The following is a 142,462-nucleotide window of genomic DNA, read 5'->3' as shown; positions in this document are numbered from 1 at the left end:
AACCCTATGCCTACAACCTTTTCTGTTCTTGGTGCATGTGGCCTGGCCATATAGACAACCCTACAGTATAGAAAAAGAATATTCAGAGTAAAAATAATTAGGGTGCCAGAAAAGAAAGAGGAAAGCTGGACATTTCATAGGGCACATATGGATCCTATGCATCAAATGCAGGCCAGAGGATGTAGATACTATTGTACTAACCTATCAGGAGAGCGAACGTCATATATTCTGACAGAACCATCAGCAAAACCAGCAGCAAAATGCCCAGAGCAGACCTGAGATGCAGACTGAAAAAGAAGAAACAAGGTCATGCTCAACTGCTTGATAAAAAACAATGCAAATCAGATTAAAATAAAACTTGCTGCAATAAGCAAGAATCACATACATAAAAGTAATCAAACAGCTAATTTCACGCCTATAGATAAAAAATGTGTCCTTGAGAACATTAGAGGAGAAGAAGATATTGTGACAAAACCATCACATTGGACTACTGCAGCACAGTATTTATTTTTTTGGTTAGTAAAAGAACATAGTTTAAGACATGACATGAGCAGGGGCGGACCTGGGCCTAGGGCCGTGGCCCTTGTCGTGGCCCAGGACCCCCAAGTATACCCTGTTTATTTTTGGCCCATATACTTCACAAGTCAGCCCAACAGACAGCACCATCCAGCCACCCAGGCCGACTAGGACACAGCGATCGCTCCTCTGGCTTGCGCTATCACCCACCAGTGCCCCGCACGGCCACACCATCACTCGCCTTCCACCAGTCCTCAGCTGGTGAGCCAAATTAGCAAATCGATTTCTCAGTTGGCCAGCTGGAGTTGGGCGACCATCAAGGTGCTGCTGCGCTAGCGTGCGAGCCAGGGAGACCGGCTGACCACTGCACAGTGTGACATGGCGTGACTGCAGCCTCCAGGGGGGGGGGGGGGGGGCGGGGGGCAGCGTCGCACCGGCGGCCCGGCTCAGCACCTGCACAGGCAGCACGGCCGCATAGGCCCCCAAGAGCACACAAGCAGAGCAGCAGGAGCAGCCACTATTTCTCTACTAAATTTTAATCCAAGTTTCCAACTCTATGTAGAGTTGTATAAATGTCGTCGTACATATTCAATTGGATTGAAAACTGAAATTAGAATCTAAAATTACAGATTGGTTCATCACCTCATTGAGTTGCCTTGATTTTAATTGTTGCAACTGACACAATAGAAAGGGTTTTCTAAGCTATGAAGATTGTCAAGATTGATTCTCGGAATAAGATGAAGATGAGTGGTTGAATCATAGCACGGTATGTTGTATATATTGAGCGGGGTATATTTACAGCCATTAAAAACAATGACATCTTATATCATTTTCAAAAATTGAAGACCCGTAGAAGAAGTTACCTAAACTATCTAGTAGTAGTACTTGTGGTATGTTACATTCAAGTTACAAATGCATTATCAATAAGTAGGGTTACATTTTTGCTTGTCCCTTTTCTTATTAACTCTTACATCTTGTAAAAATTTAGGTCAGTGATGAGGACATGGAAGATGCCAATGCACTAAATTTTCACTATGTATTTATTTTTGTATGTTCCATGTTATTTTCAAAGTTGAAGCAACTTCTCAATTTGAAAATTTTCCTTCACAGTAGCTATTTTACATGACATATATAGATGTGCCCTTTCACTCTTAAAATTGGGCCCTAGTCATGACCCAATTCTAGGTCCGCCACTGGACATGAGCGAATCCCTTGGCAAATTCAACTCTTGCTCACATTGTTCAACCTACTTGAGACAAGTTCACAACTTTTCCTACAGAAAGCAGCACCAAAAGACACTTTCACTCATAGAAACTTTGAAGCGCACACAATTACTAGAATTCTAGGAGGACGCATGTGCACCATCAACCTTCATGAAGGAATATTGTGACTCCATTTTACCTCTATTAACAACTCAGCATGCAGATGTACCTAATTCAACCATGTGTATTATTATTTGTCACAATTTGACTATCAAATACAACCCCCCTGGAATCCATGGTATCCAATGACTAGCAGTGAAATACAGTTACAGATTGATGTTCTAAGTTATTGATTAATATACGACGGGAACATCAAGTATACAGCATGAACCACATAACACAAAACACAGAATAACAAATCTATGGTTAACTGGTTATTTCCTCAGTGATAAAGTGCAACATATAGCCTAGTCAAATAACAAATAAGAAGTTGCTTGAACAAATGTTCCAATTTCTCTGATCAGCGCATGGCAATAAAAACTCACCAGTGAAGAAATGGCACTATCACCAGATGACTGAATAGTGCTGAGAAGTTGTTCCTTGTCAAGATCCCATACCAAGATGGAAGACATGTCACCAGATGCATACTATTGGACAACAAAGGAGAGCAAATCCTGTATTAGAACATGCAATGTGTAAAAAATACATACTAGAACTACAGGGGGGGAAATAGAACATTACAAGATAACCAGATTGCTGCTGCCAGTCAATCACAATACTGTGACCAGCAGCTCGATGTCCCTGAACTGATGAGAAAGCCGTTACAAGTTTCTGTCCTCCCTTTTGAGCAAAATTTTTCCATACACGTACATTTCCATCACCTGCAACATGAAAATTAGACAATGCAATGGTAGAAGATAAGTGTAGAAAGAAAAACATAGAGAAGAGAGGTGTACTTGAGGCAGCTAAAAGCAAGCTCTCATCAAGCTCATTGATCAACAAAAGTTTGGATAGCCCTCTGTCTGACCAATTATGGTTTTGATAAGAGTTCACTGGCAGCGCATCGTCGTAGTTCCACACTCTGGCATGAGACAGAACTTCAGCAGAATTGCAGCAGTGTATTTCAGGCACTAGGATTTTTAATTGCAATAATTATTTCACCTTATTTGCTCATTTTCATCAGCTGCAACAACGATTGGAGAAAATGGCAACAATAAAGCTGTTTTTGTTCCCAACTCAAATCTCGTATCCCAACTAGCAATTTGGCTTGTCATCTTGCAAGCTGCTATTCCAAGGGTGAACAACCAAAAAAAATAACAGATAAATAATCAAGGAAACCAACAAGAAGAATGAATGTAATGCAGACTAATGTATGTCCACATACAGGAGCGCTGGCACTTAGCAATATAATCTAGTGCAACTCGTTCTCTCTCTTCCCTTCTGGCATTTGATTCTTCATTATCATCAGAGCCAGTTAAAAGAGGCCTAGAGAAGTGACCACAACTCCAGTTGTAAATTGTTGATTGGGGAAGTATACTTAGTTCAGCATTACTGGGAGCTGCAGCGGAGCTTAAAAGGGGATCAGCTAAGCCATCAGGTGAATTTATAGGATGTTGTCCAAACTCCATAGAACACACTCGGCGTAATCCTGGAAGATAATCATGCTGAGGGGGGCTAACAGGAGGGGTCCTAAATTTTATCAAGTTGCTTCCTGCAAAATATAAGAAACTCGATTCAAGAATTCTTGACTTTCTCTGAACACCCAATCAAGTAAGGTGTTTCAACGTCCAAGCACATAGTAAGGAAAGTGATAATAACTTACCAGAATTCGTATCAAGCCAGGACGAAGAGCGTGCCATTCCAAAGTTTGAAGCAGATGTCTCTCCCCGATGTGCACCTCCACTGTTAAATCTAGTATTTTTCATGACTACTTGTTCAACACCTATAAGGGACAGTGCTCTCCGACCAATAGTTGCAATTCTTGGGTAAGGATCTTTAGCAAAAGAACACATAGTTGATATAAATTGAGAATAAATGACATTATCAACAGGCCTCGACCTAGTGTAGCCGAGACCACCATTACTAGCATTCTCTCTCAGTAATATGCCAGAATCAGAGTGTTGGGAAGAATCATCTGACTGGGGAGAGCCATGCATGATGCTACTTGTTGCAATTGGGCTACTTGTAGAAATTCTTCCATCACGACCAGCGGCACTGCTATCACTGCCAACCCTCAGCACAGGACCAATGCTGCCTTGTAGAATATTGTTGGGACTGTAAACATTGCTTGGATTACTTATATTTGCCAATGATGGTAGTGACTTCAGCAATGAATTGGATTGAGGTTTCCAATACTCAGCCACAACAGATTTGAGATGTTTGTTGTGACCCAACGCAAAGCGAGTAAGAGCTGGAAAAACAAGAGATCAACTCAAAATGATTGCCATATAAGATTAAAAGAAATCCCCTATGTTCAACATACTAAAAGAAGTGCTCTAGGAAAAACAGTATAATTTTCCAATGCACATACCTATAGCAACCTCAGATCGAACAAGGGGACTAGCATCTGAAGATATCTGCAGAAGGCTTCTAACTACATTTATTTCAGCTTTCACCTTTTCATCATCATCAGAATCATCATCAGCACCATTTGATGTAGTATCCAGGAGAGTCCCAAGTGCAAAAACAGCAGCAGCTCTGACCTGGCAAGACCAAATGTTTAATATGTATCTTGTCAAGTAGGCAAAAGAAAGAGTAGACATGATATGAAGGCATCATACCTCAGGTTGAGGCTCCGAGAGTAAACATATTACAAATTCAGGTGTATTTGTTTGCAAACTAAGTAGCTGAACATCAGGGAAATCTTCCCAGAGTTTTCCAAGGCATAAGCAAAGCCACTGTAAAAGTAAAGGTTCTGTATGTGAATCATGAGGATTCTCAGGTTGCAGGTGTCGCAGGCAAACATCTATTAGGCCTGCATTCATACAAGCCTCTTGACCCGTCCTATGCCCATCCACAATGACTGCTAAAACAAAAGCAGCCATTGCACGCTGTTCTGGGTAAGCATCCAAACTGTCAAGAAACCTAACAAAATATGCATGTCCTCCATCTTTAACCAAGTCAACCTGGCACGACTGTCATTTGGGAAAAAGCTACATGTTAAACAACTGAATATAAGACAACAAAAGAACTGTCAAAAGATTACAATGAAGAGCGCATACCTTATCAAGAGAGAGAATTTTTGTCCATATAAACACAAGAATTTGACGCAACTCCATTGCACTTGTTTGAAGCAGTTTGAGTACATAAGGAAATATTCCGACAGACAGGGCCTACGACAATGAAGTGCCAGAGGTTAAAAACTAAAGAGAAAAAACAACAAGCATTTCATGCATAAGAGGTCAGTACAACCAAATCAACAGCCCATGGCCCCATGTCAAGAAATCTTCCGAGCAGAACAAGCGCTCTAAATCTGTGTGATTGACTAAGCAGGACCTGCAAAAAAGATAAGATGTAAGAAAGAAAATAAAACAAGAAAAGAAATATGATCCCTCCAGTCATAAAACAGTGTCATTTCGGTGTTGCCATGATCCACAAAACATAAATTTGCCAAGTAATGTTGTACTACAGTATATAAGAATAGTAAAATTATATGATTATGAGTATATGTTTTGGGACAAATCTACCCATAACATTTTCAAATGTCCAATCTCAATGTACAGAGTAATTAACAATCCAATTTTTTTTGATAGGTTAGCTGAACACAACCCAAAACGGTAGTCTTTTGTAATTGGAGGGAGTAGCAGATATGAATGTAAAACATTTTACCAAATTAAAAATATAGCAGAAAAGTGAAGGGCAATAAGGTTACAAAGTTAAACTGGGCTTTACAAATAATTGGCTTGAATGTAAGTGTAAAACCAAAATGTCTTACCTGAAGAACTATATATAAGTGTAAAACCAAAATGTCTTACCTGAAGAACTATGGGTAACTGTTCAGGAGGTTTCTTGTCCTCGGAGCCATGATCAAGCCACACTTCGAAAGCCGTCAGCTGTTCCGTAAAAAACGGACTTGGCTGGTTTGGAGGAGAGAATGAAATTAGCAATACTGAAATGCTTGTATTCAAATGTCAAAACAATACCAGCAAAAACTACTGATATTTCTTGAAATGCTAAATGATGAGTACAACCTGAAACTCCGCATTTGGATCAGCAATTAACTCAGGAAGCTTGGAAAGGCAAATCTCAGCAGCCATGTCCCATGCATCCCTGGGATTTAGCATGTTACAAAACACACAAAAGGTAGTTAATACAAAAACAGAAGGGCTTGTCGGGCTAGTTACCACATATGGTGTTGATGTGTTGGGGGTAACAACGGATAAGAAACTGGAGTACAACTTGCTGATCGCATGATTCTCTCAGCAAGCAAGAAGTTACGAAAGAGACTAGCAACAAGAAGATCTTGCCTGAAAAGCCTTTGGAACAGATCTGCACAGTGAAACTTGTATCATAAACCCAAAATAAGCTGACATTTATTTTGAACTTGAATAATCTTCTCTAGTTTTCTTGTTCCCCAAAATTATATATCGCACACACCATACCATGAGGAAGAACATTCCATGCAATTGTATCTGTTATAGCAGTAAAAATCCAATTGAGCTCCCCAAGAAGAGTTTTACGGTCATTTTGCCTTCCAGGAATTTGGTCAATAAGAGAAAGATCCAGAGAATCACGGAGTAATGATCGCTTACAAAACCTGCAAGGTTTATAGGTATGTCCCCATGTAAGCACAACATGCTAAGAAAAGGAGAATAAGAAATAAGGAATTGTCCACACAAATATCCATGCACAAACAGAGAAGAGAGAGGAAGAGAGAGAGAGAAAGAGAACCAGTGCAAAGCCATTTTGATGGGTGTTGTGAGGCAAGCCGTAAACAAATCAGCAGGAAATTCTGCACTCTGAGGAAGACTTTGATGTGCCTCACAGGCAGCAAGAAGAATGCAGTCCTTCTGTGCAGATGCAGAGGAGCTAGAACTCCAGTCTAGGCGCTGAAGTAAACAAAAGTCACTTTGAATATTAGACAATCCAGGAACGAAAACAAAACAAGCCCATAAATCATGATAACCTTCATCTTCAAGCACAGAGAAACATATGTTAATTAGAAGCATGTAGCATACCTCTAGAAAAGCTTTCACAATAATTCCAGCCACTGAGCAATCAAAAACATAAATGGAAGGTGTCTTTAGCCATGACTCAAGATCAGTAATTGGAAGTGGAATATACTGTGTGTAACTCTGCAACAAAATGCAAAAACAACAATTTTATTTTATCAGAGACGCCTATGATAAGGCACGCACGGCAAGTAATACAGTGTCTTCATAATATTACCTTGTTAAACACCCAAATCTCACCATTAGATGTAGGCTTTGGTACGCCATGGCCATTATAATGGAAAAGGACTCTCTCTGATCTGGCATATTTGCGGCAAGTATTGCAAAGATTCTTAACTTCCTCCACTGTTGGGTCCAGCTTAAGCTTGTATCGAGCCTGCAAGTGGTGTTAGGATATGAAGATGCAAATAATCCTCACCAAAATAAGATTGAAGTTAAACAAGAAAGCAAGTTCCTCACCTTAGGTTGCCAGCGCTCATACTGTGAATGCAACGTTTTTCCAATAGTATCAAGGGCTTTAGGAGGTGCCATAGAAAAAGGATCTGAAAAGAAAGGAATTAAGATCTATGAACATACCTCAAGGAAACTGCACCGAGTGCAATAACAGTATTGAAGTGCAAACCTATCAACAAATGTAAGTTACAATTGTTGTCTAAAATCTGGTAACAACTTCTTGACAAAATAATCATCACAAAGGCTAATAAATAAGTATATATCTTCATGACTATGGCCAATAGATGCAGTATCTTACACTAGAAAATTTTAATTCCTTTACAATTAAATGCCAATTGTCAGCTTGAAATTTAAAAGGGGATAGTTTTCATCTAAAAACTATTGAACAGTAGGTGCCAGATAGTTTCCTTCTTGCTATTTACTTCAAATTAACAATATACCGAAAGAAACAATTATTTGAAAGGATTGAATGTACGCAAAGATTGTGCTTTGGTGGAAGAACATTGAAATCAGCTATCTACATGCCTGAACCATGAAGCATGAACAAGACTTTAGATCCTTTAATAATATTAATAATGTTGATTCCTTGTATATATTTATATAAGCTTTTTCCCTTTTGTTTCCCTGTTGCTCATGTTGGGTTTCATCTACACTATCCCAACAAGCTTGGGGCTAAATGGCTTTGTTATTGTTGTGTACTTCTAATTAACAATATGCTCTCGTCTGGAATTCAGAAATGCAATTGGTTAAAAAAAAGGACACAGTTTCATTCAAATGGTCAAAAGCAGTTCATTTACTGGATCTTTTTCCCAACTAATTTGAAATTTGGAAATATATAATCAACTAAAAATTTACCTATCCAGCACTCCATTCTTGCACAAGGGGAAATTTTAATTACATCAGGTGGATCCACACTTATGTTTAAACATACTACAAGTGCAACACATCCCGTCTTCATCTGCGCTACAAAATCCATTGTTAGTAAAGATCATGTAAAAGATGCAGAAAACTTATAAGAACTAACAAAGCGTCCCATGGCCAGACAAAAGAAATGATAGAATAGTTACAAATTCCATTATGACTAAATCAGTAATGATGCAGAACAATACACCAAGCAAAACAGACAGGGAATTAGAATAGTAAATAGAAGAAATAAGCTCAGCAGTGCTGTTGACTTTCAACATGATCCTTGGACAAGTAAATATAAGCTGCAAACCTAAGGGACTTTGTCTCAAAGGTGAAAGGACAGCTTATTTTACATGGTACATAGTTACTGCAAAATTCCAAAAAGAATCTAAGGAAAATGGAACATCTGTACGTACATATGTAGAAATTGCCTTTGCCCAAGGACTTCAAGGCTAATAATGTTAAATTGATTTCCACTCCATGTACAGAAACCTCATCTTTATAGTCAAAACCTCCTATCTATCAATCACATATGTCTGTTGCCATGAACTGAAACACCCTATTTCCCATCTGGTGCTTCAAGCCATTGCAACATGCACAATGTGGTGACCCTGAAACAACAATGCGCTTTCATGCCAACTTTGTTACAGTGGAAGCTCTTAAGCCTCCAGTGACATCAACAGATTGCGGTCAGCTAACTTTAACTGGGCCAATGGCTAATAAACGACATGATCCAGACTCTGTCCATGTTTGAACTTTGGCAAAATTGAGGCATTTCCTTTAGCAGTACGATGCTATCGGAGAGCAGTGTGTTAGCAAAAGGGCAAAAAATGGTTCAGAGTGTTATTGATGCAATTTTGCCTATAACTTATAGCTTCACCAACAGCAACCCAGTGAGACTAAGTATTCCCTTTAATTATATGATGCCAACAAGTCACTGATAGGAAGTGTCAATTGGAACTTGGAGGGGGTTATTAGCATTCATTATATGTAGGTATGTGAAAGTGCCTATTCGATATAAAAAAAAAAAACTTTTCGCCCAGCTTGGATTTTTGTTGTATATGTAGGTATGCATACGACACCATGATCATGACAATATTTAAAGGACCTGTTAGGTTACCCAGAATAATACCGTTTATTTTTTATCCAAGACATACAGGTCGAAAGACTGATCACCATGCTACATAAAGGTGGTAAATGAAATTAAGAATTTGCATGAGTGATGCTACAGCCTATAGCAACATAGCAACACCGTTGGGCACAATAGTTCCGTTTTGTATCAATTATTATTAACAAGGAAATGATCAGTGTCACACAGTAAAAGAGTAATACGACATGTAATTTATAATTTAGCCCTGCCCCTCAGCCCCGACAACCTTTCGAAACACTTAAGAAGAAGAAGATTATAGGCTGTGGCAAATGATGATAACTCATTCCACCATTTCATGATTGTCCTACTCACAAGAGTAAGTGAGCATAGCGGTTACTTATTCCGCGACTTCCAGGGTCTCGCTAGAGTTACATCTGGCAGCACCGCAGTCCATTCGTACTCCGTAACGGAAATTGATTAAATAAATGCTAAATTGCTAAGTTGGCAGGTGCCGTAATCACTTCACACGCCCCGCAGCTGCGCCCAATCTACCATTTTTAAGCTGAATCAGCTAATTGCTATCCTAAGATCCCCGGAGCCCAGGCGTTACCGAATCCAGCGAATTGCCAAGTATAATATCAGAAGAAGCAGAAGAAACGGCATCTGCAAACTGCATCACGTCCATTACCCGGTCCTTGGGGCGCCACTTGGAAACGAGGCCGCTGGTGGAGGGCCCTGCGGCGGCGGCCGCAGCCTCGTCGATCCCGTCGGGCTCGTGGCGCTGCTCGCACAGCACGACCACCTGGGGCAGGTACGCCGGGGGCGCCGGCTTCTCCACATCGGCATCAGCCTCCAGCCCGTTCCTGGGCTCCGGCCCGTTGGCGGCCAGGAGGCCATCCCCAGCATGGTTGTGGTTCTGGTGGTGGTGATGGTGATTGGGCAGCGGCGGCGCCGGGGCCGCGGCCGTCGACCGCGACGGCGACGGCGACGGCGAGGACGAGGAGGAGTGGACGAGCCTGGACGCCATGAGATCTCCCAATGCCATCGACGCTTGCTGTGCCTCTCTTCTCTTCTCTTCACCCCGCAGGCAAAGCCATCATGAGGTCGGGGAGCTCGCTCGCTCACCTACGTCGATCGAATCGGGCCAGCGTGGCGAGTCGGGGGTGGGAAGCCAGGTCAGTGGGGGTGGGGGACTGGGCGGAGGTTGGTGGGGGAGGGGTTTAGGGTTAGGGTTTGGGTGCGGCTGGGAGGAGAGAGAGAGAGAGAGGAGGGGACGGGAAGCGGCGTCTCGATGCGGGAGTGAGGGAGGGAGCAAGCAGGCGACGCGACACCAGCGAGGGGAGTCGAGGAGAGAGAGACTGACGGGGAAAAGAAAATAAAAATTATATATTACTATAAAAAGTGGAAATGGAAATTGCCTGCGCTCTTTCCTCCTAGTTTTCTTTAGCCGTTACACCATATCACATCAAATGTTTAGACATATATATAGAGTATTAAATATATATTAAAAAATAACTAATTATATAGTTTACGACTAATTTATGAGACGAATTTTTAAATCTAATTAGTCCATAATTTGATAATAAAGTGCTACAGTACACACATGTGCTAATGACGGATTAATTAGGCTTAATAAATTCATCTCGCGGTTTACTAGTGGATTCTGTGATTTGTTTTTTTATTAGTATCTGAATACCCCATACAATACCTTCATGTAACATCCGATATGACATCCCAAAACTTTACACGCTGGATCTAAACAATGCGTTACTAGTTTTGGAGGAAGTGAACGAGCTTATCTAAACTGTTTGCGTATGTGAATTATGATCTCCACTCTCCTCATTTATATCTTTTGATGCCATTTTGTTTGCGTCTTCCTTTCACAACTTGTTTGGCAAGTGACGGGGAAGGGGCATAGAAATTAGTGGTAGGAGTTTATGGAGGGAATTAAGGTGGAAATTTGACTTTTAGTCCCAATCTCTTATTTGGTTCGTGTAGAGAAATAAGAAGGGAAGTAAAAGAGAGAATTTATATCCCTTGTCCGATGTTGATGTTTTTTTAGTGGAGAATTATAGGACAAGTCATGATGAACGGTGAGGATCTATTTATCTTTCTTTAAAAGCACAACTCCCACCCAATTACCATCCCTCTCAGGAAATTGATTAGTGAGAGTTGACTCTCTAAACTCACATTCATCTTTCCACCAAAATTCCAACTCCCACGAAACATACAAAAAGATTACTAAACTCTTACCTCCAAACTCTCATTCTCTTTTTTCAATTATCCTCAATCAAAGGACCTGTCAAGTTACATCTACTTTTATGATTGTTTTTCCTCTATGATATCTTAAGATGAAAGAGGGGGGAAAAGAAATTATAGCCCTGTATGGTTCCACTGCTATAGCTACTCTGGTAATGTAAACTACAATGTAGATTCAAGACATCATTATGCAAGAACAGAGAACAAAAGTTCAGGTTCAGGTTCAAACTCTCAATTGATCGATGCCTCGCGTTCAAGATGGATACAACATTTTATACACTCGTAATACAAGGTCGAAGCCCATTCAAACCATGGCATGCAGGCCGGCTAAGCCTAAGCGCTAACAACACAACGATCCCATTCATCGGCCCATCAGCCACTTGTATTGCCAGGTTCACCATCCATTGTTGAACGCACTACAGTTCTTGTCCTCCGTAGCTTCGCCTTCTTCGACAAGCACCTAACACCGCCTACGCCCGCACCATCATAGATGCACCGCCGTTGCCGGGATGAGACGATTAGTGTACCGAGAGCCAGTGCAGAGCATGGGTATGTGGAGAGCTGCCATGGATGCTCTCGTTTAACTCTTGGCTTCATGGGAGGACCATAGCTTGCATGATTGCATCATGCATGCATGTGTATGGAGTATATAAGCACAATAATCTAAAGTTCCAAACATACCTTGACAAACACTATTTCCTGTACTAAGTTGTCAAAATTTCCAAACCAAATTAGTCAACGGGTTTGGGTTCTAAACCGTAAACCTAGCTTCTGGTGATGATGAATTGAGATCCATATCACACACTAGCAAGGTCTGGCACACCCTAGGTTGCGATCAACCTATCACACGCAGCAAACAACTCAAGTGAAAGGTCGTAATGGCTAGAGGGGGTGAATAGTCTATAAAAAATTCTACAACAACACTAAGCAAGGTGGTTAGATAAATATGAGGCGAAGCAATTCTTGAGCTAGCCTACTAAAAATGCAAGCCATCTACCACAATTCTAGTAACTATAGTCTCTAAGCACACAAGACTAGGTCACTACCACTAAGTTAATGAGCTCTTAAAGACTAACTAAAGAGCCTCACTAATCACTAGACAAGACACAGGCTATCTCTCAAAACTAATTACACTAAAGAGCTTAGCTACACTAGAAATGTAAGTACAAGAGTGAGGTAGTGATGTTATACCGCCGTGGCAAGCGAAGATCAATCAATCACAATGAATACCAAGAAATCCTCAGGACAAGACGACACAATGATTTTTCACCGAGGTTCACTTGCTTGCCGGCGAGCTAGTCCCTATTATGGTGATTCACTCACTTGGAGGTTGACGCGCTAATAGGTATCACACGCCAAGTTTCATGCCCGATGTCAGCGTACGTCACCTATGACCAAACGCACCTCCGTCACGTCAGGTCACAAACATTGTTTAGTGTCCGGTCGCAGAACCGACTATGTCCCTCACTGCGCAACACTGACCGAACGTAGGCTCAGAGTCCGATCACTGCGGGAGCAGCGTCCGATCACTGAAAAACAGTGCCTCCACTTCACCAACTTCCCCACCCTTGCTCAAATATGCTAGCCACCAAGTGTATCATCTTGTGCACGTGTGTTAGCATATTTTTACAAACATTTTCAAGGGTGTTAGCTCTCCACTAGATCTAAATGCATATGCAATGAGTTAGAACATCTAGTGGATGTTTGATAACCTCATTTTGATACGAGTTTCACCCATCTTAATAGTATGGCTATCTATCCTAAATGTGACCACACTCGTTAAGTGTCTCGATCACCAAACCAAAAAGCTACTATCAAGTTTCACATTTGCCTTGAGCTTTTTGTTTTTCTCTTTCTTCTTTTCCAAGCTGAGCACTTGATCACCATGGCCTCTCCACCATCACCATGATCTTCATTGTTTGCTCCACCACTTGGAATGTGCTTCCCTATTCTCATGATCACTAGAGCAAGTAGGTTAGCACTTAGGGTTTTATCAATTCACCAATACCAAACTAGAGCTTTCATCAAGGATTGACGAAATCAATCTAGAGCCTGTCCTTCGCCACAAAAGGCTGGAAACACCTCCGGGGAGAAACCATTAGGGAGATGCACGCCTAGGGTTTCCCTAGGTTTGCAAGGCCACCTAGGACGCCTATGAATGTCGCGAAGAGATGCAGCGATCACCAAGAGGGTTGGAACGGGGCAAAACATGGATAAATAGATGAAAAAAGATGATTGAGTGTTGCATTCTTCAATCAGCCATTATCCTCTAATATATACAAAGGGAGTGGTCTTATTCTAGTAGGAAACAAGTCCAAAACATATTCATGTCTTCTATATGAAAATAGATCCAAAAACCAATTTGGAAACACTACTACGTTCAGGCCTATCACAAGCGGTTCGTAAAGCCCATCACAAATGCTTTTTGGTCTCGGCAGTGAGTTGTCGTTGGTGATGACATTCTTATCATAGTCGGTTTTGCAACCGGCGGTGATAATAGCTTGTCACAGTCGGTTCGTATTACCAGCTGAAATGAACTAGGATTCTAAAACTTGAAATCTCGACTCTCTTGGCCCTCTGTGAGAGTCCCAGTATACCTCTACGATCACGGACTGCCACTTTTCAGTTGATTACATAGTCATACAACAACAGAGTACATAAATAGAATAAAACTAGACTAATTACAAGCCCTCTGGGCTAAGGTCAAACAAAACACCAAGGCTCTACTCCTAACAGCGAAGCTTGGTGAATCTCTAATCCACGGGCATCCTTTAGAGTAGACCGTAAACCAACTACTAATCTCAACACCACTACAAGTAAAGAAATCTGCACACCGCTAGATGTGTGCAGGCCATGGTTAGCACCAATGAGCTTTAGTGGAAAATAAAAAATAAAGGGATCTGACGATCCTAATAGTCTGGCTATAGTTTGCATCCCTAGCGCATATAGAAGCGTCAATATATAGTATAAATTGTCTCTAATCCCAAACCATTCACTCTTTCTCACCATCCACTCATCACATCTCACATCTCACCTCTCATCATCCCTCACATCACCCTCATACTCTCAGTCTAAGCGATGAGGCAGCTTCCACGTGCCCCTCATCTCAACGGCCTCAAGCCGGACCTTAACTTCAGAGGGCGAGAAGCAAGCACAAGAGAAGACTAAAGGGCCGAAAACAGCTCACAGGAAGTCGATCCTGACCAAATAATCGCTCCTATATGTATAGTTTTAACTTTTGCAGAGTGTGTACACCAGTACCCACAAGATCACCAAACGCCTATAGACTCCCAGTGAACATCCCTCAAGAACTAGCACTTTCCTCCCCAGCCTACCCCCAAGTGGAGTAGCATACAGCGCAACGCATATGCTTGGGATCGTGATTAGGGTAGCCGAAAAAATCATCGGCATCCTTCTCACTGTACTCCTACGGCAAAACCCCGTGCACCTTTTCTCCCACAGAACTAGCTTAGTCCATACTAGCTCAACAGAGAGGGGCCCACATTATTTGAGGCTCGCGATGTGCATGTTTACAAATACCCGATCACCAGGCATCAGCCCTAGCTTAATTGGCCGGAGCAAGCACCTTCCACCAATCACGTGGCCCACCTCTCACGGGTAGCCACCACCATAACGCCTGTCACAAATCCATCATGCCCATGATATCACAAGAACCAAAACCATGACTCTCCATGCACCATGTGCACCCCTGCAAGATAATCCTCTCGCTCTAGCCGATATCACCAAAGAAACAGGTCAAGGCAAGGAATATCTCCATAACTCCTCAATCACCACCACCCGCATGGGATTCAATGCTTCCGTCGTGCCAACTAACCATCTATCTCATGGGGGAGCCACACGGCAACCCCGATCTACCAACCACATCACCAACCATCCATCACACATCACATAACAAGGCATATATGTAAATATGATGGAAGTAAATGCAAGCAAGCAGGTAGGCAATATATAAATGCGAGCACAAAGCTGGGTAGTCAGGGTGAAGAGGTTTTCAAACAAGGCAATCAAGGCTCAGGCAATAGCGTGCATCACTTATTCTAGCAAATGAATAAATGTAAAGCGCTAGCAATTCTACTTGCAATGCCTAATAGGATTCTCTAAGATAATAAGGTGATGCCATGACACACCTGCAATGTCGAGAAAGTAGTGGTATGCATCTCTGGAAGTTGGGGTCATCCATCATCAGGGTCCATCACCTCCAGGTGCGTTGTAGGATCCATCTTGAGCTCGAGTCATCGCTACAGAAAGAAAAAAGCCAAGAACGGCCACCAATAAGAAGCAATAAAACCGCAGCAAAACCTAACTCAACTAGACTCAAAAGCTGCACTAGGAGGTAGGGCAGGATTTTAGAAAAATTATGAAACTAGTTTCATAATTTTCGGAGCTAAGATGAATTTGATACGAATTTTTGAAGGTGGATAGGTTTTCTGAAAAACAGAAAAAGGACAAAGGCACGAGTTGGATGGGCTGATTTCGCTTGCTGCTGGCCCATCAGCAAGGGAAGAAGAGGGCTTGCGTGTGGGTTTACTTGCGCTGAAGGTGGCCCAGCAGTAGAGGGACCGAGCTGGGTCTTGGGTCGACGACGACGCTGGCATGGGTACCTTGGATGAGCGGCGGCGAGAGATGAATGGGCAGCTAAACAGCTGCCTCGACCGCGGCACGCGTCTCACGGGCAAGTGGCTTCAGCTTCTAGGCTTCGACAGTGCGGCAACTCAGCAAGGCAGGGTCTAGGGCTGGGGCTGCTCGCGACACGCGCGTCCGCGGCCAGGCGGAGGTGCGCGGCGACTGCGAGGCGGTGGCCAGGAGCTATGAATGACGAGGCAGGTGGCAAGGCAAAAGGTGTGGCCTTGACCATGATCCCTGGGCGACGGCGACAAGGCAACATGCTCGTGCCGGTGGCTGGGCGGGTGGACTGCAAAGCAGTGGCCTAGCCGCTACCATGCTGCGCATGTGCACTGTGGGTTTGGCGTTCCGTGTTCTTCCGCCGGCTAGGCGAGGTCTGGGGGTTCCTGGCACTGAGCAGGACGACGGGGCTCAAGGGCGTGGCGGGCAGAGCAGAGCCGAGTACCGCGGCGCGTGCGGTGATGCCGGGTCGCGGGCGTGTGCAAGGCTATGCCTTGGCCACGAGGGCGGCGAGGCAAGCATGGTGTGGCGGCGCTGAGGTCGTGCGGCGGTCGTGGGTGGCCACCGACATGGATGTGCTATGCGTGTATGGCCACGGTACATGTTAGTAACTCTTGTTCATAGGATTCTCTTAGTTCAGTTAGTTGCTCTGTTTTTTCAGTTGGTTCAGTTAGCAGCGCATGAGCTCCAGGTTGTGGCAGCTGTGCGCATAGGAGGCCGTGGGCCGAGAATAGCTCATCCACGATGCCTGGGATACAGACGTGAGCGCACTTGCGGGTGTGGGGATGGACACGCGACAAAGCCGCAAGGAGCAGCGGCACGATCCTGATCTCTGCTGTATTTCCTTCCAATAAAAGGTGAAGAAGAAAACTAGAAAAGCTGCTCGGTTGTTTGCAGCACCAAAAACTACTCGAGTCCAAGTGATTGCGTTTGTGTGTGTTGTGTTGAGTTCATCGCTGAACTCTTGTCCTTGCCGCCGGCGTACATCGCCGTGGTCAGGACTGACAATTGGCATCAGAGCTGTAAGAGAGGGCCTAGCGCGCCGCCATGACGTCGCCAAAGCATCGAGGTCATTCGTTGCCGCTAGCGGGCATGAAGGAGAAGGGCAGTGGCTCCGGCAGCAAGACTCCACCACGCACGCTGTCTCCAAGCCACTCGCTGTCACACCGTTCGCGGACCCACGACGCTCGCCGTCCAAGAACGCAGCGCCCACAGGAGGTCGTGGTCGAGCGTGTGTTCCGGGAGACAGGAGGCAACTGGCCACAGCTGACCAAGACGAACTATGATTCATGGTCGCTGCTGATGAAGTTGAAGATGCAAGCTCGCCACCTCTAGGAAGCAGTCGAGGACAACGACGTCGACTTCCACGATGACCGTTCCGCGCTGGATGCAATCTGCTCCGGCGTGCCCCCAGAGATGGTGCCCACCCTGGCGACCAAGCTGTTAGCCAAGGAGGCATGGGAGGCGATCCGTTCGATGCGCATCGGTGACGAGCGCGTGAGGAAGTCGATGGCGCAGAGTCTCTGTGCTGAGTATGAGCAGATCATGTTCCGCGACGGAGAGTCCGTCGAGGACTTTGCCCTGCGCCCCTCCAACATCGTGCAGCAGCTGGCGATCCTCGGCGACCTAGAGCCGGAGCCGAAGGTGGTGGCCAAGTACCTCCGTGTCGCTCGACCAAGGTACAAGCAGCTCGTAGTTTCCATCGAGACCCTCCTCGACATCGACACACTCTCCGTCGAAGAGGTGACTGGGAGGCTCAAGGCGGCGACCGATGACGAGCCGTCGCTGGCCCAGGACGTCGCCGGCAAACTACTGCTCATGAAGGAGCAGTGGCTGGAGCGCTACAAGAAGCGGGACAAGGACTCCGGATGTGGCAGATCAAGCTCCGGTGGCCACGGCAAACGTCGGGGAAGAGGCCGTAGACGCGGCATCGGCAGCGACTCGCGGGCCAGACCATCGCTGATGACGCATGCAAAGCCTATGGCAAGAAAGGCCACTGGGCCAAGGATTGTAGAAGCAAGAAGAAGGTGGAGCAGGCCCACGTAGCTCAGGATGATGAGCCCACTTTGCTTCTCGCAATCAGTACCATCCAGGAGAGAGGGTTCGTCCTCATTCCGCAGCGCCACCGCTGATTACATCTCCGCCGATTTCCCCATCGATCCGCGACAACGACAGCCAGCTCCACTTCACCGAGGGCAAGGTGTTCGCCGCCTTCGACAAATCTAGCGACCGGGACTCGAAGTGATGGGTCCTGGACACGGGCGCATCGAACCACATGTCCAGGGTGTAGGCAGCATTCTCCAGCCTCGACGCCGGCGTCACCGGCTCCGTTCGGTTCGGGGACGGCTCCATCGCCCGCATCTAGGGGATCGGCACCGTCCTGCTGTCCTGCAAGAATGACGAGCATCGTGCCATCGCCAACGTCTACTACCTGCCCCACCTCACCGCCAACATCATCTCCGTTGGCCAGCTCGACGAGACTAGGTACCAAGTGGTGATTGAAGATGGTGTGATGCGGGTTCGTGACGAGGAGCGGCGACTCCTTGCCAAGATCCACCGCAACCCAGGCCAGCTCTACGTGCTCGACATCGACATCGCATGGCCGGTCTGCCTGGCGGCGCATGGCGATGAGGAAGCCTGGGTGTGGCACGCCCGTTTCGGCCACCTCCACTTCACCGCGCTGCGCAAGATGGGGAGGGATGGCCTTGTCCGTGGCATGCCCCTGCTGACCCAAGTGGAGCAGGTGTGTGATGCCTACCTCACCGGCAAGCACCGACAGGCGTCGTTCCCTCAACGCGCTCTGGGGTGCTCGTCAGAGGTGCTGTAGTTGCTCCACGGTGACCTCTGCGGGCCCATTACGCCGCTGACACCGAGTGGAAACCGGTACTTTCTTCTTCTCGTCGACGACTACTCATGGTACATGTGGCTGGCTCTGCTTCCCAGCAAGGACGTGGCGCCCGCGGTGATCAAGCGCATCCAGGCAGCCGCAGAACGCAAGTCGGGGAAGCTGGTTCGTGCACTCCGCACGGACAGAGGAGGAGAATTCCTGGCAAAAGACTTCGAGCAGTACTGCGCCAAGCTGGGACTTCGTCGCGAGTTGACGGCGTCATACTCCCCTCAACAAAACGGCGTCATTGAGCGTCGCAACTAGTCCATGGTCGGGACCGCCCAGAGCATGCTAAAGGCAAAGGGTCTTCCGGGCGAATTCTGGGGCGAGGCGGTCACCACAGCCGTCTATTTGCTTAACCGATCCTTGTCTAAGAGCGTGGGTGGCAAGACCCCCTACGAGCTCTGGACTGGCAGCGTCCCTGGCGTTCAACACCTGCGCACATTCGGCTGCATCGCACACATGAAGGTAACAACGCCAAACTTGAAGAAGCTCGATGATAGGAGCAGATGCACCATCTTCATCGGCTATGAACCTGGCTCCAAGGCGTATCGGGTGTATGACCCGGTGACCCGGCGCGTGCACGTCAGCCACGACCTGGTGTTCGAGGAGGCGGCGCAGTGGCTCTGGACTTAGGGCCAGCGTAGTGAGGTGGATGACTTTGTTGTTGAACACCTGCCACTGCCCGGATCGACCACCATGACTACGACATCGAGCATGACTTCATCGGCGAGAGCTGCTGCTACACCTTCGGCCTTGCCGGTGTCATCAGTCCATGCTTCATCGGCTCAAGGCACAGGGAGCATGACGCCTGGAGCATCGTCAGCCAACGCCTCACCAGTGCAAGGCACTAGGAGCACAATGTCGGGAACAACCACACTGCAGGACGCGGACTCATTGGAGTTCATGTCGCCACCAGGTGCCGGCGCATCACAAATGCTAGATGCGGACCACGACGATGACGCCCCACTTCGGTACTGTGACATCAACAGTGTGCTCGAGCCAGCCACACCGCCGGGTTTCGCCGCATGACAGATGGAGGAGCAGCTGCTGTTGGCAAGCGAGGCCGAGCCGGCATCGTTCAAGGAGGCGCTAGAACATGAGAACTGGTGCCACGCCATGCTCGACGAGTTCACCTCTATTGAGGCAAACGACACTTGGAGGCTCATTGACCCACCACCAGGGGTGCATCCAATTGGCCTCAAGTGGGTCTACAAGACGAAGCGTGATGAAGCTAGGCTTGTCGCCAAGTTCAAAGCCAGGCTCGTCGCAAAGGGGTACGTGCAACATCAAGGGATCGATTTCGACGAGGTCTTCGCACCGGTGGCACGGCTGGAATCTGTGCGGTTGCTGCTGGCCTACACCGCGAGTGAGGGCTGGTCAGTGCACCACATGGATGTCAAGTCGGTGTTTCTGAATGGCGAGCTGCTAGAGGATGTCTACGTCGAGCAGCCCCCCGGGTTTGTGCTCAAGGGGCATGAACACAAGGTGCTCCACCTGACCAAGGCGCTCTATGGTCTTCGCCAAGCCCCACATGCCTGGTACTCCAAGTTGGACGCCTCGCTGCTCAAGCTTGGGTTCTCTAGGAGCACCTCCGAGCATGCTGTGTACCTACGCAGCCAGGGAGCACGACGTCTCGTGGTTGGAGTCTACGTCGACGATCTTGTGATTGCTGGTGGCAACCACTCCGACATTGACAAGTTCAAGCTGGAGATGAAGAGCACATTCTAGATGAGTGATCTGGGGCTGCTGAAGTACTACCTCGGCTTGGAGGTGGTACAATCTGGGATGGGGATCACTATAAGCCAGAGAGCATATGCAGCAAAGATCTTAGAAGGTGCTGGTCTGTCAGGCTGCAATCCAAGCAACACACCAATGGAGCCCAGGTTGAAGCTAAGTAAGTCAAGCTCTGCCCCTGCTGTTGATGCTACTCAGTACAGGTCCATTGTTGGTTCTCTACGCTATTTGGTGAACTCAAGGCCAGATTTGGCATATTCAGTGGGTTACATAAGCAAATTCATGGAGAATCCTACCACTAAACATATGGTGGTAGTGAAGAGAGTACTGAGGTACATTGTAGGGACTCTTCATTTTGGTTGCCACTATCAGAGGAAGAAGGAGGCGCAGCTGGAAGGTTATAGTGACAGTGACCTTGCTGGAGACATTGATACAAGAAAAAGTACTTCTGGCATCCTATTCTTCCTCGGTAGAAATGTAATCACCTGGTAGTCTCAAAAGCAGAAGGTGGTGGCACTATCTTCATGTGAGGCTGAGTACATTGCAGCAACTACTGTAGCCTGCCAGGGAATTTGGTTGGCTCGGCTTCTGGTAGAGCTCCAAGACAAGAAGCCCGGCATCATCAACCTGAAGATTGATAGTCAGTCGGCCATCCAACTGAGTAAGAACCCAGTTTTTCATGATCGCAGCAAACACATTGATGTTAGATACCATTTCATCTGTGAATGCGTCGAGGAGAACAGGGTTATAGTTGAGTCCATTGGGACTAAAGATCAGCTGGCTGACATTTTGACAAAGGCCTTGGGACGTGAGCAGTTCTGTGAACTTCGTTCTAGGCTCGGCGTCATTGATGTACAGACCATGAACAAGACTTAGGAGGAGATTTGTTAGTAACTCTTGTTCATAGGATTCTCTTAGTTCAGTTAGTTGCTCTGTTTTTTAGTTGGTTTAGTTAGCAGCGCATGAGCTCCAGGTTGTGGCAGCCGTGCGCATAGGAGGCCGTGGGCCGAGAATAGCTCATCCACGATGCCTGGGATACGAACGTGAGCGCACTTGCGGGCATGGGGATGGACACGCGACAAAGCCGCAAGGAGCAGCGGCATGATCCTGATCTCTGCTGTATTTCCTTCTAATAAAAGGTGAAGAAGAAAACTAGAAAAGCTGCTCGGTTGTTCGTAGCACCAAAAACTACTCGAGTCCAAGTGATTGCGTTTGCGTGTGTTGTGTTGAGTTCATCGCTGAACTCTTGTCCTTGCCACCGGCGTACATCGCCGTGGTCAGGACTGACAGTACAGTGGTGTGTGGCGCCTTCAGGGTGGGTCTTCGTGTGTGTGTGTGGCTGTGCCTGTGTAGTGCGCGCGATAGTCCGCGGCCGGGGCGATCTCGCCCTCACCCTCACGCCATGGCTCGATCGGCACGTGAGGCGCAGGGGCGTCGCGGATAGGTGGTCACCGGCTGTCGCGACACGAGCAGAGCAGTGCGATGGCCAGACAAAGGAGAACGACACGAAGGACGGGCAGGCAGGCGGTGAAACAGGGGCTGCTCACCGGGGGCTTGTCGGCAGAAGGTCGCGTGGTGCAGGTCGGGCCCAGTGCAGGCAGCGTCGAGGTCGTGTCGATGCCGTACGCGCGTGCTCACGGTTCAGCGCAGGGCTCCGGCCGATGACGAGTGGTTCCGAGGGGTCGTTCTGGCGTGTAGGAAGTCGTGGTGCGGGTGGCTCCGAGACGGCTTCGTGTCGTGGCCGCGGCGACTCCCGGTGCGGCTCAAGGAGATGGCGCGGGCAGGGAGGAAGCTCGCTGCATTTCGGTGGTTCGGGGTGCTAGTCCACGTGACATAGGGAGAGGTTGATGCGGCGAAGGCTCGGTGCAGGTAGAGCTCCGCGGTGGCTTTGTGGTGCTGCTCCTGTGTCGCGGCGGTGGCGTGGTTGGCGGCGTCACGGCCTTAGGGTGGCAAGGACATGGCGTTCTAGTACTGGGAATGGAGGCAGAGAGGAGATGGGAAGAAGCAGCGGTGGCCAGAGGGAGAGGGTGAGGAGGCGACTGCTGGGGATTTTTATAGCTGGGGCAACTAGGGTTTTGCGAGGGGGCGGGTGAGCGATGGGACGGGCGGTGGCGATCTCCGGTGTCCATGCAGCGGGGACACACAGCTTGTATCCAGGGCGCGGGGTAGGTAGCAGTGCCTGGGAAGCTTCTGGAGCGCTCTAGAAGGAAGCGGGGCTGGGCGCGGATGGTGTGGGCGTCCTCCACTCCAGTGGACGGGAAACGGGATGGCGGGCTCCAAAATGGAGGACAAAAAGCATGCATAGTACTTCGTGGTCCGCGGGCCGCGACGAGCAAGATGATGCTTCTTGACGGAGGGGCGACGGGAGGGGATCGGCTCCTGCTATGCATCTTTGGTTGGCACGTGGGTCCTACGAACGGCGTCAGGTGCAGGCGCCCATCGCGAACGCTCTGCTGCTTGCTGCAGCTAGCAAGTGGGACCCGCGCATAGGGGCATGCACGTGACGCGATGGGGAAACTGAGGAAGCGGCGGCGGCTTCCCTACGCGCGTGAGGGCGGAGGGGGAGTGCTGGGCTGCGGTTGGTGCCCAGTTGGGCCAACGGTGGTGTGGGCTTGTGGGAGGAATGGCTCGAACTGGGCCAGAGGATGAGGAAGGGAGCAAGCATGGGCCAGAGACTGAGCTGGGATCGCCGAGAGGGATGAGGCCGAATAGGGCCAAAAGGGCATGTCGGCTAGGAAACCAAAGAGAGGCTTTTCTATTTTGCTCTAGGGTAGAGAGAGGGTTTGCCCCCTATGTGGGTTTTGGTGTATTGATGACATCCAAATTAGGTACTAATATGATCTTAATGAGATATGTTGCAGCTATTAGTCCCATGAAAGATTCAAAGAGTTGATAAAGATGAAATGGTATCCCTCAATTCTTGAAGTTGTAAAGGCGGTCGAACTCAAAACTATCTCCAAAGGTTTTAATTTTGTTTTTAAGTTTAAGATCCGCCGCACTATAAAGAGGGATGCAAGTTTAGTTGGTCTGAGGAAGATATAGTGCTCAAGCATTTAAATAAAATCAAAAGAGAGTCACTCTAACACTTCACGCGCACTTAGAATATTTTTCTGTGACTTTCGGTGTCGGAAGTCCCGACCTAAGCCAGGAGTCCCGGCACCTGTGCTTCTGACTGCTCGCTGTTTATGCTCGTTGGAAGTCCCGGCGAACGTCGGGAGTTCCGACCATCGGAAGTCCCGACGTTCGCCGGGAGTTCCGACACTGACCTGACCCTTGCCGGGAGTCCCAGCATCAGCGGTGCTGGCTGTTTGTTTAACTGAGCTCGTCGGAAGTCCCGACGAACGCCAGGAGTTCCGACCGTTGGAAGTCCTGACGTTTGCCGGGAGTTCCGACACTGACTTTCACCCGTGGACTTCTGACCCGTTGTGAACAGTGTTTTCTGTTGTTGTTGGAAGTCCCGGGATCTACGTCGGGACTTCCGACGTAGATTTGAACGGTTGGATTTTCACTTGGAGTATAAATACTTCTCTCTTCACTTCTAACCGTTACGGACTCATTTCATAGTTGACTCACTTCATGCTGAACAGCTCCCAAGCAACAAAAGCACCCCTCTCCTTCCTTCCCTGCTCTAATCTTTGATTTCCTTAGGTTTTGAGTGAAAGGAGAGTGGATTAAGTGAGAGCATCACTTTGGAAAGCTTGAGCACTTGATTTCTTTGTCAAGCCGGTTGATTTTGCGTCTATTACTCTTGGGGCTTTGCCTCTAGCCGGCTAGGCGTTGCCCTAGAGCTTCCATCTTGTGGAAGAGCCTTGGGAAGTTTGTATCACCCTTTGATTTCTTAGTGGAAAGCTCAAGTGACCTTTGTGGTCGCTTTAAGAGAGGCAAGGAGGTGGAAAAGACTCCGACCTTAGTGGTCACCTCAACAACGAGGACGTAGGAGCTCCTTTGTGGGGTTGCCGAACCTCGGGATAAATCCTTGTGTCCTACGTGCTTGTTGTTGTTGTTGTGATTGCTTGAGATTACTTGTATGTGTTTGTCTCTTTGTCTCCAAAATCCCCATTTTAGGGTTTGGTCTCGATCTACCGTTTGGAGGTTTTACGGCGTCAAGGGAGTGACCCAACATCTTCACCAAACCACAAGGAAGTGAGGTTGTAAGATTATTTATCCGCAAAGTTAAATTTGGCACTGCTTTTCTAGTTCATGTAGGCGTCGAAACTGCTGACGTTTGTGTCGGAACTTCTGACAACGTCGGGAGTTCCGACCCAAACGTCGGGACTTTCGACAGTGGCTGACAGATTTGAACTTAGCATTTGCAGTAAATTTTTAGATACGCCTATTCACCCCCCCTCTATGCATTGTTAGATCCTTTCAATTCGTATCAGAGAGAGGTCTTCTCTTTGCGTTTCACCACGTGAGAAGAAACAATGTCGGAGACCGACAAGATGCAAGCCGCTGCCGTCGAAATGGCCAAGAAAATAGCTGAAGAGTTGATGAGTACTCAAGTCAAGCTCTTTCAAGATGAAATGAAAAAGATGCAAGATGAGATGAGCAAGTTGAAGGAAGAATTGAGCAAGAAGGTTGACGATGCAATAAGTGACAAGAATGATATTAGTGACAAGAATGAAGCAAACAAAGATGCCGCTAGTGATATTGGAGCCGGTGAGCATGCTCATGGAAAAGGAATATATTCACACATGAGTTTTGACTATGGACAAATCATGAAAGGTTCAACACTACATACTCCGTCCGTCAATATTGGCAAGCCACCTCACTTTGATGGAACAAAATACACTGATTGGTCTTACAAGATGAAGATGCATCTAATAGCCGCAAGACTTTGGGAAGTTGTGGATGTTGGTGTGATAATTCCTACCGATGAAGATAGAGAGATAACTCCAGAAGAAGTGCACAACCTCCATCAAAATGCACAAGCCGTAGCATTGCTTGTGTCAAGCCTAGCTCTGGATGAGTTTAGAAAAGTGAATGGAATGGAAAGTGCAAAGCAAATTTGGGATACTTTGAAAGTATCATTTGAAGGAGATAAAAGTGTGAGAAAAGGCAACATAGAGTTACTTCATGGTGAATTAGAAAGATTTGTATTCTTGCAAAATGAAACAACACAATCCATGTTTGATAGGCTCATGGCATTGGTCAACCGCATAAGAGCTCTTGGTAGCAACGAATGGGATGACAACAAAGTTGCTAGAAAGATGTTGAGAACCTATAGAGCCAATAACAACATGCTAGCGTCCGTGATCATGGAAAGGCCCGGCTATGATGAGATGACACCTCAAGAAGTTCTTTCAAAGCTCAAGCATCATGAGTGTCTAGATGAAGATGCAATCAATGCTCACAATCAAAATCCTAATGCAATGGGATTCAACAAGAGTGCCGCCCTTAAAGCAACTCAACAACATGAAGGTCAAGTTTCAAGTCAAGAAAAGAAGAAGAAAGTGAAGGATGATTCCTCAAGTGGAGAAGAAGATTCCGATGCAGAGGTTGCATTTGTGATTAGAAATCTTAGAAAGTTTATGAAGAAGAAAAGCAACTGCAAGACCTATGGTGATGGTAAGAGAAGGTTCAAAAAGAGATTTTGCTATGGATGTGGTCAAGTTGGTCACTTCATAGCCGATTGTCCTAATGAGAAAAGGAAGCACAAGCATGACAAGGATGAAGATAAGAAGAACAAAGGCAAGAAGAGAGGTGAAGCTCATCTTGGAGAAGAATGGGAGTCAAGTGATAGTAACTCAAGTGATGATGAGAAGAAGAAGAAGGGAGCCGCAAACATCGCCATCCACCACTCTTCTTCACCGACCATGATCTTCCCCGGCTCAACTTCATCACCAAAGCTCTTCTCCAACCTATCTTCATCACTGAGGCTCTTCTCCAACCTCATCGACAATGACTACTACACCCCAACTTGTCTCATGGCAAAAGGGGAGAAGGTACATACTACACCCGTTTCCTCTAGTGATGAGTATGATAGTTGTGATGATAACATAGAAGAAATTGAAGCAACCATGATAAAGAAATTTGATAAAAAGGCCTTCACTAAAATAAAAATGCTAATGAAGAAACTAGAGAAGAGGGATAGATGCTTAGAGTTGCAAGGAGATATTATTACTCAAGAGAGAGAGAAAAACCTTGCACTTGAAGCATCTATCGCCGAGGAAAAGTTGAAGGTTGAGAAGTTAACCATTGAATTGTCTTTAGCCAATGACTCAATTGGGAAATTGACTAAGGAACATTCCTCGGTTAATGATCAAATAGCTAGCCTTAAGAATGAAAAGAGTATAGCTCAAGAAAGCCTCACAAGCTTGAAAGAAAAATATCAAAATCTTGAGCTAAACTATAGTACTCTTTGGGCTAGCACTTCAACTTCTCCTAAGGCAACCGAAGTCTCTAATGTCTCCACTAGTGATGGTTGTAAAAGATGCTATAAAATTGATGTAAATGCATATGCAACTAACCTTGTTGAGTTAGAGAAGAAAAACAAGGAGATTCATAGGTTGGAGATGATATTGAAGAATGGGTGTAAGTGTCAAGAGCAATCTAACAAGACTATATACAAGTCATCAAGGCACCCATTAATCAAGGAAGGCATTGGCTACAATAGGTATGATGGAAAGGCAGATGGAAGGAATATAATAAATGGTGTGCCTTGTGTGAAGTTCAACAAGGGCGTTGCTCTTGATGAGCTTATATGCAAGGCCAACAACAAGGTATACATTCCAAAGATCCAACCTACAAATACCAAGACAATCAAGACAAAGCAATCCGATGTCCTCAAGCCACAAGCACCACTTCCACGGTGCTATGCTAGTGACTATATGTGTTGTTGGGGCAAGGATGGCAAGATTGTGGTTAAGTATGTTGGTGCCCAAAAGAGAAAGGAAATTATGAGGAGTATTTGGGTGCCCAAGTTTTATGTGACTAACCCCTTAGGACCCAAATCTTTTTGGGTACCTAAAACAAAAGCATAATTTGTTTTTGTAGGAATATTCCTCCGGTGGAACAAGTTGGGTGTTGGATAGTGGATGCACCAATCATATGACTGGAGAGAAGGACATGTTCACATCATTTCAACCAAGTCATGATCAAAGTGGAAATATTGTGTTTGGTGACAATGGAAAAGGTGAAGTACTCGGTTTGGGTAAAATTGCAATATCAAATGATAATTCCATTTCCAATGTCTTACTTGTGAATTCGTTGAGATACAATTTGTTGTCCGTTTCACAACTTTGTGAGATGGGTTACAATTGTCTCTTTACGGATAAGGGTGTGGAAGTCTATAGAAGGGAGGATTCCTCTATTGCATTTACGGGTCATTTGAAGGGGAAACTCTATCTAGTTGATTTCACATCAAATAGAGTAAATCCCGAGACTTGTTTAATGGCAAAATCTAGCATGGGTTGGTTATGGCATCGCCGACTTGCCCATGTTGGGATGAGGAACTTGGCCAAACTTCAAAAAGGCGAACACATCCTTGGACTAACAAATGTTTCTTTTGAGAAAGATAGGATTTGTAGCGCATGCCAAGCGGGAAAACAAGTTGGAGCTAAACATCCCGTCAAGAATGTTGTGACAACCGAAAGGCCATTGGAGTTGCTTCACATGGACATATTTGGACCCGTCGCTTATATAAGCATTGGTGGTAACAAATATGGCTTTGTAATTGTTGATGATTATTCTCGTTTCACTTGGGTATTCTTTTTGCGTGAAAAGAGTGAAGTCCAAGGAATCTTCAAGAAGTTTGCTCAAAGAGCCCAAAATGAGTTTGATGTCAAAATCAAGAGAGTTAGAAGTGACAACGGGACGGAGTTCAAGAACACCAACATTGAAGAGTTTCTTGATGAAGAAGGAGTCAAGCATGAGTTTTCGGTTCCATACACTCCACAACAAAATGGTGTTGTGGAGAGGAAGAACCGAACACTCATAGAAGCCGCAAGAGCAATGTTGGATGAGTACAAGACCCCAACTAATTATTGAGCGGAAGCGGTCAACACGGCATGTCATGCCATCAACCACTTATATCTTCACAAGATAAGAGAGAAGACCGCCTACGAACTTCTAACCGGTAAAAAGCCTAAGGTGCACTACTTTAGAGTTTTTGGATCCAAGTGTTTCATACTTAACAAGAAATCCAAAAGTTCTAAGTTTGCACCAAAGGTTGATGAAGGTTTCATGCTTGGTTATGGTACTAACGAACATGGATATCGTGTTTTCAATAAAACCACCGGTTTGATTGAAATTGCGGTAGACGTGACTTTTGATGAAACCGACGGCTCTCAAAAAGAGCAAGTCAATGTTGAGAATGTAGGTAATGAGGAAGCCCCACATGAAGCAATCAAGAAGCTTGCTATTGGTGAAGTGAAGCCCGTTGAAGACGAAGATGAAGACCATGTTGTGCGTAATGATCTTGATCCAACCATTCATCATGTTTCATCAAATGAACATGGTGAAGCCTCCGAAACAAGAAATAATCAAGATGGGAGATCAAATGAAGCACAAGGTCAATCTCATGAAGATGGTGTCAACAATGAGAGAGCTCAACCACAACTCAACAATGAAGAAAGAAGTGAAGTCAACCCTCCGCAAGCTCATGATTGTGATCTTCCAATCAATCATGACTGTGATGATGATGATGATGGCCCTATCCAAAGATCAACTCAAGTGCCACATCCTAGAGTGCATCAATCCATTCAACGAGATCATCCCGTTGATAACATATTGGGGAGCATTCGACAAGGGGTAACTACACGTTCCCGTTTAGCAAGTTTTTGTGAATATTACTCGTTTGTTTCTCCTTTGGAACCTCGTAGGGTGGAAGAGGCACTTGATGATCTAGATTGGATGATAGCCATGTAAGAGGAGTTGAATAACTTCACTCGGAATGAAGTCTGGTCCTTGGTGGAAAGACCCAAGCAAAATATGATTGGAACCAAGTGGGTTTTCCGCAATAAGCAAGATGAGCATGGCGTGGTAACAAGGAACAAGGCAAGGTTGGTGGCTCAAGGATTCACTCAAATTGAAGGCTTGGATTTTGGGGAGACCTATGCACCGGTGGCTAGGCTAGAATCAATTCGCATTCTACTTGCCTATGATGCCCATCATGATTTCAAGTTATATCAAATGGACGTGAAGAGTGCATTTCTCAATGGCCCCCTATCCGAGTTGGTGTATGTAGAGCAACCACCGGGCTTTGAAGACCCCAAGTATCCAAACCACGTCTACAAGCTCGACAAGGCGCTCTATGGGCTCAAACAAGCCCCTAGAGCTTGGTATGATTGTTTAAAGGATTTCCTACTCAAACAAGGTTTTGAGATAGGAAAGGCCGATGCTACTTTGTTTACTCGCAAAGTCAATAATGATATCTTTGTTTGCCAAATATATGTCGATGACATAATATTTGGTAGTACTAATGTGGCTTTTTGTGAGGAATTTAGTAGGATTATGACAAATAGGTTCGAGATGTCCATGATGGGAGAGTTGAAATTCTTTCTTGGATTTCAAATCAAGCAACTCAAGGATGGCACGTTCATAAGTCAAACCAAGTACACCAATGACATGTTGAACAAGTTTAACTTGGACAAGGCCAAGCCCATCAAGACACCCATGCCAACCAATGGACATCTTGATCTTGATCAAGGAAGAAAGGACGTCGATCAAAAGGTATATCGCTCCATGATTGGATCACTCCTTTACCTTTGTGCATCTAGACCCGATATTATGCTTAGTGTGTGCATGTGTGCAAGATTTCAAGCTAATCCGAAAGAATGTCATTTGATGGCCGTTAAGAGAATTTTTCGGTATTTAGTGCACACTCCTAATCTTGGTTTGTGGTATCCTAAAGGCTCCACTTTTGAGTTACTTGGCTATTCCGATTCGGATTATGCCGGTTGCAAAGTAACCCGAAAGAGTACTACCGGAACTTGCTAATTTATTGGTCGTTCCTTGGTGTCTTGGAGCTCTAAAAAGCAAAATTCTGTTGCTTTGTCCACTGCTGAAGCCGAGTATGTGGCGGCCGGCGCTTGTTGTGCCCAACTACTTTGGATGAAGCAAACACTAAAGGACTTTGGTTGTGAGTTAACCAAGATTCCACTTTTGTGCGACAACGAGAGTGCCATTAAGTTGGCAAACAACCCTGTAAACCACTCTCGAACAAAGCACATAGACATCCGGCATCATTTTTAAGAGACCACGAAGCCAAAGGAGATATCGACATTCATCATGTGAGCACCGAAAAACAATTAGCCGATATCTTCACAAAGCCCCTAGATGAGTCAAGATTTTGTGCTTTGAGGAGTGAACTAAATATCATTGATTCTCGTAACGTGGCTTGATCCCTTGCACACACGCTTTTTGTTTGATTTAAGTAGGAGAAAAGAATTGTGAAAACATTGTGTGCCACTTTCAAAATCTATTTTGTAATTTTCATGAGTGACTATTGTTTTGTATTGGATGAATGAAATCTAGTCACCTGTGAAAACATTAGTGTCCATCATATTTTTGCCCCACATGGTAGAGCTCGTGTAGGTTAAGGTGTTTTTCTATTTCCCTGCGTCAGAAGTCCCGACATTCGTCGGAAGTCCCGACGGCCGGGAGTCCCGGCTCACGCCGGAAGTCCCGACTGCCGGAAGTCCCATCGTACGCCGGGAGTTCCGACGCAGATCTGACCGCGCCGTCTCCTTTTTAACCGGCCCGGTCCTTTCTTTTACTGTGGTTATTTCTTCCTCCTCTCCTCCTATCGCGCCGCCGCCGCCCTCTCTGCTCCTGCTCCTGTTGGGGCTGAGCCGTTGGTTGATGAAGAAGAGGAAGCGCTGGATCGTGCCGGACACACCATTGCTGTTCCACCACTTCGCACCCCGACTCGTGGTCCGCCGGGGACATTTCAGCTTGTTCCATTCACCGATGTGTCGCCGGTCATGAGGGAGCCCTCCATGGCTCTGAATCCGGCTGGTGGATGGACGCCTCCCCTTCTAGTGGATTATCGTCACCGAGTCAAGGACATCCGGTACAACAGAGCAAGGAACCTGTATGCAGAGGATGAGAAAGATCTCTGCCTTGAGTATCGTTTCTGGCACCCCTTCCATTATGATTTCTATGATTCCATTCTTTATCGGAAGTTTTTGAAGAAGAAGGAGCCACCGGTCCTTCAGATGAAGTGCATTGATGCATATTATCTTGGCAAGTATAAGGAACCCGAGCTGGAGCAGATGGTTCGAGATATACAATCAATGGGGCTGTCTTACCTGCTAGCGTTTTGGAAGAATTAGAACAATGAGCTGATTTGTCAGTTTTATGCTTCTTATCATCATGAGACCAGACCGGTGCTGTGGACATTATTCACTGGACCACGGAAGGCAAGCACTATAAGGTGGACTTTGTCAATTTCTCTCGCCTTCTAGGTTTGGGTCACAGCGACCGAACTGCAAATCAGTTAACTGAGTATGAGGATCTTGCTTTGGAGGAATATCAACATATGTATCTTGAGGGCCACAGGGCTGATGGACAGACTACTTTTCTAAAGCCATATTACTATGTTCTGAACAACATCCTGAGACAGATATTGTATCCGAAGGTAGGTGACTCCACCTTTCTTCGTGATGATTCACAGAAGGTGCTTCAGCGATTTGGAGATGAGTTTGAGAAGTTCTCCATCAGCCGCTATATATGGTATAAGATTCATGATGCTTCTGGGATCCGGTGAAGCACCTGCCCTATGCACCGTACATCATGCATATCATAGAGCATGTATCTGGCATCCGTTTTCCCTATGACTCTGAGCATAAGGTCCTCAAGATATCCAACAAGACCTCTATCATTGCTGCTAGAGAACTAAAAGAAAAAGTTGAGGTAGCCTGTGCTACAGGGAAAGGTCCTTCAGGTTCTCGCTCTCGCTGTGGTGCTGCCACCACTGCTATTGCTGCTGCTCGCTCATCTTGTGACGAGCCCCTTTCTTCATCCTCCTCTGGAAAGAAGCCTAGCAAGTTCAAGTTTCTAATGACTTACATGTTTGGACAATGTTGTGCCAGTGCCCAACGTGAGCACGACATGCAAGAGAGGCTATATCGGTTGGAACAGCAAGCAGGCATTGTATCTTCTCCTCCGCCGCCATTTGTGCCTCCTCGTGATCCGTTGGCTTTATATGATGAGGCTTGTGCGGCGTACGAAGATGATGCTTCTTCTCGCCCACATGGCAAGGGGAAAGCAACTGAAGACGATGAGGAATATCAAGAGGAAGAAGATGATGAAGACGATGATGATGGTGAGGAAGGTGACCAAGGCGATGATGATGACTCCGATGATGAGTAGTTGGTTTCTCATGCGGCCTACCCCTTTTGGCAATTTGTTGACAAAGGGGGAGTGTTAGGCTTTGATTTATTGTAATAAGTTAGTTGGTCTTTATGTTTTGGAACTTTAAAACCTTTAGCGTGTATGAACTATGTCGTGTGGTGGCAACCGTGTGATGGACAACTATCTATTTATATGTGTGTGATGGATGATTGTAGGATAAGTTATGTTTTAATCTATCTTATTTGCTTGTGCTTATCTCTACTTGTCATGATGAATGTTTTTTTGTATGGCCATATGTTACTTCAAGTTTCTTCTTTGAAATCTTGGCCATCATACTTCTTTTTACTTGTTGTGTGAAATAACATGTCATATTGCATCTCTTTTCACCGATACTTATTTGTTCACACATACTTGTTGCACCCCATGGATTGCAAAATTTAGGGGGAACTTTTGTCTTGGTGTATGCAATCATGTATACATGATTCCAATTGAAATTCAAATTCATGCATACATCAAGGGGGAGCTCTCCATAAATTTTGGGGTTCAAAAGTTTTAAAATCTTTCATTCTTATAAAAGCCTAAGTTGGTTGTCATCAATTACCAAAAAGGGGGAGATTGAAAGTGCATTTGCCCCCTATGTGGGTTTTGGTGTATTGATGACATCCAAATTAGGGACTAATGTGATCTTAATGAGATATGTTGCAGCTATTAGTCCCATGAAAGATTCAAAGAGTTGATAAAGATGAAATGGTATCCCTCAATTCTTGAAGTTATAAAGGCGGTCGAACTCAAAACTATCTCCAAAGGTTTTAATTTTGTTTTTGAGTTTAGGATCCGCCGCACTATAAAGAGGGATGCAAGTTTAGTTGGTCTGAGGAAGATAGAGTGCTCAAGCATTTAAATAAAATCAAAAGAGAGTCACTCTAACACTTCACGCGCACTTAGAATATTTTTCTGTGACTTTCGGTGTCGGAAGTCCCGACGTAAGTCGGAACTCCCGACAGTCGGAAGTCCCGACCTAAGCCAGGAGTCTCGGCACCTATGCTTCTAACTGCTCACTGTCTGTGCTCATTAGAAGTCCTGACGAACGTCGGGAGTTCCGACCGTCGGAAGTCCCGACGTTCGCCGGGAGTTCCGACACTGACCTGACCCTTGTCGGGAGTCCCGGCATCAGCGGTGCTGGCTATTTGTTTAACTGAGCTCGTCGGAAGTCCCGACGAACGCCGGGAGTTCCGACCATCGGAAGTCCCGACGTTTGCCAGGAGTTCCGACACTGACTTTCACCCGTGGACTTCTGACCTGTTGTGAACAGTGTTTTCTGTTGTTGTCGGAAGTCCCGGGATCTGCGTCGGGACTTCTAACGTAGATCTGAACGGTTGGATTTTTACTTGGAGTATAAATACTTCTCTCTTCACTTCAAACCATTACGGACTCATTTCACAGTTGACTCACTTCATGCTGAACAGCTCCCAAGCAACAAAAGCACCCCTCTCCTTCCTCCCCTGCTCTAATCTTCGATTCCCTTAGGTTTTGAGTGAAAGGAGAGTGGATTAAGTGAGAGCATCACTTTGGAAAGCTTGAGCACTTGATTTCTTTGTCAAGCCGGTTGATTTTGCGTCTATTACTCTTGGGGCTTTGCCTCTAGCTGGCTAGGCGTTGCCCTAGAGCTTCCATCTTGTGGAAGAGCCTTGGAAAGTTTGTATCACCCTTTGATTTCTTAGTGGAAAGCTCAAGTGACCTTTGTGGTCGCTTTGAGAGAGGCAAGGAGGTGGAAAAGACTCCGACCTTAGTGGTCACCTCAACAACGAGGATGTAGGAGCTCCTTTGTGGGGTTGCCGAACCTCGGGATAAATCCTTGTGTCCCGCGTGCTTGTTGTTGTTGTTGTGATTGCTTGAGATTACTTGTATGTGTTTGTCTCTTTGTCTCCAAAATCCCCATTTTAGGGTTTGGTCTCGATCTACCGTTTGGAGGCTTTACGACGTCAAGGGAGTGAACCAACATCTTCACCAAACCACAAGGAAGTGAGGTTGTAAGATTATTTATCCGCAAAGTTAAATTTGGCACTGTTTTTCTAGTTCACGTAGGCGTTAGAACTGCTGACGTTTGCGTCGGAACTTCTGACAACGTCGAGAGTTCCGACCCAAACGTCGGGACTTTCGATAATGGCTGACAGATTTAAACTTAGCATTTGCAGTAAATTTTTAGATACGCCTATTCACCCCCCCTCTAGGCATTGTTAGATCCTTTCACTGCTCACGATCCCATCCTTCATCGTAAGGCTGCCTTGGGACGGTCGTCGAAACCGTTGATGGGCCAGTCCTCGAACTCCTGGGCCCAGGCGGGCTGGAGGAACGCTTTTTTGACTCGTATCCTTTTGCTGGTAAAGAGTCCAGGTTTGCCCGGGAAGGCAAAACGTCTGGTGCGACTTTGGTGGGAAAGGATAGGGATTGGGGGCGCATATCCCACGTGGTGACATAGTGGTGAATCATGGCAGGTGCAGAGATCCAGGTGGACGGTTGCCTTCCTTGCATCCATCACCCCTATAAAACCAAAGGGTTCGCCCCCATGGTTTTGTACATTGCCTCCTTGCCTTTGCATCTACAACCTCCGCCGCCAATCGCTTAAGCCTCCCGCATCCGCATCTCAGCCGCCGTCAAGTTCGCATCCATCCACCCCAATCGTTTAATGGAGCCATGGTGTAGATCCGATGTCACCCTCCAGCGCCTAGAGGGCCTTGTTCGCTATGGCCTTCTTTGTGCGCGGACCGCCATCAAGGAGTGGCAGCTGCCCGGCAATGAGGGTGTGCCGTTGCCGCCCGAAGGCTACGTTGTGTCCTTCGCTCACTTCCACGAGCGGGGAATCACCATCCCCGCCCACAAGTTCCTTCAGGGGTTGCTGCATTACTACAAGGTGGAGCTGCAACACCTTACTCCCAATGGGATCTAACATATTGCGGCGTTCGTCACACTATGTGAGGGGTTCTTGGGGATTAGTCCCCACTTCGACCTGTGGTGGTATTTCTTCGCCATCATCGTCTTGAAGAAGCGGGAGAAGAGGCAAGAGCTGAGCGTGCTGATGGGATGCGCCGGCATTCAGCGCCGCAACAACCGAGTAAATGAATACCCGCTGATGCGTCTATCGACCTCCAACAAGGGGTGGCATTCGCATTGGTTCTATGTCAAGGACGACGCAGCCGCCTCTTGCTAGCATTCACTAGGCGCCTCTTCGAAGAGGTCCTAGAATCGTGGAGGAAGTGGGGGGTCCCAGATAAAGACAAGAAGAAAATTCAGGACCATCTTGCCGCCATCCGAATTCTGAAGGAGATGGGCATGAAGGGGTCGGGGATCATCGGCGCCTACCATACGCAGAGAGTGGCACCACTAATGAGGCGCACGCTTCCCCTACACATGATGGCGCCCGGAGCATCACTCGATGGGACGGCGCTCGCCGAGGGAGCGCTCTCCCCCTCCGAAGTGGCGCAACGCATCAAGGAGGCAATGGAGCCTTCGCGGGACGACGCCGGCGCCGTTCTTGATTTTGTATATCTGGTGTCGAGGCATTCCCCAATGTGGCCGGAATCGGGGTACATTGACTTCGTAAGTTTTGTTTCCCCGTGCCTTCTTTTTAATTGAACTCCCGACCCCTTGATGCTGATATTGAGATAGGGGGACCAGCCAAAGAGACTCGTCTTTATGGATTGCCATGCCCCACTGCCGAAGGACCCGTTCATGGCAGCGGTGAATCACATCGTGACTGAGTGGCAGAAGAAGGCCAAGGAGGACGAGAGGAGGAAGAAGCAATAGAAGTTGCGGGCATGGGAGCGAGGAGAGGAGACAGACAGTGATGACGACGACAATGAGGAGGAGGCGGAGGATGATGAGGTAGTTGCCGACATTTAGTGGGATGACCCAGCGAGTGAGGATACGTTGATAGGTATCCACTCATCCGCGTAGGGGAAAGCACGTCCGTGGGGCCGGTGGAGACAGGCCGAACCATCGGCCTACCCCAAGAGATAGCAGGAGTGAGTGGGTCTACCGCTATGCGCGAGGTGCCGGCATAGGGGGGTGGCCCTGCTACCGCACCTCAAGAGTTATTAGAGGCAGGGGGATCTGTCGCTGCCCCTAAGGTGTCGGTTGAGGGGGGGTGGCTCTGCTACTGTGCCCTCGGACACAAGGGAGGTGAGTCCCTCTGCCCAGGAGCAAGGGTGGGCTCAAAATGGTCCCACCCTAATGAGGCGGAGCAAAGGCCCGAGGGTTCGTCCCCCAAACATCTCCACCGCCCAACAACGCTAACGTAAGTCACCAGCTTCTCTACTTTTCTCTATTTTTGCCTGTTGTCATCATGACTCACGCCTTTGTTTTCTTCTACAGCGTCGGGAGACGGGTCAGATGGGGCACTTCTTTAGTGCTGGCGCCCAAGAAGAGCATCGCCATTCAGGCAAGGCAGGTGCTGTCGCCTCACGTCGCTCCCGTTTCGGGCTGGAGCGGAGCCGGCGTCACAGCCTCATCGGCCGGTCAGGCACCGCCCGTGGCGGTGCCTGTGCCCTCAGCGGGTCAAGCGGTCGGTGAGGCTGAGGGAGCGCCCTTGAAGGTCACCGAGCAAACAGCGACGGAAGCGATTTTGCTGTCGATGTCGAGGTAGGCGGAGCTGGCGGCCGCACTCACTGTGTCGACCACGGTGGGCGTGGCATAGCCGGACGAGGCCTCACTGATGGAGGTAGAGGTGATGGTGGCTATGATGGATGGGTCGCAGCCAGAAGCTGCGGTGGCGGCGCCCGAGGCAGCGGCGCGTCTGGTGCTACCGGTGGCCCCAGAGACGACGCCCGTCGTGGGCAGGACAGAGGGGGTCGTGGCCGAGGGACCCTCGGACACCACAACGGTTGCTGAGGAAACTAGCAGGGAGCTATCCTTGGTCCTAACACTGGGGGGCAGCCACCCACCCATGTGGGATGAGCCCCTGCTCCAGTATGCGAGTCCGTGGGACCCATCGTCGGAACTCTTCACCCTCGATGATGCCGCCGAGGGCATGGAGTGGGAGAGAGTCTCAACGAGGGGATCACGGCCTCATTGGAAGGTCTAAACCAGGCTAGGGGCGCCCTACGAGACATCATCATTCCCATCGGCCAGGTATTCACTTAGTCTTGCCTCTCGCTCTCTTCTTTCTTCATCTATTTTTTGTTTTCTGACCACCGTCTTTTTTCAGTCTCTTATTGCTCGCAGCCAGGAGAAATCCTGGTTCCTTCGTGAGCATAAGGAGGACTAGGACCGCCTCATCGATGAGGCACGGCTGCATAGGGACGTGACCGCCTAGCTCCAACAGAGGGTGGCCGAGTTGACTCCCCTTGCTGCGGAGGTGGATAAACTTCGACGGTGGGAGGTTGAGGCCTGCCGGGATGTGGAGGACGCCGAGAAGTCCTTTGATGAACTATCAGGGATGGCACGGCGTGATGAGGAGGAGGCCATCAGAGTGCGGAAGGAGCAGGACGAGCTGCTCCAGCGAGATGCCAAGACCAGCCAGTGGATCATTGACCTCTTGGCCAAGGCCGAGAAGGAGATGGATCTCAGGCTAAGAGCCGAGGAGAGGTCCATGGCCCTAGAGTAGAGGGTGAAACTAGATGCCGAGGTGGTCACCCGGCTGCGCAAGGAGCAAGATGAGCTATGCCATACTACGGAGAGGCTCTACTCGAAGCGTGGCGCGGCCCGTGAGGAGCGCGACCAGGCCGTCTGAGAGCGCGACGAGGCACAGCAGAGGATCAGCTCCCTCTAGGTCGAGCTTGGAACCATGAAAGCCTAGAAGTTGGAGGTTGAGGGCGCCACTGCCGGACTGGCCACGGATCTCGCCGAGGCAAGGAGTCTTCTTTAGGCGGAGAGTGACGAGTTTGATGTCCTGAAGGTTGCCCTTGGCGTAGTCTGTGATGACCTGCAGGTGGTGCAGGCAGAGGGGACTAGCTTGCTCATAGCCCGTGCTGTAGATATCACAGCATGGGTGTGCCAGCTAGATAAGGAAGCACTTCGCTCAGGGATCACCCAAGCCTTCGCCATCGCCCGCTCGCATTACGATGAAAGCATCGACTTAGAGGCGATGAGCCTCGGTTATGCGCCGGGCTACGAAGCCTCTGAGCTGGATGAAATAGAAGCGGCGGTGGCTCCTCTTGCAGAAACCCTGGTGAGCAAAGTTAAAGATATAGTTCTCCCCTAGAGGGGGTAGTTAGTCGAATGGGTTTGAGGGATATTATCTGTAATCTGTGGACAAGTGTCAACACTTTTGTATCTTAAAAATAGATTCGTAGTTTCATTTTGTTTGATTGAACTTGCTTTCCTCCCTTTTGCATTCGAAAAAGGGGCTCATGCAATTCGACCCTTCCGTTTGTTAAGACCATAGGGCCTGAGGCGTGTAAGAGGGAAACTTCGATTATGCTGGTGAGCAAAGTTACCGTAGCCGCCGGGGCATGGGTTTTTTGTAGTCTGACCAGGCATGCTCAGCTATTCGTTCCCACAAACCTTGCCACTAACTTTAATGTGAGGAAGAGGTCCGACGCAGCGACTGTTTTGAAAAAAGGAGGTATTTATACCTTTATCAGCTCCCGAGTGAGATCCGACCCCTTGCGGTTGCTGGGGTCGAATGTCACTGAAGACCGAAGAGGGGACAACGGAACTACTTTCATACTCGCATGTACCCCTTCCTTAGGATTTTAGCTATTGTTCTGTGACTGTGCGCTTAGTCTCTTTGTAAGTCCAACTCTCCTCGAGCCCCCACGCGTGGCGGGGATTCGGTCAAGGGTCGGTTCATTTTTGTGACCGTTGCCTCGTCCGCGGTTTTCGCAACTGGAGGGGTTGAGGCGACGTCACTTGCCTCGATGGCTCAAGTGACGCGCTTGATGAGCTCGCTAATGGGGATGTTCAAACGGAATCCAGTCTCGTCGCTCGTGATAGGGTCTGCAAAAGCTCTCGGGTGTCATTCTGTTGCTCCTTAACCCGCCTTCCAATAGATCCCCCCTCAATGGGGATTCTATGGGCTTGGCTAGAGGCTAGATCGAACGAGAAGGTTGAGATGACTCTATCCGCCTCTATGCGGGTTGGGCGAAGGCCACTAAGGCTCATCTATGTTTTCTCCCTTGGCTCTTGTTCGATGTGAGGCAGCCTCAGGCCCTTAGCGGGCTGGCCTTCAAACCTCGGTCTCTCGATCTAGGATCGGGCGGCTCAAGCCCCCGAGCCCCTTAGGGTCTGATAGGGGTCGGCCGTGTTTCACGTGTCACCCCGTCCTCGGTTTCCACAACCGGAGGGGCTAAGCTAACGACACTTGCCTCGTTGGCTCGAGTGTTGCGCTCAATGAGCTCACTAACGAGCATGTTCGAGTGGAATCTGGGTCCGTCATCTGCTGACGGGGTTGGCAGAGCCCTCATGTGGCATTCCACTACTTCTTAACCCACCTCCCAGCAGATGCCTGAGCCATTCGATAGGCTTGGGTGGCCCGTTGGCCTCTCCTTAACGGAGATTCTGTGGGTTTGGCTCGAGGTTAGAATCGAACGAGAAAGGTCGAGATGTCCCTATCCGCTTCAGAGCGGGGTCGGGCAAGGCCGCTGGGGCTCATCTGGATTTTTCTCCCCTGGCTCTGTTTGATGCGAGGCAGCCTTGAGCCCTTCGTGGGCTAGCCTTCGAACCTCGGTCAGTTGCCGCTCATATCAAATGAGACGACTACCGCTTCGTGACACGACATGAAGCATTGAGATGCAGCAATTGCATATGGAACGCTTGGATGTATGGGATGATTGTATGATGGAAATGAAAGCGGGGGTCGGTGATGTTACCTTGGTGGCATGAGTGATGAGGAGCTCTTACTGGACATGTCCGTGCGGGGTTTGGGTCTAATGTTTGTGATAGGGCCGGCGTAACCTGCATGATCACCGCAATTTTTTGTTTCTGTCTCTCGGTAGTGATCCAAGCCATTTGATCGACTTGGGCGACCTGACAGCTTCTCCTTGAAGAAGATTCCACAGGTAGACCCCTCTGAACCCTTCTCGAGAAGGCGGATGCTAAAGCTTGGGGTGCAGGGACAAAGAATTCGATCACGCCGGTGAACAAAAATGCTGTAGCCGCTAGGGCATAGGGTCTAGCGGTTAGACCAGTTTTACTCAAAGTTTACACCTGCACACCATGCCTCTGGTCTTTAAACGTAAGGAGGGGTCGGGCAAAGAGAATGTCTAAATGAGTAGACACTCTCGGTAGCCCCCAAATGATGTCCACGCCCCTGCCGTTGCTAGGGTCGGAGGCTCAATAGTGAAATTGATATGTAAAGTAAGTAAATAAGGGTGCTTATCTTTTGGCGGCCGTTTCCTATCGCTCGGCGTTCGCTTGGGCCGTCCGATCGACTTTTAGGCCCGTTGGTCTCCCCTTGATGGAGGTTCCGTCGTTGGGCCCTTCCAGGTCCTGTCTGGGGAGGCGGAGAGCCGCCTACATGTGGCTGCGCCTTGTTTCTCACACCTAGCGTGACGTAGTGGTGGGCCATGCCTAGACCACGTCCTATTTGACTAGGCGTTGTCTCGTCGAGTGGAGCACATCCTGTTGGTCAAGACGCGTCCCATCGAATTCCCATCCGCATTAAATAGGGGAACGGAGAGGGTTATTCACCCAATCCTTCGCCTTTCTCCAACTGCTACATCTCCTCCTTAAATATCGGAAGGGAGAGGGTTCTCATCCCGTTCCTCCGCCTATTCTTGAGCCGCTGCCTCTCCTTCTTGTTCCTTCTCGCCGAGTGCATTCGTGCATCGCGGTGGTTCCTAAGTGAGAGAGGGTAAAGCGAGGAATAGGAGAACTCACAGATCCGCTCATGAATCCAGAGCGTGATGTTGAGCTGGAGGTCATCCAATGTAGATGAGATGGTGCTGGCTGCCTTCACCGAGAAGGGGCCACTTCCGCCAAAGGAGGAGGAACACTGGATGGTGCTGCACGTCACTGGCTTTGTCACCGTCTGCGAGGCCTTCAATGGGAGGGAGCCGTACGGAGACTTCTTCCGATGAATCTTCTCCGGGTGAGCCTTGTCGGTGGGGAAGCCACCCAGGACTACGCCAATGGGGGGTTTCACCCTTGTAGCCGCTCAGGTTGGCCAGTTCATCAAGTTTGATGAGATGTCGAAGACATCTACCAGCCATGGCGGCCATACTTCGGTGGGTAGCATCCCCATCCGGAAGCTACCTCGTCTCGAGGCGCCATTGTCAGGGTTGCGGCTGATCATGATGGCATAGTCCCTGGATGCCTCGGCAAAGACACCACAGTCGCTGATGTGGTGCTCGACGTTGTAGACGACGGCACCCTCAGGGATCCCACGGAGCGGTAGGACGTTGCCGATGGAGAGCGTGGCGCGGCGGCCGCAATAGTATTTAGAGTAGAAGTGGTCAGCAAATGTAACCATTTAAGTTGTGGGGGAGCCGCTGTGTGAACAGTTTTTTGTATTCATGAATACATCAGTCCCTTTCGTGATGAAATCACTTTGTAAGGGGAAGCTTGTCCCATCCGTTTCCTGGCAATGGTCGTGCCGTTCGGTCGATTCGGGCTACCTGCTGAAACAAGAATTTCATGCAGATATAAAGGATGTGGACATCCCGCGCAAGAATTTAGTTAAGCAGGGAAGCCAGGCGATGAAACTTGTAACAAATTGACAAGCTTTCAAATTTCATTACAGTAAACATCTTCTTATTCCTTCTCCCCTTTTTTTGCAAAAGAGGTTTAGTGTCTTCCGACCCTTCCCATAGTTAAGTTCATAAAAGCTTGGAGCACGGGTGAGCTAGCTCTGATTACGCTGGTGAGCAAAGGCGTCGTAGCCACTAGGGCGTAGGTGCCTCGCAGTCCGCCCAGTTTTACTCAGAGCTTGTTCCCAAAATGCTAGCTCTTAGGTTTTACCGTGAGAAAAGAGGGTAGGCACAGAGAATGTTCATAGGATAAATGTACTCATACCAGCCCCCGAGTGAGACCCAACCCCTAGCACTTTCAGGGGTCAGATGTCACAAAAGATCAGGGTTTGCAATGACAAAACTGATAAGAGAAAGTATGCGTTTATTTAGGGGTAAAAACGACGTAGCTGCTCAATGTTCTAGGCATTGGTGAAGACCTCGCCATCGATGGTTTTTAGCTTGTAGGCGCCTGGCCAGAGTACTTCTACGATGACGTACGGCCCCTCCTAGGGCAGGGAAAGCTTGTGGCGGTTCTTGGTGCTCTGTATGAGTCGAAGGACCAGGTCCCCGATGTTGAAGGCTCGGCCCCACACCCGTCGGCCGTGGTACCATCGCAACGCCTAATGGTACTTGGCCGAGCGGAGGAGGGTGACATCATGTGCTTCGTCCAGCTGCTCCATGGCGTCCTCATGGGATGCCTCGGCTCCTTGTTCATCGTATGCCCTGATCTTTGGTGCTCCATAGTCGAGGTCGGTTGGGAGGAGGACGTGTAGCTAGTGGCTCGACTAGGAGTTGTCCTTAGGCTCTAGAGTACCGCAGGGAGCTCGGCGACCCACCATGCACCGAACTTGTTCAACCGGTTGAAGATCCTAGGCTTGAGGCCCTATAGGACCATGCCATTTGAGCGCTCGACCTGCCCGTTCGTTCGGGGGTGCGCGATGGTGGCCCAATCGACCCGGATGTGGTATTCATCGTAGAATCGAAGGAACTTCTTACCGGTGAACTACGTGCCATTATCTGTGATGATGGAGTTTGGTACTCCAAAGCGATGGATGATGTCGAGGAAGAACAGCACGGCTTGCTCAGACTTGATCGCAAAGATCGGCCGAGCTTCTATCCATTTGGTAAACTTGTCTATGGTGACGAGCAAGTGGGTGTATTCTTTGGGCGCCTTCTTGAGAGGTCCAACCAGATCGAGCCCCTAGACCACGAAGGGCCACATGATGGGGATCATCTAGAGTGCCTAGGCCGGGAGGTGAGTTTGCCGAGCGTAGTACTAACACCCTTCGCAGGTGCGCACGATCTGCTCGACGTCGGCTACTACAGTGGGCTAGTAGAAGCCCTATCGAAATGCGTTTCCAACCAAGGTTCTAGGCGCGGCATGGTGACCACAGACCCCACCGTGGATATCACTCAGCAAACGCTTCCCCTGTTCGATGGGGATGCAGCACTACAGGATCCTAGTGTGGCTTCGCTTGTATAGTTCACCCTCCATAAGAACAAAGGACTTGGCATGATGTGCGAGCCATCGAGAAGGACTTGGCATGATGTGCGAGCCATCGAGCTTCCGTCTTGTCCATCGGCAGCGTGTCACAGAGGAGGTAGTCGAGGTAGAGTATCCTCCAGTCGACCAGAGGTTCGAGCTCTGTCGCTAGGCCTTCTTCTTGCTCCATGACTTTGGGGCCAGATGGAGCCGATGGTTGGTCAGCCCTCGAGGCTGGGGGGGACCATCATCGGCCTGTTCTGACCCCTCGTAGCAGACCGAGGGCTTGTGTTGGTCATTGGCGAAGACACCTATTGGCACCGGCTCTCAGCCAGATGCCGCCTTCGCAAGTGCGTTGGCCTCCTCGTTGAGGCGCCTTGGGATGTGATTGAGTTCGAGGCCATCAAATTTTTCCTCTAGCCGTCGGACTTCTCGGTAGTATGCAGCTATCTTGGCATCATGACAGCTTGACTCCTTCATGACTTGGTCGACGACCAGCTGAGAGTCGCCCTGGACGTCGAGGCGTCGGATGCCCAACTCGATGGCGATGCATAGGCTATTGATGAGTGCTTCATACTCAGCCACATTATTGGATGAGGGGAAATGGAGACAAACCATGTACCTCATGCGTACCCCGAGGGGTGATATGAAGACCAGCCCCATGCCGGCGCCCCTCTTCATCAACGACCCGTCGAAATACATCGTCCAGTACTCTTGGTCGACGACCGCCGGTGGCATTTAGACCTCGGTCCATTCCGCGACGAAGTCAGCCAACACCTAGGATTTGATCGCTGTTCGGGAGGCATACTTAATGCCCTAATCCATCAACTCGAGTGCCCATTTTGCGGTTCTTCCCGTAGCGTCCTGGCTTTAGACGACCTCGCCGAGGGGGAATGATGTCACAACCGTCATCGGGTGTGACTCGAAGTAGTGGCGTAGCTTCCTTTTGGTGATGAGGATGGTGTACAAGAGCTTCTGGATTTGGGAGTAGTAGGTCTTAGAGTCAGATAGTACCTCGTTGATGAAGTACACAGGGCACTACACCTTGAAGGTGTGCCCCTCTTCTTCTCGCTCGACTACCAGGGCGGTGCTGACCACTTGTGTGGTGGCCGCGATGTAGAGCAGAAGGTGTTCTCCCTCGATGGGAGGAACTAGGATTGGGGCCATTGTCAGGAGTTGCTTAACCATGTCAAGTGCTTCCTGGGCCTCGGACGTCCATTCGAAGTGATCGGCCTTCTTTAGAAGTCGATAAAGGGGGAGACCTCGTTCACCGAGGCATGAGATGAAGCGGCTGAGTGCGGCGAGGCACCCTGTAACTCGCTGCACCCCCTTTATATCTTGAATCGGACCCATCCTTGTAATGACTGAGATCTTCTCCGGGTTGGCCTCGATGCCACGCTTAGAGACGATGAAACCAAGCAGCATGCCCCTCGGGGACCTGAAAACACACTTCTCGGGATTGAGTTTGACGCTATTTGCTCGGAGTTTGGCAAAGGTCTGCTCAAGATCGGCTATGAGGTGGTTAGCCTATTGGGTTTTAACCATGATGTCATCCACGTAGGCCTCAACGGTCCGCTCGATGAGGTCCCCGAAACACTTGAGCATACAACGCTAGTATGTAGCCCCAGCGTTCTTCAGACTGAACGGCATTGTGACATAGCAGAACGATCCGAAGGGGGTGATGAATGATGTCGCGAGCTGGTCGGACTCTTTCATCGCAATTTGATGGTACCCGGAGTATGCATCAAGGAAGCAGAGGGTTTTGCACCCTGAGGTAGAGTCAACTATTTGGTCTATGCGCGGCAAAGGAAATGGATCCTTTGGGCATGCCTTGTTGAGACTCGTATAGTCAACACATATCCTCCATTTCCCACTCTTCTTTCATACAAGAATGGGATTGGCTAACCACTCTGGGTGGTATACTTCTTTGATGAATCCGGCCACCGAAAGTTTTGCTATCTCTTCGCCGATGGTCCTATGTTTCCCCTCGTCGAAGCGACGCAGGCGTTGTTTCACTAGTTTGGAGCCTGGGCGGATCTTCAAGGTGTGCTCGGCGACTTCCCTCTGAATGCCTGGCATATCTAAGGGTTTCCACGCAAAGATGTCTTTGTTTCCACGGAGGAAGTCGACGAGCGCGCTTTCCTATTCGGAGGAAAGCGTGGTACCAATGCGCACCTTTTTGCCCTCGGAGCTGTCGGGATCTATGAGGACTTCCTTAGAGCCTTCTACTGGCTCGAAGGACCCGGTCGACTTCTTGGTGTCGGGTGCTTCTTCGGTGACCTCCCTCTTGATGGCGGCGAGCTCTCCGGAGGCGACAATTGCTGTGGCATGACCGCAGCACTCGACCTTGCACTCATAGGCATGCTAGAAGGAGGTGCCGACGGTGATGACCCCACCGGGGCCCAGTATTTTTAGCTTGAGGTATGTATAGTTGGGGACAACCATGAACTTCGCGTAACATGGATGTCCTAGGATGGCGTGGAAGGTTCCTTGGAACCCAACCACCTCGAAGGTGAGGGTTTCCATCCTATAATTGAATGGATCCCCGAAGGTAACGGGCAGATCGATCTGCCCAAGTGGCATGGCCTATTTTCCGAGCACGATGCCGTGGAAAGGTGCTCGGGTTGGGTGGAGGCATGTTCGGTCGATGCCCATTTCGTCGAGCGTCTTGGCATACATGATGTTGAGGCCACTGCCTCCATCCATTAGTACTTTGGTGAGTCGCTTCGGACCAATGATCGGGTCGACCATGAGCGGATATCTCCCTGGATGTAGGACGCTCTCCGGGTGGTCGGTCCGATCGAAGGTTATGGCGGACTCTGACCACCGGAGGAAGGCAGGTGTGGCCGGTTTGGTCATATATACCTCGTGGCGCGCGACCTTCTGACAGCGTTTGGAGTCATAGGTTGCTGATCCTCCGAAGATCATGAGGCAACCGTCCGGTGTCGGAAAGCCATCGTCCTTCTTCTCGGCGTTGTCCGCGGTGGGGGCAGGGTCCTTTCTGTGCTCCCCTTTGTTGGAACCTCTGAACAAGAACTGTCGCATGAGGCTGCAGTCCTTGTACAGATGCTTCACCGAGAAAGCACGGTTCAGGCATGGCCCCTCGAGTAGTTTTTTGAAGTGGTTCGGAGTGCCCTCTGTGGGCTTCCGACCACCCTTGCCGTCAGCAGTGGCTACGAGCGAGTCCTCATGCCGTTGCTTCTTGTTCTTCCTTTTAGCAGAACGATTGGAGGCGCCTTCACCGGCGCCCTCGTCCTGCCTTGCCTTGCCCTCTAGATGATCGAAGATCGCTCCGACCGCTTCTTCTCCTGAGGCATGGCTGGTGGCGATGTCCAGGAGTTCTGTCGGTGTTTTGGAACCGGGGGGTCCTCAACCAACGAGTAAATTTGTGCTGCGTGCTCCCGAACCGGATGGTGATGCAAAGAGACACAAGGTTTATACTGGTTCAGGCAATCGAGGCCCTACGTCTAGTCTGAGAGATCGATCTTGTATTCCTTGCACCGGAGTGCTCGTAGTAGGGGGTTACAAGCTAGGTGAGAGAGGGAGCTAGCCCCAGGTCTCGGTGGAGGTGGTGCGGGCTGCTTGAGGCGTTGTTCTCAAGCAGCGTAGAAGTGTGTAGTTCTATCGGTGTGTTCGTCTTTCTGCTCGTTGCCCTCTTTTTTCCCCCTAGAAATGGCCCCGGTCCCTCCCTTTTATACTCTAAGGGAGAACCAGGAACGTACATATGTTGCTACATAACGCTCTATATCTATAAATAGGGGTGGCGTGTCCGAGCCCTGTAGCCGGCCACTGTCGTGGTATGGTCGATGGAGTGGCCCCGTCCTTGTCGTGCAGAAGTGACGCGCCCCGTCCTTGTTGTGCAGAAGTGGCGCGCCGGTCATACTTGGTCTTGTGCGTCGTGGGGCTCCAGTACAGCTTGAGGCAGGACATGGCGGGCGACGTGCTGGTCATCGTGCGATGATGTCGTAGGGAGCCGTGGCTCTGCAGATGCCGAGGCCGAGCCATCGTGGGGGGCTCGGCGGACATGGATCCTCAGGCTGCCGAGCCCCTGAAGCAAACTGTCGAGGCCTTGGAGGGAATTATTGGTCCTGGGTACTAATTCTGAGGCCACAGTATCCCAGACGTGGCTCCCCACGCTGCGTTGTTCTCGGAGCAGGAGTTGGCAGCACAGTGAGGCATGGGCGTCAACCATGTGCATAGTGGTTGGCACAGTGGCGGGTAACCCCTGCCCAGTCCTGCCTCCTGTCCCGTCGGCCATTCTGCTGTACTGTGCCGAGCATGCGGCCGACGTCAGGGGCAGTGGTTGGCTGAGTTAATGCAACACGACGTTTTGTCAGAGGGACGGGTGAAGGAAGAGGCAGCAGAGTGCTACCGAGCCCGCCTCGCGTGAGACGGAGGGTCGGCGGCCTGGCCGAGGCCTGCAACGAGAGGGGGTCGGCCGAGGCCTTCGGTGGGGGATCGCCCGAGGTCAGCGGCGAGGGGGCCTCGGGCGAGTCGGAGAATCGGCCGAGGCCAGCGGTGTTTAGCTAGTTTCGATCTTTACGAAGTCTAAGCAATCGTTTTTTGGTTCTTGCTTAGGGTACCCCTTCTCACGGTATCCGACAGTAGCCCCCGAGCCTTGGGGGGAGTGGAGGCACTCCCCCTGAGGTTCTGACGAGAATTGGCTCTTGATAGTTACCCGAGGTTTCGGTGGTGCGCACGAGCGCACCCGCCGGGTTGTAAGCCCCCGAGGCCCTGGGAGGAGTGATTTCACTTCTTCAGGGGCTTTTTTTCTCTTTCGAGTGAGGGGTTTTCATTGTGTTTGCCGGGCCCGTGGGTGCGAGTTCGGATCGCAGGGTCTCGACGATGTTGTGAAAGAGCCCTTAGCCTCCGCCTGGAGCGAGAGGGCCATCAGGGGTTCCCCCAGCTTTTGTATGACCCTCGTGCTTCCTTTTCGCTCGGAAGGAGGGGTGGAAGATGCCATGCTACCCTCGGTGGCGCGAGCGACGGCATTTCCGGTGAGCTGTTATCGGGTAAGTCCGAGTGGAGGCCCGTACCCCGTTCGCTGGGGGTCGGCTAGCGGTCCGGAGACGCGCTCCAAGAGTACCGGCGGGTTTCTCTAGTGGGTGCCGAGGCTGTTCGCTGGCCTCAGTGGCTCGGTGCCTCCCTACGGTGGGATCCCATTCAGAGACACTCCCTGCCGGTCTCGGACACGACACAAGGCGCGCTCGTACAGGCTCACCCGTAGTCGTCCCTGACTCTTTTTCCCTGGGGCAGCTGTCGAAACCCCTGGGGGCCCAGCCTTCGAACCCCTGGACCGTAACGGGCTCGGGTCGCTTGTCTTTATCTTGGGTGTAGGAAGAGCCCCCGAGCCTCCGCACGGAGCGAGAGGGCGGTCAGGGGTCCTCCCGACTTTTTTGTCCATCCCCCGCACGTCCTTTTCGCTTGGACGGGGGCTGTTTGCCGAGCCCACTCGTGTGCGAGCCTGAGCCGCTGGGTCTTGGCAAAGTTGCAGGAGGAGGCCCCAAGTCTCTCGCACAGAGCGAGAGGAGAGCGGTCAGAGGTCCCCCTGGCTTTTGGTTCGCCCCTCACGCGTGAGGTCTGTCTGCCGAGCCCCCCTCGGGTGCGAGCCTAGGTCGCGGGGGTCTCGGCGTCTTTTGCAGAAGGAGCTCCCTAGCCTCTGCACGGAGGAAGAGGGCCATCAGGAGTTCTTTTGGCTTTTGAATGACCCTCGCGCTTCCTTTTCGCTCAGAAGGAGGGTTTGTTTTGCCGAGCCCCCTCGTGTGCGAGCCCAAGTCGCTGGGCCTCGGCAATGTTTTGCAGGAAGATTCCCTTAGCCTCTGCGCGGAGCAGGAGGGCCGTTAGGGATTCTCCTGACTTTTTATTCGACCCTCGTGCTTCCTTTTCGCTCGGAAGGAGGGGTGGAATGTGCCACGCTACCCTCGATGGGCGCGAGCGATGGCATTTCCGGTGAGCTGTTATCGGGTAAGTCCGAGTGGAGGCCCGTACCCCGTTCGCTGGGGGTCGGCTAGCGGTCCGGAGACGCGCTCCAAGAGTACCGGAGGGTTTCTCTAGTGGGTGCTGAGGCCGTTCGCTGGGCCTCGGTGGCTCGGTGCCTCCCTACGGTGGGATCCCATTCGGAGACCTCCCTGCCGGTCTCGGACACGGACACAGGGTGTCCCAAGCGTTTCGCTTGCTTGGGCCTCGGCCTCGTATAGGCTCGCCCGTAGTCGCCCCCTGACTCTGTTGCCCTGGGGCGGCTGTCGAAACCCCTAAGGGCCCAGCCTTCGAACCCCTGGACCGTAGTGGGCTCGGTGCCCAGTTCCTTTGCCTGAAAGGAATCGGGTGGGGGTTATTTCTCTCCCTACGGCTAACAACGGCAGGCGCGTCTTTTGAGGCGGCTTTTTCGGGGGAGGCGAAACGGCGCCTGTTGTTGCTACGGTTGGATGCGACGTGGTGTCAGCCGACGGGACGTAACCGTACGCGTGATTAATGAGGAGGGAGTGGGTGCGTGGGTGGTAAAACCGGATCTGGATAACCGCGGCGGATTTTCTAGGGGAAACTTCCCCGATTTCATCGCCCGGTGGTTTCGTCTCGTCCCTGCATAAATACGCAAAGAGCCTCGCCCCTCCCCCTCCTTACCTTTTCCGTGTTCGCCTTTGCTGCCTCCGTGCCGTTGTTGAGAGCATAGAGCGGGGAGGAGAAGGGCGAGAGAGAGACTGAAAGAAAGAGGGAGAGAGATTACCGCCGTAAGCAGCGTCCTCCGCCGCGCAATGGCTGGTGGTCCCATCATCGTCCCGGCGGATCCCTAGGAGCGGTCTGACGTCACCGAGGAGAAGCTGCGGTCGCTCGTGGAGGCCGGTCTTCTTCGCCCGATCACCGACCCTGACGAGCCGGAGTGGATCGCTCCGGGGAACGAGTCGGAGCCGAGGCCGCGCGACGGCTACGTGGTGAGCTTCGTCGTCTTCCACGAGCGAGGCCTCGGGTCGCCGGTGGACCAGTTCATGCGGGCGCTCCTGCATTACTATGGCGTGGAGCTTCACAATTTCAGCCCCAACTCCATCACGTAGGCGGCCATCTTCGTCGCCGTCTACGAGGGGTACTTGGGGATCGCTCCCCACTGGGAGTTGTGGCTCCACTTGTTCCGAGCGACGTTCACCACCAAGCCAGGGGGAACGAGGGGGGCTCGGAAGGTGCTGAGGGCCTGCGGCTGCACTCTTCACGTGCGCCAAGACCGGCAGTCCCTCTACATCCCGGCCCAGCTGTCATCGTCCAACCGTCGTTGGTATGACAGCTGGTTCTACCTCCGCAACGACGACGGAGGACTTCCCCCTTATACCGGGTGGGTTGTAGAGAGTCAGCCAGAGAAATGGGGATACGGCGTTATCAAGGTTGATCAGCCTAGGCTGGAGCCGCTCTTGAGGGCCTTGGGGAAGCTGCGTGACCGCGGCCTTTCGGCGGCCGTGGTCGTGGTGGCTTTTCACCGCCGGAGGGTGTTGCCGCTGATGGCCCGGCGGCGGCGGCTATTCGAGATGACCCCGAGCGACCCGATTGCCGGTATCAAGATGTCCGCCTTCGCCCTTACCGACGACGAGACCCTGCGTCGGGTGAGAGAGGCGGTAGACGGGAAGCCGAAGCTCGACGATTTGATGCCGTTCCCGATGCGCCCATCGCGGGGGCACATTTCACTGGTAAGTTGGATGTTGCCGAGGCTTTCGCGGCCTTCTTGTTTTCCGCCTTTTTTGTCTGTTGTCTTACTTCGTCGTTCCTGCAGGGGATAAGAGACGTGCGAGACTCCCCGCCACCCGTTCCCAAGGACGCCCGGCGGCGAGCCGTGAACAGGGCACGCGCCGAGGAGGAGGAGAAGAAGAAAGATGCCAAGGAGGCGAAGCGCACGAAGAAGCTCCTCGCGCGCGAAAAGCTGGACGCCCGTCGCTGGCGTCAGAAGCTCGACGGTCTCCTGTTGGAGCCGTCTCCCTCGTCGTCGGTGTCGGATTCTTCGGGTGATGGCGGTGGGCGCGAGGTGGGGACGGCCTGCCTGGAACACCTCCCCGACATTAGGGAGATGGTGCCCGGGGCGCCGGCAAGGAGCCTGACGCTCCTAGGAGGAGGAGGTGTCCCAGGGCCGGTGGCGGCCCGCCCCGGGACCGAGGCCAAACCGCCCGAGGCGCGGGTGTCGGAGGAGCGTGCCGTCGGCCCGATGGGCCCGACGGCGGAGGTGGAGCGAGCGACGGTGGGGGCGACCCCATTGTCTCCGCGAAGGGTCGAGGAGGTGCCGGGGTCTGGCGGAGGCCAGCTGGCATCGGTGGACACAGAGGCCGTGCTGCTGCTGCCACCGCCGCCATTGCAGAGGAGGCTGGCGGTGCTGAAGCGGCTGCATCCCCATTCGCGGTAAGCGTTTTTTTTCTGGTGGAGTTCGTAGTACTTCTTGTTTGCCCCTTGGTCGCATGCTGACCTTGGGAGTGTCTTTGCTTCCAGCCAGAAGCATCTGGTGGAAGATCCTGCCTTGGCGCCACGTAAGGCGCTCAAGGTGAACGTTAGCTCCTCCGCCCATCAGGCAGCGGAGGCGCAAGCTGGCGTGCAGCGTGGCGCGGCGTCGGGCGGGGCCATTTCGGAGGAGCCGGCTACCCAGGAAAAGGGTGCCGAGGTGGCCGCGGAGCGAGTGGAAGAGGAGGAGCCCGCGCCCCGTGATGTCGTGGGTCTTGGGGCGAAGGAGGCTGGGGCGTCCACCATCGCCAAGGCCATTGAGGGTGAGGCCGGAGCCCCCAAGACCTCCGAAGTCAGGGCGGTGGACGCCGGGGCCACCGAGGTGGAGATGGCGGAGGCCAGAGCCCCTGGGTCCGTCAAGGCCGAGGCGATGGAGATGGAGACGGAGCAAGTTTTGGCGCCGCCCCTGGTTCAGGCAATCTCGTCTGATGATTCCTCCCATGGGAAGGAGGCGGCGAACGTCGAGGCGGCCAGTACCGTGGAGCAGCCAGTCCCAGATCCTGCCGAGGGGAGTTCGGCCCTTGTCCGGCTACGGCCCGAGCCCCGTGGGTGGAACTTCCCGCGTGTTTTCTGGCAGAACCGGGCTGACCCCGAGGGGGAGCCCGTGTTTGCCCTTGAAGATACCACAGAGGGGGGGCGATGGGATACCCTCGAGCAGTACCTGCCAACTGGCAGTGCGGTCGCTGCAGACAGCGATGACTATTATGGGACGGGACTTGCCCGGTGTCACCCAGGTACGTACTTTCCTCTCTCGTGCCGCGTTGTTTTCTCTCCGAGCCTCCTCGCAGTGTTTGACGTGCGTTTTTTGTTTTGCCTCCTTAGGAGCTCGAGACCCGATCCCTTGGGAAATCGGTGTTCCTGCGAAGGGAGAGGGATATCTGGGACCAGCTCCGGCGGCAGAAGGGCCTGCTCGCCGATGCCCAGGGGCTTTTGTCGGCGCGGAGTGCGGAAGTGGAGGACCTCCGCCTTCGTTGTGCTGACATTCAGGCCGAGTTGGCCACGGCTAAAGAGCAGTCTGCCCCTCTGGTGGCGAAGATCAAGGAACTGGAGGAGGAGCGAGACGCCTCCAGGTCTCGGGCCCAAGAGGCGACGGCCTCTGCCAAGGCCATAGCCGGGCAGCTGGGTGCGGAGCAGAGCGAGCATCAGCTGACGAAAGTCGCCTTGGCAGAGGCTACCAAGGCGGCCGAGGCCTCTCGGGTCGAGGCCTTAGACTGGAAGAGCAAGGCCGAGGGTAAGTTCCGCTGAACCGTGCTCCTTGTTCTTTTTGTCCTGGTTCGCGTTTGACTCCTGACCCCTTGTTGCGACGTAGATCTGGAGAAAGAAGCCTCCCAGGCGGCTGAGGCCTCCGTCGCAGCGCAAGCGGCGCTGGATGTTGAGGTCCGAGAGCACGAGGCGCTGCGCAGCGCTGTCCGTACCGCCTGCGAGGCCCTAGACATCGAGGGAGTCCAATCAGCCAGCTCCCTTGGGAGCCGCCTGATTGCGTTGAGCGGCCGCGTCCACGAGAGGCTCCGGGAGGCGTTGCACACGGGCAGTCAAGCGCGCCCTGGCCGTCGTCTCCTCGCACTACGCCATCAACCTCGAGGCTGTCAGCGACGGCTACGTGTTGCCAGAAGATGACGAGGAGGCTGATGCAGAGGTCGTGAAGCTGTTGGAGGCGGCTAAGGCACCTGGCACAGCGCTGGCCGGTCTATTTGAAGAAGAGGTGGTCCCTCCCGCGCCGGCCGCCGACCCTTGAGCTTTGACCTGGGCCAAAAGGGGCCATGTAACCGGATTGAGTTAGTTGCCATACCGTGACGTTTTTGTGGCCGTCGAGGCCTTTAAAGTATTTGCGTATGTGGGTCTTTTAACCGTTTCTTGTTTTACTTCGAGCCTGTGCCCTCTGTCTCGATCTTGGGAACCCGTAAAGAAATTCCTCGGAACCTTAAGCCGTCCTTTGGCGAAGGGTGGTGAGGGAGCTGCCGTAGCCTAGAGGCGTAGGCCATTCTCACGACTCGACCAGGCCCTTTGGCCTCGAGACAAGCTTTTGGTCTTTGGGTTTCTTGTGAAGGTCCCGTCGGAGCGCGAGAGAGTTTGGCGTAGAAATTTTTTGAAAGACCATTAACAAACGGTGTTCGGGACTTAGGGGGTTCCCCCTTTTTAGCCCCCGAGGGAGGCTCGGCTTTGCAGAGGCAGAGCCGAGTCTCCCTTATAGCGCTATTGTGGCGTCGAGCCCCTATTGATAGACAAGCTCTCTGTACAGAACTTCCTCGGAGCCTACGCTGTCCTTTGGGTGAAAAGGTGGTGCGGGAGCTGCCGTAGCCCGGAGGCGTAGGCCGTTCTCACGGCTCGGCCGGCCTTTTCACCTTTGAGACGATCGTACGGTCCTTAGGTTCTATACAATCGACTTGTCTATAAGGGGGTTCCTCGAAAGATTATAACAACTAAGAACGCTTCTTTATTGTATTTCGAGAAACAATGTAAACAACGTTTGGAAATTTAAGGGTAGAAACGACGTAGCTGTTCTATGTTCCAAGCGTTGGTGAAGATTTCGCCCTTCTCGTTGGCTAACTTGTAGGTCCCGGGCTTCAGCACTTGAGCGACGATGTACGGCCCTTCCCAGGGTGGGGTCAGCTTGTGGCGGCCCTTGTTGCTCTGCCTCAGTCTCAGCACCAGGTCGCCCACCTTCAGGTCTCGGCTTTGGACGCGCCGGGCTTGGTAGCGTCGTAGGGCTTGCTGGTACCTGGCCGAGTGTAGCAGCGCGACGTCTCGGGCTTCCTCCAGTTGGTCGAGGGCGTCTTCGCGGGCAGTGCGGTTGCTTTGCTCGTTGTAGGCCTAGTAGTCTCGGGGAACCGTATTCCAGGTCGGTGGGGAGGATGGCCTCGGCCCCATAGACCAAGAAGAACGGTGTAAATCCCGTGGCTCGGCTCGGTGTATTCCTCAGGCTCCAAATGACCGATGGGAGTTCGGCAAGCCATTTCTTGCCGAATTTCTTCAACCGGTTGTGTATCCTAGGTTTGAGACCTTGTAGGATCATGCCGTTCGCACGTTCTACTTGGCCGTTTGTCCTGGGATGTCCTACGGCCGACCAGGCCACACGGATGTGGCGGTCGTCGCAGAATGTCAGGAACTTGTGGCCGGTGAATTGCGTCCCATTGTCGGTGATGATGGTATTTGGGATTCCGAACCTGTGGATGATATCCGTAAAGAACAGCACCGCTTGCTCGGATTTGATCTGAGTGATCGGACGAGCCTCGATCCATTTGGAGAATTTGTCGACGGCTACCAGCAGATGGGTATAGCCCCCTGGGTGCCTTCTGCAGAGGCCCAACCATGTCCAGCCCCCACACAGCGAATGGCCATGTGATGGGGATGGTTTGGAGGGCTTGGGCCGGGAGGTGCGTCTGTCGAGCGTAGTACTGGCATCCCTCGCAGGAGCGTACTAGCTTCGTGGCGTCGGCCACTGCTGTTGGCCAATAGAAACCTTGGCGGAAGGCGTTACCCACGAGCGCCCGAGGCGCCGCGTGGTGCCCGCAGACTCCCGCGTGCAAGTCCCAAAGTAGGGATTGGCCAGCCTCGGTGGTGATGCATCGTTGGAGAATACCAGATGGGCTACGCCTATACAACTCGTCGTTGCAGAGGACGTAAGTCTTGGCTCGTCGCGCAAGCCGTCGGGCCTCGGCTCTGTCCGCAGGAAGCTCTCCTCGAACGAGGCGATCAAGGAAAGGGACTCGCCAGTCCGTTCCTTGGTCGGCCTTGGGAGGCTCTGCGTCAATCGCCATGGCCTCGGGCTTGGCTGGCGGGGTCTCGGTGGTAGAGGGGGCCTCGGGCCCTGCGGTGGGCTCGGCCGATGGGCCCTCTTCCGTCGCCGAGGCGTAGTCGACGGATGGCTTGTGGAGGTCTCTGGCGAAGACGTTCGGGGGGACCGGGGTCCGCGCTGACGCCATCTTTGCCAGTTCGTCTGCGGCCTCGTTGAACTTTCGCGCAACGTGGTTGAGTTCGAGACCGTCGAACTTGTTCTCTAGGCGACGTACTATCGTGCAGTACGCCTTCATTTTGGGGTCATGGCAGCTTGACTCTTTCATCACCTGATCGACGACGAGCTGCGAATCACCCCGTACGTCGAGACGTCGCACTCCAAGTTCGATGGCGATTTGCAGGCCGTTGACGAGGGCCTCGTATTCGGCCACATTGTTGGAGGCGGCGAAGTGAAGCCGGATCATGTAGCGCATGTGTACTCCGAGGGGCGAGACCAGGAGCAGGCCCGCGCCAGCCCCAGTCTTCATCAGAGACCCGTCGAAGTACATGGTCCAGCATTCTGATTGGATCTGAACGGGTGGCAGCTGTGTGTCGGTCCACTCGGCTACAAAGTCGGCCAGGACCTGTGATTTGATCGCTTTCCGAGGCGCGAAAGACAAGGTTTCCCCCATGAGTTCGACAGCCCACTTGGCTATTCTACCCGAGGCCTCCCGGTTTTGGATTATCTCTCCCAGAGGAAAAGACGACACCACAGTCACCGGGTGGGACTCGAAGTAGTGACGCAGCTTGCGTCGAGCCAAGACTACGGTGTAAACCAGCTTCTGGATGTGGGGGTAACGCGTCTTAGTCTCGGAGAGCACTTCGCTGATGAAGTAGACAGGTCGTTGGACGGGTAGAGCATGTCCCTTCTCCTGCCTCTCGACTACTACGGCCGCGCTGACCACTTGGGTCGTCGCGGTGACGTAGAGTAAGAGGTGCTCGCCCTCGGTGGGCGGAACCAGGACGGGGGGGTTGGTGAGCAGTGCTTTGAGCCTGGCGAGGGCTTCCTCGGCCTCGGTGGTCCAAGAAAAGCGCTCGGACTTTCTCAAGAGGCGGTACAGGGGCAGGCCTTTTTCGCCGAGGCGCGAGATGAAGCGGCTTAGGGCCGCAAGGCATCCCATGACCCTCTGCACCCCTTTGAGGTCTCGGATCGGGCCCATGTTGGTCACGGCCGAGACCTTCTCCGGGTTGGCCTCGATTCCACGTTCCGAGACTATGAATCCCAAGAGCATGCCTCGGGGAACCCCGAAGACACACTTCTCGGGGTTGAGCTTGATGCCCTTCTCTCTGAGACATGTGAAGGCAACCTCCAAGTCGCCGACGAGATCACCGGCCTTCCTGGACTTGACTACGATGTCATCCACGTAGGCCTCGACGGTTCGCCCGATGTGTTCGCCAAAGACTTGGATCATGCACCGCTGGTAAGTAGCCCCTGCGTTTCTGAGGCCAAACGGCATGGTTACGTAGCAGTACATGCCGAATGGAGTGATGAAAGAAGTCGCGAGCTGGTCGGACTCTTTCATCTTGATTTGGTGGTAACCGGAATACGCATCAAGGAAGGAGAGGGTTTCGCATCCTGCAGTGGAGTCGACGATTTGGTCAATTCGTGGTAGTGGGAATGGGACCTTCGGGCACGCTTTATTTAGACCAGTGTAGTCCACGCACATCCTCCACTTGCCACTTTTCTTCCTGACTAATACGGGGTTAGCCAACCACTCTGGATGGAATACTTCCTTGATGAACCCGGCGGCCATGAGCTTCTGCACTTCTTCGCCGATGGCCCTGCGCTTTTCCTCGTCAAACCGGCGCAGGCGCTGCTTTGCCGGCCTGGAGCCCGCCCGGATATCTAAGGCGTGCTCGGCGACCTCCCTTGGTATGCCCGGCATGTCCGAGGGACTCCACGCGAACATATCGACGTTCGCACGGAGAAAGTCGACGAGCACAGCCTCCTATTTGCTGTCGAGGGTGGCGCTGATCTTCAGTCCTCGGCCGTTGGGGACGGTGGGATCGACGGGGACGAGCTTGACGTCCTCCGCGGGCTCGAAGGTCCCGACGCGCCGCTTGGCGTCGGGAACCTCGCTACCAAGCTGGTCGAGATCGGCGATGAGGGTCTCGGCCTCCACGATGGCCTCGGCGTACTCGATGCACTCGACGTCGCAGTCGTATGCATGTTCGTACGTGGACTCGACGGTGATGATGCCGTTGGGGCCTGGCATCTTGAGCTTGAGGTAGGTGTAGTTGGGGACCGCCATGAACTTGGCGTAGCACGGGCGCCCCAAGATGGCGTGGTAAGCCCCCTTGAATCCAACCACCTCGAAGGTGAGGACCTCCTTGCGGTAGTTGGAGGGGGTGCCAAAGCAGACGGGTAAGTCGATGCGCCCGAGGGGTCGTGTGCGCTTTCCTGGCACGACGCCGTGGAAGGGCGCGGAACCGCCTCGGAGTCGTGACTGGTCGAGCTCCAGGAGCTCCAGAGTGTTGACGTAGAGGATGTTGAGGCCGCTGCCTCCGTCCATGAGCACTTTGGTGAGCCGGGTGTTGCCGACGATCGGGTCGACGACAAGCGGGTACTGCCCGGGGTTTGGAACATAATCGGGGTGGTCATCCCGATCAAAGGTGATTGCCTCTCGAGACCAGTCGAGGTACCGGGGGGTGGCCACCTTGACCGAGAAGACCTCCCGGCGTTCCCTCTTTCGCTGGCGCGCCGTGAGGCGTGCCGAGGGTCCGCCAAAGATCATGAAGGCGTTGCGTACCTCGGGGAACCCATCATCTTTATCGTCGTCCCTCTCGCCGGCGCCCCTTTTCCTGGCATCATCGTCGTCGGGGAGCCCAAGCCTGGCGTAGTAACGCCGGAGCATGGTGCATTCCTCGAGGGCATGCTTCACCAGACCTTGATGGTAAGGACAGGGCTTCTTCAGCATGTCGTCAAATAGCCCAGGGCCCCGGGGGCCTCGGGGATTCCTGCGATCTGCTGTGGCGACATGGCCGGCCTCGAGGACCTCCTGCTTCCCTGGGCGACCCTTCTTCTTTCTCTTGGGGACGCGGGTGGGCGAGGCCTCGGGGGCCTCGTCCTTCTGCTTCCCCTTGGCGTCGTTGTTGGGGAAGATGGCCCCAACCGCCTCTTCGCCCGAGGCGAAGTTGGTGGCGATGTCAAGGAGTGCGGCCGCCGTGGTTGGTACGTTCCGGCCTAATTCTCGGACCAGGTCTCGGCAGGAGGTGCCAGAGAGGAATGCTTGGACGATTTCCGAGTCACCGACGCGGGGCAACTCGGTGCATTTCTTGGAGAAGCGCCGGATGAAATCTCGAAGAGATTCGTCCGGCTTCTGGCGGCAACCTTTGAGGTCCCAGGAGTTCCCAGGGCGCACGTAGGTGCCCTGGAAATTCCCGACGAAGACCCTCACCAAGTCGCGCCAGTCGTGGATCTGTGCGGGGGGAAGGTGTTCGAGCCAGGCTCGCGCTGAGTCTGACAAGAACAAAGGGAGGTTGCGGATGATGAGCAGGTCATCGTCCGCACCACCTAGCTGACAAGCCAGGCGATAATCGGCTAGCCATAGCTCGGGGTTCGTCTCGCCGCTGTACTTTGTGAGGTTGGTAGGTTGCCGGAACCGGGCTGGGAAGTGAGCGTTGCGGATGGCTCTACTAAAGACCCGAGGGCCAGGTGGCTCGGGAGAAGGACTGCGGTCTTCTTCGCTGTCGTAGCGACCGCCTCGGTGTGGGTGGTAGCCCCGGGCGGCTCCGTCGTCGTGGCGCCGTCGCCTGCCAACTACCTCGTGGTCGCCTTGTACCTCGCGTTGGTGTCCAGGTCGGTCGCGCACCGAGAGGGCCCTGTTGACCGTCGGCGCGCGAGCAGGCTCGGGACGGACCGAGGCATCCTGGCCCTGGCGAGGTCGCGCCGTGGGTTGCTCCGAAGTGCCTCCGCGCCGGCGGGAGGCGGAACTTTCGGCCTGCTGCACCGCTGCGGTCTCGAGGAGGTCGCGGAGCTCTCCGCGGACCCGTCGCCCCTCGGTGGTGGAGGGCTCGGGCATTGCTCGGACCAGCATCGCAGCCGCTGCGACATTCTGGCTAGCGCGATTAAAGATTGGGGGTGGCTCATCCCCCTCGTTGTCGTTGATGCGGTGATGGACGTCGTGGGCCCTCCGTCGGGCTCCTCCGCCCTCACCGCGCTCTTGCTGCTCCTGCTCGAGAGTGTCCCGTAGCTGTTGCAGAAGGAGTCGGTCTTGTTCGACCTTGGCTTGAAGCTCGCGGAGCTGCTCCAGGTCTGGGCGTCGATGCTCCACGCGGACGGGATTCTCGTTCCGTGCTGTCGGGGCTTCGAGACGCGGAGGTGTGGCATCGCCCGCCCCTGCCCGGGGCGGGGAATGGTTGCCTGTCCTCTCTTCCTCTTCGCCCGCCCTTGGCATCCCGAGCCCGACGTGGAAGCACTCACGGGATGGATCGTAAGTCCCTTCGTCGTCGGAGTCGGAATAGCCGAGGCAGTAGTCGCTTGCGGCCAAGAATTGGCGCAAAGCCCCAGGGTTGTGGAGTTCGGAGAAATCCACCCCGGGCCATGCCTCGTCCTCGCCCGAGGAGTCGGAGTGGGTGCTCAGGTCGAGAGCGAAGCGCTGGCGGCGTTCCGAGGGGTGCTCGTGAGCGGCAGTGTAAGCGTAGGCATAAGAGGCGGCGGCATTTCTCAACCCAAAGGGGTATGGGGACGGCGCCGTCTCCAGATTCTGCCCCGCCGGGGTCGGCTCTTCAGGGGGTGGTGGAGCGGAGCTGGACGACTGGGCATCGCCGCGAGCCACCGGCGATTTTCCTTTGTCCACGCTCAGGCCAGACAGGTCCCCAGCCAGGGACCCCGTACCAACAGCTGGTCGTAGGATATCGGCGGGGAGTGGCGTGCCGCCTCGGGTTCGCGTAGCATCGGGGTCGCCTTGCTCGCGTCGTGCCTAGGCGAGCGCGGCGAGAGCGGCCGCCCGGACGCCGCCTGCGCCTGGGCTGCCGGGGCGTGACTTCATCGTCGGACGGTGGGGCTCGAGGAGTGAGGAGCACCATGTCGTACTCATGCCCTAGAGACATGAACTCTAGGCTCCCGAACCAAACTACGGTGCCGAGACGCAATGGTCGTATGGGGTCAGCCATCCGAGTCCTGCTGGGATGACGAAAACGACACGCAGCGTCCCCTACCTGGCGCGCCAACTGTCGGTGTTTTGGAACCGGGGGGTCCTCAACCAACGAGTAAATTTGTGCTGCGTGCTCCCGAACCGGATGGTGATGCAAAGAGACACAAGGTTTATACTGGTTCAGGCAATCGAGGCCCTACGTCCAGTCTGAGAGATCGATCTTGTATTCCTTGCACCGGAGTGCTCGTAGTAGGGGGTTACAAGCTAGGTGAGAGAGGGAGCTAGCCCCAGGTCTCGGCGGAGGTGGTGCGGGCTGCTTGAGGCGTTGTTCTCAAGCAGCGTAGAAGTGTGTAGTTCTATCGGTGTGTTCGTCTTTCTGCTCGTTGCCCTCTTTTTTCCCCTAGAAATGGCCCCGGTCCCTCCCTTTTATACTCTAAGGGAGAACCAGGAACGTACATATGTTGCTACATAACGCTCTATATCTATAAATAGGGGTGGCGTGTCCGAGCCCTGTAGCCGGCCACTGTCGTGGTATGGTCGATGGAGTGGCCCCGTCCTTGTCGTGCAGAAGTGACGCGCCCCGTCCTTGTCGTGCAGAAGTGGCGCGCCGGTCATACTTGGTCTTGTGCGTCGTGGGGCTCCAGTACAGCTTGAGGCAGGACATGGCGGGCGACGTGCTGGTCATCGTGCGATGACGTCGTAGGGAGCCGTGGCTCTGCAGATGCCGAGGCCGAGCCATCGTGGGGGGCTCGCGGACATGGATCCTCAGGCTGCCGAGCCCCTGAAGCAAACTGCCGAGGCCTTGGAGGGAATTATTGGTCCTGGGTACTGATTCCGAGGCCACAGTATCCCAGACGTGGCTCCCCACGCTGCGTTGTTCTCGGAGCAGGAGTTGGCAGCACAGTGAGGCATGGGCGTCAACCATGTGCATAGTGGTTGGCATAGTGGCGGGTAACCCCTGCCCAGTCCTGCCTCCTGTCCCGTCGGCCATTCCGCTGTACTGTGCCGAGCATGCGGCCGACGTCAGGGGCAGCGGTTGGCTGAGTTAATGCGACACGACGTTTTGTCAGAGGGACGGGTGAAGGAAGAGGCAGCAGAGTGCTGCCTGAGCCCGCCTCGCGTGAGACGGAGGGTCGGCGGCCCGGCCGAGGCCTGCAACGAGAGGGGGTCGGCCGATGCCTTCGGTGGGGGATCGCCCGAGGTCAGCGGCGAGGGGGCCTCGGGCGAGTCGGAGAATCGGCCGAGGCCAGCGGTGTTTAGCTGGTTTCGATCTTTACGAAGTCTAAGCAGTCGTTTTTTGGTTCTTGCTTAGGGTACCCCTTCTCATGGTATCCGACAAGTTCCTTGGTGGTTCGCGGGCCCTTGCGTCCCAACTTATGAACCAAAGGCTCGCAGGTAGTCCCGGACAGGAAAGCTCCTATAACGTCGGCGTTGGTGATGTTAGGTAGCTCGTTGCACTGCTGGGAGAAGCGCCGGATGTACCCGTGGAGGGTCTCACCGGCCTTCTGACGGTAGTTTTTGAGGTCCCATGGGTTCCTAGGGCGCTTGTATGTGCCATGGAAGTTCCCCACAAAGATCTCCCTTAGGTCCGTCCAACTCTGGATTGTGTTGGACGGCAAGTGTTCCAACCATGCTCGTGCCGAATTGGCTAAGAACAGTGGAAGGTTGCGGATAATGAAGTCATCATTATCTGCACCACCGACTTGGCAGGCAAGCCGATAGTCTTCGAGCCATAATCCGAGGTTTGTTTCCCCAGAGTACTTTAGGATATTGGTCGATCGTCGATACCTTGGCGGGAAAGCAGCATTGAGGATGTGACGGCCAAAGGCCTAAGGGCTCGGCAAGCCGGGGCTCGGGCTTCGGTCTTCGCTGCTGTCGTAGCGTCCACCGTGACGAGGATGATAGCCATGGCGGGCTCCTTCTCTCGGGTCACCGTAGGTACGTCTACGGGCGTCGAGGGTGCTGCGTGCGTCGCGGTTGCGGCCGAGACGCTGATGTACCAGGACCGCGGCACGCTGCTCGCTGCCTTGTGGTGCTTGGTGGACCAACGCGTCCCTACTGGGCCACTCGGAGAGCGTGCGTTGGTTGACGTCAAGCTTGTGTCGCCAAGACAACGAACTTTCTGCCTGCTGCGCCGCCGCATGCTCGAGTAGCGTGCGAATCTCATGGTGGGCCCGATGATCCTTGGGCGTCGCGGCCTCTGGAAGGCCATGGAGCAAGGCCACCGCTGCGGCGATGTTGTGGCTTGCCCGGGTGAAGCGAGGGAGGGCTTCATCGTCTGCGATGATCCTCCGGTTCATGTCGCGGGCCATGGCACGTGCGCGCCCACCATCTCTGCGACGCTCAATCTCCCAATCAAGCTCCGTGCATTCCTGCTCAAGCTGGAGTCGCGCTTCCTCAATCTCCCGATGTCGAGGTGCCGAGAGTTCGGTTGCTGCTCAGCCATGTGCTTGTGTTGTGTTCTGATCGGTTCGGGGTTTGATGGGCTCATGATGGTTCGATCGGGTCTGGCTTGAATCGATGCGATTTGAGTCAAGCCCCCCTCATGGGATGCCCCGCTTTCTCTTTTATAGGCCAAGGAAAAGTACGAGTTACAGCGGAGGAAGAGAGGAGAACGAGAGAGAGGGAGAAGAAGTCCTTCAAGATCGCCGGGTCCTTATCCTTCATGCAGGTCCCGCCGACCCTGTAGATGTCAACAGGGACGGCTCCACGTCGTGGCCCTGTCCATCACTGGCGCCATGCGCAGGCGTCGTCTGCTGGTCATGGTGCTCCACTCCGTCCTGGCGAACGTCGTGGTGAACTGACGCGCATGTCAGTGTTCGTACGAGGGTTAGGCAAAATAGCACCAGTACGCCCGATGCTGTTTCTGATGTGAATCCTCGTGTATGGCCCATTGTGGCCGCGGGTTACATCGGGGCATGCCGGTCTCTCCCCTGGTGTCAGAGCTTTGACCCAGGCCAATATGCTTAGACCCGGAGCGGTTGACGGCAGTGTGGGTCTCCGTCGAGCGAGGCGGAGCCCGCGGCCTCGGGGTTGGGTGAGGCAGAGTGCAAACCCAAGGGTCGGGCGAGGTGGAGCCCGCGGCCTTGGGGTCGGGGGAGGCGGAGCCCCCCAGAGGTTGGGAGAGGCGGAGCGCAAACCTAAGGGTTAGGCGAGGCGGAGCCCGCGACCTTGGGGGTCAGGCGAGGCGGAGTCCGCGACCTCGGGGTTGGACGAGGCGGAGCCCATGGCCTCGGTGTCGGACGAGGCGGATCCCCAGCCCCAAGGGTCGGGCGAGGCGGAGCCCACAGCCATGGTGTCGGGCGAGGCGGAGCCCGCCCCCAGAGGTCGGGCGAGCCGGAGCCCACCCCCAGAGATCATGCGAGGCGGAGCCCACGGCCTCGGGGTCGGGCGAGGCGGAGCCCGTGGCCACAGTGTTGGGCGAGGCGGAGCCCGCCCCCAGAGATCGGCATCAGAGGTCGGGCGAGGCGGAGATCGCCCCCCCAGAGTTCGGTCGAGGTGGAGATCGCCCCCTCGGGGGTCGGGCGAGGCGGAGCTCGCCCCCAGAGGCCGGGCGAGGAGGAGCCCCGCGCACCTGGGGGTCGATTGGAGTTGTAGTCGCGCTCTTGACTGCTAAGATGAATCAATGTTGATGGTCATTAGCTCCTCCTCTTCGGGTACTTTAGTATTGGTCCCCGACTGTAGATGTTTACATGGGTCATGCTTTCTAGAATTATCTGAAATTGTTCATTATCTTGTTGTACTTGTGTTGCTTCCTAAGATTTTTATACCTCCTGGTTCATTCCCAATGTTTAACTTTGAAATATTACAGAGAATCAGATAAAAAAGGAAAAAAAAGAAAAGAAAGATAAAAGTGTTGTTTCGATACGCTTATAATCGGATTATCCATCGTTGGCCACGAAGAATCGATAAGAAGCTTGCCAAAACGCCCCCTGCGATGGATGGTTCTCAAGAACGTCCATGATCTATGCACCACGAGATTGAACTGGAGATAAGACGACGATTGTTTAGGTGGGACTAAAAAGGTATGGTATGCTAGCTTAATGGCTGATGTGGCCTCCATCATCTTGTTATTATTTTTTATTTTAAAAAAAGGTAGGAGCTCTGCCCTTGCATTAGTAAAGGATGATAAAAATAATACATGAGGTTTTGATCTTTAGGGCCACCCACTAAACATGTGGTGCCTAGGACATAGAGAAAAATGAACAGACCAAACTCCAAAGTGAAAGGGGTGAATAAAAACAGAATTTAACTGAAAGATTAAAAAAATATGGTCCAATAGGTTCATCATCTCCACCTCTAAAATACTCCATCAATTATAAGTTATAATTCACTTTGGCTTTTGTAAGAGTTATATTATAGTTTTATGTGTATTTATAAACAAATTACACTCTCTTCATTTTAAGTTAGAAGTCATTTGGTATTTTTAGATGTAAAAATAACTTTATTTAGACTATACCCAGATACATACATAATATAATGATTTATAATTCCAAAATGACTTTTGGATTATCTGTAACCATAGTCAAACTTACGGATACTTTGGCTTATGAAGAACTCAGAAATCCTAATTTTGGTATAAAAAGAGCAATTGGGATTTTTACTTATGATGAAGAACTCAAAGATCCCAATTTTGGTATAAAAAGAACAATTGGGATTGTATTTGGTTCATAGCCACATCTTGACACGCAATTAAGAAAGAAGAGAGATTTTATATGGTTGTGGCTTGTCAAATTTGTTTAGGCCCTTTACCTTATGTCATGGCCTCATTTTCTTACCAAACTCTGTCAAATGTGTGGTGGTCATTTTCTCACCACACTTTTTACTGTAGCTATACTTTGCTTATGTTTAGCTATATATAATCGTGAAACGATGGGGTAGACAAAAGGCAAATATGGAACTTCACCTAAGGTCCGATCCAAGCATGCATGCTCACGCACATCGTAATTCGAATCTCACTGTTACTACATACATTATACATACGATGGGTGTGTTCAGGCAAATTACAGTTTTCTTTAGCAAGGACGCAAACTATAGTTTGATGAGAGTAGCATGTGTTGGTAACTTTGTACTAGTACGAGAGTAAAATAACTTTGAGAATGGCTGGGAAATCTGGACTGAGCAACGAAATGAGAAGCAGGAAAGAGTTTGCGTCTGGCCTGGACCCTTTCTTTTTCTACGCCGAAACTACTGATGGAGGTGGCCTCGTCAATACCCAATAAATAGCATGCGGGGGCACCACAGCTTTCCATCAGAACAGTCAGTAATCAGATTGGGAACACCGGTGCGTGCCCCGCTAGAGGCAGGTCTGACCAGCGAACTTCCACGCGAGCACGGCGGCGATGATGTCCGACGAGAATCATCACCACCCTGATGATGTGGGAACGACGGTGGGCTAGCTAGGTAGTGGATCCCCGGCCGGAACGTGATGGCATAAGAGATGACGACATACATGGGCGAACGAACGCTAGCTTTACCGGCGGTGACTCCTCCACGGCCACCGGCGGCACCACAATTTCCAGAATCACCAGCAGCATTGGACGGCGCCTCAAGGCTGAGGAGGGTCGCCGGCACCAACGGAGGTGGCTGCCGGGCCCGGGGTGGGCGTCGGCGACCGGCTGGTGCTGAGTGCTGAGAGAAGAGGCGTCCTGGGTTGGTAACGGGACTGTTTGTTAATTTTTTTCTATAGATGCTTTGGTGGTGAAATTCTTGAGGGCTATGGGATGGAGACATCATCCAATGGATATTGCTGACAAATCAATTGCTCATGACAATTGGATCCCCAATTGCATCTTGTGATGAAATGTGTTTCAGTTTGAAGGAGATATATATATATATATATATATATCAAACGGTTTCCGCAGTAAGCCAAGTTCCAACAAGAAATCATCCAACACAGCTCAGAGCTCAGAAGAGAACAACTTATACATCCTCCACGAGATCTGCTGACAGTGGAGAAGCAACACAACTCCAAGTCTCACTCGTTTACCAAGCCTAGCTTTTATTTTGTTAAATAAATACCAACCTATTCCACATTGGGAATGCATTTGCCCTGATAGCACAAAGCATACAAGTGTCATTTCATTTTGCGCATATATATACGATAAAAGCCAGATTACATGATGGCATCAAAATATAAAGTTGGCCTGATTCAGTTTTTGCTAATTAACAGAAATATACGAACCAAGAAGACTATTATTATTTCAAGTTCCTGAAACACAACCTATGACTACTATGTGCTAGATAATGAAGTCCTGAAGAAACTACAAAGGCTTCACATTTGCTAGTGCCACACTCTAACGCTTTCCATTTTATGAGTGGCCACCAATCTTAGATGAATGTCATTTGCACAGCCAAAACCAAAATGGTCGGGTGCTCCATATTCTATAGCTTCAGAACTATACATGGAAACAAAAGAAACAATTGCACGAATTTATTCTATTTATTTTCAGGGTCACCCTAAAGATTATAAGGTACTACCTCCATTCTGTTTTATAAGGTGTGGGCTGAAATGACATGGTCTCCTAAATTACATTTTGATCAATTTTTTACTTTATATTATATTATTTATGCTTATAAATTTATGATTATTGGATACTACAATTGCTTACGAATCTAACATATCAATTTTATATTATGATAGTTAAAAATTGTTAGCCAAATTATTAGTCAAAATTTTCAGAGTTTGACTATTGATATGCGTGTACGTCTTATAAAAGGAGGCGGAGGTAGTATATACCAAACTACATAAATGCACGCACGCACGACACGCAAAAGAACAAACTATAGTAGTATAACACTTCATTAATACATAGTACTGTATATATCAAATCTATCACTTACATGTTTATCCTACCAAAGTCGGTCAATTGGAAGTAATTAAGTGGTCCAAAGTCGGTCAATTGGAAGTAATTAAGTGGTCAAGTTTTGAATAATAGTCAACGGTGACAATTATTTGAAAACAAAGGAAGTATCTTACTAGAAGCTACTAGAACATTGACCAGTTTCTTCCATATATGCAGATTGGGTCAAGTTTCTGCCCAAAAGAAAAAGGAAAAGAAACCTAGCCATACATGTGTTATATATAGACACAGAGAAGGAAAAAAAACTGACCACAGTATCTAGACACAAAGAAGGAAAATGTCATTTAATTGATAGGAGAAACTTTTATTTAATAATAAAAATAAAATTTTCCACACACCCTGCAGTTAAATAAGGTCTACATTAATGACAAGCATTTGAAGGATCCCGGTAGACATTTGGACTTCTATGTGAATGTGATATGTGTAAGGAGTAACCTATGAAAATTGAAGCATAAGTAAACAACATATAGGAATTCTGTGGACTCTCTGATTTTTTATTAATACAAAATCTCACTTTGGGGATCTCCCCCACAGTTTTTTGCGTCACGAAAAAACTCTTCTAGAGACTAGACGAAAAATTACCAATATATACCTAGTCCATAATGGTATTATATGTATGTACTACAATACTAGGCAAATGTTTCGTTCATAAACCATTTAGTGGACAACTTTTGACAAAATCCATAAAAAAATAAGCAGATGTCTAATAATTAAGTAGTTGATCCATGCCAACTCTTTTATAGAATAGACGAAAAATTACCAATATATACATAGTCCATAAACAGTAGTGCCAAAGTTTAACATTTGAACGCGACTGCATGAAATCGACCAGGGGGTTGGTTCAGACCTCGCTCAACTATCCTTTCTAACCAGGAGATCTCCCTACCGTTTGATTTACTAGTTTGTGCAAGTATCCCTATATGGTTGTATCAATTCTATGCTTCTCATTTATCCGAACAATAAAAGGGCACCTCACTTCAGTGAACTGAATACTATTCTTACCTTTAATGATTGTTTGCCTCCAGACATTGTATGCCGTATGAAACAATTTTTTTCTTTCAGCCCACCAGACTCCTTCACAACATTTGTAATTCTACACAATGAATAACCAACTAGTAGTTAGCAGTATGAACAGAACATATCGCTGTATAACTATGCGGCATAAATTCTGTTACATAGCCGGGGAACACTTACAGATATTATCGGTTTCAAAGCAGCCAAATCATCCATGAGCTTCCAATTATCCTTGAAATTAACTTGGTAAGTAAATATTGCAAAGATTCAAAATTGTAGCACTACAGCATGTCTGTTAATAGAAGACATTTTGTCAAAGGCGTTTTTTTCAAACTGCCTTAATTTCTTGTTGTATAAAGGCATTTATCTCAAAAGACCTCTGAAAGTATATTTCTAAAGGCCAAATTGAAAAACGCCTTAATAACCTCTAACAATTAGAGGCGTTTTTTTTTGTCAAAAATGCCTTAGTTAGTGCGACATTTTGAGGCGTTTTTTCTAAAACGTCTTTTCTGTCAGTACTGTTTGGACTCGTAGAAACGATTACTGCTCCTACCGCGAATCAGCGCCGCTCCGCACTCCACGGCCTAACGGTAACGGAGCTCTAGCAAGCGGACGTGTGGCCTATTGTTTTTTAATCTCCTCCACGCACGCGCCTCCCCGCGAGTCGCGACGCAAATCGGCGCCCACCCCTCTCCCTCTCGCCAACCTCGCGCTGCCCACCCTTCCGCCGCCTGCTCCTCCCCTGCCCTGGCCTCCCTCGCCGCTCGCACCTCCCCGACGCGCCCCTGCCCCTCCCCCGCTCACCTCTCCCACGCCGCCCGTCCCTCCCCCGCTCACCTCTCCCACGTCGTCTGCCCCTCCCCTGCCCAGATCCGAAGTGAATGCGCCCTGATGGAGGTGGATCTAGTTGCGGCGAGGAGGAAGAAGGTGCACTCAGCGAGGGCGACAACAGAGGCGGGTTGGATTGGGAGCTTGAAGGCAGTACAAGGGCATGAGGGTCATCAGAAGGGAGGAGGGCCCTTGCTGCTTCCCCACCAGCAGGCATGCTGATCCATGACTAGGTCTCCATTCCTTCCTATGAACGTCTGCATCCTTAATCTGTTTGTACGCAGTGGCGGATCCAGGAAAAATTTTAGGGGGGGGGCTAAACAAAAGTGCGACAGCAACGTACCTCCGACTGCTGCTCGATCTTAAGTCTCGGCCCCACCTACACGATAGAACTTTGCCTAAACATTTATGGGGGCTCCAGGGCTCCGGTATCGGTAGGGGGGGCTCGAGCCCCCCCCCTCCCCGCCCCACCATTGAATCCGCCACTGTTTGTACGTGTATGGTTTTGTTCAGAGACTGATCTAGTCTTGTATTCCAGTTTGTACACAGACCTAGGGTTCCTGTTTGGTGTGGCCTGTTTGTGTCTTAATCTCGTAGGCAAGGTGTTCGATGGAATGCCTCTTTCAGCTTTGAGTTGCATTCAGTTTCTGTCGAAATTGATGTCAAAGTCAATGGGAAAATTTGATGCTCATCTTGCTTGTTAGTTTCACAACACAACTTGGATTTATAGGTAATATATTATGGGATGTAAGTGCAGAACATATAAATGCCACATAAAATGTTTGCTCCATACAGACCGGCAAACAAACAGGAGATAACCATGCGTGGGTATATAGATATATAGTTAACTGGTGTGGTGGTCCAGTGGACATGGGAAGTCCGTGGCAGGAAAACTATGTGATGGTGGGGGAGGGTTACAGACTTACAGTGAGCTACAAGGGATGTACTCAATAAAGATACTTCAAATTGGTCTAGAGTTATGATATCTAAATTGTCCAAAACTTTAAAAAATCATCCAAACTAAGAGCAACTCAAAAGCAAATTGTATATTTGCATTAGATTATCCTATTCCTATAAGCACCAGCTTATAAATGGCATTTAGGAGTTTAGTGTTAATTAATTCTCAGAGTGCATATCAAAATAGTTTGCGGGGGTTTCCATATGTACACTAGCTATAGTACCAAAAACGACGACGAAAAAAACATGTTTCGTATCTAATACTTTCAATTCGACTAATAGTGATGGAGATGATCTAGAAGATGATTGTAGAGGCGCGGTCCTTCTCGAACAGGGCCGCCATGCCATGGATCCAGTTGGGAGCCATGGTGTACGCCTTCTTCTTGTTGAGGGCATGATGATCCATCCTGGTGAGGGAGTTGGAGTAGCGACCTATATATCATCTCGAACAACGAACCTTCTGATACCCCGCCCGCATGACCTCAGCTCACATAAGGTGGTGCGGTCCTCAGCGTCATGTTTAAGATTGAGGGATGATGACAGTCACCGAGACACGCAAGATGACCCGCAAATCGCTTGGGCTAGTGAAGACAAGGGAGGTTGTCCGCAGATCCATCGAGGAGATGAGGACGAAACGACTTGCTACTGGTATGTGATAAAGAGGGGAGTCTTTTAGATATTGACAAGGTAGTCTGCTTTCTTCATATCCGTAGTATTCTATTTCATTGAAGTGGACAACAGTAGTAATTTTGGCTAACAAAATCATCACCTCTCAGACTAAAAGGAACGTAATTTTGGCTAACAAAATCATCACCTCTCAGACTGAAAGGAACAATGCAAACACTACCATCCAAAGGGGAAGAGTGGGCAAAGTTGATACAAGACATGACGAAGCATTTCAGGAACCTCAAAGACTTACTCAAACTGGTTCTGAAGAAATGGTTGTTGGACTTCTTGTGAAGAAAATATGATATGGTGTGGTTTTGCCACATCTGCGACTGATTCTGTTAGAGCTAGCAATTAGTGTGATTAACTAAGAGATGGAATTTTGAAAGTAGATAGCTTGTGTATAGCAAGTAGAATGCATGCCATCTAGGTAGTATGCAAGCTCTAAAATTGTGATCTGGTGAATGCTCTACATTTTTGTTTTGAAAATGAATGAGGTACTTGTTAAGTAGCCAAACGAATGAATTGTTGGAACTTGGGTTCTGAACAGACCAAGGGGAGAGTACAGAATAGAGAGCTTGGCGGTGGATGGGGGGACACATTAGGATTTTGAGAGAGAGAGAGAGTTCCTTGCCCTTATTTCCTTGGGCACTATATATAGGCAATGGTAAATTACAAGCACTTCCTTGATGTGGGTGAGTTTTACAAGCTACTACTCTAGCACTAGTTGGGCCTCTTCTAGGGGACCTTAGGCCCATATACTATATGGGCTTCCCCCAATATAGGCCCTCAGCTATTAGGTCACATGGCCGGTACAATAGGACCTAATAGATGTTCATATTAGAAGAGGCACAAGTACAACTTAACCTAGTCGTGAGGATCGCCATTATCAATCTAGTGCACGCCTCACTAGAAATTCCATCCCAAAAACCCTATGGGAAAAAAGGGCATGAAGAAAAGAGCATGCACACAGCTCTAGACTATACATGTGCTAACTCCTGAGGCTTCTAGCTCCAAGTGCCTTGATGTTGATCTTCCCTATGACTTCATCTTTGAGCCCAAGCCGGCCAACACATATTTATAGAGCCCTAAAGGGTCACATACTCGTTGGGCTCAAAACATCTTCTCTGCGCACTGACCGAACATGCTATTAAGTTGCACTGGACGTGTCTGGTCGGTGGCATCCGGTCGCTCCAAACACGCCACGTGTCCTGTTCAATTGAATATAGCCGTTAGCGCCCAATGGCTAACTTCACACGCTCAATCAGCACCTGACCGGACATGCAGGTCACATGATCGGACTCCCTAGCCACCTGTGTCAGGTGCACTCCAGAGAGGTTCTAGAGAGCATTTTACCGATCGGACGCGTCCTGTCATGTGCGACCGGACTCTCAGCAGCGTCCGATCCGCACAGCACCAGCACTCGTTCACCGTGCGCTGCCACGTCTTCAAGACCTGGACTCAAAAACAGTACTAGCACCGGGTCTGGTCCTTCTACTTCATCAAGGTTCGGTCAAGGGTGCAGAGATGCGCCACCTTTACTTGCTCTGACCAAACTCGCCGGTCAGGATCGGGTCCTGTTGAAGCCAGGGTCCGATCCCTCTGCAACCCCTCCTTTTCTTCTCCAACTTCTTCACCCTTGCTTCCAAGTGCTAACCACATTGTGACTCACCTTCGTGCATTGAGTTACCATTTTCACAAAGCATTTTCAAGGGTGTTAGCACTCACTAGAATCTAAATGCATATGCAATGAATTAGAACATCTAGTCGCACTTTGATAATCGCATTTCACAATGAATTTCACCCTTGAATTTCACCCCTCTTCATAGTACAGCTATCGATCCTAAACCCACTCACACCCACTAGGTGTCTTGAGTGGCAAAACAAAATGGCCCTATCATTTTACCTTTGCCTTGAGCCCATTTTATTTTTCTCTTTCTTCTTTTCCAAATAGGGAGCACTTGATCTTCACTTAGGCCATCACCATGATCATCATCTAGCTTCACCACTTGGATTGGACCAACCTATCTCAATTACACACTTAGAGCATAGGGTTAGTCCTAATAGGTTTCATCAATTATCCAAGACCAAACTAGGGCTTTTAATCTCCCTCTTTTTGGTATGATGACAACCTTTCACAAAGATATGAATTAAAATCATTTTGGATTCATGTTGCTTGCCCAATTTTTTTACCATGTGTAAAGGATATGGACAAGTTTCATAAACCTGAATTGATAGCATTAGCTCCCCCTACATATGTGCATAGATAGGAAGTTGTTGACACAAAAATGTGACAATATGATCAACACACAGCAAGCCGAAGATCTGAATAGGAACGAGACCAAAGATCTGCTTGGCTTCAACACAGAACCAGTCGATTCTGAAAATCCAACGACGTGCTAGTCAATTTGACCTGTAATTGACAATGAGAGAAAATCTTATCAGTAATTTAAGGTGGAACATGTCGGTGTTGCACCAAACAGTTCTAAATGTACGGCTAGATAGCCGATTCAATGAGGCTATCAACTAAATAGTCGATATCCAGCGTATCCATAAGAAGCGATACAAGAAAGCATCATCGGATAAATGGAACATGATCGATATAAAGTGTTGAGCCGATAAATTTGATGAAAAGAGTATAACATGCGAACAAATCGACCGTCTAATATAAATAAATCTATAAACAGTTTGAGTCTAATCTATTATCATTAACGGTGAGGTTCGATCAGATCGATACAGCTATGATAATAATGATAAACTAAAGCCAAAGAATCTATAAAACCATCTATATGCCGACAGATTCATGAAAATATGCTATATGCGTGAGAGTATAGACAAATCGGCTAAAATAGTCGATGCAGTCATAGCAAACAAATAAAGTACATATCTTGATCATGAACAAAGCCACTAATCGATAATTTCTAATCTAAAGTCTTACCAGTGAGGTTCGACCGGATCAATGTAGCTATGGTAGTATCATTAGATTGGATCTCATTAACTAGTAAATTTATTCAAGATTGAAACATGTCTTTGAATGCATACTATGTTTGATTGTAATAGAAATAAAACAGCCGATCTAGCGGATTCACGTCGAGCCAAGGGAGGTTGCCGCAGATCCACCCCGTAGATCCACGTCGCCTCCCAATCTCTTCTTTGCGTATGTACGGATGTGCACGCGTGTGTGTGCATGTGGTGTGAGTGTGGTGTGAGTGTAAGTGTGTGGATTGTGTGCGTCCAAGTTGTACCCGATAAAGAAAAGTCCGCATGGTATGCCAACATGGAAAAATATGTTTCACGGCATACATATGATAGTACACGCACACGTTTAGCAAGTTCATGCATTAGTTTGCACAATTTACATGTTGTTGGACTAAAGTGAAACAACCATACAAGTAGTTGTATGATGGATGCAATTTACTCTTCCAGGAGAAAAAGGGGAAAAAACTATTACAAGAACAGGACCTTCGGAGCTCAGGAGGACGCGAAGTGTGTGTGTGTGTTTTCTTTTTTTATTGGAAAGTATGGTTTCTTCTCCTTTTCTTTTACTGCTTTAGCGAAAAACCTCTTCTTTCGGGCTTGGAAACAAAAACCCAGGACCTGGGTCCCAAACCTGGCAGGATCTTCGTTCTGTAAGAGATAATGGTCGAATAACAAACAAACAAAAAAGCCCCGAAGGTTAGGAGGACCTTCGGCTACACAACGAAATAGAAACCCACAAGCTCTGATTGGAAAACTGGGTGCGCCAAATAAGAAGAGGCTGAAGGCTCTTAAGATCACAGATGAAAAGTAGCTTGATAGTGTGATGCTGAGGTTGCAAAGTTTGACCACCTCGATCGGGTCGAACCTTCGCAGAGCCACATTTTTGCCAAATCGGAGAAAAGAGTTGCGGCTCAAACACCTTCCCAAAAAATGATAAATCGTCGATCACGGAAAAGGCAAAAAGGAGAGAAAAAAAGAATTTTCCAAATGCAGGTGGTGCAGCAGCCAAAGGGGTTTTGAACTGTCGAAATAAAACTTAACGAGGCTCAAAGGCGATCTTTTTTCTGAATTAAAAGGAGGTCTATAAGAATGGAAAGAAAAGTTTTGGAGCTTGCTGTTGAGCAAAATTTTAAAAGGCTTAGGAAGGGAAAAATAAAACTTTTGCAGCTTGCCAATCTTGCCGCAGAGGTAAATTTTAAAAGGCTCAGGAAGGAAATTGCCGCAGAGCAAAATTTTAAAGGCTCAGCAAGAAAAAAATAAAACATAAAAATTTAACAATATGGGGTGTTGCGAGAATCGAACTCGCGACCTCTCGCACCCGAAGCGAGAATCATACCACTAGACCAAACACCCGGCTGTTATTATTTGTGTCAGTGTGTATTTATTAAACCATATACTTAAATGGCAGCGAGCAATGCAGGACAAACCACACAGGAAAAACCAAAGACTGAAATGGCAGCAGGCAATCCTAGTTTTGCAAGCCAATTTGTATTGATGGCCAAGTGTATATACAAACTCTATGTATGCCGTGTTAGTTTGGAACATGCGTGACCCACACACATGCCGAATTTAATTCTGCATGTTCTCTAAACACGATACGAGATGAACAGCCTACCGTTTATGCATGATGACATACGCCATTAAATATGCAACACGAACCTTCCTCACAACCCAATCCAGGTAAAATAGAATCGATCCATGGGAATATATACATCGCAACAAAAGTAGAGTAAAAGTTGAGGGAAACAGGAAATCAAAGCCGGCCATCGGTACGATACAGCATGCATTGCGCCACACGGCTAGCTAGCATCACGTGGATAGCATTAGAGGGGATCCACTGATCGTCCAATCCAATTTCCAGGATCCAGATTGAAATCCCAGCTTTTGTCATTCACCGGTGATCACTGCACCAAGGTACACCGGTCCGCCCCCGTGTTACAAGTAGAGCTAGCTATACATTGCTACCATACCTCACTGCTGCTTGCATCATAAACGTGATTCCAGCAAACTACTTCTGTACAGGAAAAAAGAAGGGGCCATTTCTTCTGGGATAAGCTTCGGTTTTTACTCCAGCTCGGATTCCGACGCCTCTTCCTCTACCAGCTCAAAGGCGTCGATATCCGCGAAGTATACTCTCTGCTTCTCCAAAAGGTCCTCTAGTAAGTTGGGTGTGCTTGCAATGGACCGCTTCTGTTTCAGAAATGGCAAGCAATTAGAGAGTTGGAAGTTATGGCCACTGTATGGAGAAGAATTGATCTTATAAATGCAGCTTTAAGCGTACTATAAAACTGCAGTATCTAACCTTCAAACACTTGTATCATCATATTTATATATGGCATAGCATAAATGTTTCAGAATAGATGCACTTTATGCAAAGGAGAACCGGAGTGAAACTTTAACATCTCGCAGACTTTACTGCAGGCGCAGCTCTAATTAATTAAATACTACCACATTATAAAGTTTGAACAAAATCTTGAGTTTGTGACTGTAAGCATAATGGCATTTCATTGTGTAGACCCATGAAGAGAGCACAATGGTACACGCCTTAATAACAGAAAACTTGGTAGGGTCATTATGAGGAAATGCACTCAGATTGTGGCCCTGCTTACCTTTTTACCTTCATGGCAAGGAGCTGATGCAGAGATGGGCCGAGTATCCTTTTTTCCTGAAAGATTAGTGAAATTCAATAGTTCATTAAACGACATGCACTCAGACAGTAACTGTTAGGTATCAATGAAACAAGATGGACTAAGGATCCCTATAGTCCTGACTTCTGAATATCCTGTTCATGCGATGTGATGGTAAGTTTGTTGTGTCCGAAATTCAAGACATCACAACACCACTTCTTCTACTCTATATCACTATATGTCATTTTGCAACAAGCAATGCAAGCATTAAGACATCGAGTATTACAGCAATTCCATTGTATGAAAACAATAAGAATGGAAAGGTTTCATATCAGTCTAGGAGAACCAGGGCTTCAACTCTTGTTACCAATAAGTGCATTGGACCTGAACATTGCAGAGTGAAAGGTGAATGGAATTATGCGACGTGCACATCGGATGAGAGCATACAGGATGCAGCACAACGCTAAGGCAGTGGCGGCGTTAAGGGTATGCCTGGGTATTCCTTGGAATACCCAAGATTTTGGTACAAAAAACAAATACATATACTAGTATACATGTATATTCTATTTTTTTATTGGACCAAAGCCCACAAACGTAGCAGCGAGCAAGCCAACTTGGCCAAGGCCCAAGCGGCCAGAATTCCTTCCGTCGGCATCGATTCACAAGTCGCTGACTCCCGTACTTCTCGAGAAAAAAGTCACGACTCCCATCCCAACGGGCGGCGGGGGCGCCGCGGCGGCAGCGACGTATCTCGGTCTGCTGCTCCGGGCAGCGGGCTGACGGCGGCCGGCGGCACATCTCGTCTGCTTCTGCTGCGGCGGCGGACGTCCGGTGACCGGTGAGGCGGTGACCAGCAGGCAGCAGCGCATCGTAGTTGCAATTGCATCAGGTAGCTAGGTAAAGATTTCTTTTTCTCCTCTAATTTATTTGTTGTTACTAGTGCTGTGAAGCGTGCTACTTTGTTCAAAAATTTTCTAACATTCAGTTCTTTGTAAATTGTAATCTAGACGAAGAAGGTACTAGTAACATATTTGCATTATAGGAGAAAGCTGCAAAGGCAAAAAATAAAATAAAATAAATAATAAAAAAAATCCATATCTACACCACATCCTGCTCCCGTTGAGATTGAGAACAATCTGCAGGTACTTTGGTTATTATTATGGATTTGTTAAACGTTATGGCCATTATAATTTATCATTCATTATATTATATATTTGCTTTGAAATTTTATATATTTGGCATACCCAACCATAAATTCCTGGCTCCGCCACTGCGCTAAGGGGGTGTTTGGTTCAGCTAGGAGCTCCTAAATCTAGTCCCATTTAGTCACTTTTTACCTAAACACTATGACTAAATGGGGACTAAAAGGGCTTTAGTCCTCTGTAGCAATTCTGGAGTGACTAAATGGGACTAAACCATTTAGGAGGGACTAAATCTAGCAGCTGCAATCCAAACAGGGCCTAAGCGTGGTGGACGGTGATTCTCACTGATTATGATATCATCGGGCCCTTTTTAAGAAACAACTAGTAGAGTATTGATTCTCACAGGCAATCAGGAATGTGCATTATGAAAATTTCACGTGTACTTATCTGGCGTCGAGTTGCCACACAAACTAAAGACAATGATAATGATTGGCGAAGGTACAAGGGAGGTCTGTAGCACCCACAAAAGAACCTACTATTAGGCTAACAGGTTCCTAGTCACAATCATTGCACAGCCTGACAGCCGAGAGGCACTAATACTGACGAGGCTGAATTGAACATACACCAACGCAGCCGAGATGCCACTACCATTCAAAAACAGCCGGTTGCAGCGGATCGAGCACAAATCGGTGCAGTAGCTTCACTAACCGGCGGCGGAGGAAGGCTTGGGCGCGAGCGTGACCGATGTGGCGGAGGAAGGCTTGGGCACGGGCGTGGCCGAGGCGGCGGCGGAAGGCTTGGGCGCGGGCGTGACGGAGGCGGAGGAGGCCGCGGAGACGTTGGAGGGCGCGGGGAGGGACCGGCGTGCGGTCCTCCTGGGCTTGCTCGTGGTCGGGGTCTCAGCGACGACGAGGAGGTTGGTGACGTCGCCCAGCGGCGCCGCTGCCGCCGCCTTCCGCTGCCGCTTGGTGGCGCAGGACTTCGGGCTCGTCAGGGACGCCGGGGGCGCCGCGGCGCTCTTGGAGGTCCTCATCGTCGGGGTCTGGACCGCGTGCGGGAAATGGGAGAGCCAGGAGGAGAGGGGAACGCGCGGAGGCGCGATGGATGGAAGGCACCGTGGACCGATGTGGGCTTTACTCTATGGATTATTGAGATGGGCTATGCCCAATACGTCATGGTTTTGGGGCTTTAAGATTTACCGGGACTATTTAAGCCAGCTGTCCTCAAATTTTCCCCAAATTTCAAACACAAACTTAAGGTCTTAAGCTGGATAACAAAATATAAAAAATAGGCCCTACCCCCTGGGAACGATGCGCCGGTTTGGCGAGAAACCAGGGAACATGTTTGCGATCTGTGAATCCTCCTAAAGACGTATTTATCATGCATCTTGACAGTATATATCTACATGCTCCATTCCAAAGCGGAGTACATAGCAAAAGCTTAGGTATCTAGAAAAACCAAAGCGTCTTATAATTTGTAACAATTTGTAACGGAGGGAGTACTATTCATGAGCAGCAACATGAAAACAGGCTAATTAAGTCACAAATGGAGGATTACATAATGGTAATAGTAGTCTGCATAAGCACTATCCGTAACTTCATGATGATTTACACGTAGATAGATAATCAGCATAAGCAGAACAATCTTCCAAAAGGTGCCATCACAGTGAGGACGAATCCACCATTGTGTCTAGGACATACTAGTACTAGTTACCAGGCCACTCGGTTCAGAAAAGCAACATCTGATTAACACTAGGTTGCCACAAATGATTCAAGCATCTACTAGTTAAACTTAACACATTCAGCCAGGTTCTACATGTCTAGCCTGCTCGACAGAACAAAGCCATAATGTTAATCCTACATGATAATTAACTTGCAGCCATCAGCCCCGCCGCAGTGCTAATATGCTGCAGAGATCCATGGATCAGTCAAACTTTCAGCCTCTTATCGCTGTCTCCAACCTGGCTTGCTTCCACCTCTCTCTGCCAGGGAAAAAAAGAAGGCTTCAATCAAAATATAGAATAAGGGTCCGCTCAATGTCCAGTTAGAACTAATCTATCCTTTTAAAGATGAAAGCTAAAACAATTAGTTAAGAAAGAAATCAAAGAGACAGTGAACAGCAGCTACAATAGCAAAATATAGGAATGCTAGGTTTCAAATGTAGAGAACTTGCCAATGTCCAATTTGGCAGTATTTTCCAGATGATGACATATTGCTATTTAACTGACTCAGAACAGGTTCATTTGTTACACAGGCAAACACTCATAATTTAGATACAATAGCTTTCATTTACAACATTTTTTAGTTTCGTTTTACTCCCTCTGTCCATCTATGATCAGAGTATCTGCTTGGGGCAGCAAGACCAAGTAGAAGGAAAATTCTCACCGTTATCCACTAATCACAAGTCACGACCGCTAGCTAGTCCCCAAGCATCGGCGCTTGGGAGAATAGCGGCATAGCATCTCATTGATGACCTGAGTAAAACTAGCACCTAGGTATAGTAGCTGCATAGCATTACGTAATTATCAATTCTAAAACCCTTTTTGGGCCTTGTATATGTTCATCAAACTTGGACAGAGGGGAATAGTTTAAATTTTAAACTAACGCCTACAGGCCGAACCAGTCGACAAACTTAGTTACACACCAACTCTGGAACAAAGATATATGTATCAGTTGAGGCTCCACGTGTACCTCACTATACTAATTTTCAGGACAGATCGTTAAAGTGAGACGCAACTAGCTTAGTACCAACTGTACAAATTTTTTCCTAAAGCAAGACACAATGTTTTCCTGGTGTGGGAGAGATTGAGCTCTAACTAAAATTCAGTTTGATATTGTCTAGTATTCCACAACTAGCTTTGTACTAATAACTATTCAAAAATTGTCCTAAGACAAGTAACAATGTTTTCCTGGTGTTGGAGACAGAGCTCTAATTAAAATTCAGTTTGATATTGTCTATAATTCAGTTTAATATTGTCTAGTCCACAACCATGACAGGCGATAGAGAAGGCTTGCACCAATCTGCCCCTACATCAGTTCCAATGTGGAGAGAACTAGCCAGGCCAGCTAATAGGCAAACGTTCCTTGTGAATTTGAATTGAACTAGATTATGACAGACAAGGCAGAGAGCTCCCGGCCATGCATTAAAAAAAATTAAATGCAATTAGGGAGAGAAAATCCCCACCTGAGGTTGAGATGTTTCATTCAAAAGGGATAGTAAAACATATCCGGCCAATGGTTTCCCAACATGCAAATTACACACTACTTATTTAATGAAACTCGATTGTGTTAATAATATATATACAGCAGTAAATTTATGAGCAGTATATATGCTGTATGTTCATTCATTGATTCATTCATATACAAAACTCAAAAACAGCTAGCAATATATAAGTAGTGTCTAGTGTATAAGTTGCATGTTGGGAAGCATGCAACCGCAGTCAGCAGACATTACCTGGCGGTCCTTTGCACCGCCGTGCAGGGAAGCGCAGAAATCAATAGACAGGAGGCGGGGCGTCATCTGCATCAGGTCCGGCGGAATACCAGAGCTAGTGGAGACGATCTTGTTGCGGCGCATGTCGATGCCAAGAACATACTGGCGTTTGAACTGCAGCTCGGTTCCCAGAACAACCTGACAACCCTGGACGATGAGGTGTTCCTCGATATCATTGACGAGGGCGTAGACGACACCATCCTCACACGCGCTCAGCACGGGGCAGAGAGGCGTGCGCTGCGGCACGTTGAGCGCGCGGTACTCCTCGGTCGCCCAGAGGTCGTCGAGGGGGAACACGCCGTCTTCCTGCCACCCTCTGAGGTCAGGCGACAGGGTCCAGGTGGTGAGCCTGAACTGGTGGGCGTTACAGCCTGGCACCAGTAAGCCCACCATGGCGACGAACTTGATGCGGCCGCCGACGCAGGCAGCGGAGCGGGACTCCTCCGGGCGCGGGCGGTACGGGTAGTCGGTCGCACTGACCGCGGGGCACCCGTCGGGCAAGGGGATGAAGCGGAGCTTAGGATACTCCGGCCCCCAAGGGTTGGTGCAGACGACGATGCCTTGGAGCAGATCCACCCAGCACAGGCAGTCGCCGGGCCCGGAGAAGGAGGTGTCGCCTTAGAACATGTGCGGCTTGTCGTTGCCGGGCGCCCAGCACACCTCACGGGGGAGATGGACCTCCTTCCGGGCCTGGGGTGGGGTGTGGGTTGTTAGTCGGAGCGCAACAGGAGGAACACAGCATCTGGATCGGGGGAGGAGGAAGGGCCGGGGTGGCAAACAACGGCTCCCGACCCGATCCCGCGGGTGTGGTAGCGCGCGTCTCGGGGGGGGGGGGGGGGGGCGGGGCGGGGGCACCGTGGAGAGGCGAGCGGCGGAGGCGGCGGCGTCGTAGACGAGGTAGCAGCCGCAAGTGGAGCCTGGGCCGGAGTAGTTGCCACCGTAGAGGACGAGCAGGCTCTTGTCAGCGCACGCGACAAGGGGTAGGAGGATAGCGAGCCTCGATGGGACTTGGACCCGCAGCCTGAAGGTGCCAATCTCCGGCGCTTGGGGGAGGACGGCATCTGGCTTCACGGAGATAATTCCTCGTGTAAAAAAAGATGATGGTAGGTGCGTGTCCGAAAAAATTCTACTGTATTCAGCGTCACCGTTTCAAATTTTCCATGTCCTCATTTATGTCAGTTTAAGCTCTAACACTATTAAACTACAGATGTGAAAAGATGAAAATGCTCTTAAGTGCAAATATATCATTAATTTTTTAAGCATTTTAACGACTTCAAATGAAAAAACTCAAAACTAGAAAGTCGTAGATCTCGTCGAGATCTATAATTTTTAAATAAAAATTATTTTCATTTAATTCCGCAAAAAAAGATTTGATATAATTAATATATCTTAGAAAAATCATATTATTTTTTGTGAAATTAAATAAAAATAATTTTTATATGACAATTATAGATCTCGACGAGATCTACAACTTTCTAGTTTTGAGTTTTTTTATTTGAAGTCGTTAAATACTAAAAAAATTAATGACATATTTACACTTAAGGGTATTTTCGTCTTTTCACACCTGCAGTTTGACGGCGTTAGAGCTCAAACTGACGGAAGTGGCATGGAGGGCATGAAAAAGTTGGAGCAGTGGCGCTGAAGACCGCTAAACTTTTTTAGAGGCACACAGGGCATTGCGATCTTTTTTTAATAGCACACAGGAAATTCCCCCGAATTGCTACCCTTTGTCTAGATCTAGATCTGGAGTCTGGAGGAGGGGAGGAGTTGGATTACCCTCGCCGCAGGCCAAGAAGTGCCAAAGGAGCTTGGGTAGGGGCAGAGCAGAAGCCGGCCAAAAAGAACGGTCCAGAACGGAAAATGACCGGTGGACGCGGATTCAAGGGTTATTGGATGGCGGATACGGCTCCACCACAAACACAACCGATAAGCACAGGAGCAATCGTTTTCGTTCGGCCACGAGCACCAGGGCGAGAGTCGACGATAAAAATCTCCTCCTCCTAAATAGATAGAACAAAAAAGAACAGAACTAAAACAACCGAATCATAAGATAATTGTTGGGTTGTCGCTCTGCCTCTACCCGTGCGATACTACGACCTCGCTACAATCCGGCTCCCTTGGTTCCCCTCTAGATGCGACCCCGACAGAGCCCCACGCGATCAGACCTCATCAAATGCCATCAGATATCAACAGAGACAGAAAAAAAAAACCCCGACAAAGACACGACCCGAGCGCCACCGTCCTCCCCCACTGTCGCTGCCCCGGTCGCCGCCCTGGCCCCTGCAGCACCTCCCCTCCTCTCCCACGACGCCTCCAACCACGGTGGCGACGATCCTCATCGTCATCTCGATCCCCACCGCCTCTGCGCCAACGCCGAGTCCCATTGGCGACGATCCCCGCCGCCAATCGTGGTCGTGGAGGCCGACCGAGCGGCAGGGGAATCCAGCATGGCGCGCGCGCGGCCCCCCCCCCGATCTGGTTCGACCGCGTGCCAAACCCGCCACGCCGCCGTCATGGTCTTCGAGGTCGGGCAGGCGACAGAGGAAGCCGGCAGGTCACGCGTGTAATACCCCAAAATATGTTTTATATGTCAAGAAGCGTGTAGTGGTAAAAGGTACGATGGGAGTTTTAAAAGGTAGCAAAAAATGTTTTTTTATACAGAGCTCGCATGGATGATCTAAGACCATAGATGCGTAGAGCTTGTCGAACACTTTCCATTTGACTATTTATACGCATTGTTTGGAGATCAGAGCACCAATGGCTGAGGAATGTTTTGGTTAAGGATAAAAAATAAATACGTGAACAGTGTCGCGCTATAGTAACCTCCAGTGGTCAGAATACAAATTTCTAATGTTGCGCGTTTGGCCCGAATGGTGTGCTAAGAGGACACAAGGTTTATACTTGTTCGGGCAGAATGTCCCTACGTCCAGTTCGTTGATGCTGCTCGTGTTACTAGCACTGAAAGTTTGTAATAAGGGTTATAAACGATCGAGAGAGGGACGGGTCCCAAGTCTCTGGTGATGTCTTGCGATGAGTTCCGATCGGTTCGGATTTGAGTCGAGCTCGGATGTGTTCGGATGCGGGATCGGTTCCCTTAATGGGACGCCCTGCTTTCCCTTTTATAGGCCAAGGAAAAGCAGGGGTTATAGCGAAGGGGAAAAAGAAGAATCAGAGAGAGAATAAGCCCTCCAGTATCGCCGGGTCCTTCTCTTCTATGCGGGTCCCGCCGACCCTGTAAACGTCAATAGGGACAGCTTTGCGTCGCGGCCCTGTCCGTCACTAGCGCCATGTGCATGCGTCGTCTGCCGGTCATGGCGCTCCACTTCGTCCTGGCGAACATCATGGTGAACTGACGTGCCCGTCAATGTTCGTACAAGGGTTAGGCAGAACAGCACCGGTTCGCACGATGCTGTTCCTGATGTGAGTCCTTAGGTATGGCCCGTCACGGCCACGAGTTATATCGGGGCATGCCGGTCACCTCCCTAGCGTCAGAGCTTTGACCTAGGCCCATACGATTGGACCTGGAGTGGTTGGCGGTGGTGCGGGTCTTCGTCAGGTGAGACGGGGCCTCCGGCCATGGGGTTGTGCGAGGCGAAGTTCCTCCCCAGAGGCCAAGTGAGGCGGAGCGCAATCCCAAGGCTCAGGTGAGGCATAGCCTAAACCCATGGGTCAGGCAAGGCGGAGCACGGACCCAAAGGTGGGGTGGGGCGGAGCCCTGCCCTAAGAGGTCGGGCGAGGCGGAGCATGAACCCAAGGGTCGGGCAAGGCAGAGCTTGGACCTGAGGGTCAGGCGAGGCACAGCGCGGACCCAAGGGTCAAGCGAGGCGGAGCACGGACCCAAGGGTCGGGAGTGGCGGAGCCCGGCCCTCAGAGGTCGAGCGAGGCGAAGCCAGCCCTCGGAGGTCAGGCAAGGCGGAACTGGCCCTCGGAGGTCAGGCGAGGCATAGCATGGACCCAAGGGGCGGGCGAGGCGAAGCTTGGACCTAAGGGTCAGGCGAGGCGAAGCACGGACCCAAGGGTCGAGCAATGTGGAGCCCTGCCCTTAGAGGTCGGGTGAGGCGAAGCCAGCCCTCGGAGGTTGGGCGAGGTGGAACCGGCCCTCAGAGGCCGGGTGAGGCCAAGCTTGCGTACCTAGGGGTCGGCAAGAGTTGTAGTCATGCCCTTGACCGCTCGGATGAATTAACATTGATAGTTATTAGCTCCTCCTCTTCGGGTACCCTGGTATTGGTCCCCGACAGTAGCCCCCGAGCCTGTGGAGGAGTAGAAACTCCTTCGGAGGTTTTTCTGAACGGGATGACTCTGAGGGCCCTGGCCTCCTTTTGTCACCCACAGCATGTCCCGGGGACGGTGATTCCCTCTCGTTGAGGTCAGACCCTTCACGGGTATGGCTGTGAGATTTGATGGGTTGTTAGCTGGCTAGTTCGAGTGGGGTCCTGGCATCCCATTCGTGGGGATCCACCTAGGGTCAACTTGGTGACCAACTTTAGATCCTCAGCGGTCAATCCATATAGTTCTCGGGTTCGTTCGACTAGTCCCGAGGGCTCTTTGCCTTTCCTCAGGAAAAAACCATGGATCGTGCTCGGTTGAGACTCGATTGTGGGCCACGATGCCCGTGGCACTTCGTGCGCCTAGGTACTAGCCGCTTGTGGGCCCATCCCTTTCCATTCATTACTCTAAAGGGTGCTCGGAGCGGTTGTCGAACCCGTCAATGGGCCAACCTTCGAACTCCTGGGCCCAGGTGGGCTGTAGAGGTGTTTTTTTATCCATATTCCTCTTACTTGTGTCGAGTCGTGACCCGTCCAGAGAGGCAAAATATCCAGCGAGTTTCTGAGGGGGCGGACAGAGATTACGTGCGCACTTCCCTCGGTGGGACGTTGTGGCAGATCGTGGCAGACGCGAAGATCTAGGCGGACGGTTGGTTTCCTGGCATCCATCGCCCTATAAAACCAAAGGGTTCCCCCCAGGGTTTCATACCTTACATCCTTGTCTCCGCAGCCACGACCGCCGCCACCAATCACCTAGGGTTCCTCGTCTCCGCATCCCCACTGCCGCCGAGCCCGCATCCAACCATCCCCACCTCCAATGGATTCGTGGTGCCGCTCTGACATCACCTTCCAGCGCATGGAGGGCCTCATCCATTGTGGTCTTCTCCGTACGCGGACCTCGGTCGAGGAGTGGCTGCTGCCCGGTGAGGAGGATCTACCGTCGCCGCCCGATGGCTACGTGGTGTCGTTCGTCCACTTCTATGAGCGTGGGTTTGTGACCCCCGCCCATAGATTTCTTCGGGGGCTGCTGCACTACTACAAGATCGAGCTGTAGCATCTCATCCCTAATGGGATCCAGCATATGGCGGTGTTCGTCGCCCTGTGCGAGGGATTCCTGGGGATTAGCCCTACTTTGATCTGTGGAGGCATTTCTTCGCCATCACCCTATAGAAGAAGAGGGAGAAGAGCGATAGGCAAGAGCTACAAATGCCAATGGGGTGCGCTGGCATCCAACTTCGGAACAATCGGGTTGGCGAGTATCCGTCGATGTAGCTATCAATGTCCAACAAGGGGTGGCATTTGTAGTGGTTCTACCTCAAGAACGACACCGTCGCCCCCCTGCCAAAGTTCACTGGGCGCCTGATCAAAGAGGCCCTGGAGTCATAGAGGAAGTGGGGTGCCCCAGAGAAGGACAAGAAGAAGATATAGGACCACATCACTGCCATCCACATCCTGAAGGAGAGCGGCCTGAAGGGGTCAGGCGTCATCGGGGCCTACCACGCAAGGAGGGTAGCGCCGTTGATGACACGCGCGTTCCCGCTATATGTGATGGCGCTCGAGGTGTCGTTTGACAGAACGACGCTCGCCGAGGGGGTGCTCCCCAACTCCGAGATCGCACAACGCATCAAGGAGGCAATGAAGCCCTCGTGGGATGGCGCAGGTGCCCCCTCGATTTCATTTACCTGGTGCCAGGGCATCCTCCGATGCGGTTGGAACTAGGTCATGTCATCTTTGTAAGTTTTCCCTCCTCATGCCTCCTCTTCAATTGATTTCCTGACCTCTCGATACTAACTTTGAGAGGGATAGGACCAGTCGAGAGACCTCATCCTCATGGATCACCCGGCACCATTGCCAAGGAATTCATCCATGAGGGCAGCGAATCACGCCGTGGGCGAGCGGCTAAGGAAGGCGAAGGAGGACAAGAGGAAGAAGAAGCAGCAGAAGCTGTAGGCGCGGGAGCGAGGGGAGGACATCAATAGTGATGATGATGATGATGGGGACGACAACGAGGTAGTTGACGACATCGAGTGGGATGACCTAGAGAATGAGGATGTGCTGACAGGTATTGGCTCGTCCTTCCAGGAGTCAGGACCCTTCCTATTCCATGGAGGGAAGGGTATGTTTGGGGAGCTGGTGGAGGTGGACCGTACCATCGGGCTACCCAGGAGTCAACAGGGGTGGGTGGCTCTGCCGCCGCGCCCGAGGTGCCAGCGAGCACCATTGTTGTACATCGGAGGGGCTTGTAGTCTTACGAGATCACACTAACCGCGTTTGTGGTGTGGCCGCCACCGTGTACCAGAGAGAACAAGGCCCGCGACATTTCGGTCGGAAGCTTGATAGTGAAGACGGCGGGGAGCATCCGGGAGAGGCTTGCCAGAAGACACGTCGGAGACCCACTTGCGCGTGGGGAAGACCCGAGGCTATCCACGGAGTTACCCGACCGGGAGCTTGGCCCTTGTGAGGGATTCCTTACGAGGGGCTCCAACGAGGACTAGGGAGAAGCTTGCGTGCTTCTTGATACCTCGGTAAAAATACTAAAGTCATCGACGGAAGTTTACACATCTCTACCTTGCTCTTTAGCTTTCGCATTTACATTGATTGCATTACTCCTCTTGCGGTAGAGATAGCAACACACTAACAAAACCATAGTTGCACATTTAGATAGTTTATCTTTTGCATAGGTTTTGCTAATGTTAGAAAAAGAAGCCATAGTTTATGGTTAGAATTTTAATTTGCTTAATTCACCCCCCCTCTTAGGCGTCACGGTCTTCCCTTCAATTGGTATCAGAGCCGATTAGCTCAATTTAGACCTTTGGCTTAACCGCCATTGAGCCGACGCTAATTAGAGTGGTTGGGATGGATACCTCTAGGCCTCCGCACTTTGATGACACTAACTTCCCCTACTATAGAGCTAGAACGGCCTGCTACCTTGAGGCGGTTGATTTGGGAATTTGGAGAGTCACTCGTGACGGGATGAAACCCATTAAGAATCCCGATAAACCCACAAAGAGTGAAGAAAAAGAAATTCATTTCAATGCTAGAGCTAAAAATTGCTTGTTTGAATCTTTTAGCATGGATGTATTTAACCAAGTGTTCACTTTAAATACGGCACATGAAATTTGGTTAAAACTCCAAGAGCTCCATGACGGCACAACTAATATCCGTGAGCAAAAATATTTTCTAGCTAAACAAAATTATGATTCCTTTAAAATGAATGATGATGAGCTTGTTCGTGATATGTATTCTCGTTTGAATCTAATTATCAATTAGCTCCATTCAATAGGATTAACAAAGCTAGATGATGCAGACATCATGAGGAAGATCATCTATGTGCTACCACAAAAGAAATATGCAAGCATCGTCACCATCCTTCACAACATGGAGGACTTGAGCACCATGACCCCGGCCATAGTCATTGGCAAGATAGTGGCATTTTAAATGTCACGGAAGATGGGTCAAGAAGAAGCTTCATCATCAAGCAAAGGAAAAGCTCTTGCATGTAGTAAGAAAAAGAAGATGAAGGGCAAGCAAGTTAAGACAAGCTCAAGCTCAAGCTCCTCAAGTGAAGATGAAGAAGAAGATGAGGATGAGGATGATGATGATGATGATGATGATGATGATGATGATGATGATGATGATGAAGATTCAAGTGATGATGATCAATCTTCCTCCTCCACCTTCGACCTTGATGAAGAATCAATCAAACTTATCAACAAGGTGGTGAAGATGATCCAAAGGCTCAATGTCAAGGGTGTGCCCATCTAAATTCAAGATCTCATCTTCACCAATCAAAGAAATAAGCAAAGAAAGAAAAGAAGCTATGGATGCGACAAGTTGGGACACTTTGTGGAAGTTTGTCCAAACAAGCCCACACCCAAGATAAAGAAAAAGGTGTGCAAGGACAAAGCCCTCACATCAATAAGGTCAGGGGATGATTCTTCAAGTGAAGAAGAAGACCATCACAAGAGGCGAGGTCACAAGCACTCATCATCAAGCTCTTCTCGTGTGTGCCTTATGGCACGAGGTAACGAAAGCTCATCCTCTAGTGAGAGTGATAGTGATGATGAAATGCCTTCTCTTAATGAACTTCTGCAAGAAAATCTTAAACATGCTAAAACTTATACTAGCCAACAAAAAAAGCTAAAAATTTTGCAAGAAAAGCTAGACAGTTCACAAGAAGCATATAAAACCTTGCTTGAACAACATAAGACATTTGCTAATCTCAATTTTGAACTATCTACTAAAATTGAGCAACTTGAGGCCAGAGCAACAACAAATGCATGCACAATCAATGATGAGCAACTTGTAAAGAAAAATGAAAAATTAAAAGAAAAGTTAGCTAGCTCTCAAGATGCTTATAAAAGTTTACTTGCTAAAATGGAAACCATGTGCAAATATTGTGATGAGCTAACTAATAAAGTTGCTAATCTTGAAGCCGTCAGTACAACCCTCACTAAGGCACCTAAAAAGAAAAGTTCTATCTTTGACATGCCTAAAAAGGATGCTTCTACTTCTTGCAATGATTTATATTTAGACTCACCCTTATGCAACCAAGTTTGTATTGAGAAAATTGTTGTAGATACATGCACACAAGAGGTTGTAATGGAGAATGAGTAACTCAAGCAAGAAGTGGCTCGCCTTACCAAGGACTTGACTCAAGTAAAAGGCAAAATAGAGCAAACCCAACTTCATCAAGATAACACTATCAAGGGAGTGAAGAAGCTTGATGAAGAACAAACCGTGGTTTGCTACATGTGCTACAAGGAAGGTCACAAGTCCTATGAGTGCATGGTGAAAAATGAGGGAGGAGCTAAGAAGAAAGAGAAAAACAAAAAAAACAAGCAAGCTCTCCAACACCTACACCAACAAGGTGGACAAAAAGGCCTCCACACATTATATCTTGAAGATGAAGAAAAATGACAAGATGGTGGCCATCAAGGTGGACAAGCAAGCCAATATGGGGCCAAACACATTTGGGTGTCAAAGGAGATCATTTCCAACATGAGGAGCACCAAAAAGGTTTGGATCCCGAAAGGAAAGTGAGAAGTCCGATGGACTTCGGGGAATTTGGAGACTTGGTATAGTTTTGGGTGCATTTCATGGGGTGCGTCACATTAGATCATGTCAATTGACAAGTGGGTTAGTGAACACTATGGACCCAAATCCCCCTCCCTATGTTAGGTAACTAGATTTAATTTCTAGCAATTTCAATTAGCATCTAGTTTCTTTTCATGCCTAGGTTTGCATTTGCATGTTTGATCTTTTGTCTTGCATACACTAGGTATATCTTATGGTAGGCTTGCTCGGATTCACTCTTAACCCTTGGAGCAAACCTACATGATTTAAATTGTTTAGGAGCACGGCACATAGCTTGTTTTACAATTGTTCATCTAATATGTGCCAAAGTCCAAATTGTAGATAATTTCTCCCGAATATCGCTTTCGAAAATGATTCTCACATTCATGTGATGTCATCTTTTAAGTGGTATTTTTTATTCTAAAATCAATGTGCATGTCTCCTACAAGTATTCTATACTTGTGTACACAAATTTAGGGGGATGTTACTCTACAAGTTGGATGTTTTGAGACTAACACCTTTTCAAGCTTATAATGTGTGTAGTAGTCTCATTGCAAGGAAAATGGAGTCCCCAGAGTTAAGCATCATACTTCAAATATCCACCACCTATTGCAAGTGGTATAAATCAAATTGGTTTCCACAAGTGGTATTTCTAAACTGATATCATCATGTTGATTTCACTTTGGTATTTATATGCTTTCTCCATGCATTATATAGATTAAACTCCTTTGAGCATTAATTTGCTAATTATGCATAAACTTCATTCTCCATCATATGTATGCATATATTTAGGGGGGGCTTAGTCTATGTAATGTGAGAGTCAAATTTTGTGACCTATTCCACTCCACATACAAAGGATCACAAAGTTTGACCCTCCCTTGTGCTACTAATGTCTTCCTCTTCGATGTTTGATTCCAAAGTGGGAGAATTTGTAGGACCAAAAGCAAGCTCGATCATAATAATTTACAAGTGGTAATGGTAATAATTTACAAGTGGTAATGGTCCGAGAAAGAGAGGATAGTGGATTATGGAGTTAGGGGGAGACTTAAATCCATAATGCCACATGGGGACATTTGCAAGGGCAAGATAAGTTTCCAAAGATATTTACATGTGATATGCATTATCTTACTTGTGGTATCTTTAGCTTAGATATGCTTACATGTGGTATCTTTTAGCATCATATAACATTGCCCTTTGCATTGCATCCTAGCAAGTAAATAGTTTTAAATTCTAAATTTTTTATTATTTGCTTATTTTGGTCGTGTTGTCATCAATCATCAAAAAGGAGGAGATTGTAAGAATTCCAAAAAAACCCACAAAGAGTGATGAAAAAGAAATTCATTTCAATGCTAGAGCAAAAATTGCTTGTTTGAATCTTTTAGCATGGATGTGTTTAACCAAGTGTTCACTTTAAATACGGCATATGAAATTTGGTTAAAGCTTCAAGAGCTCCATGACGGCACAAGTAATGTTCGTGAGCAAAAGCATTGTATAGCTAAACAAAATTATGATTCCTTCAAAATGAAAGATGATGAGCTAGTTCGTGATATATATTCTTGTTTGAATCTAATTATCAATGAGCTCCATTCTATAGGATTAACAAAGCTAGATGATGCGGACATCGTGAGGAAGATCATCTCCATGCTACCACAAAAGAAATATGCAAGCATCATCACCATCCTTCACAACATGAAGGACTTGAGCACCATGACCCCGGCCATAGTCATTGGCAAGATAGTGGCATTTGAAATGTTACGCAAGATGGGTCAAGAAGAAGTCTCTTCATCAAGCAAAGGCAAAGCTCTTGCATGTGGCAAGAAAAAGAAGATAAAGGGCAAGCAAGTTGAGATAAGCTCAAGCTCCTCAAGTGATGATGATCAATCTTCCTCCACCTCTGATCTTGATGAAGAATCAATCAAACTAATCAACAAGGTGGAGAAGATGATCTAAAAACTCAATGTCAAGGGTGTGCCCATCTAAATCCAAGATCTCATTTTCACCAATTAAAAAAATAAGCAAAGAAAGAGAGAATGCTATGGATGCGGCGAGTTGGGACACTTTGTGGAAGTTTATCCAAACAAGCCCACACCCAAGACAAAGAAGAAGGCATGTAAGAACCAAGCCCTCACATCAATAAAGTTATAGGATGACTCTTCAAGTGAAGAAGAACACCATCACAAGAGGCGAGGCCGCAAGCACTCATCATCAAGCTCTTCTTGTATGTGCCTTATGGCACGAGGCTATCCACGGAGTTACTCGACCGGAAGCTTGGCCCTCGCGAGGGATTCCTTGCGAGGGGCTCCAACGAGGATTAGGGAGAAGCTTGCACGCTTCTCAATACTTCGGTAAAAATACCGGAGTCATCGACGGGAGTTTACACATCTCTACCTTACTCTTTAGCTTCCGCATTTACATTGATTGCATTACTCCTCTTGCGGTAGAGATAGCAACACACTAGCAAAACCGTAGTTGCACATTTAGATAATTTATCTTTTGCATAGGTTTTGCTAAGGTTAGAAAAAGAGGCCATTGTTTATAGTTAGAATTTTAAGTTGCCTAACTCACCCCCGTCTTAGGCGTCACGGTCTTCCCTTCAGCCCCCCAAACGTATCTACCACCCAATGGCATTGAGGCGAGTCATCAGCTCCTCTGTTTTCCCCTATTTTGGCCGAATTTCATCGTGACTTATGCTTTTCGTTTCTTGCAGTGTCGGGAGGCAGCGTAATCCTTTGGCGCTGGTGCCAAAGAAGAGCGTCGCCCTTTAAGCAAGGCTACAGCCATCAGCTGACATCGCACCCATTTTAGGCGGGAGCGGCGCTAGTGTGACTACATCGTCGGTCGGGCAGGCGCCGCCCATGATGGCGCCTGTGCCCTCAGTGGGACAGGCGGACGTGGGGGCTCAAGCAATGCCTTCGAAGGTCACAGAGTAGCCGGTCAAGATGGCAACGGGGAATTCCCCGTCGGGGGATATGCCACCATCCCCGTCCCCGTGGGGAAGAATTTTCCCCGTCCCCGTCCCCGTGAACATTGACGGGGAACATTTCTTCTCCATCCCCGTTCCCCATCGGGGATTTAATCCCCGTGGGGATCCCCGTCCCCGAACTCAGTATCAAATAAATTTGAGAAACATAAGAAAATTTACAGAAATATATCACAGATTCACGGTACAAAAAGTTTAAGCAATCCATTCCAATAGCAAGGCAACAAGGCTGCAGCAACATTGCATTTGTACTAGCACAACAGCACACTAGCTCTCGAGGCGTCCAGCACACACAGAGCAAAAAAACATAGTGATATATGCACAAATCACAAGATTTCAAGGCACCTAGCCACATACACAGGCATAGGATACAAACACAAAGAAGCAAAGAGAACACACTACTCCAGCTCTAGCAACACCAGTAGGCCAACCGGCGAGGTAAACTGGCTACAGACTGGTGCTGGCAGCCGAACACGGAGAGAGGCAGGGAGTACACCGCGGCTGCAGACCGACCTCCAGGGATGCTGGCAGCCGGACAAGGAGAGAGCCAGGGACACCGCGGCCGGACACGTCGTTCTCGTCAAGAGCCTGAGACTACATGTTATTGGGCAGAGATCTGGTGGAGGCGGACAGGGGCACCGCACAGCCGCACAAAGCGAGCGGCGGCCGGCTTCTACGGAGTGGAGAGAATGGATAGGGTTGGGGAGTGGGGAATTAGGGTTTGATGGCGCGTATATATACTCTCAGCCAGTACCTGGGCCTTTACATGGGCCTGGTCGCCTGGTTGCTGAAGCGCGGTGCCGCGATACTGCTTGACGGGGCGGGTCTGCGGGGATCGGAGCCGGGGACAGCCAAACCATCCCCGTCCCCGTGATCCCCGATGGGGAATGATTTTCTACCAAATTCATCCCCGTGGGGAGCATTTTGGCTGCATCCCCGTCCCCTAATAGGTGAATTCCCCACGAGGAATCGGGGATCGGGGCCCCATTGCCATCTTTTGTAGTTGGCGATGATGGGGCGGACAAGGCTCCCGACCACGCTCGTGGCGCTGACCGTGGTGGGTGCAACGCAGCCGGTCAGGACCCCACCCAACGCAGGCGAGTGTGGCGGCGGCTATGACAGGCGGGTCACAGCCGGGCGTTATCGTGGTGGCGCCTGAGGAAACGGCGTGACCCGTGCCATCGGTGGCCTAGGCAATGGCGTCTGGCGTTGGCCAGACAAAGAGGGACACTGGTGAAGGGTCCCCGGAGGTTGTGGTGTTGGGAGAGGAGTCAGTGTCCATATCGCTGACCCCTTCTGGTGTCGGAGAGATTGTCCCGGCGGGGACGTCATGGCGAGGAGGGTCAGTAGCGATCGGAGCCGGTGGGGAGCCGTCCCTGGCCCTAACATCAGTGAGCAGCGACTCGCCTACGCGGGGCGAGCCCCTGCTCCGGTGGGCGAGTCCGGAGGACCCGACGTCGATGCTCTTCACTCTCGACGACACCGTAGAGAGTATGGAGCGGGAGAGCCTCGACGTGGGGATCACGTCCGTGCTTGAAGCCCTAGACCACGCCCACGGTGCCTTGCGCGACGTTGTCGTTCCCTCCGGCTGAGTATTCGTTTGACCCTGCTTCTCGTCCTTTTCTTTCTGTATATATTTTTTGTATTGTGACCATCGTCTCCTTTTAGTCCCTTATCGCTCACAGCCGGGGGAAATCTCGGTTCCTTCATGAGCAGAAGGAAACCAAGGACCGCCTCATCGAGGAGGCGCGACTGCTCGGGGAGGTGACTGCTTAGCTTGTTGCCGCCCAGCAGAGGGTGGCTGAGCTGACTCCCCTCGCCGAGGGGGACAGTCTTCGATCACGGGTGGCTAAGGCCCGTCGGCATGCGGACGAGTCCGAGAGGGCGTTCGAGGCCCTATTGGCGAGATTGCGGAAGGACAACAAGGAGGCTGCCAAGGTCAGAAAGGAGTCGGACGAGCTGCTCTAGAAGGACGCCGAGACCCGCCGACAGATCCTTGAACTTCTGGCTAAGGTTGAGAAGAAACAGGAGCTGAAGTTGGGGACAAGGAGAAGCTCGTGGCCCTGGAGAAGAGGGTGAGTCTGGATGCCGCGGCGGTCGCCCGGCTGCACATGGAGCGAGATGAGCTGCTCTAAACCACGGAGACGCTCCGCTCGGAGCATGGGGGCAGCTCACGAGGAGTGTGACTTGGCCCTCCGAGATCATGACCAGACCTACCAAGAGCATGACGATGCGCATCAGAAGGTCGGCTCCCTCCAGGCCGAGCTTGGAAACGCGATGGGCCAGAAGCTAGAGGCCGAAAGCGTTTCTGCCGAGCTAGCCGTGGATCTCATCGAGGCGAGGAGGAATCTTTAGGCGAAGAGCGACGAGCTCGGTATCCTGAGCGCCGCCCTTGGAGTGGTCTACGATGACCTGGAGGTGGTGCGGTCGGTGGGGACCAGTTCGCTCATGGCCCGTGCCGTCGAGATCACGGAGCGGGTGCGCCACCTTGAGAGGAACGCCCTTCGCGTCGGGGTTAATCAATCCTTCACGATTGCTCGCTCTCATTATGGGGACAGCATCGATCTGGAGGCGATGAGCCACGACTTCGCGCCTGGCTATGAGGCCCACGAGCTAGAGGAGATGGAGACAGCGGTGGCTCCCCTTTCACATGACCTAGTAGACATGATCGAAAGCATAGTTCTCCCCCGGAGGGGTTAGTTAGTTCAATAGGTTGATCACTTTTGTAATCAGAGGATAGGTGCCGACCTTTTTGTAATGCTTAAACCAACTTGTCTTTTTGTTTCATTTGACCAAGTCTGTTCTTTTGTTTTGGTGCATTCCGACCCTTCCATTTGTTAAGACCGTACAGCTCGAGGTGTAGGAGGAAAACTCTGATCACGCTGGTAAGCAAGAGTGCTATAGCCACTAGAGCGTTGGTTTCTCGCCGTCCGACCAGCCTTGCTTAGTCGTTCGTTTCCACAGACCTTGCTACTGGGTTTAATGTGAGGAAGGGTGATGAGGATATCATTTCTTCATCACATACAAGCCAATGAGAGGAGGAGGTCCAGCATGGGCGTCCAATTCATCTTTCTCATGGTGGAGGCCCAGTCCAACTGAAGTTGGAGCTTATCTCGGATTCTAGAACCAGTCTGTCTTAAACTGGTCACCCAGGACGCATCTGAACTCCGTTTTTTATGATCCACATATGGTTGGAAAGCTAATTTGATATGGAAGCCAATCAAAGTGGTCTCACATCAAAAGAACTTTGAAATCAACTGGAATAGTCGAAACAAGTCAGCATCCAGAATCTGTCAGGATGCTGCGACACCGTCTTTTGGTTCGTTGGACCGTGTATCGTGTTTGGGCCCATTAGGGGGCACGTCCAGGGGGTGACGCCCAAGACTCTATAAATAGCAGTCGTCGCTCTCCTTAGGATTTGGGTTTTGTTTAGTACTTGATTTCCTCATGAAACAGACATCATTTTGTTGCAACTGTGCCGCCAAGGCTGCTTGCTGTGAACCAGGGCCCCAGTTCTTGATCTTGTTCGCCTGTTATCATAAGCCTCATATTTATTTACAATTTCAGATTGCGTTCATCCCGTTTTTGCTTGTGTTCTCGATTCGCTTGCAGAAAAGCCTTCTCGGCGAGGTCAATCACGTTCGCATGGTTGATAAACAACGGAGCAGTGGTGTAACGGTTGCAGGGTTCGAATTAGTCTTGGTTCGAAGCCTAGATCGTGAACGTCGAGTCTCCACCAATCGACGCTATTATACCTTTTGAAAGATCGGGCCTAGTCTACATTAAGTGGTATCAGAGACCTTGTTGCCCATTAGGTATAACTTTATTTTCCCCGTTAGATTGCTACTGTTTTTACATTACCTATAGTCCACAAAAAGCCAAAAAATATACACCGCCACGTATTCCCTGTCCTATAGCCTCGTTGTGCCGTGCAATTTTGTCTCTGTTTCGCACTGTTGAGTTTGTGTCCTAGGGCAAGTTCAGGTTGCTGGTTTTAGATCGTTTTTAATTCAGTTTGTGTTTTTTCCTTTGTTTTTCATCATAATCCATGAACACCTTCACCTCTTGCTGTGTTTCCTTATATCCATTAAACCCTAGTCCACGCCATCTAATTTGTTACACTTGTCTTCACTGTTTCTATCAAATCCTTGCTGCCGTGACCAATTTTACGTGCATTGTTCCCGTTTTGTCCTCTAATTCTGAGTCAGTTCGTAAATCTGGTCTAGTTTTCGCATACGAACTCGGATTTCGACGTTCCATATATCAAAATCAATCAGAAAAAATTTTTGGATCCATCTGTCCCCACTTTGTCAGGTTTGGAAATTTTTTATTTTAGCTAAAAACTGGTCACAAGATTATCTTTTCGTGGTCACAAACTTTTTGTCGATTTTGAGCACATCTTTTGAAATTTCCACAGGCCACGCCTTTCACTTGTTTAAGCTCATATTTTCTAGGTTACTTCTTTTGTGCTCCTAAGTGAAGAAAAGATAATAAAAAAATAAAAAGAAAAAGTCAAAGAATCCCCAAAAAACAACGACAGCCCAAAAATAGAGAAAAAAGAGGGGCAAAAGTGGAACAATATTTAGAGGAGCACATAGAGAGCGTCATTTGAGCTGTGTTTGTGTGTGCTGATTTCTGCATTGTTCCTAATCATATTCCTGCTGTTCACATCACTTGATACATCTAGTATTTGAAACGTGAGTAGGCCAGCAACTAAGATAAGTACTTGGGATACTTATTCAGCTTTGCTATTTAGTTACGAATTTTGCTATTCCTTGCTACTATATTATGCCTGTCCAAGCTCCACTTTCTTCTAATCAAGTACATGTTCGTCTTACAACTGTTACACTCAAGCTACAACGGTATCACAGTCACCGACCGATTGCACCACCTGTTGCTTTGGTAAGAACACTTATAAGACCGTGGTAAGACGCTTTAGAGTTGAGTGCCTTGTTTTTCCTTGTCCACAACCTAAGTAGTTGGTAGAGAAAATATTATTTATGTTGTCTTCTTTCTACTAACCATGTCAGGAAAAGCCAGAGGCAGCGGTAAAGGAAACAGAGACACACCTACAGATTTCAAAGGCTGTGTTTCTAAGAATGAGTTTCGTGCCGTTCTTGATGACAAGTTTAATGAGATCCTTCAACAAATCACCAACTTAGCCAAGAAGATTGAAGATGTTGAACAATGACATCCTGAACCACGTCCTAAAGATGATCTCTCTGAGGAGGATGACGACGCGGAGGCTGAAGACGAAGCTCAACGACATGCTTAGGATGCACATAAGCGTAATCGGTTGAACTTTAACCGACGCGGTATGGGAGGTAATAACCAAGGTAATAATGATCCTTTCTCTAAAACCAAGTTTAAGATACCTTCTTTTTCTGGTTCTGCTGATCCTGAAGCATATTTAGATTGAGAGATGGCTGTAGATAAAAAAAATTAGCTCCCATCAAGTACCTGAAGAATATAGAGTTAGACTTGCTACTAGTGAGTTTACTAGTTTTGCTCTTTTCTGGTGGAATGATATTTGCAATAATGTTAATGCTAATGCTAATGCTCAAATACCACAAACCTGGATTGTACTTAAATGACGAATGAAATTGAGATTTGTTGCTCCATACTATCAGCGTGATCTGCGATTAAAACTGCAACGTTTAAATCAAGGTAGTAAAACTGTTGAGGAATATTATCAGGAGCTTTTAATTGGTCTAGCACGTAGTAACATACAAGAAGATGAAATGGATAAGTGTTCTAGATTTTTTGGAGGTTTGCGTCGAGAAATACATGATGTTCTTAACTATAAAGAATGGACTAGATTTTTCCAATTATATCATTATGCTCTTAAAGCTGAAAGGGAAGTACAGGGACAGCAACCTAGGCGTTCCATGACTCCATCGACTCCTTCACGTCCAATCGAGGTGAGTAAATTTTCTAATGTGCAGACACCACCAGCACCTGTAAAGAAGAGTTCTTCTATCACACCTTCTTCTAGTGGATCTGCTACACCTTCCTCTAGCGGCCCTTCTAAAGTTGTTTGCCACCGCTGCAAGGGCATGGGACATATTGCTAAAGAATGCCCCAGTAAACACGCATATATTGCTACTGATGATGGTGGGTATGCTAGTGCTAGTGATGAAGATAATGAATTTGCACTTGCAACTGATCTTTATGCAGATAAAGTTGCAGATAGTGCTAAAGATCCTGATGTTGCTGAAGATCCTGATGAGGTAATTGATAGTGTGGCATGCACTGCAGACTACAAATCAATCATTGTTCAGTGTATTTTGAGTACACAAGTTGAGCCCGTAGACAAGCTACAACGCCATAATTTATTTCAAATGTTCCTCATTGTCAATAATTTCTGTGTTCGTGCTATAATTGATGGAGGGAGCAGCAATAACTTGGTAAGTTCTGAGCTTGTCAAGACCCTTGGTTTATCTACACGTGCTCTTCCACATTCATACCATGTTCAGTGGTTCAACAATAGTGGTAAGGCAAAGATAACACAATCTGCCCGTGTGCATTTTTCTATCGGATCATATCATGATTATGCTGAATTTGATGTCGTGCCTATGCAAGTTTGTTCACTTTTGTTAGACCACCCTTGACAATATGATAATAATGTTGTACATCATGGTAGGCAAAATAGATATACTTTTATGTTTAAGGAAAAGACCATTGCTTTACTTCCTTTAACTCCTGCTGAAATTGTGCGATATGAAAAGGAACTTGCTGAAAAGAAAAAGAAAGGCCATGATGAAAACTCTAGCAAACCAGCAAATGAACCATCAAGTAACATGAAAGAAGTTCTATTTGCTCTTAAATCTGTTCTTGCTGATCATGATGAACCATGTTATGCTTTAACTTATACGTCGCCTATATGTCCACTTGGTTCTTCTAGTGCTATGCCTTTTGTTGGTACTAACCTTTTGCAGGAGAAGGAGGATGAATTCCCAGCAGGGAGGCCACCATGGCAGCCGCCTTTGCAAAGGATTGGGCGCCAAGATGAACGTCTTCTTCCGGATCCATCGTTGCTGCCATCCAATTGAGGAGACCATCTACTTCAGTCGAGGACGACTTCAATTCAATAAAGGGAGGATGATGAGGATATCATTTCTTCATCACATACAAGCCAAGGAGAGGAGGAGGTCCAGCATGGGCATCCAATTCATCTTTGTCATGGTGGAGGCCCAGTCCAACTGAAGTTGGAGCCCATCTAGGATTCCAGGACCAGTCTATGGTGGACCTAGATGGGCTCCAACTTCAGTTGGACTGGGCCTCCACCATGACAAAGATGAATTGGATGCCCATGCTGGACCTCCTCCTCTCCCTGGTGGAGGACCAGTCATGGGCATCCGGACTCCGTTTTCAACGATCCACATATGGTTGGAAAGCTAATTTGATAAGAAAGCCAATCCAAGTGGTCTCCCATCTAAAGAACTTTGGAATCAACAAGAATCATCGAAACAAGTCAGCATCCAGAATCTGCTAGGGTGTCGTCGACGAGTACTTTCCTAAAGAGTACTTTCTTGATGGTTGCATCGAGAACGAGGGGAAAATGCCCTATGTAAGGGATGTCCGCCCACTAGTCGACCCTGCTGAAGGTGATGGGAACCTCAGACCAGGGGCGATAGCTGGGGTTGACAATAGCGTTTTGTGTGTCGACGGCGAGCACCCGGCAGGCGATGAGTTTTTGATCTCTTCTGCTCTTGGCGGTGGCAAGGCCCCCGAAAATAGTGGTGACCACTTTGTCATGATCCTGGAAGGCGTTATTATTGTCCCCATGTGGTCGGCAACCTCTAGCTCCGTCGTCGTTGTCGTCGTCCTTCTTTTTGGCCTAGAACTCCTTAGCCAAGCCAAGGCAGTCCTTCATCTTGTGCTTGCTGTTCTTGTGGAGGGGGCACGAGCCTTCGAGGATTTTCTTGTACTGCTCATCGTAGTTACGTTTGGCACGAGGTTCGTCAATGGTGGCGACGATGTTGTCTGATCAGCGGCAGAGATATTGACCAGCTTTGGACCCTTCCGGCCCATCGCGGCCACTTTTCTGATGGTGGCCACGGTCATCGTAGCGGCGGTCATAGTGGCGTCGTTCGTCAGGGTGCTCGTTGCTGCGGCGAGTGCCTGCATCCTCGTTGAAGCGAACTTCGGTCTCTTCAGCGTCGGCGTATTGATCAACGGTAGTGATGATCTCGCCGATCCCCTTTGGTGGCTTACGATTGAATTTGGAGCGGAGGTCACGGTGATGGAGTACTCTGACAAAGGTGGTGATGACTTCTGCTTCCGTGATGTTGGGAATAGAATTCTTCATCTCAAAAAATCATCTGATGTAGCTACGGAGGAGCTCGGACGGTTTCTGATAAATGCGATTTAGATCGTGTTTGGTGCCCGATCGAGCACACGTAGCCATGTAATTGTCGGTGAAGACCTTCTTCAACTGTTCCTAAGATCCGATAGAATTCAGGGCGAGGCTCGTGAGCCAATTCATCATGGTCGGCGTGAGCATGACGGGAAGATAGTTTACCATGACACTGGTATCTCCCCTAGCGGCACGCACAACGGTGGCATAAGCTTGTAGTCACTGTGTGGGGTTCATCCGCCCCTCGTAGGGCTCGACCCCGGTGATTTTAAAACCATGGGGCCACTAAAGTGTTCAGAGTGCTCTCGTGAATGCTCGAGACCCTTCGGGATCATCACCGTCGGTATCTGCAGCATTGCTGGCTTTAAGTGGCTAGAGGGCTGCATCCGGATTACCAAACTCTTGCTCATATTCTTGACACCGACGTACTTCCTTTTCATGCCGAGAGAAACGGCACCCGTCGATATGACGTCGTGCATACCAGAGGTAGTTGATGTGTGCTCGGACATCTCGATCCACTTCTTGGTCGTATTGGCGAGGGTAGTTGATACGGTTCCCCCTAGCTCCCCCCTAGAGGGGTTATCAATCATCATGATGTGAGTCGGTGAAACAGCTTCTGCCGGGGCGGCGATTGGGTCTTGGCACGGCGGATCGACGATTTGAGCTTGTCGAGTAGGAAGCCCCTGATCCTGGCAGATCTCATTGACCTAGTAGTGCATAGCTTTAAGCACTGCGGTGACCTTGGCGACTTCAGGCGTTTGCTAGAGCCGAGCGAGCTCATTAGCGGCCATGGCCAAGTTGGCGCTTGGGGTCTTGTAGACATCGTGGCCGTCGACACGGACGAATTCGTCGTCAAGGTTACGACGAAGTGGGTGTGGCCTCCCTTGCGAGTCGTGCTGTTCTCCGTTGCGAGCAGCCTCGGTTAGCACAATGGCGGCCTCATTCACTCAGCGCTGCGCATGGTTGGCGTTTCTATTGACACGAGCTATGCGGTCCTCATCGTTTCTCCACCCCGTGGAGGGCTGTCGACGCTGACATTAAAAATCCTGCCTCCTCAGAAGGGTGGGAAATGAGGTTGGATGGTGGCGATTTTCCTCTAGGATGGTGTGGAGGGATGCTTCGGGACGTCAACCGATTTGTAGCATATTGATAGTCGGCGAGAGCTGGTCGACGATCGGGTCGGCGAGAGGATAGATGTCTCCCATCTGGTCGACGAATTTGTCCCTTAGGGCATCCTGATGGATGGCGGCCATATCCCCTGGAGTTTCCTGATCAGCCTCTAATAGATCAGAATCGAAGAGTGGTCGGCACTGAACCAGAGTGGTCAGAGCCGATTCTATGATGGAGAGACGGTTGGTGTGGTTCTAGCCAACCTGATCAATGAATGCGATTAGAACGTCGTTGCTGATCTGCTTCCTCGGGTAGCGGGGGAGCAAACGGTGAGTTGTTGGTGAAGACGACCTCAGAGGTGGTTCCAAGATCGGATTTGCCGTTGCAGGTGTTGGTGTGGTTGGCACAGAATCGATCTGCACCAGCTTGATGATCTCTCTGTCTCTATCAGCATTGATGACCCAGGAGATCGATCCAACCGTAAAGATCTGGTAGGGCTTCGGAGAGGACGAAGAGCCTACAAAATGTACCATCTTGTTCTTCATAGAAACAGCACACACACCCCTACCTGGTGCGCCAACTGTCGATAGAATATTGTCGACAGTTCTGCGAGGGGTATCCCATGAATGTAGATTGATCGGTAGTGATGCATGTAATCAAGAACAAGAAGGCAACAGAGACACAAGAGTTAGACAGGTTCGGGTCGTCTGCACGATGTAATATCCTACTCCTGTGGTCTGTTGGTTTGTATTGGCTATCGTATAATATTACATGTGTTTTGAGGGGGTCCCCTACCCGCCTTATATAGCTGGAGATAGGGTTACAAGTATCTTTAGGATATCGAGATCGTAACATATCCTAACAGATTACGCCGTATCTTTAGGATATCTTCCCTGTGTCCTGTGGGGCGCACCGAGTAGCGCCGTACTCCGCAAGGCTATCTTGTGGGCTGGACCACCCCTGGCGACGTAGCCCATGTAGTCTGCCGTGAGTATCCGGGGTCATACCCACCATAGGAGTCAGCTCGGCCACCCTCTGCTGGGCGGCAACAAGCTGAGCTGTCATCTCCTCACGTAGCCATGCCTCCTCGATAAGACGATCCTAGGTTTCCTTCTGTTGACGACGGAACCAAGATTTTCCCCGACTATGAGGTATAAGGGGCTACAGAAAGACGATGATTATGATACAAAAAGTATATAAAGGAAGATAAGGACAAGAAGCAGGATCAAACAAATACCTAGCCGGGGGGAACGATAACGTCGCGCGATGCGCCCGTAGCATGGTTCAGGGCTTCGAGCATGGACACGATCCCTACGTCGAGGCTCTCCCGCTCCATGCTCTCTACGGCGTCGTCCAAGGTAAAAAGCGTTGACGTCGGATCCTGCAGATCCACCCACTGGAGCAGGGGCTCGCCCCGTGCGGGCGAGCCACTGCCCACCGACGTCAAGACCAGTGATGACTCCCTGCCAGCTCCAAGCTTCGTGGACCCCTCTCCCAGCACCATGACTCCCGGGGACCCCTCGGCCGCGTCCCCCTCCGTCCGATCTGTCCAGGCATCGTCGTTTGGCCGTCGATGGCACGGGTCGCGTTAGTACCTTAGGCGCGCTATGGTTGCGCCCGGCTATGACCCATCTGTCACAGTCGCCGCCACCTCCACCTGCATCGGTGGGGTCACGACCGGCTACGCCACACCCGCCACGGTTGACGCCACGAGCGCGATCGACAGCCCCATCCGTTCCGCCATCGGCAGCAGTATCACGACCGTCATCGGTTGCTCCGTGACCTCCGACGACACCCCCCGAACACCGCGTCCACCCGTCCCGCCGAGGGCACAAGCGCCACCGTGGGCAGCGCCTGACCGGCTAGCGACGCGATCAAACTAGTGTCGCTGCCGCCCAAAACGGGCGTGACACCAACCGACGGCTGCCGCCTCAATTGGAGGGCAATGCTCTTCTTCGGCGCCAGCACCAAAGGATTACGCTGCTTGCCGATGCTGCAAGGGATGAAAAGCATAAGTCATGACGCAATCTAACTAAAACAGGAAAAAACAAAGGAAGTGATAACCCACCTCAGCGCCATCGGGCGGCAGATGCGTTTGGGGGGCGAACCCCCCAAACCTCGCTCCGCCTCGTTGGAACAAGGCCTTCCTCAGCCGCTCACCCTCGACACGATTCGCCACCCTCACGGCCGAATCCCTCTGTAGCCATGTCGGGTGATCCATGAGGATGAGGTCTCTCAGCTGGTCTCGCCCCTCTCAAAGTTAGTATCACGGAGTCAGGAAATCAATTGAGGAAAGGCTAGAGAAAGGGGAACTTACGAAGACAATGTAGCCGGGCTCCGGCCGCATTGGAGAATGCCCCGACACCGGGTAGACGAAGTCAAGGGCGACACCCGCGTCGTCCCGCAAAGGCTCCATCGCCTCCTTGATGCATTGTGCGATCTCATAGTTGGGGAGCGTTCCTCGGCGAGTACATTAACAATCAGAATACCCTAAGCACCAGGAGTCTGACCAGCATCCCTTGTAGCAAACATAGATAACAACACACATAACAGAGCTAGCGATTCAATTTATCAACCACTAAGTACATATAACTTCCACCAAAACACCTCATGTGTCATCAAGAGTCTGACCAGCAGTGTTTTGCTCAGAAAACATGCAGCACCTAAAACAGCTTCTACTAAAATTGAACACAATTCAGCAGATCAAAGTTTATCACAAGCCTCAGAATGTAGTTTGATCGATGTCCTGCTAGTTGTTGTCTCTGGTTTTTTATTGAGGATCTTCTGTGAGATCTGCAAATTACATCCCATTATAAACTACCACATTATGGGAGCAATATAGAGTCATAAAGAGAGCTGATATGATCTTTGAATCAACCCAGAAATAAGTTATCCTCATCAATTACAGAAAATCTTATGGATCTATTAAATATCATGAGTAATTAACATATAGGATGGTCAGTCATGCATAATGTTAAGAAAATATAATTTATACTCAAATTTTTTTGTTCCATGGAGTTTTTGTTTTGCGAATTTTCATAGAGAAAATTAACCCATCGTTCCTATCAACTATCTTGTCTATATATTGAAATGTCATTCCTAAAAACAAATCTCCATTACTAGAAGGTCACTGACAGTGCAAAATGATATATATACTGAGCCATTTATATAGAAACGATATTCAATGACTAAAGAAGATGCATAATAAGTAGCACATTTGCACTGTGTAAAATACTTACTAGAGATAGACAATTACTCAAATGAGCCTGCAGTCTGCAAGTGGATTCCCTAACCTACAAAAGAGAAAAACCTTTTCAGTTAGTTTGAAAACAAACTTAACAAAAAATATGGATTAAGAAGTGTACAGCGTTAATATGTCGAAGTCTGCCGGTGCATTGAAGTCCATGGCCACATTTAGCAGCATAGTAGGCAAAAAATCTTCTAATGTTGCAGCAAACGCTGCTTCAACCTCTAGCAATTTTATCTATATGAAATAAAAAATATGTATGAGTACATATTAGACATGAACATATCTCATTGCTATGAAAGAACTACGAACTAATCACACACCTGATAATCAACGGAACTGAAATAATTCCTTGCAAAACGCAGACATCCGAGAATATGAGCATCATATTCAGGATTCACTATTGTTATATTCCTAATTGGATCAATCTTGGAATTATAGAGGTACACTGTCTTCAATGCAGGAACATTCTGTACAACACTTAGCCATCTTAGAAATTGAATCAAAGCAGTACTAAAATCAACCCGATCATTAGTGTCTAGGCGACGAGCCAGGCTATCTAGTAAAATACATTATTTTATCCTATCCATATAGGATGTCAATGCAAGATGGTTTGTAATGAAATGGATAAGAGGCTCACTGTTTGATTTTTCTTTAGCAGGGCAATCAAATAGATATTTCAGGAAGTTCTTAAAATACATTGCAGTAGTTATTCCACCTTCAGTGAAATAGGCTGAAAAGATCTTATATAGTTTTGCATAATCATTACTGTAAGTGTGTTTACCGAAGTTATAAGTCCGAAGATCGAAGGTGTCAAAATCAACCATTTTCTTTTTTATAATTAATACTCCCTCCGTTCCTTAATATAAGTCATATAGATTTCTAAAGAAAATTTCAAAATATAGATACGTATCAGCTCCCACGCCGATTAGTTTGAAAACCTTTCCACCATACATAGCACATGCATCAACCAATCCCTTAGATTTAGGAAGCAATCTGATTGGGAGAGAGAAGATGGCCTGATTTTCCTTTTTTCTTCAGTCTTATATCTTTCCTCAAGCCGTGCGTTAATATTAATGCTAAAAACTATATGGCTTATATTAAGGAACGGAGGGAGTATATCATTGGCAGTAAACTTCTCATCAAAGCTTAAACCCTCACGATGTTTGACACATATATAAACCATTATTTTGTGCATGTAATATGCTAAAAACTTTGAAAGGAAAGTAACTGAGCTTTGGTTTTATTCTTATCAATTGACAGTGCATTCAAGGTAATTTGACGAAATATTTTGTCCATATTTTGGCTCATCCATGCCTCAAAGGTTACAGATTCATACTCTCTGCATGTATACTTCTACATAAGAACCTTCTAAAGAACTGGATTAATTAAACAACATATAAAGATATTATTTGTATTTACCTGCCAGCTCTTAACCTAGACCTGAGATGAACCGTGGAGTCTTTGAAAATTGGATAGTATGCAATATGTTTATCAGCTTTTATACGTTTTGCACCATAAATCGCATAAAAATCACATGCTTTGATCCCTGCTTTATGACATGCTGAATCTATCAAAGCATATGATTTTTATGCGATTTACAGTGAAAAACGTCTAAAAGCTTATAAGCCTATTGCATACTATCCAATTTTCAAAGACTCCACAGTTCATCTCAGGTGTAGGTTAAGAGCTAACAGGTAAATACAAACAACATTATTATATGTTGTTTAATTAATCCAGTTCTTTGGAAGGTTCTTATGTAGAAGTATACATGCAGAGAGCATGAATCTATAACATTTGAGAGATGGATAAGCTAAAATATGGACAAAAAATTTCGTCAAGTTACATTGAATGCACTATCAATTGATAAGAATAAAAATCAAAGCTCAGTTACTTTCCTTTCAAAATTTTTAGCATATTACATGCACAAAATAATGGTTTATATGTGTCAAACATCATGAGGGTTTAAGCTTTGATGAGAAGTTTACTGCCAGTGATATATTAATTATAAAAAAGAAAATGGTTGATTTTAACACTTTCAATCTTTGGACTTATAACTTCGGTAAACACTTGCAGTAATGATTATGTAAAACTATATGAGATCTTTTCAACCTATTTCACTGAAGGTGGAATAACTACTACAATGTATTTTGAGAACTGCTTAAAATATCTATTTCATTGCCCTGCTAAAGAAAAATCAACAATGAGTCTGTTATCTATTTCATTACAAACCATCGTACATTAACATCCTATATTGGATAGGATAAAACAATGTATTTTACTAGACAGCATGGCTCATCGCCTAGACACTAATGATCGAGTTGATTTTAGTACTGCTTTGATTCAATTTCCAAGATGGCTAAGTGTTGTACAAAATATTCCTACATTGAAGACAGTGTACCTCTATAATTCCAAGACTGATCCCATTAGGAATATAACAATAGTGAATCCTGAATACGATGCTCATATTCTCGGATGTCTACGTTTTGCAAGGAATTATTTCAGTCACGCCGATTATCAGATGTATAATTAGTTTGTAGTTCTTTCATAGCAATAAGATATGTTCATGTCTAATATTTACTAATATATATATACATATTTTTCATTTCATATAGATGAAATTGTTAGAGGTTGAAGCAGCGTTTGCTGCAACACTAGAAGACTTTTTGTCTACTATTCTGCTGAATGTAACCATAGACTTCAATACACCAGCAGACTTCGATATATTAACACTGTACACTTCTTAACCCATATTTCTTGTTAAGTTTTGTTTTCAAACTAACTGAAAAGATTTTTCTCTTTTGTAGGTTAGGAAATCCACTTGCAGACTGGAGACTCATTTGAGTAATTGTCTATCTCTAATAAGTATTTTACACAGTACAAATGTGCTATTTACTATGCATCTTCTTTAGTCATTGAATATCATTTCTATATAAATGGCTCCGTATAGATATCCTTTCGCACTATCCGCGGCCTTCTAGTGATGGAGATTTATTTTTAGGAATGATATTTCAATGTATAGACAAAATAGTTGATAGGAATGGTTGGTTAATTTTCTCCATGAAAATTCGCAAAACAAAAACTCCATAGAACAGAAAAAATTTGAGTACAAATTATATTTTTTAAACATTATGCATGACCGACCATCTTATATGTTAATTATTCATGATATTTAATGGACCCCATAAGATTTTCTGTAATTGATGAGGATAACTTATTTCTAGGTTGATTCAAAGATCATATCAGCTCTCTGTATGACTGTATATTGCTCCCATAGTGTGGCAGTTTATAATAGGATGTAATTTACAGATCTCACAGAAGACCCTCAATAAAAAAACCAGAGACAGCAGCTAGCAGGACATCGATCAAACTACATCCTGAGGCTTTGTGATAAACTTTGATCTGCTAAACTGTGTTGATTTTTGAGTAGAAGTTGTTTTAGGTGCCGCATGTTTTTTGAGCAAAACACTACTGGTCAAACTCACATGAGGTGTTTTGGTGGAAGTTACATGTACTTAATGGTTGATAAATTGAATCGCTAGCTCTTTTATGTGTGTTGTTATCTGTGTTTGCTACAAGGGATACTAGTTAGACTCCTGGTGCTTAGGGTATTCTGATTGTTAATGTATTCGGCGAGATGTTTCAAACTCCCATCTTTACTACTATGGTTTTCGATTTGCAGTTTTCTTTATATCTGTGTGCTTCTAAGTTCTAACATCCGTTTTGCACCGTGAATATCACTTTCCTATTGTCTTACTAAGACTACAATATGATCTAATTTGCTTGAGTTCAGTAAAGAGATTTTTGCGATCTAAACTTCAAGGTACAAATGCCCATACGAGGATGCTCCAACAAAAGCTGTGCTGCTTGTGATGAGACGTTAGATGTGTTAGATAGATAAGTGTGTGTGTTTATCTAATTTAACAACATGGTCTCTAGGTTGTTCGGTTGTTCACGTTGTTATAGTTTGGATAAGTAGTTTTGAAGTCTTCAAGTAACTCCCAGGTGAAATTTTACTTGAAAAAAAGCTTCCAGGTGGATACGTTGTTATGCATAATATAGAAATTATACAATAATGCCATTTCTGTTTACAACTTTAAACCATAATGGTTGATTAAAGATTTGACAGGCTAAAAGGCGCAGTGAAAAAAACAGATCTGTGAGATTAGCTTAAAATTTAAGCATCAGATCGAGCTAGCGGACTATGGGAGAACTTATGCATACCCAGTATCTTTCTCAAAGTGGAAGGTGGCAGTAGTATTTGTTAGATTTATCCTTGACTCCTGCAACAGGAAAAGAAAACAACGAAAAGCTATTTCAAGTAGAGGTATGGGAGTATAGTGCCAATTTACAATGTGAAAATATGATCAGATATACAAACTATTCTTCAAAAGCAACAATTTCAATTTCAGCAACAGTATGTTTAGAAGAGCATAACATTTTGGTTGCAGCATTCTATAAGTGTAAGTCCTACTATTACAAAACATAATGGCAGCAGTTCTTTTTTTTTTAGTTGTTATGTATCCAACATCATATAGTGCAGTGGTAATTATATTGTACCATAAAAATGTCCACGAGTTAGTATTGCTCAAAAACAGTGTTAGCTTCATGGTGCTAAATAGATGGGTTAAACTGAGCAAAATGCAATTCAACGAGCTTTCTGGTGAAGCTGTGGCTCCATTTAATGCATTCAACAAAGCACTACTAGCAACTGAAACATGTGTTCTCCTATTGTAATGAATCCTAGGGAAGCTGTGGCTCTCCTCCAAGGAGAAAGAGGCATATATGTATGTAATGTTACATTTCCAAGAATTGAATTCACAAAGATAATGGTAGCTTATGGTTAACCAAACATGAGATGTGAAAAAACTTTTGAATTCTATGAGTAAATCTAAGCCACGGAACTTACAAGCAAAACGATAGAAATAAATGAACTGATAATGATTATCCATTTAGGTTCCTAAAAAAATGTATTCTAGATTTTGTTCTCTTTTTTTTATTAAAATACAAATTAATGTTGCTTCATTTAAAGACATGTCCAAGCAGTAGCTAAAGGGATGCAATGGCGCAAGCTCACAACTCTGCTTTCAAAGACAAACAAAACTAAGAGCATAGTTACTAGTTTTGAGGTTATTCCTCATCCATCTAAAACCTTCTTCCTTTTTTACCATATCATACCTCAAGAATCAATAAGTCTGTTACTGGAATTCCTTTAAACTTGAGCAATGAAACTTCAGGCTCTCTGAAATGATTTGAATCAGAAAAAAATAATAACAGTTGTAAGTTGCTAAACCAATAAATAAATCCTACATATGCAAGAAGCAGGATCAACTTAAGTCTCTGATATGTGGCTAGGTTAAGAACAGTATGGATACCAACAGCTTCTGTAGATTCTGCTATTATATTTCCAATTTTTCTAAAATACAGAAGGACCCACTTTTTTTACACTTTAATGTACAAAGGAATATACCATATCAAGCATTTGAACACTTGAGTACACTAAAAATATTCCATTTTTGAAAGGAGAATAAGAAAAAAAAGTGCTATGCAAGTACACTACCAGAACAGTAACTTTGCCGTGTGCCACAGGCACTTGGCAAAGACCAAAAAACACTCGGCAAAGGCTTTGCCGAGTATAACACTCGACAAACAGCACACGGCATCTACAGTGTCAACAAACAGATATTTGCCGAGTGTTTTTTATCGCGCACTCGGCAAATGGTTTTGCCGAGTGTCAAATTTGACACTCGGCAAAAAAAGTGGTTTACCGAGTGTTTTTCCAAAATACACTCAGCAAAGGATTATTGTTTGCCGAGTGTTTTTAGGAATTAACTCCGCCTATATTGTCTCAACATAGCAGGTCCCAAGCCCTGGTAAAGGAGGAGGGTTGTGATAGGCGTGACGAGCCAACGTTAAATCTAGCCATTCTAATAGAGATGAAACCCGAAAGAAAACCGTTGGGGCGTAACCCTTTTAGCGACGCGCCATATCGGAACCCGGGTATGGTGTTAAATGAGCAAGGGCCGAGTCGTCACCCCCGTGACGCGCCGTGTCGCGATCTGGGCACGGTGTCAAGTGAGCAAGGATCGGATCGTCGCATCCTTAGTGGCGCGCTACATCCCCAGGTGTAATGAAAAATGAGCAAGGGTCTTCACATCTGAGTCGACGGGTGCGAAGGGTAAGGAAGCTAGTCGAACCAACTAGGATCTGTTTAGTTAGTTGGAATGTAGGGTCGCTTACAGTTAAGTTAAAAGAATTAGTTGATACCACGACTAGAAGACATATAAATATATTATGTGTTCAAGAGACTAAATGAAAGGGTCAGAAGGCGAAGGAGGTGGACAATACATGTTTCAAGCTTTGGTACACAGGGACAGTTGCGAATAGAAATGGAGTAAGAGATTTGATTGATAAGAGCCTCAAGAACAGTGTGGTGGGAGTGAAAAGGCAAGGAGATAGGATTATCTTAGTCAAGCTTGTCATTGGTGATATGGTCTTGAACGTAATTAGTGTGTATGCCTCCAAGTAGGCCTCGACGAGAATGCTAAGAGACAGTTCTGGGAAGACTTAGATGGCCTGATTAGAGCTGTACCTAGTGGTGAGAAGTTTTTTATAGGAGGAGATCTTAATAGGCATGTAGGTACTACAAGGGCAGGTTTCGAGGCAGTTCATAGAGGTTTTGGGTATGGTAGTAGAAATCAGGAGGGGGAGGAAGTTCTGGACTTCGCGGTAGCTTTTGACCTGATGATAGCCAACACTTTCTTTAGAAAGAGATAATCTCATCTAGTGACCTTCAGTAACAGACAACACTCTAGCCAGATTGACTTTGTCCTCACAAGAAGAAAGGACAAACGAGCATGCTTGGGTTGTAAGGTGATACCAGGGGAGTGTGTTGTTTTCCAACATAAGCTTTTGGTGGCAGACTTTCGTTCAGGTGCGTGCCCGTAGGGATAAACAAGCTAAGATTGAAAGAACAAAGTGGCGGAAACTGAAAGGGGAAACGTCAGAGGTATTCAGGAAAAGGGTTATCAAAGAGGGCTCTTAAAAGGAAGAAGAGGACATAAACAACATGTGGGAGAAGATGGCAACCAACATTCGAAAGGTGACCTCAGAGGTGTGTGGAGTAACCAAAGAAAGTGGAGGCGAGGCTAAAGATATTTGGTGGTGAAACGAGAAAGTACAAAGGGCTATTAAGGAGAAAAAAGAATGCTATAGACGCTTGTACCATGACAGGAGTGTGGACAACATAGAGAAGTACAAGGTGGCAAAGAAGACTGCAAAGCGAGCTATAAGTGTAGCAAAGGGTAGAGCGTACGAGGATCTTTACCAACATTTGAGTACGAAGGAAGAAGAAAATAACATTTATAGGATGGCTAGGGTTCATGAGAGAGACAAGGGACTTCAACCAAGTTTAGTGCATTAAGAATGAAAGGGAGCATCTCTTGGTGAAGGAGGATGAGATCCGACATCGATGGCAAGAGTATTTTGACAAATTGTTCAATGGTGAGAATACAGACACAACCTTTCAGTTTGATGACTCTTTTGATGACACCAATACGCGCTTTGTGCGGAGAATCCAAGAATATGAGGTCAGAGAGGCGTTGAAAAGGATGAAAGGAGATAAAACGATGGGACCGGATGGTATCCTAATCGAGGTGTGGAGATGCCTCGGAGACATAGCTATAGTATGGCTAACCAAGCTGTTCAACCATATTTTTCGATCAAACAAGATGCCTGATGAGTGGAGGAGAAGTATATTGGTACCGATCTACAAGAATAAAGGGGATATTCAAAGTTATACTAATTACCGGGGAATTAAGTTGATGAGTCATACTATGAAGCTATTGGAGAGAGTTATCGAGCATCGCTTGAGAGCAATAACGCGGGTCTCCATGAACAAATTTGGTTTCATACCCGAAAGGTCAACCATGGAAGCCATTTTCTTAATAAGACAAGTGATGGAGCGGTATAGTGAGAAGAAGAAGGACTTACACATGGTTTTTATTGACTTGGAGAAGGCTTATGATAGAATACCAAGGAATGTTATGTGGTGGGCTTTGGACAAACATAAAGTCCCAACGAAGTACGTCAGGCTCATTAAGGACATGTACAACAATGTTGTGACTAGAGTTTGAACAAGTGATGGAGACACGAATGACTTCCCGATTAGGATAGGACTACATCAAGGGTCAGCTTTAAGCCCTTATTTGTTTGCCTTAGTGATGGATGAGGTTACAAGGGACATACAAGGGGACATCCCTTGGTGTATGCTTTTCGCGGACGATGTAGTGCTAGTTGATGAAAGCCGGACAGGAGTGAATCAGAAACTGGAGTTATGACGGGAGACTTTGGAGTCCAAAGGTTTTAAACTCAGTAGAACTAAAACTGAGTATATGAGATGTGACTTCGGCACTACTACTCGGAAGGAGGAAGATATTAGTTTGGAAGGTCAAGTAGTGCCTAGGAAGGATACCTTTCGATATTTAGGATCAGTGCTACAGAGAGACGGGGATATTGATGAAGATGTTAGCCATAGAATCAAAGCAGGGTGGATGAAGTGGCGCCAAGCATCTGGTGTCATATGTGACAAAAGGGTACCACAGAAGCTAAAAGACAAGTTTTATAGGACGACGATTAGACCTGCTATGTTGTATGGTGCAGAATATTGGCCTACGAAAAGACGACATGTTCAACAGATAAGTGTCGCAGAAATGCGTATGTTGCGTTGGATTTACGGTCATACAAGAAGGGATCGAGTTCGGAACGATGATATATGTGATAGATTAGGGGTAGCACCAATTGAAGAAAAGCTCGTCCAACACCGGTTGAGATGGTTTGGACATGTCCAACGAAGACCTCCAGAAGCACCAGTGCATAGTGAAATCCTAAGCCAGGATAATAACATGAAGAGAGGCAGAGGAAGACCGAAGTTGACTTGGGTAGAGGCAATAATAGAAGACTTGAAAGTATGGAATATACCCAAAGACTTAGCCTTAGATAGGAGTGCTTGGAAGACAGCTATTCATGTGCCTGAACCTTGATTGCTTCTGCTGGGTTTCAACTCTAGCCTACCCCAACTTGTTTGAGACTTAAAGACTTTGTTGTTGTTGAGTGTTTTTGGGAATTACACTCGGCAAACCTATTTTTCAAAGAAAAAAATAATTTTTTTCTCAGCATACCATTATTGTTTGCCGAGTGTTTTTAGGAATTACACTCAGGCAAACTTATTTTCCAAAGAAAAAAAATATTTTTTTTCTCAGCATATTTCAGTTTAATAGCTGCCATACAAAACACTCTTAGTACACCATATCTGCATGTACATCATGCTCCTGGCAACATAATTCTCATAATAACCACATGGACATAGAAATGAAGATGACAAATTTTAGAGACTAATGACAGGTATAAGTTCAAAAGAATCAACATCCAGAAAAAATTCAAAAACTATGCTACCAAAAACATCTATTTGGACATTTTAGAAAAATGTAGGCAATGACTAGAGCAGTCACATAAAAATCAGCTCATGTTTTCAGTAGTTTCTGCACAAGTAGATTAAGTTGTCGATGCTGTAAGGTCCATGGCGCATTGTGACACATAAGGCTTCAGTTGCAATCATTCACACATGACATCTGATTCATGAGAAAATGCAGGCAGAGATTGAAACTCAACTAAGCTTAGCCACATAACAGGTTATACCGTTATAGATAATAATTGTCCATCTTCAGGCCCCCTCCTTCCAAGTCCTAAACTCACCTTTGCTACGGTAAAAATCTCATATTATCAATGCAAATTTTTTGACACAACTATTTTGCGGGGTTGGCGTTTGCAACGACTTTTTTATTATCACAGGTTTGCACTTTCAACTTTTAACCTAAATTGGGCCACAACCCACAGGTGCTCCAAGCTCCAAATGCTGAATAATATCACCAACTGCTAGCTGTAAATCCCATTTTCATTTCCCACACAGCCACACTACACACATTGCAGCACATACCAACTTATCCCAAGCAAACTGACATGTCTATCCAAAGTGTCAATTGCTATGGTGTCTAAAGATCCTACAATGATCAATTGATATATGTTACAAGTATTAGAGATATGCACCGCCTATTGATATGTTACCATTTCAGTGATGGATTGTTGGCTTACAGAACTATGTGTGAGAAATTTAAAGAAGCACAAGTTGTGTGAGAAGAACCTTTTCTATTAGAAGAACATTTTCGATCCCCTAGCTTCTCCTTCCTCACCTGGAGCAAAAGAACAAGAGCAAAAGAACAAGAGAAATGGCTCAGATTTACCCATTATCAGCATGACAACTGCAACTTAATTTCACCTAAAGCTTAATTTAATTCTCTCTCTCTAATGGGAATTGAACTGGCCACAGAACTGGTTGCTTGTACTGATACAAGCCATCCTAGTTAAGCAGCAAACAGAACAAAATATCCCAAGTACCAGCTCATAAGGTGCTAACGTGCAGAAGTTCTCTAATGGAAACTTGATTCATCACAGCCATTCAAGAGTAGTACAAAACAAAAAAAGTCACAAGGCATAGTTAGGGAAGGGGAGAGCAGCGCGGCACGAGACTGGGGTTCCATATCATCTCAGCTCCGCAAATAACACATATCAAAATGATCGATCAGATTGATATATGCAAGATATTCAAGATACTGTTTTCATAGCATCTCACCTGACATCCAATGCACCAAATACCAGGTGATGTGTTCACATACCAGATTTAGGAAATATTAAATTCCTTTCGATTATGTGCAAGGTTAAAATGTAGCTTTGAAGTTATATGTATAACATCATCTAACCCTAAAAGCAACCAGGGTAACAAAACATACAAGGAAATTATATTTTAACTTTGCAGTAAAATCTTCTTATTACATTGCTCCCTCAAATTCAAATATAATGACATTATTTGAGTGGTCCATCCATGTATATTTCTTACATTACAGTATATTTTTCTTACATTAGTAGTCAGATTTAGAGGTTTTACTGATGAGTCCAAAGGTCACAAAAAAGAATAGGCTAATTGAGATGTGAGCTTCAGCTATGTCAAAAAACAACAGAAATTTTACTTTACAAGAAAGTCTCAAAAACATAAAAATATTCTTGTAAAAGATAGTCTGAAGGAAAGTCATATCTTATTACCAGATCAACAAAGGCTGTATGCAAAATTTAGCAATTCGACCAATGCATCGCCATGGTGCTTAACACGTCAAATCCCATAACAAAAAATATGTTGTGTTTTCCATTATCATATATGAATCTCTAGTCTCTAGCATACATAATTGCATTTCACAAGGTCTATATGTGAGTACAAACTGACAAATAGTACCCACATTATAAATAATTGCCCACAGATGAGACCAACCAAAACTAATTTTGGCATGCCATTTTTCTTGTCATTACTGAACATTGCCTCTATAATCAGCGCAATGATTACCAGGTCGAAGTTTATATATTGAAAGATCAGCACAAATCTTTTGTGAGTTGTAAAAAAGAGGTTCTCAGTTTTTATAGAACTATATGATGGATACAAATTTCATCCTACAGATTTGCAATACACAGTTACTCTTATCGATCAAACATAAGGAAGTTCTGGAAAACAGATGTTGCAGACAAGTTGATTTTCTTCTGAAATTTTAGCAGGATGGCATCTCCCCCACGAACCCGAGCTAGCATGCAACCAAAGCTGAAATGAGAATGAAACTATCAACCGACTTTCCCAGAACCTTGCGGGTGCCTAACCAAGGAGCGGCCACAAAAAAGGGACGCACGCACATCCGGTAGGGGCAGAAAGGGCGAATAGCGGGGAGGGGTAGGCGGACGAGGCGACGACGCGTACCTGGAGGAGATGGAGTTGTTCGAGACCGTCGCCGGTGACGATGTCGACATTATCGCAGCCGCGCGGCCGGCAGTCGTGTCGCGGTAGGGTTTGGATTCCCGGTCTTGACTGCAGCCGCCGTGTCTCGACAGGCGGGCAGATTCGTCGGGCCCCTCACTCCTCGGCCCCCAGCCTGCTCAAATCTGCCGCCACCGCCCCGAATCGAGGCCGCCCCGGCGACGAATCCGCCCCAAAATCGAGGCCACACAGGCGACGACTGACCTTCAGCTCCACGTCGACGGCGGCCGCGCCGGCGTCGACGAGCCTTCTGCCTCCACGTCCATGGGGGAGGTCTGCGGGTGAGGCCGGGCCGCGAGGACGGAGACCTCTGCCAGGTGGCCAGGCGGCCAGGCGGCGCGGGGGTGGAGGGGGAGGGGGCGCAGAGGAGAGGCGGCGCGGGGGAGAGGAGGGAAGGGAGCGCGGGGAGAGGCTTGCGGCCGGCGGCTGAAAGAGACGAGGGAGACGCGCCCGTAGGCCTATAAGCCCGAATTTGATTCAGATCTGACACTTAAACAAATAAAAGAGTTTGTCCAGTGTTAAATATTAGACACTCGATAAATAATTTTTTTATTTTTTTATTTTTTATTTAAGTTTCTCTTTTACCAATTGCCGGAGTTTGCCGAGTATTTTTCAGTAGAATTGTCGAGTGTGAGAATGTTTCCCGAGTGTTTTTAGTAAGGCACTCGACAAACAGAGAGTTTGCCGAGCGTTAGAATTTTTACCGAGTATTTTTAGTTTAGCATTCGGCAAAGAAATGGTTTGCCGAGTATTCTATAAAATACACTCGGCAAAGAATATGACACTTGGCAAAGTCTTTAATTCCGGTAGTGGTACATGACTAATAAAACTGAAGAGGTAATGGGATTCCAAAAGTGATTATATTGTTTATGTTACTTCATTGACCTCTGTGACGTCAGCACTTAGATTAAAAAAATACTAAATATATTTAGTGGTAAATGTTGGGAAAGGAAATGGAAATTCAAATTTGTGTATGTGTAATAGTGAATATATATTATGCAAAAAATATTATAGGAACTTTATAAATTTTGAGTACAAATTACATCAACACAAGTTCATCCAAGTGTCAGTAACACATTTCGGTTTTGCAGCCGACTTAAGACGTACCAGTACCATTAAGTATCATTCAAAACAATATATACTACATACAAAAATAGCACAAAACAAGAGACATAAACAACTTGCATGGTATACGAATGTGTTTGTGAATTTCATTCCCTGAAAGGTTTATGCTACAATCGACTAAGGAATGTTACGGAACTTCTACTATGCTATATATTTCAACACTTTTCTGTAGATCATGTTATAGAACAAATTAAAAGTAATACATCAGCTAGCACATAGGAACCATTGACGTGTAGGGGAGCTGCAAACTCTAAACAGCCAAATTACAGGTTACAAATTGCTTCAAAATAATTATAAATCGTTTTTTGAAAAGTTTTCAGCACTCAATGGTTAATTATTTCAGAACAAATAATCCTATTAAGTGTAAATCATTATTCTGTAATGGCATTTATCGTTGCAATATGGTAGATTCTGAACTTATTACAAGGTAGAAAGGCATTGTGGAAAAAAAAACTGACAAACCCTATCAATGTCACATTTGAGGGTAAAATTTAACTAAGAGTAAAGGGGGAACTTAGGCATATACTCAATATCTTGCTTGGTCGTGGAGCAGCTCACATGCCTTAAATAAGTAAAACTCTTCTCCTGCAACAGTAGAATAAAACAACCAAAAGTGTTTAAATTACAGGTCGTATTCCAAACTACAGAATTAACTATGGTCTAATATGGTCATACGGAAGATGTTTAGATAGGAACAATTTCAACTCAAGAAAAACGTTATGCACTAAGCCAACATTTTTGTAATAATTGCATTCTAAAACTATTAATTGCATCCTGTATCAAGAGGTAACAGTAGCACCGGATTTGGTTTCACTTTAAGAATTTGTGATTACTTTCTTGTTCACCCCAAACATCCTATGGATGATTATTTCATCATAGAATTGCCAAACTACTGCAAGAAGGCCTACTTGAACTATTGGCTTCAGGGAATTCTGGTTTGCACATACTAGGTAACTAAAGTGAGGCCAGGAAAAAGGCCCACTTCCTTTGGCTTTAATTTCCTTTGCTGCCCATGCTTGCCTTGGCAAGAATAGATTGAGCTTGTGGACCATGCATGCCAGACCATACCAGGCTTTGTTTGAAGCAAAGGTAACGATCGGGCCATGGTTCTCATATTATGCTGCCTAGAGCAATGCTGTGTCATGCATGTCTCCACCAAGAAGAAAGAGTTCATTCCCTAAGCAATATACACGTGTGGAAGTATTGGTTGGACAAATAAATGGTGGAACTTTGTAGCTCAAGCTTGCCATGGAACCAAACATATGTGACGTGCACATCTAGTGAGTCTACGAGGAAGTGAAATCCACCAAACAAATAAAATCCTGAACTACTATATTCAAAGAAAGTTCTTTATATCTCTATTTGGTACTGTAATGTAATATCTAAACGTTCCCAATACAAAAGACTCTTTTTTAACTGCAGACAACAACTGAGCATCAGGAAATTGGCAACATCATGTGGACGCAATTTTGTTTTTCTGGGTATGGCATAAGACCCATTGAAAATTGATATCGAGCATTGCTTGAAATGTAAACCCGAGACCAAGGAAGTATCTTGATTGAGGGGTGCAAGCTAGGCGCGCATGTGGTTTTGGAGGACAGGATGGTACGGTGGGAAACAATACGTGTAACACCCATGAAAAAAAAGGATCGGTCAGGGCATCGTAAAGATACGATGAAGAGAAACTGAGTGCGTGTTTAGTTCGCGAATTTTGAGAATTCGGCTACTGTAGTACTTTTGTTTTTATTTGACAATTAGTGTTCAATTATAGACTAATTAGGCTTAAAACGTTCGTCTCGCAATTTTCAACCAAACTGTACAATTAGTTTTTTTCGTCTATATTTAATGCTCCATGCACATATCGTAAGATTCGATGTGATGGCTACTGTAGCATTTTTTTAGAAATTTTTTGGAACTAAACAAGCACTGATCATCGCAGTGAAACATGTGTAGCTCTCTTCATTCATCATTGTCCCATGCATGCAGAAAGCGCCAAAATCGAGAAAACCGCGTGCGCGCCTGTATATGTATATATGATCCGGGCAACCGTGCACCCATTTTGATCGCACTGTATTCATAGATCTAGCTAGCTCGGTGCCATGTAGGTCACCACTCACCAGCAGAGGCAGAATGCACAGATCTACTAGCTAACTAGATAGATTTTTTTTTCATCTTCTTTTTTCGAAAAGCAACAGGCAAGAAAGGATGCAAGAACAGATCGATCTATGACAGCCGCAGCCCGCATGGGGGGGGGGGGGGGGGGGGGGGGGGGGGGGGGGGAAGGAAAGATTTTTTTTGGAAGAAGAAAAAAGATCGAGATTTATGAACAAACGGGTGCAAGCTAGGTGTAGACGACCAACAAACAAGCAAACGATCGCTGAGACGATCAGGTAATAAAGAGAAAACGAAAACCACAAACAACCCTTAGTAGCTAGTATCACCTTCTTGTCCAATCCCTTTGGGAGAAGAAGTGCCACTTCCATGGATGGTGGCGGCATGGGTGCCTTTGGAGGGATCTGCTTCTGTCCCGGCCCCATGTCGCAGCAGTCATCGGTGACGCTGCTCGGCGTCAGAGTCCCGATCGGTGGTGGTGGTCCATCATCTCCTTCAGCCCCTCCATGCCCCCGGCCCTCGTCACCGACGAACTTGCCTGGCGGAGTTTGCTTCATGGTCTCCCAAGCAAGCTGCTCGCCAGGCAACGACGATCCTAGCCCCAGGTGCCGCCGGAAATCCGACGCCTGGGAGCAAAGCCGGCGCCAGGCAAGCTTGCCTAGGAGACAAGCAAACAGGCCCTCCATCACTGGGGAAGGGAAGGGAAGGGAAGGGGAAAGCAGGGAAGGAGGAGGCCAGGATGGAGGTGAGTGGGTGGGAGGGAGAGTGTGAGTGCGAGTGCGAGGATCTGTTGTACTAGTACACTACTAGCTATTAAAACTTATAGAATCACTAGGAGCATAGATCTAGTCGGGTACTTGCTATTGAATAGAATCATGAACCCTAGAATATCTACTTAGTACAGTAACGGTAGGTAGAACGAGAGAAAGGGAGGGGTAGAAGTTGAACGTGTCAAACCTGACGCCGCAGTAGAGGAAGATCCGCTCATGTCCGCCATGGATTCGGTGTATGCGCTAGGGCAGCGACGGTCGGTGAAGACTGTGTCGGTGATGCGCGGTGGCGACCGGCGGTGAAGGCAGTGGAGTCCGGTGACGCAGTCCGGTGGTGGCGCTGCTGGTGGCTTTCCGTCACTGGCTGTGCCCCTCTAGATCAGATTAGGGTTTATGTGTCGGTGGGGAACTGTAGCTCAGGCAAACCTCGTAACTTGAGCCACCAGCCCCCACCTCTATTTATTGCGCAGTGTGACAGGGGCCATCCAGCCATAGTGGGCCGGGCGCCCCCGATCAGGGCGCGGATCAAAGGCTCAACTGGGCCATTGGGCCCAGTTTGGGATTAGAGATCAACCTAACAATCTCCCCCTTGATCTCCTACCATCTTTCAATTTCATATCATTTACTTTTGTTCATTCTATTACAGATTAGCGCATAGAGCATGTTTCATCGTCACGGTCAATTACCGATAGATTTAACAGCTACAACACACCACTCTGTTCTGAAATAGATACTTATCTTTGGACCTTCTTTTGTACAGGAATTATAGGTTTTCCCTTAAACCCATGCCAGCTACATGTTCTCTAAACACGTTGGGTGGTAAGCCTTTTGTAAGCGGATCTGCGAGCATCTTTTCGGTACTTATATGCTCAAGACTTATGACATGATCCCAGACTTTATCTTTCACAACATAATACTTTATGTCAATGTGTTTGGCAGCACCACTGGACTTATTGTTGTGAGCATACTGTACTGCCGGATTATTATCGTAGTATAACTTAAGTGGTCTATAGATATCGTCAACCACCTTCAAACCGGGTATGAACTTCTTTAGCCAGTTCACCTGCCCTGTTGCCTCATAACACGCTACAAACTCGGCATACATTGTGGACGATGTAGTGACGGTTTGCTTTGAGCTTTTCCATGAAATAGCTCCCCCTGCGAGAGTGAATACATATCCAGACGTGGATTTTCTATCATCTCCCGCATAATCAGAATCTGAATATCCCACTATATGGAGTGAATAAGATCTTCTATACGTCATCATGAGGCCTTTTGTTCCTTGCAAATAACGCAAGACATTATTTACTAATTTCCAGTGTTCTATTCCAGGATTGCTCTGGAATCTGCCAAGTAACCCGGTAACAAATATCATGTTAGGGCGCGTACATACTTGAGCGTATTGCAAGCTTTCGATAGCTGAAGCATATGGAACCGCTTTCATATGATCGATCTTATATTTGTTCCTAGGGCATTGAAAATCCCCATATATGTCGCCCTTGACTATAGGAGCAGGTGAGGGACTACATTTGTGCATACTGAATTTCTTTAAGATTCTTTCTATGTATGCCTTTTGTGACAGTCCTAATACCCCTTTACTTCTATCTCGGTAAATCTCGATCCCTAGAACGAACGAGGCTTCACCAAGATCTTTCATATCAAAATTTGAGGACAAAAATTTTTTTGTCTCCAGTAGTAGACTGACATCACTAAAAGCAAGTAAGATGTCGTCCACATACAGGACAAAGAAGATAAACTTCCCATTCTTAAAATTTGCATAGACACAATTGTCCTCAACATTCTCTTTAAACCCAAAATTTCTTATTGTCTGATCAAACTTCAAGTACCATTGTCTTGAAGCTTGTTTTAATCCATAAATGGATTTCTTTAGGCGGCATCCCATTCTTTCTTTTCCTTCCATGACAAAACCTTTCGGTTGTGCCATGTAAACATTTCCCTCCAAGTCTCCGTTGAGAAATGTCATCTTTACATCCATCTGATGTAATTCTAAATCGTAATGTGCCACTAATGCCATTATAATTCTGAAAGAATCTTTACATAAGACTGGAGAAAAGGTCTCATTATAATCAATCCCTTCTCTTTGCGCAAAGCCTTTTGCCACAAGTCACGCTTTATATCTCTTTATATTCCCTTGAGAGTCAAGTTTTGTTTTGTAGACCCATTTACAACCTACTGTTTTGGCTCCTTTAGGAATTATTTCCAAGTCCCAAACTTTATTGGCATTCATAGATTTCATTTCATCTTCCATGGCCTCAAGCCACTTTGATGAATGATCACTTCTCATGGCTTCTTCAAATAAGGTGGGATCATCCTCCATTTGAAATTTCTCAGTATTGTATACTTCATAGTCAGCAGGAATATCTGATCTTCTAACTCTTTGAAACCTTCGAGGGGCCTCCACATTTGACACATCTTCTGTTTGAGGTTGTTGTTGCTCCCCATCATGTGTGGCAATGGGTTCTATAGGATCCTAAAGAACAGGTTCCTCATCGTCATTCATTGTTGCCACAGGCGGAATAACAACAGGTGCTGGCACCACAGTATCTTGCACTTTTGGTGCAGCGACAACAGGTAGTGAGAAAAATAGCTCATGAATCATTGGAGTGGGCGCATACACCCGCTTCTCTTCAAGGTCAATTTCTCGAGCTACCATGTTCCCCCTCATCATTTCATCCTCTAGGAAGACAGTGTTTCTCGTTTCCACAAACTTTGTATGTCTGTCTGGACAGTAGAAACGAAAACCTTTTGACTTTTCTGGGTAGCCAATGAAATGGCAACTTACTGTTTTGGGATCTAGCTTCTCAATGTTTAGGTTAAATACTTTAGCCTCAGCAGGACTCCCCCACACACGTAAGTGGTTTAGTGAGGGTACTCTTCCTGTCCACAACTCATACGGTGTTTTAGGCATCGACTTACTTGGTACTCTATTGAGAATATGAATGGCGGTTTTTAACGCCTCTATCCACAGGCTCAACGGTAAGGTGGAGTAACTTATCATACTACGCACCATATCCATTAGGGTACGATTGCGTCTTTCAGCTACTCCATTCAGCTGAGGTTCGCCCGGTGTAGAATACTGGGCTACTATGTCATTCTCCTATAAAAACCTTGCAAAAGGTCTAGGAACTTGGCCATATGGGGTATGCCGACCGTAGTACTCCCCCCACGGTCGGACCTGACTATCTTAATCTTTAAATTGTGTTGGTTTTCAACTTCTGCCTTAAATATCTTAAATTTATCCAATGCTTCTGTTCTTTCTTTGATTGGATAAATGTAGCCATAACGGGAGTAATCATCTGTGAATGTTATGAACGAATCATAACCATCCACACTCTTTATAGGAAATGGACCACAGATGTCTGTGTGAATAATCTATAAAATTTCTACGCTCCATTTGGCATCTTTCTTAATTTTCTTTACATATTTTCCTTTTATGCATTCTCTGCATTGTTCTAAATCTGAGAGCTCTAATGGAGGAAGAATATCATTCTTAACTAATCTTTCTATTCTCCCCCTTGAAATATGGCCTAAACGACAGCGCCATAATTTCGACAACGCATCGTGAGCTCTCTTTTGTTTTATGTTTACATCCGCAGACGAGGATATATTTTCATTATCGCACGCAACGTTCCCATCATCACATACAACATTCACATCATCACGTAGTGATAACAAATAAAGCTCATTTTGTAAGATAGCAAGACCAACACATACATTATTAAATGTTATCTTACATTTGCCATTTCCAAAATGGCAATCATATCCATCATTGTCCAAGCATGAAACACTAATCAAGTTTCTCTGTAGGGAGGAAACATAAAGTACATCTCTCAGTAAAAGTGTGAAACCATCATCAAGCTCTAGAGAAAGATCGCCAACGGCTTCAACATCTGCTCAGACTTCATTTTCAACTTTAATGTGTCTTTCACTTCTTTGTGTAGTCCTCGTCGAACGGAATCCCTGTAAAGAATTAGCAACATGAACAGTTGCACCTGAGTCAATTCACTAAGTAGATTTCGAATACTGTACATACAGGGATTCATATATGAACGTAATAATATTCTCACCTTTCTTTGCCATGATCATCTTTAAGTAATCGGGACAATCTTTCTTATAATGTCCCGTCTTCTTGCAATAGAGACACTGGTCTTTATCTACTATAAACTTGTTCTGCTGAGGCTGATGCAACATGGGACCCTTTCCCTTTGACTTTAAGGAGGAGTTAGCATTATTATTCTTTTCTTGTTGTCTTTAAGATAATTGATAGTGCCACCATTGGTAGCTTTCATTCTCTCCTCTTGCACACACATAGCCATGAGCCTCTCTATGTCCCACTTCTCAGGCTGTATGTCGTAGTTGACAACAAAAGTGTCAAACTCTTTTGGCAAGGAAACAAAAATTAGATGGATAAGGAACTCTTCCTTGAGAGCCAGATCCATTGGTTTTAGCTTGGATGCCAAATTGCTTATCCTTAGTATGTGCTCTCTTATGCCACCATTATCAGAGTACCTCTCTATCACCAGCTGCTTTATCAGCTGGGTAGCATATGTCTTTGAAGAGCCAGTGAACTGACTCTTTATTCTATCAAGGTACTCGGTGATCGTGTCACACTCTGGGATTGAGCCCACAATTGCAGGCTCAATCGTGTTCTTTATCACAGCCAAACATTTCTTATTGGCAGTGACCCACTTCCTATGCTCAAGATCATAGGACATCTTTTGGGATGCAAAATCTCTCACTCTGGTTGCCCAAGCGGCATCAGCCTCATTTGTTTCCCTCACCGATGCCACAGGCTCAGTGGGACACGGTGAGGTGACTACCCAGTCCACCTCAACCAAGACGAAAGCTAGGTCAATCTTTTTCTTCCACTCTATGTAGTTATCACCTTTGAGAGTGGGGATCTCTTTGATACAACTCATTAAGTTGTATCCGTCTGAAAACACAATTCATATAGAGTGAGAACATAAACATAATAATAACAATTGCATGTCTTAGTTTCAACATTGGTCAAGATTAAAACATACAATTGTCCTCTACACTAACTCTACATCACCATTGGGCAGAAATAGAATTAATGCATGACAAAACTCATCATAATATTGCCATTCATCAACGTTGGTCAGAATAATAACAATATTATAATAAGATAAAAACATATCCATTTTTTTCAAAATTAAATTCTCCCGTTGGTTCGAATTTAATAATGAAAATAACAACTTTAAAATACATAGCGGGAAAATGAACTCATTTCTTGAATTTTTACCCACAGGGAAAAAATATTTTTTCTATTTTCTTTTGAGCCAATTTCCATTTTTCAATTTTCTTGGAAAAAGAAAAATACGAAATCGAGCTCTTGCTCTTCCTTTCTTGGCCCAAACCGTCCAAAACCGGCTCGACCCACTGCTCTGCGAGGCGCTCGGCCGCACCCAGGCCGCAACGTGGGCCTGGGCCAACAAAGTGCCGCGTCCGCACGTGCCCGCCTGGGCCGCGAGACGGCCCGATCGATCTCGGCCGCTCGTCTACATCGGACGGCTACGCGCGCGTCGGTTGAACAAAACGGCACCGTGTCGCCCTAACCCGAAAACCCTAGCCATTCTTTCTTTCTCCTTCCCTCTCTCACTCACTCAGTCGTGCAAAACCGAGCGACGAGCAAACGACGACGAGAGCGAGCAGAGAGCCCCAGCGCCGTCGCCGGCCCCCTCGCCGGTGTGCGCGCTCCCCAGCGGGTGAGCGCGCCGCCGTCGAGCGGCCTAGCCGTGGCGCCCCTTTGGCCAAAGCCCCGCGAGCAGCGTCCCCCGGCTCGGCCTTCTTCTCCCCGCGCGCCGGTGAGGTAGCAGCGGCGAGGTAGGCCTCCCCTTCCCCAACATCCCCCTCTGATTTTCTTCATCTATTTTGGATTTTCTTCTTCGGATTTTATCCGATTAGGGATTAGGGTTAGGGTTTTCTGTTCTGTTCTTCTTCCCGAATTGATTGTGGGTTTAGGGTTCGGTGTCGAGTAGACTCGAAACCGAGCCCTCCCGCTCTTCTTTCTTTTACCCAGTTAGGGTTAGGGTTAGGAAAACCCTCTTTCTTCTCAGATCCGAACTGGATCTGATCGGTTCTCTGCTTTCTTGTCTATTTTCCTGTTCTAGATCTAAAAACCCTAGAAACCATGGCTCTGGTACCATTGTTAAAACTTATAGAATCACTAGGAGCATAGATCTAGCCAGGTACTTGCTGTTGAATAGAATCATGAACCCTAGAACATCTACTTAGTACAGTACGGTAGGTAGAACAAGAGAAAGGGAGGGGTAGAAGTTGGACGTGTCAAACCTGACGCCACAGTGGAGGAAGATCCGCTCGTGTCCGCCTTGGATTCGGTGTCTGCGCTAGGGCAGCGACGGTCGGTGATGCGTAGTGGCGACCGGCGATGAAGGTAGTGGAGTCCGATGACGCAGTCCGGTGGTGGCGCGGCTGGTGGCTTCCCGTCACTAGCTGCGCCCCTCTAGATCAGATTAGGGTTTAGGTGTCGGTGGGGAACTGTAGCTCAGGCAAACCTCGTAACTTGAGCCACCGGCCCCCACCTCTATTTATTGCGCAGTGTGACAGAGGCCCTCTAGCCATAGTGAGATGGGTGCCTCCGATTAGGGCGCGGATCAAAGTCTCAACTAGGCCATTGGGTCCAGTTTGAGATTAGAGATCAACCTAACACTAGCTGCCAACGGCTGGCTGGCTGCACCGCTGCTGGGAGGGTGGGAGCAGTAGGCTTTGCAGTTTTGTCTTGCACCGGCTTCTTCGTAAAGATGGCAACGGGTAAAATCCGCGCGGATACTAGCCCTAGATATCCATACCCGCGAGCAAAAATCCGTGCCCGCGCCCGCGCCCGTTAACCGTCATGGGTAGAAAAACATGCCCGTGCCCGCTATCCGCGGATATCACATGCCCGCGGGCACACCCGTATACCCGCAAAAATGAAACAACAAAGCACCCAACCATATCTTAATAGCAAGTAAGAAACAATATATCAAAAAATAAACGTCTATATCTCAACATTAGATAAAGTATGACACATTGACCATACAAGAGTAATCAAAAGTACGTCTACATTAGTGTATCTCAAGTCATCACAAATTAACACGAATAAAGACATACAACCGTATATAGACTTATAGGGTCATTGGTGCGGGTCTAGCGGGTTTGCGGGTGCGAATATCATTTTTCCATGCCCACGAGCAAATATCCATCGGGTTTAGAATCACACCCATGCCCGTGCCCGTGGGCACAAACTTAAACCCATATCCATGCCCATCGGGTTTTCTATCCGCGGGCACACGGATATTTTGTGCCCATTGCCATCTTTACTTCTTCGGCTCCCTGCCCGTGCTGATGCTGCTATAGGGCCTAGCTAGCACGTTAGGGCAAGGTAAGTGGTAGTCTAGGTGCAGGGGAAAACAGTAATGCTAGTATTTTTTTATGCATGCACCTCATCCACCGGTAGGGACATTGGCCAGGCGCTGGCCCTGCCGCACGCACGTATCAGCTCATGTGTGTTCTCTTGCATTATTGCGCTTGTTTTGTTTTTGCCAGCAGGCTTCTTGCACGTACTGGCTAGAAAAGCTATTCCTGGCACTAGTTAGCCAAACAAAACCAGGTAGTTTTCATCCATAAGTACACAGGTGAACAAGTAGAAAGAGCTTACTTGGTAGTGGGGAACTCTTGCCTTATCGATCTGAGTGTATCTGCCTTTTCAAAACTAGCATCGTAGGGACTTTAAGGAAAAGATACTATTGTTTTAGCAGCTCTTATTTCTATTTTACCGCTCAACTCGCTCTTAAACATAAAAAAGGCACTTATCCAGAAAGGTTAGTTTTCTTACTAACCCACTTTAAAATCCAGATCATATGCGGCGATGTACTTCAGCTGAAAGAAAACGAAGACAACAAAGCTTTCCCAGTGAGAAAACGGAGGACTTTGCACACTTTTGCTTATTACCAAAAAATGCTTGTTGAAAGCGCTTGCTTCGTGAAAACAATGCAGAAGGAAGCGGAATATCCCGTCCACCAATAGTATACAGAATTTGGATACATCACTAACTATAGTGAAAAGGATCTTCGGAGTTTTTCAATGTTCCAATCAATGGGTAAGAACATCCGCCCACAATATGGTCATCTTTTGCTTCAAAAACTAGTTCTTCCGAAGGAGAGAAAGGAAGAATAGTTGTAAGATAACACCAAGAATAGTTATGAGTAGGCCTAGTTATGAGCCATATGTGACTGTGCAAAAAAGTATGATAACATCTTTAATCTCTTCACTCTCAAACGGTTTAATCAGTGAATTTTTATCCTCATCAGAGAGTTTAAGGTTCTCAGGCCAGAAATTGCTCCCTAACCTTAGAGAATAGTAAATTTTATGGCCAAACAGGTTCTTGTAAAACTCAACCACATGGTTAACAAGGCCCTCCTGGCTCCTAATTTCCTCTCCATTATCTTCCAGACAAGTGATGGTGTTCTTCCTTCTCCTTCCATTAGCGAATTGGTGGAAGAAATGAGTATTAGCATCTCCCTTTAGGATCCAATTCTTCCCTGCTCTCTGCCTCCAGTGAATGTCCTCCAATTGATATATGCTTTCTAGTTGGTTCTCCAAGCAACCCCTTTCTTCCCATTCTTCAAAAGATAGAAGCCTTTCTTTTGCCAAGATATCTATTTCCTCAACTCTCTTAACAATCCTCTATTTGTCAGCCTTTTGAGCCCTAATCATTTTCAAATTCCAACCTCTAAGATACTGTCTGAGTGATTAAAGGCACCCATGCGATCTATCCAAAGAGTAAGCCTGCTCCCCACTTTTGGCCCTAAACTCCTTCGCTTTGTTCTCTATCATCTGATAAAAGCCATCCTTGTGTAACCACTGCTCCTCAAAGGAGAAGTGCCTCGGTCTAGAGGCCCCCTATTCTCCAGAATCCAAAACAATTGGACAGTGATTAGACCCAAGTCTGGCTTTGGACCAGGCAAAACATCTATGATAATTGGACTCACATTTTATTATTGCTAGGATCCTATCAAGTTTAACCAAAAGTGGGTCTTTTGTTTATTAGACCAGGTGTACTTGGCTCCTCCCATGAAGATTTCCCTAAGCTGATAGTGTCCTCCTGACCCTTATTTCTATCCTTATTATCTCTAATAAGATTGAAATCACCCCCAAGTACCATAGGAACAGAAACATTATCACAAAAACTCAAACAACTCCATTATGAAATCCCCTAAAAGATCATGTTGAGTTGGTCCATAGACATCCACCACCCATAATCTGAAGTTAGAACATCTATTACAAACTTGAACTCCCAGAAAATGATCATTAAGAACTGAATCCTCTATCTCTAGAAGATCACAGTTAACTCCCATAACTAAACCTCCAGAATGACCCTTAGCTGGTATCCAAAGCCACTGAAACTCCTTATTCCCTTCCATATCTTTGAGCTCAGGACGACTGAAATCCTGTTTGATCGATTCTTGTAAAGCAATGATATCAAGATTCTCCTGTAAAATATGATTCTGCACCATTTTCCTTCTATAGGCTTTCCCAAGTCCCTTCACGTTCCAAAACATTACTCTCATTTGGATACCAAACAATTTAAAACATTCCTAGAGCTCCAAGAACAAACCCCCAATTCTCCACCCTTGGAGAAACTAAGTTGTTCTTCCTGTTGCAAGGTAAAGGCACCCATGCCTAAATCACTCAAATCATCTTCCATCAACTCTCCACCCTTGGAGCTTATGAGAGGAGATCCATGAATGTCATCTCTGTCCTTAATGTTTTTAGAGGCCTTCCTCCCCACACACCCCTTGGTGAGAATGGGAGAACCTCTCTGTGTATTTGAAATAACTTTCATGGCCAAATTTTCAAGGTCACCATCATTTTTTGGTTTTGTCCTATCTTTCAGTCTATCTAAATAACAGTTATAATTAGCCTCGGCTATAGCAGCCCTGGCTAACTCCTCGGCTTTGAAAACATCAATTTCCTCAACTAGATTATCCGCTATAATATCTAAATCACTCATGACATCTTGAAGAATAGAATAATCAAAATTATTTAGAACAGTAAAAGGGTTATGAGATGTAGAAGTACCTGATGTATGATTTTTGGCCATGGCTCTGTTAGTAGCCTTAGTTGCAATAGGAACCCCATCTCTTGGAACCCTTTTACTAGTCCTTGTAGCCACCACTATATCCTAACTGATCATCCTCTATGTCTAGATCCAGACTTTGGACTGACACATTATCCATTATATCCTCCCCAACATAGTTTAAGCCTGGACTGGTAGTCCCCTCTTGGGTACACATGTCCTTACCAGAACCAAGGTTATGAGCTCCCTCTTTTTCAGATTCCAAGCAGGGTGCAACTTCATTGTTCTGCAAGACTAGGGACTCCTCCTGTGTTAAGACTTCCAAGTTGTCAGAATCTAGAGCCTCCTTTGCAGATGTAAGCACCAGCTTGGGCCATTTGTTTTTGTTCATTAAATATGCCCCATCTAACCCATGCATAACTATTTGCTGACTATCCCCCACCAGAGTCTCTTCCTCATTCTTGCCCTCACTAATTGACTTCTTAGCATTCACCAATAGGCCGTGATTGTTGTTCTGCATATCCTCATCAGTTTGTTTACCCTGACTATTCCCCATCAAAGATTCAGCCTCATTCTTGTTCACACTGATTGACTTCTTAGCATCCAACAGCAAGTTTTGACTGAAGTTTTGCATTCCTCCATCAAGTTGTTTATCCATATCCAGCACAGTAGGGATCATCCCCAAAGATGGATGATAAGCAGCAATGGGATGAACCAGATCACTATCATTGCCTTCTACAGATGTATTTTCTTCTTCAACAGCTTTCAGGCACTTCTCCATGGATTCCTCATGGTTAGAGTAATTTTCCTTATCAATTCTCCCAAACCTATCAAATTTGCTGCTACCTCCCTTGAGCTTATCATCTTTAGGAAAATTGTCCTTATCCTAGTCAGGTTTGTCCCCACATTTCCCTGGGCCAGCTGGAGGACCCCCTACCCCTTTTCTCCCAGGCCCCTTTGGAGATTCAACTTCAAACCTAAGGAACACCCCTTCACCATTAAAAAAGACCTCAATTTTTCTTTGAATGGCTGCAGGATTTCTACATCTGCCTTGCACCCTAACTGGTCCATCTCTAACCAAGCTCAGCTCATCTACACAAAGAGGTTCAACCACTAGGGCTGCAATTTCCTTCACAGATTCTACATCTCTCGCCACTCCTGGTACATTGTGAATCTTGACCCACACAGTTTGTAGCACTGAAGAAGTCGGGGATTAAGATCAGACTTTGCTAACTTCCCTTTGAGCCCAAATAGGGACATCTCAAATCCAGAAAGCTTTGTGAACGTGTCAAGGGAATTTTTGTCTAGGAACACCACCATAAAGAGCTGATTATCTAACTGTCGCACTTTGTAATCCCAGCTATCCCTCACAAGGTTCTTCAATTCTCTGTCAATTCTGTTTTCTGTTGTCTCCCCTTGGATGATAGTCAGAAGCCCGGTGTTTTGAGCAGTTTTCATCCTGTCCTCAGGCACCTCAATCGAGTAGAAGCCCTGTCCTAGGATCCCAAATTCGAACATCTTCAACTTCTTAGAGCTCTTACAATCTGCAGCCATATGTCCCTTGAGCTTACACTTGTACCAAACCGGTTCTTTGGTGTAATCAATTTGCAAGTGTCCCATGCCAAGACAGCGAAAACACTTCACATCAGAATTGAGTTGGCTTAAACGTATACCTTCAGACTACACGCCAAACGCTGAGCTTCATTCTTCACTTCCTGGCCCGGACGTTGATCCCCTCGACTCCATGAGCCTTGTCCTCCCAGTGACTCGGTGTTTGGCGCGGTTGGCCACGACCGTCTGCACGGTCCAACCGTGGAGGTCACGATCGACCGTCAGGCGCTCTTGTCTGACTTCCTCACCGTGCTCTGGGAACATGGCGAGCTCGTTCGCCCGCGCCGGTGCCATTGGGTCGTTGGGAGCTCCGTGTACCAGAACGGGCCGTGGAATGGGCTACAGTTCAGTGGCGAGCCGGAGATAGAGCCCAACAACAGCAACTTCCAGTTCAAGTTCGTCGCCGTAGCCAATGTAGTTCTAGTTCAAGTTTGTCGCCAACAGCAACGAATGGGCTGTTGTTTGTCAGCAACGGCAGCGGTGGCGTGTCACGATTTGTGCTGAACCAGTCGAGCGCATTGTAGCACCTTCGGCGTTTGCAACACCAGCAGCGGCTCGCCGGCGTGCGCCTGCATGCATGGGTTCAATTCACGCCAGCGTCGCCGCGGGACTAAAGGCTCAGGGACAGCGTCACCGGGTGCAGGTGCGTGACGCGGCTCAACTGCACTGGGAACGACTTCCTACGGCTGCATGGCGTGAAATTGCCAGACATGACGAACGTGACGAAGGACGCGGCCATCACCGTCGACAAATGCCGCCATCGTTCCACTGCTCCGATCGCCGTGTGCCCTAGGACCACGTTGTTCGTGCTGCTCCAGTGTGCTTGTTTGGCGGAGGGATGCCGACGGTCATGTTGAAGTTCTGACCCATGGGTCTTATGGATTGGATTGGGTTTTGGGTGGCTGGATTGGGTGAATCACATAATCCATGCATAGGCCTAGATTGAGGGGTTAGATGAAAAAAAAACATGCCAGGTTGGCATGCCACCTAACTAAGAAAGCGCTTACAAAGCATTATGGACCTACGGTGCGTCATTTAACAAGTTAGGTGACTTATAAATGCATTTTTCTAGTTCATGGACCTAAGTGGTACACCATGACAAGTTCATGGACCCCGGTGCATTTAACTCTAAATACATGGTTTCATAGTTCTGTGGGTGAAATAGGCACAGACACATAGGTCAGGGGGTTACGTAGACTTTTTCCATTCGTCTGCATTGCGATGAGTTAGACGATGAATGGGCCACGGCCCAGCCCAGATCTCCTAAAGGCTCTTCCCCTGAGAAAACGAAAGAAGCTGATCCGGATTAGATGGCCTACCGAGTTCGAGGCCCATCATTCCATATTAGTAAGGCTGGGCCCGGTGGCAGAATGGCAGTTTCACTCGTTGTCCTTGGAGCGCTACCCGAGTCTGTATATTAACATGACAACTACTGCCCGATCAAATGAAAAAAAAAATGACAACTACTGTTAACTAATTTAACTACATCAGTTTTATTAAAAAAACTACATCAGTTTCAAAAAAAAAACTAATTTAACTACATGACCGGGTAATATAGAGTAATATATACTCACTAACCTTTGCCACCAAGATGCATGGCAATAATCAGTAATCACATGCAGTCCTAAGGGAAAAGAAGAAGAAGAACAAGTGGTGCTACTAATAATAATCAATTTGAGTTGAAACTAAAAGAAAATAGATGATGGATACAGTGCAGTCTTTATATGCTGTGGTTAACTTTAGAGGGGTTACTCCAGTCTTTGTAAGCTCTGTCGGGAAAGCTTTTCATCCCACCAAGAGTTCAATTTTTTTCAGTGGCTTTTGTCCAACAATAGGTTGTTAACTAGGGACAACTTAGCTAAAATAAGGGAGATAAGTGATCCTAATTGTCTACTGTGTTCAGAAAAGGAATCTATTACACATCTGTTTTTTGAGTGTTAAGTGGCCAGATCTATCTGGAGTATAATTTCAGAGCTGTTAGGATCCAGTTTGGGATATGACTTCGAATTTGTTGCCCGTTTTTGGGTGGCTAATAAAAACACAGAGTGACTAATACAGTTTTTTTCAGCAGTTTTATGGTCTCTTTTGAAATTATGAAATGAGATTTGTTTTCAGGGGCGAAATGGCTGGGCGTGAAAGGAGTGTTGCTGAGGATCGTCATGATGTTAAGAAGATGGGTGCCCATGCTACAACAAGAGATGGGAGGGAGAATAGAGGAGCTGGTCGTTCAACTGGAAGTAAAAGCATCATCGCCTCCGCAGATAACATGCATATGGTATAGCCTGGGAATTCATCATCAGGGTCAGAGCTATTGGCTGCTCAACATTTGGACTCCAGCGTTTGTGACTTTGGTTCGGCTTGATCAAGTTACGAACTTAGACAGTAATGTTTTGAATTTCTCTGAGATGTTGCCTCAAGGCCCTTTCTGTAAGGCGGGCACGCCTAAACGCGGAGCTGAAACCTGTTTCGCTTTTTGAAATACAAAAGCATGGGAAACCTCCTTTTCTAAAAAAAAAAAGATGATGGAATTTGTCGAAACCTTATATATGCGCGCCATGAACAAAGACGCGGTTAGCTCTAAATTAAACGCTGTTAGTTGGCCGGTTGAAGTCTTGAAGTGCATTACAAGTCTACAACAGCAACGGCGTAGAAAATAGTGTTAAATAAAATCGATCGTGCATACAGCTAGCTTGCTAGTTAGCTGCACTGTTTGTCAAACTGCCTATTGTTGACAAAATGAGCTTGGTTTTGCTTTGGTTGAAACGCCGGCAAGCGTCCAAAGGTGAGCGTGTCAAAATCATGCATACAGCTGCTTGCATGCACGCACGACGAATAATAAAGTAACAACGACGACGACCTACTCGCTCTTCCAATCAAATCCATGCTGCAGCATGCAGCTGAGGTATGCATGCACAAGTCTTCAGCCTCCTTTCCCCAAGCAAACACATGCATCTTGTCGCGGGTTCTCTACCCATTAATTTATATTTGGGTTTTGGGTCAATCCAACCCATTCTAGCTTTGGGTTGTGGTTCCACACGGAAGAACACCAAGTAGCGTAGGTACCGGCCATCCCATACAGGTCGGCTGACGGTGGCCGTGCCCCACGCCGACGTTGGGCATCGGCGGCGGATCAGGAGAGGCTGCGGCGGCTACGCAGCAGCTACCGGCATGCACGAGGTCGTCGACGCTGAAGCCAAGCTCACCAGGTCATTGATGGCGATGGCGACGTCGCGCTCCCTGTGGTGTTCGTCCGAAGTAGGCTCCTCGAATTCGGTGTCGAGGGTGTCTCTGGCTTCGGATCCACGTTCTGGCCTCTAGATCCATGTAATTTACAAACCTCTAGATCCAGTAGTTAGGTGTTCCTGCAGCCGTTGCTGGGGGCCTCTCGCCTCCCCTCCTCGCTCGCCTGGTTCCAATTGCTTTTCCTCTTAATGAAAAACGGATGTCAACCCGCTCAGCGAAAGGCCTAGTGTTGCAATACTCAGGCATAGGCAGAGTGGATATTTAAGTCGGTCTTTAAGTTTCGGTAGTAGATTCGTTACGGCATCGTTTCGGGGCATCGTTACTGATAACTGATAACCTCCTCTTACTTTTTAGATGGTAGTAGATCTAACTGATAACTGAGGACGGCTGGCTGTTCTCTGCTGTACGTTAGCTGCTTTGCTCCCCTTTGTTGTTTTTGTTTTTAGTCGTCGTCTGTACCTTGTGAACCTCTTTAATTCAATTGCTGTAGGAGCGCAAACCCCTCCAGTTTTCTTTTTTTTAAAGAGTCTGTTTGCAACGCAGAAATTTCAAAATATTTATATAAAAAATTTATAGTAATCAATTTTAATTTTACAGAAAAATACGTAGGAACAGGAAAAATCCTATGTCCCAAACAGACTCTGAATATTCTGCTTATACTATACCTTTATCTAAGAAGGAATATAATTCTACATTTCGTTAAAGTCAAACTAACTTAACTTTGACGGAGTTTAGAAAAAAATACTAGCATCACCATTTAAGACTCTAAATATGTACTCTCTCCACTCCAAATTAGAAGACATGTAAGCTTCTTTAGATACATTGCTTTAACCGTGTATCTAGACATCACAACTGGATTCAGGTTCTTTGTCGAGTGCCTGAGGCACTCGGCAAAGGCCTAATTGCACTCGGCAAAGCCTTTACCGAGTGCGGCACTCGGCAAAGAACACACGGCAAAAAATTAATCGGCAAAGACCTCTTTGCCGAGTGTCTTTTATCGGGCACTCGGCAAAGGCTTTGTCGAGAGTCCCGGTGGCACTCGGCAAAGAAAAGCAACCGTGACGGCGCCGAATCCGTTGACGGTGGCTTTGCCGAGTGCCAACCCTGCAGGCACTCGGCAAAGATTTTTTTATTTTTTTTAAAAAAAATTCTTTGCTGAGTGCCCACTGGCCAGCGCTCGGCAAAGTTTGATTTTTTTTTTAAAAAAATTCTTTGCCGAGTGCCCTCTAGCCAGCACTCGGCAAAGTTTCAATTTTTTTTTAAAAAAATTCTTTGCCGAGTGCCCTCTGGCCGGCACTCGGCAAAGTTTGATTTTTTTTTTAAAAAAATTCTTTGCCGAGTGCCTTCTGGCCGGCACTCGGCAAAGTTTGAATTTTTTTTTAAAAAAAATTCTTTGCCGAGTGCCCTTTGGCCGGCACTCGGCAAAGTTTCAATTTTTTTTTTTAAAAAATTTCTTTGCCGAGTGCCCTCTGGCCGGCACTCGGCAAAGTTTGATTTTTTTTTAAAAAAAAAATCTGAAGCTCCCATGTTGCTCGCTTTACTCCTTGCTTTAACCTGCAAATGAACCAAACAGCACAAAAGAAAATAAGTAGCCAATAATGAACTAAAAGAAAATAAGTACCAAGTAATGAGCTTAAATAGATCTAACAATACCTAGGCTAACAAAAGCTCTAATTAGCATTTGAAAATCCACTAAGCTCCAAAACTATAAATTGCTAGCTCTTGAAACCAAACTGCAAGTACATGCAAAGCCATTTCAACTATTTCGTTCTGCCTTCACTGAAAAGCATGTACTGAAACTGAGGTAATTTTGCAATTACAGAGACAAGCTAACTACCGACACAACCTGAGAAGTGAGAAGCACAAGAACTGATGGACCAACACAACCTGAGAAGCACAAGAACTGATGGACTTGCACCTGTCCTCACCGAGTTCCAAAACCCAAATCCAAGCAAATGAAATAAAATAAGTTTCTGAACAGGCCATTTGACATTGCTAACAACCTTGCAAGTGAATCATACATATTCGAATCAGATTGTTATATGGCAATAAAATAAGTTTAAATTTACCAAATGCAAGCAGTCAGTTCTTACTACTGACTTTATAGTTTACAGTCCTATCAATAACGTCTACTTTCAATGCAATTCAAAGGCAAGGATAATGCTTGTTTAGGTCACAGTTTGAGGAGATATCAGTCAAGATTTGTTGTCTTTGCAAACCTTGAAGGATTTTATAAAATGTACTCAGATCATGAAATCTATTCTTTATAGTATTCAAGATGTAGCTAGCGACATTTCCTCATTTACAAATTGTGATGAAATTGATTATTTGGTACTCAACCAAAGTCTACACCCATTGAAAATATTATTTAAGATAATTGTCATGATCATACCAAAATACAGAAAAAAAAAATTCAAATCTGAATCCATAGAAAGACAAGGCAAGTTGTTGACCCAATATCATTTGAGAAATAACATTTAGTCTGATAATTGCTGGAACTAGTAATACCTGGACAAGAGAACTTACAAATTATAGCATAGCTATTGCTGATTGTTGTTGCTGAAAAGAAAAGAAAAGAGCAAAGCACTAAGCTTCTAAATCAAATAGAACAGAAATAAAAAATAAAAAGCATTCCCTACATGCAGAGTTATTTATGCAGAGTTATTTAGACAGGTATGCTAAATAAGAGAATGAGCAGCAGGTCATATTGCACATATGGTTAGGAAGTGCTTTTTTACTAGCATAAGAGACGTATGCACCATTGGAACAAACATGACATTTCAATTTTGGTACAAACAATAATACTGCTTTAGTAAAGTTTTTTAAATTGCGTAAAGTTTCAATAAGCAGTAAGACTTAAATACATGTTTCGCTTATGATAACATGCTGATCTTGTGAGTATCCTGGGTGTTCCAGGTGAAGGCAATGAGTTTCCGATGACTCCGGCAGGACAAGCTAGCATTCCCGGTGAAGATCTGTTGCTGTGTGATGAATGACTTGATGAACTCACGAGGCAAGCATCGCCACCAAGACACGAGGGCGTTGATAAATAGCAAATCTATGAGTGTGGTAGGAGTCTTGCCTGCCTTGACTCGTTTCCATTGTTGCTAACGGAAATGTTAAAGTTAAACAACTAGTACATTGAAGCGTGTAAGAACACTGTACCACAACCAATCTATAGCGTCGAACAATGGTCGCTAAAACATAATATTAACGACCAACAATTGGTCGGTATACCACAACCAACATTGTAGAAATAGACAAACGATTTACCATGGTCAGGTAACAATGCTATCTTTGTGGTGTTTACTACAAATGTAAGCTATTCCCCAAACAAACATTGGATCTGCACACATTAAGAATAATACCTGATATATGGTCATTGCTGCCAGCTCTATCACAAAGCATACTGAAGCCCACTGCATCACCAAATCTATAAATAACCCAGAAAAAATATGGATGAAATGCTAGCGGATTTACCTGAACCATGTATCCAGTCATTTTTAATATTTAGTTTGCAACTCTGAACACCTGCAGAAACATCAGTACATGAACAAAAGCTGTAATTAAGATAAGAACTTATTACGACATTGCTGTAGTGAACATGTACAATATTTAATCCATTAGCAATCTCACCATAATAAATCTACTCTGTACATTTGCTTTCTGATAATCTGAAAGAGGCTTCTCAAACCTTATTATTATTCTCTGGATTTTAATATATGCGATGGCATCTTGATGCAGAAAAATACAAGCCATAGCTCTAGTCTTTTAAGCACAATTCTTTAAAATTATCGTGGCGGCAATAGTAGGAGAATCACCTGGATTTTAGGAGGACAAATGATTAAGGAGAATCACCTGAAACTGAAGATCCATAGAAATACAGTGCTAATTAGTTACAAACCGGTAATGGTAGCAGGGAGAGTACAGAAACACAGCAACAGTTCATTGAGATGAACATTGCAGAGCTCTTCCTTTTTTTGTAATGTTTCAGATGAAGTAAGGGGTTGCAGATACATTGTGGCTGATAGATAGAACATGAACATATATCTTGTTCAATTTGTGTAGATTGCTGAATATATATTCTAGCATGCTTATGCTCACTTAACTCTTTACCAATATGTGCTTCTAATTTGGTTCATGGTGGCACCATAATAGTAGATTAATAACAGTACATAAGAAAACAGTTCCTGAACTTTGTACTGATACGTGCTGATATCTATAATTGGAACTGATTTGTTAATTTACCCTACAAGTGATTTGGATAGCTACATGTATTAACCAGATACTTTCTTGCCTTTTTTAGATCTATATATGAT

General features: G+C 47.6%; 4 protein-coding genes, 3 long non-coding RNA genes, 1 other non-coding gene and 1 pseudogene across 13 annotated transcripts in view; 2 read left to right on the top strand and 7 right to left on the bottom strand.

Annotated features, from left to right (window-relative positions):
- The window catches only part of LOC136505178 (regulatory-associated protein of TOR 1), an 11,718-nt gene extending 1,097 nt beyond the window's left edge, over positions 1–10,621 (bottom strand). The window contains exons 1-22 of one of the 3 annotated variants that reach the window (XM_066500292.1): positions 10,027–10,614; positions 8,198–8,300; positions 7,349–7,431; positions 7,107–7,265; positions 6,896–7,012; positions 6,609–6,766; positions 6,320–6,474; positions 6,062–6,206; positions 5,909–5,987; positions 5,693–5,794; positions 5,130–5,213; positions 4,940–5,050; positions 4,499–4,852; positions 4,249–4,420; positions 3,541–4,128; positions 3,103–3,429; positions 2,880–3,003; positions 2,675–2,799; positions 2,460–2,599; positions 2,264–2,365; positions 202–287; positions 1–60 (exon numbers count right to left, since the gene is read on the bottom strand). The exon at positions 1–60 is cut by the window's left edge and continues 25 nt beyond it. In XM_066500292.1, the coding sequence (XP_066356389.1) occupies positions 1–60; positions 202–287; positions 2,264–2,365; positions 2,460–2,599; positions 2,675–2,799; positions 2,880–3,003; positions 3,103–3,429; positions 3,541–4,128; positions 4,249–4,420; positions 4,499–4,852; positions 4,940–5,050; positions 5,130–5,213; positions 5,693–5,794; positions 5,909–5,987; positions 6,062–6,206; positions 6,320–6,474; positions 6,609–6,766; positions 6,896–7,012; positions 7,107–7,265; positions 7,349–7,431; positions 8,198–8,300; positions 10,027–10,383 (3,731 nt within the window). In that variant the 5' untranslated portion in view covers positions 10,384–10,614. Of the gene's footprint in view, positions 61–201; positions 288–2,263; positions 2,366–2,459; positions 2,800–2,879; positions 3,004–3,102; positions 3,430–3,540; positions 4,129–4,248; positions 4,421–4,498; positions 4,853–4,939; positions 5,051–5,129; positions 5,214–5,692; positions 5,795–5,908; positions 5,988–6,061; positions 6,207–6,319; positions 6,475–6,608; positions 6,767–6,895; positions 7,013–7,106; positions 7,266–7,348; positions 7,432–8,197; positions 8,301–10,026 lie in introns of all 3 variants that reach the window. The other 2 variants (XM_066500294.1, XM_066500291.1) reach the window with 2 other exon arrangements.
- A 7,036-nt stretch (positions 10,622–17,657) lies between these two features.
- On the top strand, positions 17,658–19,068 carry LOC136502935 (uncharacterized). The gene is made up of 2 exons (XM_066498181.1): positions 17,658–18,224; positions 18,607–19,068. The coding sequence occupies exons 1-2, from the start codon at positions 17,658–17,660 to the stop codon at positions 19,066–19,068; spliced, it is 1,029 nt and encodes a 342-aa protein (XP_066354278.1).
- Positions 19,069–53,464: 34,396 nt separating this feature from the next.
- On the top strand, positions 53,465–69,909 carry LOC136502933 (uncharacterized). Its single transcript, XM_066498179.1, has 5 exons — positions 53,465–53,513; positions 53,602–54,010; positions 54,089–54,186; positions 69,692–69,772; positions 69,886–69,909. Exons 1-5 carry the CDS (start codon positions 53,475–53,477, stop codon positions 69,907–69,909), a joined length of 651 nt encoding a protein of 216 aa, XP_066354276.1. The 5' UTR covers positions 53,465–53,474.
- A 6,328-nt stretch (positions 69,910–76,237) lies between these two features.
- Positions 76,238–76,309, bottom strand: TRNAP-CGG (transfer RNA proline (anticodon CGG)). The gene has a single exon. It is a non-coding gene; the product is annotated as a tRNA-Pro (tRNA).
- Positions 76,310–76,694: 385 nt separating this feature from the next.
- LOC136506080 (uncharacterized) lies at positions 76,695–79,850 on the bottom strand. Its single transcript, XM_066501206.1, has 3 exons — positions 79,434–79,850; positions 77,566–77,621; positions 76,695–77,146 (listed from the first exon to the last, which is right to left on the bottom strand). Exons 1-3 carry the CDS (start codon positions 79,756–79,758, stop codon positions 77,021–77,023), a joined length of 507 nt encoding a protein of 168 aa, XP_066357303.1. The 5' UTR covers positions 79,759–79,850; the 3' UTR covers positions 76,695–77,020.
- Positions 79,851–80,283: 433 nt separating this feature from the next.
- Positions 80,284–83,357, bottom strand: LOC136502932 (uncharacterized; annotated as a pseudogene).
- Positions 83,358–99,655: 16,298 nt separating this feature from the next.
- LOC136505117 (uncharacterized) lies at positions 99,656–100,176 on the bottom strand. Its single transcript, XR_010771102.1, has 3 exons — positions 100,114–100,176; positions 99,914–99,998; positions 99,656–99,784 (listed from the first exon to the last, which is right to left on the bottom strand). It is a non-coding gene; the product is annotated as an uncharacterized lncRNA (long non-coding RNA).
- Positions 100,177–104,801: 4,625 nt separating this feature from the next.
- Positions 104,802–119,602, bottom strand: LOC136505116 (uncharacterized). 3 transcript variants are annotated; one of them, XR_010771100.1, is made up of 10 exons: positions 119,106–119,602; positions 117,453–117,501; positions 112,433–112,496; positions 111,479–111,537; positions 107,373–107,491; positions 107,247–107,300; positions 106,325–106,800; positions 106,076–106,246; positions 105,245–106,000; positions 104,802–105,168 (listed from the first exon to the last, which is right to left on the bottom strand). It is a non-coding gene; the product is annotated as an uncharacterized lncRNA (long non-coding RNA). The 3 variants fall into 3 exon arrangements; XR_010771101.1 differs by lacking the exon at positions 107,373–107,491; XR_010771099.1 differs by lacking the exons at positions 104,802–105,168; positions 105,245–106,000; positions 106,076–106,246; ... (1 more) ...; positions 107,247–107,300; positions 107,373–107,491 and having other exon boundaries at positions 111,266–111,537.
- Positions 119,603–140,006: 20,404 nt separating this feature from the next.
- LOC136502747 (uncharacterized) overlaps positions 140,007–142,462 on the bottom strand; it is a 2,775-nt gene continuing 319 nt past the window's right edge. The window contains exons 2-5 of one of the 2 annotated variants that reach the window (XR_010770685.1): positions 141,965–142,007; positions 141,512–141,674; positions 140,652–140,702; positions 140,007–140,061 (exon numbers count right to left, since the gene is read on the bottom strand). This is a non-coding gene — a long non-coding RNA (uncharacterized lncRNA). Of the gene's footprint in view, positions 140,062–140,618; positions 140,703–141,511; positions 141,675–141,964; positions 142,008–142,462 lie in introns of those variants that run through there. The other variant, XR_010770684.1, reaches the window with a different exon arrangement.

The sequence above is a fragment of the Miscanthus floridulus genome, chromosome 14, assembly GCF_019320115.1.
Source record: "Miscanthus floridulus cultivar M001 chromosome 14, ASM1932011v1, whole genome shotgun sequence".
NCBI lineage: Eukaryota > Viridiplantae > Streptophyta > Magnoliopsida > Poales > Poaceae > Miscanthus > Miscanthus floridulus.
This window is presented reverse-complemented; position numbering and strand designations above follow the sequence as displayed.

What these genes read in the sequence shown, in the direction of transcription:
- LOC136502935 (XM_066498181.1), top strand. Translation starts at nt 17,658, where the DNA reads ATGGTGCCCACCCTGGCGACCAAGCTGTTAGCCAAGGAGGCATGGGAG. An exon ending in TGACGCATGCAAAGCCTATG is followed by an intron (nt 18,225 to 18,606) that starts GCAAGAAAGGCC and finishes GCCCGCATCTAG; the next exon opens with GGGATCGGCACCGTCCTGCT.
- LOC136502933 (XM_066498179.1), top strand. Translation starts at nt 53,475, where the DNA reads ATGACTATTATGGGACGGGACTTGCCCGGTGTCACCCAG. An exon ending in ACTTGCCCGGTGTCACCCAG is followed by an intron (nt 53,514 to 53,601) that starts GTACGTACTTTC and finishes TTGCCTCCTTAG; the next exon opens with GAGCTCGAGACCCGATCCCT. An exon ending in CTGGAAGAGCAAGGCCGAGG is followed by an intron (nt 54,011 to 54,088) that starts GTAAGTTCCGCT and finishes GTTGCGACGTAG; the next exon opens with ATCTGGAGAAAGAAGCCTCC.
- LOC136506080 (XM_066501206.1), bottom strand. Translation starts at nt 79,758, where the DNA reads ATGAGGACCTCCAAGAGCGCCGCGGCGCCCCCGGCGTCCCTGACGAGC. An exon ending in CAAGCCTTCCTCCGCCGCCG is followed by an intron (nt 77,622 to 79,433) that starts GTTAGTGAAGCT and finishes CTAATCTTTCAG; the next exon opens with GAAAAAAGGATACTCGGCCC. An exon ending in CTTGCCATGAAGGTAAAAAG is followed by an intron (nt 77,147 to 77,565) that starts GTAAGCAGGGCC and finishes TTTCTGAAACAG; the next exon opens with AAGCGGTCCATTGCAAGCAC.